Here is a 144179-nt window from a genome sequence, read left to right as displayed (position 1 = left end):
ATAAATGAAAGACAAGAGAAAACAGACTAGAAGTGACAATGAGAAGGATGAGGCACTTATAACTCATCTCACGCTCAAGAGCACAAAGAATGAGGATGAATAAACAGCTACCACTCAGAGAGTTCCAGAAAAGCAGTGTCCTCAGGAAGGGGTCACATTGTAGTCAGGACAAGAAAGTAAAGAGAGAATTTAGATAAAAGGCTTAGGAAAGAGAGTGTTTTGCGGCTAGTGGATCATGAGTTAGTAGACTGTGTTCATGAGTAGGGGGCAGGGTTGGAGATGGGGAAAGAGACGGTTAAAATGTGGACAGAGAAAAATGGCATTGCGCTTTTTGCAGTGACACACAAAAGCAGGAATCATGAGGTTAGCCTGGGTGGGCTCAAGGCAGACAAAGTTCACCTACTTGTTTGAGCATAAGAGGGAGTGGTGTTGGAGGCTCCCTTCCCAATCCTTGTAATGAAGGTGGAAGGTCTGACAAGGCATAACTTACACAGCCTTGTTTTCTTGACATAAAAACGACTAGACAATGATGTGAAGAGGCTCTGCTGAGAGAAGAGGTTTGGATGAGGCGGGATGGGTTCAGCGGCATAATGGAGTGGAGCATGGTTCACACTGAGGCAGGCAGGCTAGGTGAGCCATGGCAGTGAGGCAGGAGAGGCCTTGGGAAGAGTGGGGTTTCCTGGATGGGAGGAGGGGGAGTCCAAGAGAGGTGGAAGAGGCATGCAGATGTGGAGGTCAGTCATAGGTTGTCAGATATGGGAGAGACCTTTCAGGCCAGTCATGCTGAAACATTATTGCTTATATGCCACCTAAAAGATTTTTACCCATGTTTTTTCATTTTCTATGTGTGTCTTACATTTTCACAAATGTTAGCACTAAGATTTACTCACTTGAAAGAGGTGAAATTGTTACAGCAAGGTTGAATGTTCCATTTTTTTTTAAATTCTTCCTATAGGCTAAAAATCACTTGGTGATCTATTTTAAATTATTTTTTGTGATCGGTTTATTGACACATTTGCTGATAGTGTTTACTGACAGTTTGATTAGGTTCTTCATCACTTTTGCTCAAAGCAAAAACTGGAAACCACCTAGACTGAAAAGGATGTGTGTGTGTGTGTGTGTGTGTGTGTAAATTTTCATTAATTTACTTGTTTATTTTTTAATGATTAGGACCATTCACTTTCTCAATATCTGAGAATAACCACCCAAAGACTGCCAGATTTATTAAATGACTATTGATTATGCCCATTACTTTTCCCCCCACTTACAGACATGTTGTTTAGCGTGCTATACAGTTGGGAAAATTGAAAATATTGCTAATTTCACTACATCTTTGACAATACAAGATCTTTCCATAAACTGCTTTTATCTCATCACATCCGTTAAGTTTAGATTTAGCATACTCAGCATCTAGAAATACCAGTCATCACTGTCAAACCAGCAGCCTAATCAGACTCACTTTCTGTCATAAAATATCTGACTTCATTTTTCAATTCAAATGAGTAGATTAATACACATTTTAGAAATATTATTAAAAATCACTGAGTAATATATTACAGAATTTTTAAAACAGCTTACTAAAAACAGTCAAATCAAGATTAAACTGGCAGCAAGATAATATAGTCTATTCCTGTGATTTTTTTTTTTTTTGAGAGAGTGAGTGTGGGTGTGTATGTGTGCACGAGTGGGTGATGGGGGAGAGGTGGGGAGGGAGAGAGTGAGAGGAAGAAAGAGAATCTTAGGTAAGGTCCATGCCCAGCGAGGAGCCTGATGGGTGGGGACTCCATCTCATGACCCTGAGATCATGACCTGAGCTGAAATCCAGAGTCTACACTTAACTGACTGCGACACCCAGGCACCCCATTTCTATAATTTATAAGAACAATAATAAATCTATATACTGTTACTACTTAATTTGAAATGATGTAGTGTGATTTGTAGGGGGAAAAAAAAAAGAATGTGTTACTTATGAAGCGAGAAGTATAAAACTCCTGGTAGTCCTTTGGTAAATGTCTGTACATGTGTGAATCGAATTTGCCTTTCAGTTTTTGAAAATCATTAAATAAGAATTATGCATATAACTTCAAAAATAATGCCATTAATTTTGTGAGACATCAAGAACAAGATTTTTCCCATATATTTAATAAAAGAGAAAGGTATATACCTGTAACAACAAATTAGTGTTGCAGCTAGAATATCCTTTTATTTTTTTATTAATCAGAGTTAGAAAATATTAAGCATTTCATAAGAAAAAAATAAACTGAGCACTAAGTGGAATAAATATTTCATGATACAATTTGATAAAATAGGTCTTAACTAGCTTACTGAATAGCATACAATGAATTTAAAAGGAACCAGGTGAAGTCTTTTCCACAGGATTTATCATTTGGTAGCCCTTAAAAACATTCCCATTATATTTAATAGAATCTGTGTCACTAACCTTACTGTTTCAGCTGTTCCAAGGAGCTTTTCTTTGCAGATAATGACACTTCCCAAGTATGAGTATTGAGAATAGCTGAACATAATTGCTTGTGATTAAATTTGTGAAAAAGGAGACATTTTTAGTATTCAATATTTCTTACCAATTCTCTCATTGCTTCGCTCTCACCATTTTCTCCCACAACAGCAAAGCATTCTTTGACAAAAGTCAGGGCTTGGGAGAGGTGAGGCTATTAAACAGAACTGTCATCGTTCCCATTGTCTATGCCCTCCCCAAAGGGGCTAACACATCTATTTTGATCACTATGCTTCATCCCTAATAGGAAAATGTATAAAATCAGGAAGAAGAGGAAGCTGTCCCATGAGTCTCACTTATGAAAGGAGGTTTGTCTTCCTGGAAGCGTTCACCCCTTAGAATGGTGTCCCAGATCGAAGTTTGGGAAGGATGCATGCATTGGTTTTGTAAAGTAGGAAAGGTTTTTTATGTAGTGGGCAGTGAGGAAAGAGCAAAGAGGATCTAAGCTGGTACCTGGAGACTATGGAGGTCAAGGATGAGAAATTAATTCCCTTAAAACTGTCAGTACAGCCACCCCTGGAACTAAAAGCTTAGACTTCCTGATGCCACAACCTCATGCCCGCTCTTCAGAAAATGGGCTAAAAGCGGTTCATGCTGAAGACAGGGATCCATGCAAAGGGAGTCCATAATCCTTGGACTTCCAAGTCTTCAAGGTGTGGCTGAAAAGGTGGCACTGGCCATCCTACTGCTGTTTGGGATTCAGTAGAAGAGGAAGAAAGAGAATGGAAAACGAATGAGGGAGGAAGGAAGGGGCGCCTGGCTGGCACAGTCATTAAACGTCTGCTCTGGTCATGATTCCAGGGTCCTGGGATTGAACCCCACATTGGGCTCCCTGCCCTGTGGGAAGCCTGCTTATCCCTCTCCCACTCCCCCTGCTCATGTTCCTGCTCTCACTGTCTCTCTTCCTGTCAAATGAATAAATAAAATCTTCGAAAAAATAAATAAAAGTGAGAGGAAAAAATAAAGCAAAGAAAGTTTGTGGAGGAGAAAAGGATGGAATTAAAAGTTCAAAATTAGCATCCCAATCTCTTCTCCCTCCTGTTCAAACACTAAGTAGTATATATGCCAGAATCAATAACAAGTGCATAGGAAATGAAGGTAGAGTTCATTGTAATCAAGAACTCCACGGGGAAAGGGAACTGTTTCTAAGCTCCTTCATCTGGGACTCAGACCTCTTGCTGCTTAAGTGGAGATGCTATCTCTGAAGGCATGGGGTGCAGGTGCTACCTTTCTCCAGTGACTCAGAGAGCAAATATGCTGTTCTACTTTGCTTCACCCGGACCAAACAAACAAGCATTGGCTGGGCATTGTTTTAAAAAATGATCTTTAAAGATAATGATGATGTACACATTGTTGATAAGCCATAGTAAGTCAGTAAGCATTGCCTAGCTCTTGTTTTGACACTTCAAGCTTCCTTCCTGCTATGAAGGAGAAAAGGACCCTCTTCAGGGAGGCCTGTCTGAGATATCAGGTATGCCACAGAGAGCCCTGGGGATCTTTTGCTTTTGAAAAGAAATAAAATTTTCCACTTGACTGCGAGGTGGGGTTCTGGGAGTGGAGAGTCAAGGGATAAGTGAGGGGGCTCCATAAGCACATAATTTCGGCCAACAACAAGCTCCAAGACACTCCAAGCATTTATACCAAAGGTTTGGAGGGGAGACAATTTTCCCATGGTTGTCATAATCAAACCATGGCAGAAGTCAATAAGGTAAGCCATAGAGTCCGTCAGTCAGTGGGACCATATCGTGTACCTACTGTGTATCCAGCCCTTGGGTGCTCTGACGACCAGGAGACTTGGCCACTGCCCTCATGTTACCTAGATCCTCATCCTTAGCTCAATGTGATTTCCAATGATTCTCACGGCCATTATGCCATAAGCACATTTTCTATTGTATTCTGACTTGTGTGTGTAAGTCAATCTGGGCACATCTGTGTATAAGACTGGTACAAATGGCCATGTGTCAGCATGATTGCATGTAGGCACATGCATCTGTAGGTACAGTTGTATATGTGTGTGTTTGTATCTATGTATGTGTATCTTTATGTTTGTATGACTGAGTGTGACTGTGTTTTTTGTGCCAATGTGTGTAAGTGTGGTATATGTGTGTGTTTATATGTGTTTGTATGCATATGTATATACTTGCCTATGCATCCTGAAGTTCTTCAACCCACCAGATAAACAGACCTCGTACAGTATCTCCTTATCTAGACTGGTTTTTCAAGGTTGCTATTAGAGAGATAATTACATTGGTGCCTAAGAACAAAACAGCTTCAGTACCATCCCTTGGCAATCCTTCCCCTGCTGCCTGTACTTCACTGGTCTTTTTCTCTGTTGATCACAAAAAAAACAAACCCTTCTACCTCTCACCAGGCAATGACCAAGGGAAACTGGGGTTCTCTGGCTCTCAAACTCACTGTGCAGCATCTCCCCCCTGACAAGAATTTTTCCTCTCATACATCATTCAGTTAACTTCCTCAGAAGAGAAACCAAGGCTCCTCTCCCTCTTCTACTCTCCACTTTTCTCTCTGCTACACTCCTGTTCATCCTTGTTCTCTCCCATATAAGCTGCCACTAACAGATCAACCTATGTAGGCAGGCATGGGACTTGCACAGGCATGAATGCAATGCTGGGTTATTGAACTAATCATGTATCCCCACTAGTGAGAGAGACAACTGATTTTTAAAAAGAAGGAAGCATTTGATTTCATAATCTGAAGCTATTTGAGCAAGTGAAAATAAGTGTGCCCTGGACAGTACGGAAACTTAACTGCAAGTCTGCACTGAAGTCAATGTTGGGGCATCACCACCCTTTTGTTATTATCACTCTTTTGTATCATCTATGGCAGAAAATGTTTATGCCCCTGGACTTCTGGTTTTAGGTTAGCTTACAGAGATTTTTAATCAGAGATGAAGAAATGAACTAGTGTTTCTCAACACATATGGCTACATAAAAGGTTTGCTTTACCAAATACTTTTGATTTGGGGGGAAGTCCTTGTCTTGACAGTCCTTCCCCAGCTGTGACATAAAGTCAGGGCCACTGGTGAGAGGTCAGCTGGGCTGCCTCTGATGGAGGGGAGATGGAGAGCATGTGGCTTCCCCCACTACATTCCCCTTGACTTGCAGACTTGCAGTTCTGAGACAAGAATGTGCCTGGATATCACCTAGGCATCTTAGGGGCTTATTAAAATGTAAATCCCCAGAACCATCCCCTGAAATTGAGTCAGTAAGTCTGAGTAGGTGTCGGAAGTTACGCAGGGATTCCTATTCTTGTGGTGAACAGATCACACCTGGGGAAATGTTGCCTTCCATCAGATAGGAAGGGAGAACTCAGTAACAGTATCCTCAGTGAGGTGGTGGAGCTTTGTCTAGACCTTCAGTGGACAGCCAGCCTGCAGAGCAGGGGCCATGTGGAAGCAGGCTGAGGTTCTGTTCAGAATGGAGTCCTAAGGTGGGAGAAGCTATAGAGCTACCAGAGGTTCCTCAGTCTTCCAAAGAGGTGATTATCAGCCTTGATGACCAATGAGATTGGGTTAGTCGCTCACCTCCCTGAGTCTCAGTTTTATTCATCTATAAAATGAAATGGCAGTTCTGATATTTTGGGATTATATTGTCCTGAAATCATTCCTCCTTTTGAATTTTTTTTTCTTTCTTTTTTCTTTTTCTCAAATACCTCTTTGCTTCTTCCTCTGCCTGGGCTCCTGAAATTGGGAGAGGATTGTGAAACCAAACCTTACAACTCATTCCCTCTACTAAAACGTTTTTGTTCTTTTTCTCTCTCCAGTGTGTGAACTCAGGAAAAGCAGATATGAGCAGCTTTGTGGGTAGCCTTAAGCCCACAACCTGGGGACAGCTTTCAAGGGGTTAAAAGACTGATTCAGAAAGTGGAGGAAAAGAATAAGCCCAAACTTTAGTTCTGATTTCTTTTAGACTCTAAGCACCAGTACCTCCAGTTCTAGATGCAGAGAGTTGTGTTTTGTGGGAAACTGCTGAGATGCCAAGAGGCCCAATGGGACCACCATGTACCTGAACTTGCACTGTTCTAGATATTTTCCTTTTGATTTATATACAGCCTCATTTCCCTTATTTCAGAGCAAAATGACTAACCTAAGATGGGTAGGTCATCTTTAACCACTGGCACTTTCAAATGGATCATTTTACATTTCGTATTTAGTCATGTATAACCTCTTTACAGAAGCCTATACATGAGAGAAAAGTATGTGAAATGAAAATAATGTAGCAGAGTAAAAAGGACACAGGGGCACTTTGCTCAAAATGAAGACTGCAGTTGCTAGAGACAGTGTGCATTGGTTCTGAGCTTCTTTAAAGGAGAAGCGTAAATGGAAACAAGGTTATGTACAACATGAGTACTTTAAGATTAGTAGCCATATCCTCCAAGAACTTGAAGCAATTGTTCGTGGAGCACCAAACAAGCCAAGTGTACCTGCATGAGGGCCTGCAGGGGACCCATGCAGAGAAGGAGACTAGTCCCTGCTCTCAAGGTACTAATAGGCCTTGTGGTGAAAACACTTACACACAAGGATGAGTGAAAGCACATTACAAGATACATGTATAAGCATAGAGCACACACATAGCTGCATGCTAAAGTACAAATTGTTCTGGAAAGGGCAACAAGAGTGCCTGGGTAGTCAGAGGAGGTCCGTGAGGAAGGCTGGTCTTTATCTGGATCCTGTAAAGTCATGTTGCTGGTGACTAGGAGGTCTTTGAAGCTAGGAGAATTCAAAGGAGTTTACAGCGGTTCTGATGAGACTACCCAGGCTGGAGAGAAGAGCTTTTCAGTATCACCATCTCCTGATGGTAAGTTTTTATGTCTCACATAAACCAAATAACAGACAAACATTTTGTGTGCTGGCATCTTTTGCTACAATAGAGAAGTCCTGTGAACCAGGGGTATAAGAGAGTATAATTTACATATAATTTGTTTAGGCAATATTTATTAAGCACCTACAATGTGCTACATTGTGCTACAGAGTACATGATGATAAACAGAAGAGATGTTTACCCTGTCTTTCTGCTTTCTCACCTTTTGTGGAACAGACCTAGTCACCTTGAGGACAAGGGAATCAGGTCCTCCCTTTGGTAGGAACAAACTGTATGTCTGGGGAACCCAGTTAAATTCCTCATAGGCTGTCTTGAGAATCCACTGGGAAAATACTTTATTTTAAAAAATTTTTAAAAAGTGCACATACATACAGAGTGAAGCAAAGGACTTCTACAATTATAGGCTTTGTAAATTCCAAGAAAATTGAAATGGAAAAATAAGCTACTACACTTACCTACAAGCAGGAGCCAAATACATTGTTGCACTACTATTCAATTGTGTAGCTAACTGCACAGACCCCCTCTAAGTATTCCAGCAAACATTTATTTCTCCATTTCTTATTTAAATACTCTTGTGTTTTTTTTTTTTCATATATCTATCTTTCATTAAACTATAGCATCCTGAAGAGAAGCAAGAGTGTATTTTAGTTCTAATATCTCCCACTGTTGAAAATCTTAGGAGGTGAAGTGACTTAGAGAAAGAATCACTAGGTTCCAGTTCTGGGCCTTTCATCAACTAGCTACATGACATTGATAAGTTATTTCACTTCTCTGAGCTCCAGTATTTCTCATCTAAATAGGATTGTTGAATACATCAGCTCCAATAATAGTACTAGCTGCCATTACTTGAGTTTGTACCATGTGCCAACTGCTTTACATATGTTCTTCCTAATTATCATGGGACTCCAAGAAGAACTAATTCCATTTTGCAAATGAGAATCCTGAGTATCAGAAAACTAAGTAACTTGATCAAGGTCACACAAATATTAAGTGGCTAAGGGTGGACTGCAAGAACTCTGAAATCTTGGCTCTTTCTTCTGTAATGTAGAGCCCAAGGTTTTCCATCTTGCTTGACATATCCATGGTTACATACTGTCCAATGCCAGACTCCCTCAGAATTCTGTCCCCTACACTACAGGAAGCAAAGGGAACAAGTCAGAATAGGAAGTTCAGGTGTAAAGTGTCAGAACTAGACTTTCTAAGGCCAAAACCATCTCTCCGGACGCTCAGAGGGAGTCTGGCTTTTCCCAGATGAAAGCGAAAATATGCCCCTCTCTCTCCCTATCTCCTTTCCATATGCAGGCAGGGAATCCCACACGAATTTCTATCCTCTAGTCCATGTGCTCATCCTGGATCCTTCAGGTGATCTAAGAGCTGCCCAAACAATCTAACTCAATGTATGTGTGGATTTAAGGGAAGCTGGTGGAGGTTAAAGATTATTGCTCCCTATGGACTTAAATTTTAATCAACATCTGGAGATACAGTCATAGAACACACACACACACACACACACACACATACACACACAATCACTTGCAAGCATACACTAGGATGTATTCTTACAGAAGACTGTAATAAGAGATGCAGTCTTAAGGCATTTTTGACTTTTTTATTTATTTTTCCTATTATAGTGACCATCTTTCCTGAACCAAGAATCAAAATAAATAGTCCAGCGCATAAGAGCCATTCAGTTTCATGGCACATGAACAGAATTGTTTGCAATCAAGATGTCCCAGAAAACATGGATATGTGGTTATCCTAATAAATGAGTCATGTTTTGTTTGTTTGTTTTTCCGTGGTGGCCTTACTCTGCCCTGTTGCAAAGTTCAAAACCCAAGGGATGTCCCAAGGGCAGGGTTGTCTCTTATCTACACCATCTCTGGCCAAAGCTGTGAATATTCAGAAGATGTCAATTCTGGAAACTGTGATCTAGCCTGAAAAGTTGTTTATAACCCTTCCTTTTGACAAAGGAAAGGATGGGTTTCCTTTGGTTTTCCTTGCCATGGATTGTTTTTCTCCATTCTGGCCAAGAAGAAAGGTACTCTTAGGAAAGGAAAGGGTTCTCAGCAGGTTCCCTCAGCAGATACCTCTAGAGTAATGTGCCCCTGGCGTTGGGGCTGGGGTGACTCCAGGTACAAACAAGAAGAAAAAAGCAGCAGAAACACTGCTGTTGCTATGAGTCAGGCAGTAGGAGCCCAAAGTAAGAGACTGCAGCTGCTGGGACAGAGAGCTGTGGATGTAGACTGGAGAGTGAATGACTTTGGAAGCAGGCTTAGTGGCCCAGTGACAGACTGTAGCCCACTTCAAGCATTGTGTTTGGCAAGTTAAAAGTGTATTCAGCTGCCTGAGAAATCCAGCTTCCCATTTCAACAAGGACAAGGAAAGCTCTCAGGGCATTTAGAAATGGATTTTTAGTTGGCAATGGATCCATCCACAAGACATTGAGCATTTGGATGGGCGTAGCTGTGCTTGACATTGCAGAAGTGAAAAAGAAATATAAGTCCAGGGAGATCTGGTCCCTCTTTCAAAGAGCAACTGACGGGGGAGGAGTCAAGATGGCAGAGAAGTAGCAGGCTGAGACTACATCAGGTAGCAGGAGATCAGCTAGATAGCTTATCAATCCATTGCAAACACCTACAAATCCAACGGGAGATCGAAGAGAAGAAGAACAGCAATTCTAGAAACAGAAAATCAACCACTTTCTGAAAGGCAGGACCGGCGGAGAAGTGAATCCAAAGCGACGGGAAGATAGACTGCGGCGGGGAGGGGCCGGCTCCCGGCATGCGGCGGAGCAAAGGAGCACAAAATTGGGACTTTTTAAAAGTCTGCTCCATGGAGGGACATTGCTCCAGAGGCTAAACCAGGGTGAAGCCCACTTGGGGTCAGCGTGGCCCCAGGTCCTGCAGGGTCACAGAAGGATCGGGGGTGTCTGAGTGCCGCAGAACTCGCAGGTATTAGAGCGGGGAAGCCAGCTACAGAGACAGAGCCAAGGAGTGAGCTCTCAGCTTGGGGTTACCTTGAACCGGTACAGGCTGGGTGAGCTCGGAGCTTAGCCAGAGGCTGGGGAGATGAGAGTGATTGAGCGCTTTTCTCTGAGGGCGCACTGAGGAGTGGGGACCCGAGCTCTCGGCTCCAACCAGGCCGGTGATTAGGAGGCCGCCATTTTCATTCCCATCCTCCGGAACTCTATGGAAAGTGTTCAGGGAACAAAAGCTCCCGAAAGCAAACCCGAGTGGATTACTTAGCCCGGCCCCTGGTAAGGGCGGTGCAATTCCGCCTCGGGCAAAGAAACTTGAGAATCACTACAACAGGCCCTTCCCCAGAAGATCAACAAGAAATCCAGCCAAGACCAAGTTCAGGTACCAAGGAGAGCAGCAGAATTCCGGAGGAGGAGAAAGCAAAGCATGGAATTCATGGCTTTCTCCCAATGATTCTTTAGTCTTGCGGTTAATTTAATTTTTTTTAATTTAATTTTTTTTCTTCTTCTAATTTTTTTTTAACTTTTACCCTCTCCTCTTTTAACATTTTTTAACTAGTTTATCTTAACAATACCTTTCATTAAAAAATAATAATAATAATCTTTTTTGAACCTTCATTATTATAGTCATATTTAATCCTTCATTGTATCTAACCTTTTTTTTTTGTACACACATAGGCTTTTTTCTTCTAAAAAATTTGGGGTACAACTTCTAATAGATCAAAATATACCCTAAATCTAGCTCCAGGCTTGTTCTAGTCTCCATTCCAAGCAAAATCTCTCCACTTTCTTTTTCTTTATTCTCCCAACCAACTTACTTTATTAACTCCTTTTATAGAAATTAAAAAAATTTTTTTTTCATCTCTATAGGCATATTCTATCCCTTCATTGTGTTTACCCTTATATATGTTTTTCATTCTTTAAGATTTTGGGAGGTAGTTTCTTCTAAGAGACCAAAATACTCCCAAAATTAAGTGGGTGACCCTGTTCTAGTCACCAGTCTAATATATATATATTTTTTCTTTTTAATATTTTTTTAATTTGTTTTCTTTTTTTAATTTTTTTTTTCCCTGAACTTCTTTTTATCCTCTTTCTCCCCCCCATGATTTGGGGTCTCTTCTGATTTGGTTAAAGTGCATTTTCCTGGGGTCTTTGCCACCCTTTTAGTATTTTATTTGCTCCTTCATATATTCTTATCTGGACAAAATGACAAGGCGGAAAAACTCACCACAAAAAAAAAAAAAAAAAAAAGAACAAGAGGCAGTACCGAAGGCTAGGGACATAATCAATACGGACATTGGTAATATGTCAGATCTAGAGTTCAGAATGACAATTCTCAAGGTTCTAGCTGGGCTCGAAAAAGGCATGGAAGATATTAGAGAAACCCTCTCTGGAGAGATAAAAGCCCTTTCTGGAGAAATAAAAGAACTAAAATCTAACCAAGTTGAAATCAAAAAATCTATTAATGAGGTGCAATAAAAAATGGAGGCTCTTACTGCTAGGATAAATGAGGCAGAAGAAAGAATTAGTGATATAGAAGACCAAATGACAGAATAAAGAAGCTGAGCAAAAGAGAGACAAATACTGGACCACGAGGGCAGAATTCAAGAGATAAGTGACACCATAAGACAAAACATTAGAATAATTGGTATTCCAGAAGAAGAAGAAAGAGAGAGGGGAGCATAAGGTATATTGGAGAGAATTATTGTACAGAATTTCCCTAATAGGCAAAGGGGACAAGCATCAAAATCCAGGAGGTGCAGAGAACCCCCCTCAAAATCAACAAGAATAGGTCCACACCCCATCACCTAATAGTAAAATTTACAAGTCTTAGTGACAAAGAGAAAATCCTGAAAGCAGCCCAGGACAAGAAGTCTATAACATACAATGGTAAAAAATATTAGATTGGCAGCGGACTTATCCGCAGAGACCTGGCAGGCCAGAAAGAACTGGCATGATATATTCAGAGCACTAAACAAGAAAAACATGCAGCCAAGAATACTATATCCAGCTAGACTATCATTGAAAATAGAAGGAGAGATAAAAAGCTTCCAGGACAAACAAAAACTGAAAGAATTTGCAAACACCAAACCAGCTCTACAGGAAATATTGAAAGGGGTCCTCTAAGCAAAGAGAGACCCTAAAAGTAGTAGATCAGAAAGGAACAGACAATATACAGTAACAGTCACCTTACAGGCAATACAATGGCACTAAACTCATATCTCTCAATAGTTACCCTGAATGTTAATGGGCTAAATGCCCCAATCAAAAGACACAGGGTATCAGAATGGATAAAAAAGCAAAACCCATCAATATGCTGCCTACAAGAAACTCATTTTAGACCCGAAGACACCTCCAGATTTAAAGTGAGGGGGTGGAAAACAATGTACCATGCTAATGAACATCAGAAGAAGGCTGGGGTGGCAATCCTTATATCAGATCAATTAGATTTTAAGCCAAAGACTATAATAAGAGATGAGGAAGGACACTATATCATGCTCAAAGGGTCTGTTCAACAAGGAGATCTAACAATTTTAAGTATCTATGTCCCTAACATGGGAGCAGCCAACTATATAAATCAAAGAGCAACTGATAAAGTGAAAAGAATGTGGACTTTTAAGTAAGAAAAAATGGAATTAATTCAAATACCATACTGGTCATTTACTAATTTCATAAACTTGGCTATTTACTTGATTTCTATGAATTTTAATTTCCACATTTATTAAGTGGGGAAAACTCCCTTATAAAGTTTTTGTGAAGTCTAAATGAGCAACATATGAAAAGGGCCTATCTATTTTGGGGAATTTAGAAGGTGCTCAATAAATGTCAGTTGTAGATGTGGGCCTTTGAAGATCTCTCTACTAGAAACCAACTGTCCCCACAGCTACCATCATACTCAATGGGAAAGACCAAAAGTTTTCCTCTAAGAAATAAGGTGAGGATGCCCATGTACACTACTTGCATTCAACATAGTACTAGAAGTTCTAGCAAGATAAATTAGCAAGAAAATGAATTAAAATTGGAAAAGAAGAAGTAAAATCACCTCTGTTCGCAGATATGAGCTTAGATGTAGAAAATCCTAAATATTCCACACAAAAAATAGACAAAAAATAAAATAAAACGGCAACAAAAAAACTAGAATTGATCAATACATTCAGTAAATTTACAGTATAAAAAACTAACACAAAAAGTCAATTTTGCATTTCTTTACACTAACAATGAATAATCCTAAAAGGAAATTAAGAAAAACAATTTCATTTACTATAACATTAAAGAGAATAATACACTTAATATATGTTTTACAAAGGAGGCAAAAGATTTGCACACTGAAAACTACAAAGAATTGCTGAAAGAAATTAAGATACCAACAGGTGAAAAGATATTCCATGTTTATGGATAGAAATACTTAATATTGTTAAGATTTTAATACTACCCAAAGCAATCAAATTCAATGTAATTCCTGTCAAAATCCTAATGATGTTTTTAGCAGAAATAGAAAAAATTCATGTAAAAATTCATATAGAGTCTTAAGAGACCTCCAAACAGGCAAAATAATCTTGAAAAAGAACAAAGTTGAAGGCCTCTCAGTTCCTGATTTTAAAATGTACTATGAAGCTACAGTAATAAAAACAGTGTGGTACTGGCATAAAGACACATATCTAAACCCACAGAATAAAATAAAGAGCCCAGAATAAGCCCTCACATATATGGTCAAATGATACGCCAAAAGGCTCTCAAAACCATTCAATGGATAAAGGATGGTCTTCTCAATACATGAAGCAGGAAAAACTGGGTCTCTACCTGCAAAAGAATGAAATTAGACCCTTGCCTCATATCACATACAAAAATTAACTCAGAATGGACCAAAGAATAAGAGTTTTATAGTTTTAACTATAAAACTCTTAGAAAAATAACATAGGAGAAAAACTTCATGACATTAGCTCTGGCAAGAATTCTTGGCTATGTCACTGAAAGATAGGTGGCAAATAAAAAAAAATGGGTGATACCAAAATTAAAAGCTGTGCATTAAAGAATGCTATAAACATAGTAAAGGCAACCCACAGAATAGGAGAAAATATATATATATATATTCAAAAGAATTGAAAGCAGGGTCTTAAAAGAGATTTGCACATTTATGTTCATAACAGCACTATTCACAGTTGATAAAAGGTGGAAGCAACCCAAGTACACACTCAACAAAATGTGGTGTATACATCCAATGGAATATTGTTTGGTGTTAACAAGGAAGAAAGCCCTGTCATATGCTACATGCAACATGGTTGAAACTTGAGCACTTTACATTAAGTGAAATAAGCCAATCAAAAAAAAAAAGAAAGAAAGAAAGAAAGAAAAAGGAATATTGTATGATTCCACTTATATGAAGAAGGTAGTAGTCAAATTCAGTTACAGAAAACAAAATGATGGTTGTCATGGACTAGGAGCAAAGGGGAATGCGGAATTATTATTTAATAGGTACAGAGTCATAGTTTTGCAAGATGAAAAGGGTTCTGGAGAAGAGTCCTGATGATGGTTGCACAAAAATTTGGACACTTAATGTCACAATGACACTTGAAGTCATTAAGCATAGTTAATGTATGCTTCAAAGTGGCCAGAACACTAACTTTTATATTGTATGCATTTAATAAAAATAATAATTAATATTTTATATATTTATATAATATACATATATGATATATATGTATTTTATATATAATGTATAATAAATTATATATTAATATATAATAAATATTACATATTTATATAACATAACAAAAATTAAAATATCATAATAAAAATTAAAAAATAAATCCCTGTCAATCAGCAAAAGCAAAAGCAATGTAAACACCACACACACTATGGGAGTTTGGAGAGTTGAGAAATATTTGGGGGGTATGAAACAGTCAGAAAGGCCTTCATGAAGGATCTGTGATTTGGGAACAAGATAAGGAGGTTAGGGGATATTCCAGGAAGACAGAAGAGCATGAGCAAGAGGATATAAGAGAAGGAACAAGGCACAGAGGAGAAAAATAGAAGGGACCAGCCCAAATATATAAAACAGAGGTGTAAAGTTGGGAAATAATGAGAAAATAGACAGGATGGGAATGTAGAATCATAGTACAGGCAGTCTTAAGGTCACAGTTGTTCAACCAGGCTCCTTGGCTTGGCCCCACCCACTCTAAGTAATGAAGGCCTCAAGGACAGTTGAGAGCACATGTGTGCAAGGCCTATCATAATTCCTGGGAAAGAAGAAGGAGGGGATGGTTAAGGAGAGAGTGGCAAACATGATACACTTGCCACCTAAAGCAGATTGCTTTAACACCTTGTTCCTCTACATAAAAAAGCTATTTTCAGTAATTATAATGCAATGAAATAAATATATTTCATGTATGAATTAAGATTTGGACCCACCAAATAAAAATTATTGAATCTCTTCAGATCTCATTCTTTTTACTGTTTTAAGTTATAACCACAAAAATTCAAAGGGGTCATATGGAATGGTAGAATTAAAGTGGCTCAAGTTATGTTTCTTCGTCTTTGTAAGCACAATATTATTAATGTTTATTTCTTATCAACTGTTCAAAGACATAACTATGTACTACCACCGACTGTGTCCTGGGAATAAGTTTGAATGATTTGGAACTGTTATATATTCATTCTGGAAATAAACAGCTATACTCAGTCCACATGTGTCAGGGTCAACTGTACAACTGGGAGTTCTACAAATTAACTTCGATATAAGATGCAATGTTTGTTTGAATGAAAGTAATAAAAATGTGCTAATTTTAAGTTTATATATGTATTATTATAGTTCAATAGTAATTGCAATAATTATTTAAAATGTAGGCCAACAAAAGAATCATTGGAGAGAGGAGGATTTTATCACTGACATTGATTAGAATTGCCAGTACCTGGTGATAAGAAAATGTTGGCCAACTTTTTTCAATGTTATTATTTTTTAAATTCTCTACAAAACACACACACACACACACACACACACACACACACACTATTTCCTATATCCAAGACATACCACTGACACTGTCCACCAATCCCTTGGTATAAACTCAAAAGAAAATCAATTAGATGGTGCAGAGAGGAGTGAATTAGCACCAGCAGCCAGCTTTCACCATGCAAAACAGCTTAGTTACACCTCATACCCTTTCAATGACAGAGCGCTTCACTGGCCTTAGGAGTTTCTTCCACTCGAAGTTCTATCAATTCATTCATTATAGTGCATAATTTCCTGGCTAATTCCTGGGCTAATAGCCACAGCAGGAAAGCACACATAGAAAATTCATCTGTTTATGCTTTGATTTCCAAAGCTAATGGTTTATTTAACTAGCAAGTTACTTCTTGGTTACAAGCCCCTAATAGGCTGAAATTGTGTTTGGATTTCATAAATTGAATTTCACAAAGCTTGCATTTCAAAACAATATGTCAAGTTCAGCACATTCCAACACAAACATTTCTAATCAAGGCATAAGGAATAAGCTTTTATTTGTAAATAAAGCTGCAAACAATCAGCCTTTTGATGAGAAGAGTACTATACACATAGTTTTACAAATGTCTACCGAGGGCAGAAAATACAAACATGGCTACAATGGAGCCATAAAACAAGGGGATTTGACTTACTTTGGGGATCAGGGCCACCTATTTCTCAAAGGAAATGCCATCTAAAGCTGAGATGTGAATCTTGGGCAGGATATTAGGCAGGTGAAAGGCATAATAAGGGTGAAGGGAGTAACAAAAGTAGAGAACATGACATACTTGAAGGAGATACAGAATTCTACTATGAGTAGGGATGGATATCAAGATGAGAAGTTTTAGATGATGTTAAAGAGATGAGCTGAAGATCAAGGTAATGCTTGAATTAAGTCTTGAATGACAAATATTTTTTTTTTTTTTTTTTGGTATGGAAAAGGAGGAAAAATATTCCAGGGTGAAAGAGAGCTTCATGTACAAAGATGTGTGTCCATGATATGTTTTGGTAAGAACAGGTGGTTTGGCATCACTGGAATGTTTAGCGCAATGAATAAAGATGAAGATAGATAAATAGGCAAAGATCAGATCATAAAGCATCTTGATAGACATGTTCTGAAGTTTGACTTTGCAGTGCTGGGAAAGGGAGGTATTGAAAGTCTTAGGTCAGGGAAACTTTATAAATGAATCTTTGCTTCAAGAAACTGATACCGGTGGTAGTAGAAAGGGCAGTTTCAAACCAGTTGGAAGTCTGCTACAATATCCAGGAAAATGATGGTTTAAGGTTGAAGCTATAGTAGTATCAGTGCAGATGTAGGGGCAGGAAAAATGTGAGAAAACTTTAAGAGCTGGAATTGACACAACTTAATGACTCATTCTTTGGTTGGAAGGGATGAAGTGTGAAAACAAGGATGATGCTCAGAAGCTGGGCTTGAATGACTATGACCTTTCATCAGAAAAAGCATACACTGGAACAGAAGTAGTTCAGTATTGAACATTTTTTATGTTTTGGGCCAGACAACAGGCTATTGGGAGTACTCAAGAGAAAAATCCTTCAAAAGAAAGTTGTGATGAAAATCCTCAGGGAATATACAGATTAAGAAGCAAGGAAAACCAGAAAATGACTCAGAAAGAAGTCCTTTGCACACAGTGAGAAGAGGAGATACCCAAGCCAGCTGACAGGAAGAGGGAGGAGATGAATATGTAGATACAACACAAAAGCCAAAGGAGAAGATGGTTTCGTTATAGAAAGTGCCAGTTAGAGGTACAAATAAGAGATCAAATGGGATGAAGAAAGAGGAGGATTTGGAAATTAGGGAAGAGGTCAGAGATCTTTGATGGACTGGCTTCCAGTGTCTGAACCTTTAGAGAACCTTTAGAGAAAGTTAGGGGCTCACAGAACTGGGGTCCACATAATGAGACAAAACCAACCAAATTGAAACCTGGAATGAAGCAAAGGAAAGAAAGCTATGGGTGGAGAATGGGATATTTTCACATTGCAAAGGTAGAACTTATCAACATATGGTCATGGGAGGGCATTGTGACAGGGCAGTTGGGAGGTCAGTCACTGAATTGAGGCCAGGAAATTACCAACACAAGCACTGTCATCATTCAAAACTGAAAGCAAATAGTGTGGAGAGTACTAGTCTTGGCCAACTATTATCACCCTTGAATAATGTGAAGAATTAACCCTGAAGTTTGGTGGAGTGGTGAGAAGAAGTGGGGCCAATTGTGGCTGAAAACATGTGTCCCTGAAGAAGGGAAGCAGGTGTAAGGAGTAAACCTTTCCAGTGGTGGGGCTTTGGGACCAAGGTCTCAAAAGGGTGAACAGGTTCCACCTGAGAGCCTGCAAGCACAGTGGTATTATCAGGGACAATGTCTATTTTTATTTTAGGAGAGATTATAAATATTTTTAATATTTTAATTTTATTATGAAACAAAGTTCCACAAGCAACAGCAAGAAGAACTGATAGAGGTCAAAAGTTCAAGAAAAAGCAAGCCAAAGAGGAAGACAGCAAATGAGTGAACTAAGGAAATTTTATCTTGGTCAAAGCCAAACAAGGCCAGGATGAGGGGATAAATAGAAACAGCTTCAATTCACACCTTCAGATGAAAATCTGTCATAAATTGTTTCATTGCTGGAAGCTCATGAACTTTCCAGGTGTGGAATCTATGGCCCAATTTCTGAAATTTCTCTTTCTCAGCCTGCATTGAGTTGAGACACAGAGATAATTCACACATTTGCTAAGTGTTTATCCTTGCCATGAGAAGCAAGCTGCGTTCAATTACTGGCATGCCGTACTTTTATGACCATAGAACACATGTATCATGGACATAGCTCTGTATATACCAGGTTCATGCTCTACTCCATAAGCGTATTTCTACATCCAGTTGTAATTCATGTTAACATCTTACACAGATGTGAGTTTTCATAGTCAATTTGAACAGCAAAATTGCTGTAAAAATTATAGATAGGATGAACACAGCTTCAAGATTTTGGGCCAACAAATGCGACTGAAACCACATTATCCCTTCCCTTTGTTTAACCTAAATGAAAAGATATTTTGACATTTCAGTGAGCTGCTCTCATTTTATAAAAAAATTAATCTGGGTATTTTTTTCCCATTCTCTCAATATTGGGTGAGTTCCATTTCTCTTTCTGATTTCATTAGCTGCCAGAGCACAAAAAAAACCCTTTCATTTTCCTCTCAAACCACCCACTTGGTATCTTTTATGCTTCAGCAATCCACATACAGATCACTCCCTCAGCATGGCTGCCTCATTAAGAAACACAGAGAGAGGGACTTCGAGCTTCACCTCCCATAGGAAGAATCAGAATAGTCACACAGCCGGTCCCCTGGGTTTGCAAGGAAAATGGCTTTACCCCAGCCCTGCCTCCACAGAGCAGCCCTCTCATAGTGATTGAAGCATGTCCAACATGTCACAATCTACTTGGACTCACTGGCAAGGCCCTCAGAGAAACAGCAGGTGGGGAACAGGGGAGAGAAAGTCAGGGTAGATAACCGGAACCTCATTATTGTCATCATTTGCAAGCTTGGCCTGCTTCATCTTTCCTTAATGAAGTATGAAATGGGAGACACACCATCCCCTGTTAATCAGGATAGCCCTTGGTCTGCGTGGCGTCGTACCCAGTGCCGAGGGCCTGCATCTCAGGTCAGTGTGAACAGCAGAGATGGTCTGAATTGAAACTTGGGGAGATGATGGAGGTGAGGGAGCCCCTCCTTGGCACAGTACCTGTGTATAAGACTATCTTCAGGCTCTTCACAGTTATCTCGGGGAGTGGATGCCATCACATTCAGAAGGGCTTTTTTTTTGTTTTTTTTTTTTAAGATTTTATTTGTTTGTTTGTTTTTGACAGTGAGAGACACAGTGAGAGAGGGAACACAAGCAGGGGGAGTGGGAGAGGGAGAAGCAGGCTTCCAGGGGAGCAGGAACCCTGATGTGGGACTCGATCCCAGGACTCCTGGACCATGAACCAAGCTGAAGGCAGACACTTAATGACTGAGCCGCCCAGGTGCCCCAGAAGGACTTTCAACCTTATTGAGGCTGTCATGATGCCTGAAATTATAACAGGGTAAAGGCACGGGGTTCCCCAGCTTGAAAGCATGTATGTGAAACTCTAAACCTGACAAAGATGACATGAACATCAAATTGGATAGAATTTTACTATTAAGGTGGGAAAATTACAGTCAAGGAGCTGTGGCAGGACTTTGGAGATTGTTTTATGGTTGAAGACAGGGTTCCCAATGAAACTGCCTGGAGTTTGGAATGAGGCAGAAATGAGTCAAGTTCTGGTTCCCTGATTTCCTGACTATGAAAGCTTGGGCTAGTTATTTAACCTCTCTAGGCCTCTGTTTTCTTATTGGGGTAATAGAAATTATGATATATAACTCACAGAGAAGCTTTAAGGATCTTAGATTAAGGGAAGTAATATATTAAAAATATTAAAAATGTATTTTATGAGTGCTTCTTTTTTCTCCTTGGATTATCTCCTATTCCCTGGGAGGGTTCTGAAGGAATGAGGTTTAAAGTGTCTATTTGCTTAGAAGATAAAGGTAGTCTGACATCAGGATAGGGACCACTCTCTGTGAGAAGAATCTAAGAACACTTAGGATAGGTCCTGGCTGCTCTACAAAAGTGGTAGTAAATGGAAGGCAAGTAAAAAAGATTGCTGAGAACATGAGGGCTACAAAGAAGATCAGTTAAGCCACCTGGGTTTGAGTCCTGGCTTGGCAACTTTTCAGTTAGATGGCTTAGGGTAAGTTACTTAGCTTCTCTCTACCTCATTTCATTCATCTGTAAGAGGGAAATAGTAAGCGCACGGGCCTTCTAAGCAGGGTGATCAAACACTTTTAACCTTCAAACAAGGGCACTTGTTACAGTAAAAAGAAGCTCTGTTGGTAATTATGCTGAAACAACAGGAGGAAACCAGGACACTCTGCCCAAACCTAAATACTCTATTTTGGGAGTAAACTGTATTAAGTGACCTTGGACTTGCAATACGCTTTGAGCCATGCTTGCCACATTGCAGTTACTCAGCACACATTGCTGTTATTTTAACTAGTGACTTCTTGTCAAGTCACTGAACCGATCTAAGCCAGTTTCCTTGTTGCTGAAAGGGGATACTAGTAATACCTACTACACTGAATTATTGTTAAGGATTAAACAGTATAATGCTTACTGAGCACTTTCCACAGTGCTTGGCATATAGTCAATACTCAAAAAAGCATTAACTATTATAACTGGATTAAATGTTGGGGTTGAAATGAGAAGGCTAGAAGGAATCTAAAACCTCTGAAATTATTCTTTCTCCATCAGTGTGGAGTTAATAATTCACAAATTTGCTAAATATTTGTCTTTGCTAAATATTTGCTAAATTTGCTAATATTTGCTAAATATTTGCTAAATATTTGCTAAATTTGCTAAATATTTGTTAAATATTTGCTAAATTTGCTAAATATTTGTCTTTGCTAAATATTTGCTAAATTTGCTAATATTTGCTAAATATTTGCTAAATATTTGCTAAATTTGCTAAATATTTGTTAAATATTTGCTAAATTTGCTAAATATTTGTCTTTGTCTTTCCTTTGAAGTTCAAAGGAAAATTTAGATAGATAAAGTAAATTTTTACTTTAGTTAGTAGTATGACTATAATGTAATGAAAGGAGCATTGATTTTGAAGTAAAAATTATCTTTGTCTCCATTCTAGATTCATATTTACTAACTTTATGACTTTGGGCAGGTCACTGAGCCTTCATAAGCCCGTTTTCTTATGTGTACAATAAAGGCTGCAGTTTCCCAGGATTGCCATGTGGATCAGCTATATATAAACTGTAAAATATATAAGAATGGATGAGACTATACTTGATAATGGTGTCTTTTACCGTAGTCCTAACCTGGCTAAGGAAGCACTTCCCAGTCTTTTGTTGTTGTGTCTTCTGAAAAAATGAGGAATAAAGTAAGGCATTATCTTCATCATCCATAGTCCATAAAGGAGGCTTCCTACTTACAATTCTCTTCCATTTGATACTGCTGGGCAGTTAATGTATTCCTAACAGATCAAGGAACACTCTAGGCTACAGAAAATCATCCTAATGTCTGGTTTGATTACGCAAACTGCTTCGTTTACTTGATTCCTGTTTCATTCAATCAATGCTTCTAGACCACAATTGCCCCTGCCCCCAAATTTACCCTATTCACAGAAGACCAGTTAAATTCATTCCTTTCAGCATAAAAATTAGCATCAAAAATTCACACTTTAATTTTGATTTAGGTCTGGGTTAAGTATATCACAGATACTGAAAACATCATTTCCCAATTTATACCATTAACCGAGCTATTTCTTCACACTTCAAAATCTTGGGTATGCATACACACACACACACACACATACACACACTCCAAGGCTTCAGCCTGCAAAATGGCCAGATGGATGTTATGACGTTCACATAAGTAGCTCATTATTATTAGAGTTTTTGATTAAAGGAAGACTATAAACAAATTCTAACCTTTGTGCTGACCTCTATTCTTCCTCACTCTCTTCCACTATGTTACTTCCTCCTCCATAGGTCAGTGTCAGGCCAACAAAGAAAAGTCTTTTGATGAGATCTTGGACTCCCTTATGTGCAAAAGATTAGAACATTCCTGAAATTCTCTTTAGCTACAAGTCACAGATTGATCTTACTATGTAAATGGAGCTTGATCTTAGGGTTAGAATTCTTAGTAGTTCATCTGTTTGGGACTGAAGGTAAAGTTATGTGAACATATTGTGGAGCTATTTTCTTTTCTTTTTTTTTTTGAAAATAAGTCAGCTCTTATATTTTTTTTTCTTTTTTCTTTTCAGCATAACAGTATTCATTGTTTTTTCACCACACCCGGTGCTCCATGCAATCCGTGCCCTCCCTAATACCCACCACCTGGTTCCCCCAACCTCCCACCCCCCGCCCCTTCAAAACCCTCGGGTTGTTTTTCAGAGTCTTATATTGTTTTATTAGAACTCAAAAGCCTAGTTTTAGGGACTCTGGTACTAAGGTATCCCGGAACAGAAACAGAATTTAACAATGTTTCCAACAAGTCTGGATCTTAACTCTCTTATTTCAAATTAGGTCATCTATCTGCTGGTGAACAGGACAAGCAGTGAGTTTTCTATGTCACAGGTAGTAGTATAGAACCACAACTGTGCTGCTGGCAGGAGAAAAACCTGCCCCAGCAGGCCACCTTCCAAAGTGCACGTTGCTACAGAAAACCTCCAAAGAAGGAGAATCACCCGGTCAACCTTCAGCACCACGGACAGCTCATCCATTCGGAAGGTGTGGGGGTGGGCGGGGGACTGGAGCTTTAAACATGTTTGCATAGCAGCACCTATGCAATGAGGAACCTCTACAAAAATGATGAGAAGCGGCAGAAACCACGGCTCTTAGCATACATAGGAAGTGGCTCCACAGGAATTAAGGAATTTGCTTAGTCACGTATAAAATCATAGAGAATTTAGAACCAAGTGTCCCAACACACCACATTTTCCCCATTGAATAGGCTGCAAAAAAGCACTAACTGAGGAAAACAGGTGGAGAAATTCTAAAGGTTTGGTTTTATCCAACTGTAAAGACAAGTGCTCTTCCAGAAATTGGGAGGAAAATGAGGATTTTAGCACTAAACTTAGGCAGAACCTCAGTTAGATGCTAGTTTTCTGTTATAATATGGGGAGTATAAATATATGATTAAAAGCATTTAGTCGTGGGGAAAAAGCACTTGCAATGCTTTATAACAATTAATTGAGAAACATGCAGTTAGGGAATAAGCCCTGAATATTATGTTCATATCTCTCTTAGACACATGTGTGTATGTACATGCATGCACAAACATGCCTTCTCACTCTCCATGAAGTCACACTCTCATCTCAGGATCTTTTTACTAGTGTCTCTCAGGGGTCCTCCTTATCCTCCTTTTCCTTTTATCTTTTCCATCCTACGTTAGTCCCAGTTCAGGTTCCTAACTCAAAGGACTTCTCAAATGCACAGGAAAAATTATGAAATGAGCTGAAAACACATGGACTTAGATTACAGCTTCAAGACAACGTTACTGATATGGAATGACCAAGAAGTCATCTGTGGAGCTCAACATGGCAGACATCTATTGACTTAGACAGAAAGACTTGTTAAAACAACTGAATGCTGACTCTGTATCAACATGTGTCCTAGGCTCTGAGAATATATCTGTGACCAAGACAGAAGAATCCTGCCATCGTGGAACCTTCATTTTCATGGGAGAGGCAGATAATAAACAAACCAGCAGAAAATGCAATAGACTCTCAAAACTAATCACTTTCATTAAAAAATATTACCTGAAGTAATGAAATTAAGTTAGCGGGTTGGGGGTGTGTGTATAGAATATTTTCAGTAGAAAGGCCAAGGAACCCTAAGGAGGTGACGTTTGAGCTGAAACAGATAGCTTCATACCAATGACAACCCTTAAAAATTAAAAAGCGGACATATTTTATCCATATTCCTGAGAAACATTGTCATCTTGTCACCTTCTAGGCAAGGAAAAAGTTCTTTTATCATACAAATGAAAACAAATATTCCCTGTGCCTGATGAGGAAAATATGTTTATTAAGGTAATATCTGGCTTATGTATAGATAAATCCTAAGATTTCAGTGATTTGAGACAATAGACATTTATTTCTTGTGCACTGAAAATGCAATCCAAGGCTAGAGACAACTGGGGTCAGGGTAGTCTAAGGGTATTTGGGACATTCATGTGGCAGAAGGATAAGAGAAAGCATGGAGGATCACAAGGAAAATATTTTAAAGACCAAGCATATTTTTTCACATTCCATTAACTGGGATTCAGTAACATAACCATACTTGAAAACAAAGGAGAGATGGTTTAGCTGTGTGCCTAACGAACACTTATATGGACACCTGCCTAGTCTCTGCCCCACTAAGGCAGAAGGAAAAATTACTTTATACTTTGATAGAGAGAGACACAGCGAGAGAGAGAACATAAGCAGGGGGAGTGGGAGAAGGAAAAGCAGGTTTCCCTGCTGAGCAAGAAGCCCCATGTGGGGCTCGATCCCAGACCCTAGGATCATGATCTGAGCCAAAGGCAGATGCTTTAATGACTGAGCCATCCAGGAGCCCCTGCTTTATACTTTGAGAGAGCATCTAAATTGCTGAAGGGAGAAATGACTAGGCCAAAGTTGCAATGAATATGCAGTTTGTTTTATTCACTTTAAGGGATAAAGAGCAAATGGATTTTTCAAATAATATCAACAATAGCAAGAACAGCAGTAATAATAATATAGTGCTTTAACAAACCATTAACTCATGTGACCTTCATAAACTCATATGCTTATTACATAGGCAGCGCAAATGCATTATTTTATTTTAGAAAACAGTAAACTGAGAGCCAAATAGAACCGAAGAATCTAACTGAAAGATTAGAACTGAAAAAATCTAACATATTGTTTAACCTAAATCCATCATTTCATACTTAAGAAAATTACCTTTTTTTTTTTAAGATTTTTTTTTTTTTATTCATGAGAGACACAGAGAGAGGGAGAGGGAGAACCAGGCTCCCCGCAGAGCAGAGAGACCTGATTCAGGACTCAATCCCAGAACCCTAGGATCATGACTTGAGCTGAAGACAGACACTTAACCAACGGAGCCACACAGAAGCCCTGGGAAAATTATCATTTAAAGTGGTGATGAAGTTTACCCCAAAGGTATAGAATTAGCCACTGGCCATACTGGGGTTTCAGTGGGAGTTTTATCATGTATAAATCAATGATTTGTCTTTGTTTCTTTTCCCTTTAGGAGGCTGGGTTTTGATGTCTAAGATACATATTAGTCATGGGGGTGCTAATGGAAAGGAAAGACTTGTAAAAGATACAGATTCCTGGACCACACACCCAGAAACTCTGAGTCCATAGGTCTAGACTGAGCACCATTGCTATGCAGATAGCCTAATGGCTCGCTCTTAGAGAATACTGCTTTGGTCATTGTTATAGGCTTTCCTAGGAAACCCCTGACTCTGCTGTTGGAGATCGGATGTACACAACATAGACAAAAATGTAGTTCATACGAACAAAAAAAAAAAAAAAGAAATATAAAAACTTGAAGTTTAAATCATTAAAACTGAGAAAAATGGGGATACAATCTGATTTCTGAATATGAAAGAATTTTTTTATGGTTTAAGTTTTATTTTGGAGCATCAACCCTTGAGAAATATGTGTCTTAAGGATTTGATTTCCATGGTATTTTCCCCAAGGAAACAAACAAAAGCATGAGGCTGCTTGATTTTCAAATGTCACTTGTTTTCCCCAGAAACCGTCTACTTGATACAAGGGTGTCCTAGATATCCTAAATCTGAAGATCATAGTTTCCATTGCTGGTGGGTGACTCCAAAGATTCAAGATCAGGAACAGCAGTATTACCTGATTGCCTGAGCGTACACTGCTCATACTTTGGATGATATTTGGCCCCTTTCTGAATGGAGATGAGATAGGACACAGCCTTCTGTTCACAGGAATGAGCACTGTGCGGAGAGGATGAAAAGAGGATGAAAGGATGAAAGAACTTTCTCCATTAAAGATATGGAATATATCACCAAGCAAAACACAGTTGTGATTGCAAAAATAGTAAAAATTGTATAAATCAACAATAATATCAGTGAATTTTCCTAATGTTAAGTTCTTTTTTACTTTCTGACTTTATTACTGATTAGAATTATCACTGGTGCTTTGTTTAAAAAATAAGAACTATAGAAAAGCACAAAGAAGAATTAAAACCTCCTAAAATACGAATACTATGAAACAATATAAATCTTTTAACATATAGCTTTCTGGTCTTCTGCATGCATACACACACACATATATGTATATGTATATGTGTGTGTGTATGTATACATACATACATATTACAAAATTGGGTTTGTTACAATTATATTTATCAATCAAAGGTAAATTAACAGAATATATAAAATGCAAAAATATATATTTAACAGTAGTAAGAATAATATATAAAAGTACAATAAAAATGGGGAAATAGTATATAGAAAAAGGAAGTAAAATGTGCTAATTTCTAAAGCAGGAGTCAAAACACGTGTTACATTTTCTACACTGACAACTAGGGAGAAAACACCAATGCACTTAGAAGTTACCATTTCAAATGTTTTTAAAGCTGCAGTTCATAAACAATCAGTGGTTTAAAAAATCAATTTAGTAGATTAGACACCATTATTTTTCAGAATAAAATAGATTAGAATAGAATAGAATAGCCTGCAGTATGTATAAAATAAAATATTGTTCAGCCCTAAAAATTAAGGAAATCCTGTCACTTGGAACAATGTGGATGGACCTGGAACACATTATGCTAAGTGAAGTAAGTCAGTCACAGAAAGACAAATGCTGCACGATTCCACTTCTATGAGGTACCTAAAGTAGACTCATAGAAACAGAGAAAATAATCATGACTGCCAAGGGCTGGGTGGTGAAAGAAATGGGGAGCTGTTATTCAGTGGGTATAAAGTTTCCATTACACAGATGAGTAAGTTCTAGAGATTTGCTGTACAACATTGTGCCTATAGTAAACAATATGGTATGTGCAATTCCAAATTTGTTAAGAGGGCACATCTCACATTAAATGTTCTTAGCACAAAACAACAACAAAGTAAACAAAGGGTGTCGGACATGTCTATTACCTTGATTTGGGCAACGGTATCAGTGATGTTTGCATATGTCTAACCTCATTAAATTGTAAACAGTAAATATGGTCAGTTCTTGTATATCAATTATGCCTTATGAAGATGTTTTTAAAAGAAAGTATTAGAGGGAACCTGGGTGGCTCAGTGGGTTAAAGCCTCTGCTTTCGGCTCAGGTCATGATCCCAGGGTCCTGGGATCGAGTCCCGCATCGGGCTCTCTGCTCAGCAGGGAGCCTGCTTCCTCCTCTCTCTCTGCCTGCCTCTCTGCCTGCTTGTGATTTCTGTCAAATAAATAAATAAATAAAATATTTAAAAAAAAAGAAAGTATTAGAGCACATCTTGCTAATAGTGAGAGTAGATTTCATTTCATTGAATGTTTTCATTTTATGCCTAACACAAACATACGCACACACACACGTGTGTGCACACATGCATGTGCACACACACACATGCTGGATCACAAGTTTAAAACCGCTACACTAGGAGAATGACAACAGGATATATAAACATAGCTTGCCTGGAGGTAATAAAGAAAAAGAGCAAAGTTCCCTCACAGCCTTCCACTTCTCTGCTCCATGTGTAATGTTCACCTTCCTCAGTTTACCCTAGGCCTTCTTTTCTTCTTCATTCTACATTTTTCTCTAGGCAACCTCATAATTTCAATTGTCTTCTAGCCACCTTTGGTAAAGATGCCTGGAAAGGCTGTAGACCAACAGATATCCAATTGCTTCCTGCATATTTCACTTGCTCTCATGTAAACAAAACTCAATGTATCTCCTCTCACAAACTTACTTCTCTAATGTTCTTTCACTCACTGTATTTTCAGCCACCACCTACTTACCTCAAATGAAACCTAGGAAACATACTGACTTTCCACCTTCTCTTACCCTATCCTGTCTGAGGCTGCGTTCCCCAGAAGTGGAGCCTGAGATGTGTCCTCATCTGGAGACCAGCTTCCCTCTGTCACACAGGGAGCTCTGGAGCAGAGAGCACTGCAGTACTGACCCTGCCTTAAAGTCAAGAGGCCAGTCTTTTGTATCCTCACATCAGTCAGTCATTGCTACAAGCTGCCTTGATAAGACAGCTCCTGTTCAGAGAGAGACAATAATCAAGAGAAGGTGTCACTGTGAGGACTTAGAAGCCAACATTCATAGAACCTAGGGTATGGATTCACCTGCTGCAATATGGATGGGACGGTAAAGGGGATCTGGACAAGACATTAATAGCAAACACAATGCCTGCCATATCCAATTAGTCTTTAAAGACCATTGACTTTTCTCCCAAATGTGATTTTAATCTGTCTACTTCTTTCCATCTCCAATGTCATATGAAGTGCTTTTCCATCTCTGCTCTTTTGCTTGTTCTGTTTCCTCTGTTATGAATGCTTTTGTCTGCATGTGAATGCTTGGACATTTGAGTCAAAGTTGAAATGTCAGCTCATTTCTGTTTGTTTGTTTGTTTGTTTTTTTCTGGTTCATCTGTTCCTGTCCCTCAGAAATAGCCACTCATTTATGTTCCCATTGTACTTTATATATTTACCAGTTACAGGAATTAGATTCAACACAAATAACTACAGTACAATGAATGGTATTCCCTTTAGATGATGGTACAGCATCTCCTTATATCAGGGATTATGTCATAATCATTTCTGTATCTGTGGTGCAGAATACAGTCCCTGACACAGAACAGATACTCAATAGATGGCTGAATGTAACTTTACAGTGTATATGATAAGCAATGGGCATGGAAGCTGAATTGGAGATATTGAAACACCACTTTTTCCCACACTGTCCCCAAATACTATCCATTGTTAAATGCAAGACGAACTGGTCTATCCTCCAACTATTCCATCTCTCATTGACCCTTTTCTTTTCTGACCTCTTAGAAATTTCACAATGATAGCTCCTTATGTTACACAGGAAAATGTACTACAGTCTTACAGAAAGTTCTAATTATTTCATATGACACTCCTTGAAAGCTAGGGTCTTATCTTTTAATTCACAGGTATGTATTGTGTGCAGTGCTAAACACTAAAGGCTCAAGGGATTCTTCCTGAATTGATTATAGCAGGAAATACATGGATGTGAAGACTGTGGTGTTTGTCAAAGCAAGATAGTTTACATACAAGATGGCTCATCAGCATCAGTTACTATCTTCTGGCTGTGACATGCCTGCATTCAATACAGCTGACTGTGAACTCCCTAGGCCATCTGATCCAGGACAGGAGTCACACCTGATCTCCTTGTTGAATAACATAGCTGCTGACCACAGGAAGTGCTGCTTTGGCCCCACGGTCCTTGTCCAAACTTAGGACACAGGCAGTCCTTCCATAGTTTAAAAGAGGGAGGGAGAAAAAAATAAAAAAAAAGATAATCCAGTAAACTTGGAAACAGCTCTGCTCCCTGGGATCCAAATTGATTTTTTCTCTCTCTCATTTGAGTCTGCATGCTTCAGGGCCAGCATGCAGACTGGGATCAATAAGACATGAGTCCTCTATTAAAGACAACATAAAACATATATTTTTGTAGTGGGGTGGGAGAGTGAGAGTCTGGTGCTTGCAGGATTGAGAGACTGATGGAGTCTAGCATAATGACACTGAAAGCAGGTCCTTTTCTGGGATCTCGTCCCTACCCTCCCTCGAGGCCCTGGTTCACACGGCCCATTGCTTGGAGATATTCAACATTTACCCTGTGGTCTAATGACAAAATCCGAACTGGCCTGTTAGAGAAGGAGAAGATGTGCCAAGGTTGTTTTTTTTGTTTGTTTGTTTTTTGTTTTTCCTTTTTAGCTTTTTTTTTTTTTAATTTTTTATTTATTTTCAGCGTAACAGTATTCATTGTTTTTTCACCACACCCAGTGCTCCATGCAATCTGTGCCCTCCCTAATACCCACCACCTGGTTCCCCCACCCTCCCACCCCGCCCCTTCAAAACCCTCAGGTTGTTTTTCAGAGTCCATAGTCTCTCATGGTTCACCTCCCCTTCCAATTTCCCTCAACTCCCTTCTCCTCTCCATCTACCCTTGTCCTCTATATTATTTGTTATGCTCCACCAATAAGTGAAACCATATGATATTTGACTTTCTCTGTTTGACTTATTTCACTCAGCATAATCTCTTCCAGTCCTGTCCATGTTGCTACAAAAGTTGGGTATTCGTCCTTTCTGATGGAGGCATAATACTCCATAGTGTATATGGACCACATCTTCCTTATCCATTCATCCGTTGAAGGGCATCTTGGTTCTTTCCACGAGGTAGAAACCAGAGATACAGTAGAACGTATCAACGAAACTAGAAGCTGGTTTTTTGAAAGAATCAATAAGATCGATAAACCATTGGCCACACTAATCCAAAAGAAAAGAGAGAAAGCCCAAAATAATAAAATTAAGAATGAAAAGGGAGAGATCACAACTAACACCAAGGAAGTAGAAACAATCATCAGAAGCTATTATCAACAGTTATATGCCAATAAGCTAAGCAACCTAGATGAAATGGATGCATTCCTGGAAAACTATAAACTCCCAAAATTGAACCAGGAAGAAATTGACAACCTGAATAGACCGATATCTAGTAACGAGATTGAAGCAGTGATCAAAAACCTCCCAAAAAACAAGAGCCCAGGACCTGACGGATTCCCTGGGGAATTCTATCAAACTTTCAAAGAAGAAATAATACCTATTCTCCTGAAGCTGTTTCAAAAAATTGAAGCAGAAGGAAAACTTCCAGACTCTTTTTATGAAGCCAGCATTACCCTGATCCCCAAACCAGGCAAAGACCCTACCAAAAAGGAGAATTTCAGACCGATATCACTGATGAATATGGATGCTAAGATTCTCAACAAGATCCTAGCAAACAGGATCCAACAGCACATTAAAAAGATTATCCACCATGACCAGGTAGGATTCATCCCTGGGTTACAAGGATGGTTCAACATTCGCAAATCAATCAATGTGATAGAACAAATCAATAAGAGAAGAGAGAAGAACCACATGATCCTCTCCATTGATGCAGAAAAAGCTTTTGACAAAATCCAGCATCCGTTCCTGATTAAAACGCTTCAAAGTATAGGGATAGAGGGAACATTCCTGAACTTCATCAAATCTATCTATGAAAAACCCACAGCAAATATCATCCTCAATGGGAAAAGCTTGCAGCCTTCCCATTGAGATCAGGAACACGACAAGGATGCCCACTCTCACCACTCATGTTCAACATAGTATTAGAAGTCCTAGCAACAGCAATCAGACAACAAAGAGAAATAAAAGGTATCCAGATTGGCAAGGAAGAAGTCAAACTCTCTCTCTTCGCAGATGACATGATTCTTTATATGGAAAACCCGAAAGACTCCACCTCCAAACTACTAGAACTCATACAGCAATTCAGTAATGTAGCAGGATACAAAGTCAATGTCCAGAAATCAGTGGCTTTCTTATACACTAACAATGAAAATACAGAAAGGCAAATTAGAGAATCGATTCCATTTACTATAGCACCAAAAACCATAAGATACCTCGGAATAAACCTAACCAAAGAGGTTAAAGATCTGTACTCGAGGAACTACAGAACACTCCTAAAAGAAATTGAAGAAGACACAAAAAGATGGAAGACCATTCCATGCTCTTGGATGGGAAGAATAAACACCGTTAAAATGTCTATACTGCCCAGAGCAATCTATACTTTTAATGCCATTCCAATCAAAATTCCACCAGTATTTTTCAAAGAGCTGGAGCAAATAATACTAAAATTTGTATGGAATCAGAAGAGACCCCGATTTGCTAAGGAAATGTTGAAAAACAAAAATAAAACTGGTGGCATCACGTTACCTGATTTCAAGCTTTACTACAAAGCTGTGATCACCAAGACAGCATGGTACTGGCATAAAAACAGACACATGGACCAGTGGAACAGAGTAGAGAGCCCAGATATGGACCCTCAACTCTATGGTCAAATAATCTTTGACAAAACAGGAAAAAATATCCAGTGGAAAAAAGACAGTCTCTTCAATAAATGGTGCTGGGAAAACTGGACAGCTATATGTAGAAAAATGAAACTTGACCATTCTCTTACACCGTACACAAAGATAAACTCGAAATGGATAAAAGACCTCAACGTGAGACAAGGTTGTTTTTTGTTTTTGTTTTCTTTCCCTTTCTTTTTTTTTTCTAACATCCATATACTCCTGCCAAGTTTTGGCTTCCTTGTCTGTAAAATGAGGATAATAGTACCTAATTCTAGAAAACAAATACACAATAAGATTCACGAGAATAGTCAGTGTTTAATACATACTAATGTCCCTTTCCCTTTCTCCTGCACTCATTAGAATTTCAGCCCTTGGTTCCCATGTGTTCATATGGACTCTCTGCTTCTCTCATCCCAAGTTTAACCTTGTTTCAGCCTATTCTGACTTAGCCCAATTTGAAATCATTCAGAATTTGAAGTTATAAATAGCACTCAGCCTATGATATTGGATCCTTTCTTATTATACTCCTGTTACTTCACGCATATAGCTTTGATCTCCCCAAATAAAGTCCAGGAGCACCTTCAGTTGGCAGGGAACTAAGGGACATAAGCTCTATGAGTATGTGGACCAGGCTGGTACACCCAGCCCTAAGAGCTGTGCCCAAGAAATATTTGTTAAATGAATAAATTTCAAGGTTGATTGTGGAAAATATCATTTAAATAACAGAATTTGGGAATATTTAATAGCCTTTGCAGAACCAAAAATGTGAAACAAATATTGCTGTATTAAAAAAAAATTCATACCCAGGATAACTAGTTTTGTTCTGGGCACTTTGGAAACTTTAAAGCTCTATGCACATGTAAAGTAGCATGGTTATTTCTAATTGTTTATATTTTCAATAGTCATTAATTGAATTTAATCTGATTTTGTTGTCAACAACCATAACCACGGGAGAGAACACACTGGACTGAGAGACATGGGACCAAGGTTGGAGACCCGTCTTTGTTCCTCCCTATCCATGTGACTTTGCCTCTCTGGGTTTATTTCCTTATCTGTAAAATACTGGTATCTAATATGTGCTTGGTATCTAATATCCAGTTTGAGAGCTAAGTTCAACTTGTCGGCATGTCTCAGACTGAAATCTTTGCAGCTTTCTTTTCTTCCTCTTTGGATGTTACATACAAGAGCAATGTTCTAATTGCTATGAGAAATTTGTCACCAGATAACAATGTAAGATCAAGATGTAAAGCATGGCATTCTGTATTCTTCTTCTTCTTCTTCTTTTTTTTTTTTTTATTTAAGCATGGCATTCTTAACATCTAGTAGTACCCAAAGTACTGGATTTGCAAAAGATTCATCCAATTAAATTCTAATGTAGTTATGGTCTCAAACCTCTACATGTTTAGATTCCATATCACAAAAAGTTAGAGTGTTCCTGGTAACCATAGAAACTCCTAGAGAAACCCCTTCATCTTTTAGATAGAACATGGCAGACAAGAGGTGACAAATGACTTGTCCAATGTCACAGCATTGGTTATAGAGCCAGGATTTGAACCCATTTCCTTAGTTTGAAGCCAATGCCCTTTCCATCCTTCCACACCCTTTTCCTATATGAATGTATGGGTGACCAAAACTCTGTGCTTCCTAAGTGCCTATAGAAATTTATCACCATGTTACATGGATACTATGCATTTCTTTTGTTCGTCTATTTCCAATTGAAAGTAGCCATGTTCACTGAAAAACTTTGGGAAAAAAAAACATAAAAAATAGAATAAAAAGATGTAGAAACCATCCATTGTATGAGCATTCAAACCTCGTAACCATTAAACAAGTTGGAGGGTCCCTTCACATCTTTTTTTTTAATATGCATATTTGTACATAGTCATATGAATACTAGAAACGTATTGTACATCTTGTTGTTCTTATTTAAACTATGTCATCAGTTTTTCACATTTTACTTTTCTAACTCTTTATAAATACCATTTTAATTGCTACATAACATTCTGTTAAATGGATTTACCAGCATATAGAAACATTCTTTACTTGTTGAGCATATAGTTTGTCTACAGTTTTAAAATGCATGTAAGTAACGCTGTAGTGAACATCTTTGTATATGTGTATCTTCGATGTTTTAAAATATTTCTTTGGGGACACCTGGGTGGCTCAGTTGGTTAAGTGACAGCCTTTGGCTCAGGTCATGATCCCAGGGTCTTGAGATCGAGCCAGGCCCGCTGCTCAGCGGGGAGTCCGCTTCTTCTCTTCCCCTGCTCATGCTCTCTCTCTTACTCATTTTCAAATAAATAAATCTTAAAAAAATTTTCTTTGGCATAAATGATAAGAAGTGAAATTGTTATTATAAACAGTACCAATTAACATTTTAAGGCTCTGGATAACCTTCAGTTAAATTATTTTACAAGAGGGTTTGTGCCATTTCCACCACCACCTATAGTGTAATAGAGTGATGTTCTCTGTTTTCAAAAAAAAAAGCATATGCATTTTGTTCTAATATAGGACAATGGACTTTATGTATGTAATGAAAACATGCACAGAATTTTCTCTAATAGAGTAGAAAATACCCAACCTCAGGAAACAATTGCTGATGACATATTTCTGGGACCACAAAGTGGAACGTATAAGTAACAAAGCAGAAAATATTTTATAAGCACAATTTGAAAGGCTTTTCATATATTGCTTTTGCTATAGATAGAAATGTATGACGTTACTGAACTTTCCTAAAGACTTTTTTTCTTTTCAGTCAAAAACAAATGAATTGAAGAGACACTTAGATAAAACAGCAGTGGAGAAAGCAATAGTAATTTTTCAGACGGAATGCAATTTGAAGGGATGGGGAAACCACGTGTTTCCAATAATTTGTACTGACCAACAAGCAGCAACTTTTATGGCCCCTGCTCCTTTTCCCCTGGCCTACTTTGCATTAGGAAAGCTTGGCAGGAAATGAGTGGATACATCAGTAAGCCTGCCACAGGCTTCCTCTCTCCACCATCATCTGTGCTGCTCTTCCTTCCCCACAGCACTGCACCCTCCTTGACCTCCACAGCTCTCCTGACTGCTATTACTGACACAGACCGCCCCATGAGCCTATACTGGAGTCCATGCAAGAGGACAGGAAGGACATCACAGTGTCAGACTCTATACTAGGTCCTCCAGATGGGACTCGGCCCAACTGTATATACCTGCTGAGAGGGGAGAGGACAGAGGAGTGCTTCTACTTTTCACATGGATTGAAAATGAAGGAGAATAAATATTTATTCAAGTCATGCCATCAATACACACATATCTAACTTGGCCCCTGTCTCTATTGTATGTTTTGTGTAGGTATAATACCTTGATTCAGCTTATATGTGGCATGCAATTTTTTCCTTTATTATGTGAAATTTTCAGTTAAGAGTTGATAGAAGACGCAGGTGTTTTCAAAGGATATGAAATGTAGGAAGTGCAGAATAATTTATATTATTATTATTATTTGGAAAAATAATAATAAATTTTATCTATGGATGCATAAGTTAAAGAACTCTTATCTCAAGTCCAAGTTCAGGTTCAACACAGCAAAGTTGTGTCAGGTGCCAGAGACTAAAGGAAGCTCATGGAGATCCTAGCTCTTTAAAAAACATGAACTGAAAGGAGTCCAGAATCTAGACTTGATACTGAACCTTTGGTCTATAGAATCACATATGTCTCACATGTGGGAGGGAATAACATACAGCCTTTCAAGGAGCAGGAGGCCTTTCCTCCCAAGCTACTAGCTAATTAATATCTTTCTCACTCCAGGGTGCCAAGGCTGACATTTCACCCAGCCCAAAGGGCTCTGTAGGCTCTGATGAGAAGTCTTCTCTCTGCTGGCACTCAGGGAAGGTATGGGGATTTGTTAGTAAATGGTGTCCAAGGGCTGACACAAGGTCAGGGGAACCTGGGCATGGTTGTCTGGACGCATCAGATACTGATGAGTAGCTTCTGACTTCTCCCAAGAGACCACTCACCTCAGTTTATGTTTCCCAGAAATGTCCTGAGCAGCCCTCTCAGTAGTCCATGATCTCCAACATGTGGGAGATTCCCCAGGTCACCGTGTGGACTCTCGTCTTCCGGTCAGCCTGGGCTCTAATTGGTCCTGGCTTCTACTTGCTTCTGTGTTCTTTGCTAGCAGCTAAGTTGCATTCACAAGGGGAAGGAAATCTTCCTGATCTTTGAAAACATTAAAGGAAAGAAGAAATCAAAGGACTCACATCTGAGCTATTGCTCAGGGCCAACAACTCCACTGATCTGTCTAACTGAAACGGGACAGGTACACACCAGTGCTGAAGAGACCAAGCTCTGGGGAGAGGCTCCAGAGATCCCACAGCTGAAACAAGTGTTTTTTTTTTTTTTTAAGATTTTATTTATTTGAGACAGTGAAAGAGAATGAGCAGTGGGGAGAGGCAGAAGGAGAGGGAGAGAGAAGCAGACTCCCTGCTGAGCAGGAAGCCTGATGTAGGGCTCAATCCCAGGACCCAGAGATCATGATCTAGCCTTTGGCTAAATGCTTAAATGACTGAGCCACCCAGACGCCCCTGAAACAAGTACTTAAAAGGAGGAAGAGAGTTGTAGAGAAGTACTAAGGACAATAACTTTCATGTGGAGGAAATACTTATAGATCACAAACCATTTCTTTATACATCAGTTCATTCCATAATTACAACCAAGTAAGGTGTTTCACGTACTGTACCATGTGTCTAAAGCCTTCCCTTCTTGGCTACAGCTTGTGCTAAAAAAGAACCACAGACAGTGCTCCTTCCAGCCACAATTCTCTATTCTGATAACTGAAATAGCCTCCAAACTTTTCCACATTCTACTCCAGGAGAACCTCCCTGAGACTGCACTTTAGGCAAAGTCCTCTTTATGTCTAATCCAGCCATGATTTTGTCAAAGAGATTAAGCCTAGAAAATGCACCAGTTACCCCAGTCCCAGCATTTCTTTGTCCCACCTTCAGTACACGTTTTTTCAGTTTCTGCTTGTGAGATCTATAAAGGACTTAAGCTCTCCCAAGCCAAGGGTGCTATCCTGCTTTCCAAAGACCTTGCTTTCCCAAAGACCACACTGCTTTCCTTGGCACTTGGCACTATTTTGGTGGCCCTAGTCCTTGCCCTCAGGGCTCCCCAAGGCTAAATTTCCCGACTGGCCCAAAGCTGAGTTACCTTTTGCTTCTATGTATCACATGTCAGATCAAGCAGCCAAGCACCCATTTTTCTACTTTCCTGTAGGTCTGGACACATTGTCATAGGATATGAAAATATAAGAGTATCTCTAGTCGTGTTTCTAACTCAGGCTGAAGAGAAATGTAGGCAATTCTCCATTGCCATCATATCCCACTACCCTTTGGTCTTATAGACCGGAAGTGTAACCTTGGGCAGAACATGAATGGACTCATACACATGGCTCAACGAAGAGTTGGTGGTGGACTGTTGGTAGCCCAGAGCACTGAACTCATCTTGCATTTGAAATTAAATAAATGAGGGCCACCCAAGATCAGCACCATCTGGCATCCCACTGTCTTCTGGTTCTGTGAAAGAAGTACTACACCAGCTGGTAGGAGCAATGTACACAGTAGACTTTCCTCTTGAAACGGAGACCCAGTATATATATATATATATATATATATATATATATATATATAGTGTGTGTGTGTGTGTATATGTATATATACATATATATATATATATGCATGTATACACACACACACACACACACACACACACACATATATAGTAAGAGGGGCCTTATCAGGATGAATACCCAACTTTTGTATCAACATGAATGGGACTGGTGGAGATTATGCTGAGTGAAATAAGTCAAGCAGAGAGAGTCAATTATCAAAGGGTTTCACTTACCTGTGGAGCATAAGGAATAACACGGAGGATATTAGGAGAAGGAAAGGAAAAGTGAATTGGGGAAATCGGAGGAGAAGACAAATCATGAGAGACTGTGGACTCAGAAACAAACTGAGGGTTTTGGAGGGGAGGAGGTGGGGGTTATGTGAGTCTTGTCATGGGTATTAAGGAAGGCATGTACTGCATGGAGTGGAGTTTATGAACCATGGGTGTGGTGCATAAACAATGAGTCTTGGAACACTGAAAAAATAAAATAAAGTTTAAATTCAATAAAACAAAAAAGAGGGGCCTTATATATGTGTCTTTCTGTGCGTGTGTGTGTGCCCATGTGTGCTAATGTTGGGGGGAGGATGTGAAGGATTTGAGAGTGCTACAAAGCATAGAAACAGAAATTCAGAACCTTGTGAGACCCCTGTCTGGGCTCTGGATTCTCTGCTTCAACTGCACTAATGGACCCTGTTCATCCCAGGCATCAGAGAGGGGCTTAGACAATTCAAGGAATGCCTTCCAAAGTGTGAGGTCCCTGGGGTACAGGTCTCAGGCAATAGCCCTTCTTACCCAGGTCTGAGGGAAGTGCTATTTGAGTAGAAATTTCTGCATTTAACGTCTACCTCTCCAAGCCTTGTCTTCATGGTAACATATTAAGCCTGTTGCCAGCCCTAGAGTAGACACTGAACATATATATTTTTTTCAAGCTGGATAGAATCCTGATTCTTAGGAAATATTGTAAAAAGCAATAAAATCCAAATTGGGACCGCATAACCACAGCAGGCCCTGATTGAGATCTCATTAATACTCTTTGTACTAATCCTTAAGAATTAGCAAATACAACTCTATCCTGCTATGAAATACTCCCCACCTCTAGGGCTCAAGTAAAGGCTCAGAAAGAAGAGCCAAAGAAGCCTAGTTAAATGTATCTTTGAATCCAAGCATTGGGAAGCATCTCTAATAAGCCCTCTCAGGCTTAATGGAGCTTTCGGATAATTCCTTATTCCAAACTTCCCTATATGCCTTACCATTTACTTCTTATAATTCCCTGTAGTAGATAATCAGGGTATCACATTTGAAGTCACTTAAGTTTGAATAAGGTTTTCCAGTGCCCTTTGAGTGCTTAAATGTTTCATATCTGTTATGCCTGTGCCTTTCAGAGAGCTCACTGCCACAGCATTGGTTGGCAAAGACTCGAATGCAGAGAAGCTCATGTTCTTAGAATCTTCTAAAGAAAATTTAATGCAGGCTCCACCAGGAATTCGACTTCTGTCCTCCACCTGGTGACCAGACCTGGCCTCTCAGTGGCCATCTCTACCTCTGTAGCATCGTATACTTAGGAGTTCTGAGATTTTTGTTTGTTTGTTTGTTAAGGGGCGGGGGGGGGGGCAACTATTCCATAGTTTACATTACCTTAGGCAAATGGTAGATGCATATTCCCATGATTTTTCTTTGTGGCTGATGAAATGAAGCTCAACTAGTTGCTCTCTCAAATCTGTCCTCTAAAGAAATCTGAAACTGACCCCAGCCTAGGGAAAGTTCTAGGCCATTAGCTAGTTTATAGCCATGTTTCTCACCAACACACAAAATATCTGACGGTGGAAAGAGAGACTTTTTTTTAAAGAGGGAGAGAGGGACTTTGCAAAGAAGGAGGATAATGAACATCAGTGAAATCAATTGATTCTGAGAGCCCGATACCCTTAAGAGTGGCTGAAGCAAGCCACAGACAGGCAGGACCGTCCCAAGCAGCTGCTCCATTGCTGAAGAATGCTGTGGCAGCCAGTGCATCTACCCCACACTTGCCATGTGATTTCTTGCTGTGAGATCCCAGATAACCTCTGGGATCTCAGATGGTCTATTGGCCTTGAGCTCTTACGTGGGGTCCTGCACTCTCTCTGTGTCTCCTTGCTCGCCCAGAACGATCTTGGGGAAAGAAGGGCAGCCCTAGAAACTGATGTATTATTTGCATAACAGAGGGCTGCACACTGGGAGTTTTAAAAACAACAGACATTTATTCTGTCATAGTTCTGAAGGCTGGAAGTCCAAGATCACAACGTCAGCAGTGTTGGTTCTTCTCAGAAACTCCGGGAGAAACAGTCTCTTGCCTCTCTCTTGGCTTCTGCTGGTTGCAGGTAATCCTCAGCATTCCTTGGTTTCTAGCTGTTTCCTTCTCACCACTGCCTCCATCATCACATGGCCTTCTTCCTTGGGTCTCCCCTGTGTCTCTGTATCTGAGCCTCTCTCCTTTCTCTTACAGATACCAATCATCAAATTTAGAGCTCATTCTAATGGAACACTATCTCATTCTAACTAATTATGTCTGCAAAAAACCCTCTTTTCAGTTAACATCATATTCTATGGTTCCCAGTGGACATGAATTTTGGGGAGACACTATTCCACCCACCATACCTGGTCTTGGCCTAAACCACAATTAGACTCACTGTTTATGGCCAGTAAGGACTGTGCCAAGGGACGTTGCACCTGTAGCCAGGACACTGCCCATTTTCTTCTTGGGTGCATCAACGAGTGATAGTTAATGCACTGGCTCTAATTTGTTCTCTGCCCTTCTTAGAATTTTCTGAGCTTTCTCTGTGGTCCAGCAGGGATTATACCCTGCCTTGACCACCACAGCACATGCAAGTCTGCTATGCAGTTCATGGTGGACCTACAATAAATAAATGAACTAAATATATAAATAAGTGATAGCCTCTTCTGATCTTAGATAAATGAGGAAGTAGGTAAAATCTATTCTTGGAATTTCTGTATCTAGAGGCCCATGGCCCCACTCCACCGTGGTTTCCAGTCTTCAATCATGTTCAACCAATGTCCCATCCCTGAACCTCTTCTGACACCCTGGTCTCCTCTTTCCAAAATGTCCTTCAGGTTACAAAAAGGGGACTGAAAGGCCTTTGATACATTACTTCATATTAAACTATTTATAAATGTCAATGGAATTTCCATTTTAACAGAGATTTTTGATATCATAGCTGAAGCAGGGAAGTACTCTAGGTGTTTTTGCGAGGCTAGAGACTTACAGACAATGACCTGGGCCAGCAAAGGCCCCTTGCATCCTCCTCTGGCCAAACCACTATGCCTGCCCTACACATGGTTAGTTCTGGGCCCTCCCTCCAATGATGGGCAGGACTCTTGTCTTTCCGTACTTCCTCTGCCTACTTGCCTGCTTTTCCAAATGCTCTGGTCCTAGTTCTCTCTCCTTTAGGTTACCTTATACCAATTTTTCATCTTTCATCTTTTCTTCCGTTCTTTTATTCCCTCTCTAAGCCTTGAATAATATTCTTTGTGTCTTTATTTAAAAAAAAAATCTTATTCTTTTTTTTACCCCTTAAGACAATTTTTTTTTTTTTTTTTGGTCCCTTAGGGAAAAATTTTGTAATTCTAATCATCAGGGACAAAGTTAACATATTCAGAATATCTGACCTTTAAGATTACTTTTGAGGCAGGGTTGCTGTTTTATTTTCTCCCCAGGGACTTAATGATGTGTAGCTCCCAGTTTTTATTCATTGTCCTTTCAGGCAATTCAATTTCAAGGATTAACTTTTTAGTAGCCACTGGGGGAAAGGTCAGTAAACTGGACCAAGAATGCATTTTATGGCATTTAAGCCCACAGGGACCTTCCTGGTTCTGTTTTCTGGCCTTGCTGCCCAGGGCTTCATCCTACACAGATGGACAGGCCACAGTGTGAGCCCCCAAGTGGAAGAGGGAAGCCTGGGATTCTTGTGCTGGGATCCACAAAGAGCTGCCAAGCCAAAAAATCACGTGTGCCCTTGGCACTGGTTAAACAATGGGGTCATTTCTTCTGAGCCACACCTGGAGCCCAGGACAGTCCAGGCTCCATACAGTGGCACCACTGATCCTCCAGGCTTTGCATAGGTCTCCCACAGGCAGAGAGCTTAAAGGTCAGTGACTGCACAGATTCCACAACCGTGCCCATTAGTCAGCCTCTGCCGAGTGACTCAGGGAAGGCTCTTTCATTTATGAAATAGATGCCACTTGCTCTGGATGGTTTAGTGAAGTTGCCAGCCTGATCCAGGAGTTGATACTTTTGAGACCCTTTCAAGGAACAAGATGATTTTATTTTCTCTTAGAAATGCAATCTGATATAGTTTAAAAGCAGAGAAATAAGGATAGTGAGGAGAAGATATGACATGACTGGAGTGAAAGCTATAGATGTTACTAATCTAAGAATTTCCCTTTGTCATCTAGCACTCTGTTTTTCTCACACTTCCTTCACATTCCATTCATTTTGAAGATATTGCAGTTTACTTACAGAGTCATGCTCTTAAACAGAGGAACTCTCTACAGGGCATGTCTTCTCTTCCTTCCCTTTCCATCTTTGCCTAGAAAACTCTTCTTTATACTTCAAATCTAATTAAAGAATCACCTCTTCCAGGAAGCCCTCCATGAGATAGATAGATAGATAGATAGATGATAGATAGATAGCTATCTCCACTTGTTTGCATCCCAGATCCATTTCCTGACCTCTACCCTGCTCTGTGCCTGGTTAGCTGACCTCTGGAGAGCACATTACATAAGTTCCTTTGACAGTTGACTTTCACGGTTTCGTTGACTTTTGGGTTTTGCTGATGGGAGATACCAATAGGAGATTAGAAAGCAGAAGTAGTAGATCTGAGTATTTCTTCCCTGCTCTCCAACACCTGCTTTAGCATCTAATCCCTGATACCTACAGCTTTGGAGGGCTGCACTCCTAGCTGTATTTCCAGCAACATGGGCTCATGTGTACTTTCTTGATCTTTTTGGCTTAGAGTTTCAAGCAGTTCCCATGATTTGGTGGACTCTGGGTCCCTCAACATCTCAACATCAGGAAATACCCTGCCCACAATTCTAAAGGGACTAAACTCTAAAGGGACTAAAAAGTCCCTTCCAGAAAGTTCACTCAGTTGAACCATGTAAGGTGAAACTGATATGCTGCCAAGACCCTGACCTCATAGCCTTCCACTTGAGTATCTTTTATGTTCCCTTCCTTTTCCCTCCTTGCAGCACCCTCTTAAACTCAGTAATTATTACAGGGCATTTGAATGGCTACTTCACTTGTTCATCTCCCTTTTTTGGATTATTAGCTTTTAAAAGACATGTTTCTGATTATTATGCTTGGTACATAGTATTCAGTGAATATCTAGATCCACTCATTTCTGGCTTAAAATTTGAAATTCATGCTCTAATGTCTTTATCAAAAACACCTAAAGTGGGGGAGCTCTTAATATAAAAACTCAATAAATAATAATATGAACATAAAATTGTATAACTTTTATGTTTCAAAAAGTGTTTTATAGCCATTGACTTAATTGTCATAACAGCTTTATGAAAAAATACATTTTGCTAAATATAGAACCAGTTGCTGCAAAATCTGTAAGTTAACGGAACTTAATGATCAAGGATTGGGCCCAAGAACCATCAGCACAGATTAAAATACTACTTCTGATTCTCTCCAGTTCTATAACCTCAGACACTACCTAAACTCTCTGTGTCTTAGATCCCTAGATAGAGAATAACAGCTCCCAACTTAACTTGATAGGAGCAAAGCACTAGAATGGGTCAGATACATCATAAAAGTCCAATAAATATTACTTCCTTATTCTGGATAAAACATTATTCTCACGAAGGTGTTCAAGAAATACTTCTCCGCTTTGCAGTATGAACAGCTTCTTCTAAAATAAATGTCAGTCTTTACATTCCAGGAAGAAAAGTAGAGAAAATTCCCTGAGGGGGGCTTGAGTTAAAAGTTTTCTAAACTCGTAAAAGCACCCACCCCCAACTTTACACTTCATGTTTTCTTCATGGAGACCTCAATACTACCTGAGCATTCCCTTAACAGACATTTATTAAAGCACTTCTGGCTGGCTGGCCCATGAGATGTGTTATAGTCCCTTTCATCACCAGAGACAAGGAAGTGGACTTGTCTGAATTCTGGCTCTACCCCCTTGGTGAGTGTGGAAAAGCCAGATAAATCTTCTCGGGCACATTTTGTCACCTGACAAGCAATAAAATTAAGGTCTACTCATTGGGGAACTGGATGTGTTCCATTCAGAGCATTCTGATGGTGACTCTATGCAGTGTTTCAACTCCCTTATCACCACATCTGTGAAGAGAGGGAGAGCAGAAGTGCACGAGTTCACCTTTGTCCTCAGACCGCAGCTTCAGTTACTCTTGTGCATCTCAAACACTTGTCCTAAAGCAAGACCAAAGAAGGCGGGAAAGGCTCCCCAGTGTGAAATTTCTGAGCCTAAGCAAGATGGGGAGAATGGCCAAACATGGGATGACTCTGTGGAGATGTTAGATTCAAGCAGAGTGAGGTGGGGCTTTGTGTGGGGTGGCTGGGGTCAGGACTCAGCCTGTAGAGGTGAGGACGGTGTTCCAGCATGGGACAGCTCAGCGTATGGTCAGAGCCCAAGCAGAGTGAGGAAAAGTCCACATGAGGGGCAGCCGGTGTGGGATTTTGAACTCAGGTAGATTGAGGAGGGTGTCTATGTTGAGACAACCCAATTTGAACCCGAGTAGGCCGAAAGGGGCATGACCCAACACAAGATATTGGAGCCAACACTGGGTGAAATGGGCACTCATGGTGAGGAAGAAGATGGTAGCAATAATGAGAGACAAGTAGGCAATATATTATGGATATATTATGGATAATAGAATCCAGTTTCCTTGCTGGAGAAAGATGGGAGTTACAGTATGGAAAAAAACATTAGAATGAACCCCATGATGTTGGTTTGGAATATGAAATATCCATGTGAACATGCAGTTTTTAGATACTGACTCTGTGTATGTGTATTCCTAGCCCCGCCCACAAAGAAACCCTGGAAGCAATGACACCCCAAACCAGTGCGCACCTCTAATACCCATTTCTTGACTTCCAAATACCATTTTTCACTAAAAGGAACCAAAACTCTCCAGAAAAAAATGGCTGATTCCAGGATTAGAGTGAGAATATACAAGATGAGTTGGAATACTGAAAAATAAAGCAAGGAGATACTCAAAGGACAATGATGACATGTCACAAGCACACACAAACCAGCTTGAAGGATTCTCACCAGCCCAAACTGGGACAATCTGAGCATCAGGATGATTAATGAAAGCAGCGATTATAACCCACTGAATGAAATAGAAGATAGATAGATACATACCTACATACATACATACATACACATACGTAAATGGAATACATGAATGAAATGAATGTTTGATGAGAAATAGAACATTTGCTGATTTTTAAAGTAACTATTCATAATATATTTACTAACTTTAAAGAGAGAAAGTGTAACTTTACAGCGAAGGTGTCTGGCAGACACAGTCTGAATCAAGTGGTCAAACGAACTTTACCAAAAACGGGAGGAATTGAAATCACGTGCCACATGATAGGATCTGATAAGAAGATTGTAGCCTCATTTCCATGATACTCTTGAATCTAATCTTTTTTTTTTTTTAAAGATTGTATTTATTTATTTGACAGACAGAGATCACAAGTAGTCAGAGAGAGACGAGGAAGCAGGCTCCCCGCTGAGCAGAGAGCCCGACGCGGGGCTCGATCCCAGGACCCTGGGACCATGACCCGAGCCGAAGGCAGAGGCCCCAACCCACTGAGCCACCCAGGCGCCCCCTCTTGAATCTAATCTTGAGGAAACATAAGACAAACCCAAATCGAAGGACATTCTACAAGACAACTGGACTATAAACGTGGAAAGAGTATAGGGCATGCAAGTCAAGGAAAGATTAAGAATTGTTCTAGGTAAGAAGAGACTAAAGGGACATGTGCACGTGCAATACACATGATTCTAGACTGGATCCTCTTGCTGGGAAGGCTGTAACTGGGCCGTGTTAGAAACTTGATGGGGTCTGAGGATTAAATGGTAATCATGCTCCACTGACAAGAAGAATGAGTTCTGGGGGCCTGACTACAGTTAACAATGCTCTATTGTATGCTTGACACTTACTAAGAGAGTAGATCTTAAATGTTCTTACCACCACCAACAACAAATGATAATTGTGTGAGGTGATTGAGGTGTTAGCTGACATTGTGTTAATCATTTCACAATATATATGTGTATTAAAACATTACATTGTACACCTTAAAGTTACGCAGGTTTTTTTTTTAAATTTTGTTTATTTTTTTGACACAGAGAGAGAGACAGTGAGAGAGGAAACACAAGCAGGAGGAGTGGGAGAAGGAGAAGCAGGCTTCCTACAGAGTAGGGAGCCGATGTGGGGCTCGATCCCAGCACCCTGGGACCATGACCTGAGACAAAGGCAGATGCTTAATGACTGAGCCACCCAGGTGCCCCAAAAGTTACACAGTTTTATATGTTAATAATATGTCAATAAACCTAGGAGAAATGGTAACCATGTACCAATGTCAGTTTCCTGATTTTGATAATTATTTAGAATAATGTCTTTAATAAGGATTTTTAGGTAATGGGGTTCAAAGTCAGCAACTTACTCCCATATAGTTCATTCAAGTAATTTATTTTAAATATATTTGCAAACATTCTGTACATTGAGATTACTTTAGCATTTAACAAAAATTATATATTAAAAAAAAAATTTCTATAGCTAGAACTGTGAATTCTATCCATGGGAAAGAGTGGTGGGCTCTGCCTTTCACAATTATATCTTAAAAGGTTTGTTTTCCCCTTTTACTCTGTTGTGCTAGTATGAGCTGGTGATGTGTGTTTAATTTTACACCCTGTGCTGAGAATGTTTTAAATCAGATAAGAAGGCTAAGAAGGCAGAGTAGGAGTGAAATAATACACTCCAGTGATTTTTATAGATTCCCAGGGCCCTGAAAATGCAAACACTTATTAGGCTGACCTCCCCAACTTTGCCCGTAACTGAAGGTATCATGGCTACTTAAAAATCTGGTTCAGTAATTGCTACCATAAACTATGTGCTATAGCCCTTGCTAGACACACTTATCTCTGGCTACTGGCACAGCTCATATGCACCCTCCTCACAAGGGGCCGTCAGCAGGACAGCCTCCAGATGAAAGCCTCTTGGTAGGGCATTCTGAACTCTGAATCATACTTTTTATTTCATCTTGAAAGCAGTTGTCATGCTCTTGTCTCTGAACCCAAACCATTCATGAAAAGGAAGGTTTCCAGCAAATGTATGACACAAGCAAAGACTAGGTTTAGATTCAGGTGGAACTCCCAAACATCACAATTTTCCCCCAGATGTATTTCATGTATACATGATAGTTGTGTAGTTAAGCCTTTGGGGACTCAGAGGCTCTAAATTCCCTGTGGCAGAGACAGAGATCACAGAGAGGCTCTGAGTGCTGACCTCAACATACATGTAGCATACATCACTACTGTTCACATCCCATTGGCAAAAAACTCAATCTTGTGGACTGTTATGCCCCAATAATGGGTCCGTGATTAAAGGAGCGAGACTGATACAAAGCGAAGGTCAAGCAAAGCTTTATTTCGCACCAAGCATCAAGAATCAGACTGAACGTACGGGGACGCACCTCTTACAAGAGAGGGCGACCCTTCTCTGTTTCACAGTCTAGCTTTTAAGGGCAAAGGCCATGCGGTTGGGCCTGGCCATGCACAGGTGACCAATGAGATTGTAACACACACAGGAAACTCCACAGTGATGCTAGGTGACCAATTGAATTACAATTTACCCTAGTAGACATTTGAACCAGCCTATTACACCTTGATTAGGATTGGCACCAAAAAGGTTCCCAAAGGGCAGGGGTCCATACTCCTTGGTAGCTAGGGAGACAGTATGCAACCCCCCCACTGATCGATGTCTCCACCTGGCCTGACCCACCCTTGTATCTGGACTTTGTTACCTGGAGCTGGTTTCTGGGACTTGTTTTTAAGTGAATCCCCTGGGGGAAGGGGAGCAGGGACAGTTTAAGGGTTAAACAACAAGGTTTTTGATTAACCTCAATGAAAGCCTCTTGCTAAAATATAAAAATATAAAATAGGTCCTTACATGGACCTCCTCTAACCACATAGCACAGAGTCTCCCTGTATGCCAGGAAGATAAATGTATGTAAGCATGTAGTATTTCTTCCACAATAGGCAGTAAGCAAGGGTCTGTAAGCAAATAAGATCAATAAGTAAAGGTCAACTAACTTAAGGACCTTGAGCAGCATAGGAGACTTAGGCTTAAATAGAACCATGGAAAAGGCAGAATGTAATCAGCATCATAAAAATACAGACATACTGCTCTGCGGGCCTAGAAAAGGAGAAGTGTCTTCAGAGTGGGAGCAAAATAAATATTTTATCACAAAGAAAGCATCTAAGTTGGATTTTGAATGATATGCAGGACTGGACCCATTGTTGAGAACAAGGAGGTGCTCAAAAATGTATGATTTTCGGTGAACACTCCCGCAGCCAATCACACAATTCATGTTTTGAGCATGTTCCTAACTAGAAATCAGTTTTCTGGGAAACTCAGAAAATCCACACAATTTCACCGAATATTAGTAAGAGTTAAGGAGGCTAAAATGATGCTGGAGGACCTAACATATGGAGCTGAGCAGGATGTGAGCCTTCATAAGCTTAGCCTAGCTACTGTGTACATGTTGATGTGCATTCTTGAAGGGGCCCCAGAGAACATCAGGGAATTCTCTGGATGCTCCTCTTTTCTACTTCTGTGCAACAAACTACCCAAAACTTAGCAGTTCGGGAGCTCAAGTCTGGTTCATTTGGGTAATCCTTGTGTCCTGTCCAGAGATGAAGGCCACTTATTGGCATTCAGTTGGTGATGGGCTAATCTGCAAGGCTCAACAGGGCTTCTCTTACATGTCTTGGATCTTTGCAGGGTTGGCTGGGAGCTTGGCTCAGCTGGGACGACCCACCTAAGTGGAGTGCCCACCTTGGCCTCTCTGGCAGGATAGCCTTGAGGTAATCACTTTTTTCAGGGTGGCTCTGGGCTCCAAGAATAAGTTTCCTGGCAAACAAGGTGGAAGCTGCATGACCTTTGCAATATCTCAATCCAGCATGTTCTGTTGGTTACAGCAAACCACTAAGTCTAGTCCAGCTTCAAGGGGATGGGAATTAGATCCAATCTATTGATGGGGAGAAAAAAAAAATTAAAAAAAATGTAGCCACCTTTAATTGGCCACACTGAGGTTTAGAAGTTTTAAGATAAAAAGAACTATTTTAAAAGGTAAATTATCAAGTGTTTCTTGAGCCTATCCTGTTTTTAGGGCATGGTGCGAGGACATCTACATGCAACCTAATGGGAGGCATTGTGTAGCAGAAGTCCAACACGGGATCTTGTTACTGGTTCCAAATAGCAGGGTGAGCCCCACCAAGTTATTCCCCTTCTCCCTGTGTCAGTGTCCACGTCTGTTGTATGGGTACAGACACCCTTGCCCTGCATGGTTGAATTACTGGAAAGTGATTCAAATGGGTAGGAAAGAGACTTGAAAAATGCAAACAGCTCTCTAGTCAAGTGCTACGTTATCACCAGTCATGGGATCTACCCTCTGGGAACTAATTGTCTGATTGGCAGAGGGAGACCTTGCTGGCATGAGAAAAAAAAGTGAGGAAAACAAGAGAGCATGTGATCAAGTCCGGGCTTGAAGTTCCCACTATAAACACCGCAGGAAAGAGGAGAAGAGAGGGACTAGTAGGAGCCACTGGGGAAATCAGTCTTCTTCTTTGCCATTGAAGAGACAGGATGGATTTGCAGCTCCACAGGAACTCTGGGAATTAACATTCTTAACATGCTCACACACATTGCTGTTTGTTTCAGGATGACACTCTTTATTTGCAACCACCTTCGTTGGGTTAGGGGAGACCAGCCCTGCTGCCTTAACCCCACAAGTGCCACCTCGGTGTCACAGTACTCAGCAACCACACGTGAAGTGTGCTTTGGCCAATGCTCTTGACATCACAGCAGCTTTTGAAGACTTCAGACCTCCATATTGCCTGTCAGCCCTCAGCCTCACTGTCTTTGAAGCAAGTGGAATCTAACAGGCCCCCAGCCTCTCCTTGGGTCTTCTCTTTGATCTCTGGTGTCTGCTTCTGAGTGACAGCTTCCGGTGGCTGTATCACCTTTGTCCAGACCGGAGGAGCTCAGCTCTTGGGGGCCAGCTTTAGGGAGAGCTCTGTTGCTGCTGTCAGTTGGCCAAGCTCTCCAGAGAGGGATCTGGGGGAAGACTAGAGACCCTGTGGCTCTGGTCCGGGGAACAACAGGGAAACCAAAGGTTAGCCCAAAGGTCCCCTTCCCTAAAGGTTTCTTAGGTCCCACCAGACTCTGCATGTAGCCTGGAGAGGCTGAACACCTCCAGGAGTGCCCCTCCAGGTGTGAGTTCAGATCTTGAACCAACTTGGGGCCTGCCACCTTGAGGTTCTTCTCATAGAGGGGTATCCATGCCCCTACTTGGAGGTGCTCACAGCCGGTTTCCAAAAGGGCACAAATGTGAATGGACAAGGCAGACAGTCCACATATGCCATCCGAATGAGATAACTAAGGCTCTGACAGGTGATATGACTCTAAAGCCACAGAGCTGGTATGGGGAGGAAAACAGACTCCTAGACCCATGCAGCCTCTCTGTCCAGCATGCCTTCCTGTTGACACCTGATAGTTTTTGTTCTTTCTCTGTTTTGCCCTCTCCAAAGAGACTGAACTCGGTGTGAACAGGTTCACTTACTCCACTTTCCAATATTGAGTACCATGTCCCTTGTTAGTTAGTCCTACATTTCCAAAGGGCTATGGTGACTCAGTATTCCTTCTCTGTATTTTCCCTAGTCTTAAATACTTTAAATGTGCCTGTCCCACCCCTGCTTGTCAGTCCTCAGCCAGACTGTGCTGCAATTTCCCTCTTCTCTAGGACTCCATTTCTTCAATGCTGAAGTGTAGATACTAGCTTCTTGTGTGCATGCACATACATTAGAAAATTTATTCTCTCTTACTCAAAGTTCTCCTATTTTTATTACTTTTGTCCACATCCTTTTTTGTGGCTTCCTGGGTATTTTTGCACAGGTGACTGACTAGTGGGTCAGGCACTGTTATGCACCAGATAAATCCTGGAAAATTCCTTAATGTTCTCCCCCTCCTCTTTTATTACACTGCTTTTTCCTTTCTGTAGTCACTTTGGTGGGGGGCAAAACTGGCCAGCTGGGGGCCAACCTGAGTTGTCCTGGAGAACCATTTCTTTTCCAGTATAGAGGGTTCCCTGGGGAAGAGGGTATGCTTGGACCTCCTGAAGCTGCTGCACATGAGCTGGCCATTGTGGCTTCGGAGAGTCCCAGAGATACCCATACTTCAGGCACTTTTCGTAAGGTACCATATACTTTAAACTCTTCGAAGCCAAATCCTGTGCCAATCTGACCTTCACGCTGATGCTGGACGGTCGGCTTCTTACCACCAACCAGGTGAGTCCACAGGTAGGGTGTGGGCATTTCTGTGGAGTTTGGCTTCATGTCTGCAGATTTCCTATCTGGCTGGTTGAACTGCATGGTCACTGCTTCTAGGTCCTGTGGAAAGAGGACTTCAGATCCATTTCATTTCCACAGAGGCTACCCAGGCCTTCCCCCAAGGGACACCACTGAGCAGAAAGCTCCCTACAATTTCTCTGAAGTTAAGTGGAGAATCTCAATCCATGCCAGCTGTGGTCCATGTTACTATCACTATTATTGTGGTCAGGGTAGGGGGTCTTTTCTTAAACAAAGCAAGATGGTAGCCTCTGGATTTAGACCAAACTGAATGTGAATCCTGACTCAGACATTTACAATAGTATTTTGGGTGAGTCGTGTAGCCTCTCTGCATCCCAGTTTCCTCTTCTGTAAAGCGGGTACATCCTTGACAAACTCACATGGGTTTCTGAGAAGGAAGGGAAACGACAGATGTAAATTACCTAGTAGACATTCACCAGAGGTGAACTCCCCTCTGACCTGCTGTGGAGTGGAGCTTGCAGCTGCCTCAGCTTGATAGGCTAGTCAATATTTGTAGGTATAAGAACCCCCAGAAGAGAGCTTAAAACACATTACTCGGGCAACCTGGCCCATGTGGAAGCTGCCCACCTCTCCAAGGACCCACACTTTCTCCTCCAAAGCCCTGCAGAGACTTCTTTCGCAGCCCTCCTCCACTGAGATTTGGTGAGGAGGGTAGTGTCGTCCTTTATAGAGGCCAGATGGGTCAATGCCGGAAGGATGTGGGCACAGACCTGTGAGTCTTCTTGTTGGAGCCAGGAGACAGAATAAAACAGAAAACAGCCTCTGAAGTGATGAATAATCTGGCCAGAAGCTAGAGCCAATTCAGCTGTACCCTCTGACCAGAAAATTAACCGAGAGAGACTCCAGGGATCGCAAAAAGTGAGTTCCCTGAGTTGTTAGGCTCCTCTGAGCCTCAGGTGGATCTTCGGTTTTGTTGGTCTGCCCAACGAAGACTGAATTCCTCGAGGGCCAGAACTTTGTCTCTCTACCTCCCTGGAGCCTCCCACAGTGCCCAGCACAGCGGAGACACTCGATAAATATTTGCTGAAATGAACAGATAGACACCGGCGGTGCTGTCACTGCTGAGTCTCCGGGACCAAGGAGCAGGCTTTCAGTGTGAAGCATCCAGGCTGCCAGCTCTCTCTGCCTCCCCGGAAAAGGCTGGCAGTGGCTCCTCTCCATCTTCTGAGGTTCCCTTATGTGCAGGAAAAGTGAGAGCTTCCCTCCCGAAGCTTATTAACTTCAGTGCATCTAATTATCCTCTGTACAGTTGGGTAAGTTTGAATCGCCTGGCCTCCCTGCATCAGTTTCAGGGTTTTAAACGATTGACAGCTCCAATTAGCTGTAATTAGAAAGGATTAAAACCATCCATCAGGCGAGTTTTATAGATAGACCCAATGCTTATATCTTCATTTGAGATGAGGTTGTCTGGGGTGGGGGGGGCAACCTCATGGTAGTTTCTCCCTCTCAATCTCTCTTCCTCTCTCTTTAAACAGAGCCCAGGGACCCAGATGGTGTTAGTGGTAGAGGACACTTCTAGCTCCTGTGAGAACCAGCCCTGCCTTGGTTTGCATTGTGTTGGGTCTGGCAGCTGATAGTGGTAAGAAAGCTGAATTCTAACTAGAGGATGGGGTAGGGGAAAAGAAAGTCTTCAAAAAGGAAAAATCGCGGAGGCTGTAATCCCTATTGCAAAGGCTCACTGGGAGTGCAGGCATAAGGAATCCGGCTCCCTAGCACTTTATCCTGCTTTTGTTTACCTAACAGGTTGACAATGCATATTTATGCAAATCGGCAGTGGGGCTGTGTTGGCTGTTCATTAATTAACATCTGATGCCTCCTGTGTTAGCCAGGCTCCGAGAATTCCGTTAATTTGATAAACAGCTGACTTTCCCCTCAAAGGTCTTTAATGTGGCCCCTTGGTCTGGATTCAGTGTGAGTGGCAGGGCCTGGCCCTTGAGGCAGGAACCACACTGGCAGATGAGAGAAGGGGTCAAGCAAAGGACGCAAGAGCCTGAGGTCTGAGGCACCTTAGGATCCTGGAGCTGGAGGTGCCTTAGTAGAGGCGGTCAAGGCTGAGCTGGGATTAAGGTGCAGCAAACATTTGTTCAGATCCCATGTCGACTCACTTTGAGTATTCTAGAACGTTCCATATACAGTAGGCTTATTTAGTCCTCACAAAGGCCTAATAAGACACACCCATGGAGCATGATCTGATTTCATCCTCATAATAACTCTATTATTAGCATCATCCCATTTTACAGATGTGGAAGCCGTGGTTCAGGGAAGCCTGGCTTGAAATGGCTGAGCTGGATTCCAAGCCCAGGAGAGTCCTTGTTTCTCACACTTTCCCAGCTTTGCTGATAGAGAGACTGAGAGCATCAACATCAAAGCTGGGGGAAGCAAACTGGTTGGGGATGGAAATGCCTGAGGCAGGGTAGTACCCCTCGAGGGGCTGCTGTCATCCTCACCATCCAGCCTGGACAGGATGTTCATCGCCTCTGTCGTGGAGTAGCAGCAGGAAGAGACTGCAGGGTCTGGACAGGAGGGGAGGGAGGCCAGCACAGCGCAGCTGTCAGTATGGCATAGAGTGACCGGTCTGCTGGTTTTTTATTCTGTGATACTGGAGCACAGAAACTGCAGGTCTGTGAGTGCTACAGAGGTGTTTCCTGGATGGCTGGGTCACAACCCTGCTGTTCCCACCTGGAAACCCCCATTTGCTCCAGGCTCTGGGTAGACTGCAGCTCTCTGTTGGTGCTGCCATCTGACCCCCTACTTGCTTCACTGCCCCGCTCTTTTTGAAGTACTTTGCCCTTCCTGTGTCAAAACACACACACACACACACACACACGCACGCACGCACACACATGGGCAAGCATGCGCATGCACATACAGGGACAGGCACACATGCAGGCAACATCCTTGTGCCCCCCTTCCTCCCACTTTGCTCTTCTGAACACAGGAGCCTGGCTCAGCCCACAGCTGACCGCCCCCTCTGGCCCTGCTCCAACCCACACTTTATTAATACATCCATCCAGTGTGCATCTCCCTGAAGGAACCCTGGGATGTTGCTGTTTTTAGCCGAGTCCAGGATGGGAGCAAGGAAAGCACAGGAAACCTCTATCCCCGCAGAAACTGCAGGAGTCCTGTAGGGCAGCCTGGGGCTCCCAGGGACAGGAAAGCCCTCCTCCTCAATCCCCAGGCAGGGAGTTGCTCCTCTCCAGAGGCCTCTGTCCAGGCACGGGCATGCTTCTAGTCAGACCTCTAACTTTGGGGGTTGCAGACCCCGTTTTCAGAGGTAGACAGTCACAGAATATGAACTGATGGCTGGTGTTAAATGAAGTCCGTTGCTCCGTTCCAGGTACTGGAAAGCGCCACTGTGAGTCCGTTCAGGTGTTTCCTCTTTCCCTGATTCACATTATCATCATTTTGTTTACAGAAGAAGGCAGAGCAGGAGCAACTGCAGCCAGGTGCCACTGGAGGTTAAGTCCACTTACCTCCCCAAGCCAATCTGGTCAGCATCCCTAGCCAAGCATCCCCTGTGGCCTGGAGAGCCAGCCATTAGAACGGAGCTGCTCATTAACAAACCAGCAGTAGCTGCCTGCTTCCTTGCATTCCTTTTGTCCTCCCTCAGGACCCTAATAGAGCCTTTGTTTCAGATGGAAGAAAAGCAGGTAGCCTGTCTCACCAGGCTGTTAGGGATGAGGATCTCTAGCTATAAAACCAGGGACCAGGGTCTGGCTAGGAGGGATTCTTTAAATTCCAAAGTGGAAAAACTGCTATACAAACATACTAGCCCTTCTGAGCCCTAATGCTGACCAAAGCCACAAGGTTTCATCAGGTCCTGACTGCGTGTGGAGCAGCGAGGTCAGTGTGCTTTGGAAGATTCGAAATGAGAATTAAAACCACACACACACACACACACACACACACACACACACACACACAAAACAACCAAGCCTGTGATCACAGCCCTGCTGTGAAGAGATTCATGACCACATTAAGAAGATAAGCTTTAACTGAGTGGAGGAAAACCTGATCTGACATCCCCGTTCTGCCTCTAGCTGGGGAACCTGGGGCAAGAGATCAGCAAAGGCTCCTTGAGGCCCCGCCCTGCCAGCAGTCTAGGGTTCGGATCACTCCCCTTTCTTTTTTTTTTTTTTTTTTTTTTTTTTCCCATTTTTTATTTATTTTCAGCGTAACAGTATTCATAGTTTTTTCACCACACCCAGTGCTCCATGCAATCTGTGCCCTCCCTAATACCCACCACCTGGTTCCCCCACCCTGCCACCCCGCCCCTTCAAAACCCTCAGGTTGTTTTTCAGAGTCCATAGTCTCTCATGGTTCACCTCCCCTTCCAATTTCCCTCAACTCCCTTCTCCTCTCCATCTACCCTTGTCCTCTATATTATTTGTTATGCTCCACCAATAAGTGAAACCATATGATACTTGACTTTCTCTGTTTGACTTATTTCACTCAGCATAATCTCTTCCAGTCCTGTCCATGTTGCTACAAAAGTTGGGTATTCGTCCTTTCTGATGGAGGCATAATACTCCATAGTGTATATGGACCACATCTTCCTTATCCATTCATCCGTTGAAGGGCATCTTGGTTCTTTCCACAGTTTGGCGACCGTGGCCATTGCTGCTATAAACATTGGGGTACAGATGGCCCTTCTTTTCACTACATCTGTATCTTTGGGGTAAATACCCAGCAGTGCAATTGCAGGGTCATAGGGAAGATCTATTTTTAATTTCCTGAGGAATCTCCACACTGTTCTCCAAAGTGGCTGCACCAGTTTGCATTCCCACCAACAGTGTAAGAGGGTTCCCCTTTCTCCACATCCTCTCCAACACACGTTGTTTCCTGTCTTGCTAATTTTGGCCATTCTAACTGGTGTAAGGTGGTATCTCAATGTGGTTTTGATTTGAATCTCCCTGATGGCTAGTGATGATGAACATTTTTTCATGTGTCTGGTAGCCATTTGTATGTCTTCCTTGGAGAAGTGTCTGTTCATATCTTCTGCCCATTTTTTAATATGATTATCTGTTTTGTGTGTGTTGAGTTTGAGGAGTTCTTTATAGATCCTGGATATCAACCTTTTGTCTGTACTGTCATTTGCAAATATCTTCTCCCATTCCGTGGGTTGCCTCTTTGTTTTGATGACTGTTTCTTGAACAGTACTCCCCACCCATTCAGCCCTCTTAGCTCCATTTTAGCATTTCTGTCAAGCAGGGAAAGCAGGGATGGCAAGTCCCAGTGGGCAGATGAAAATTAGAGGATCAGAGAGGTTGCACGAGTCTTTGAAATGTGCCCAGCAGGAAGGCTGGTGCTGGACTCCAGCCTGCCTGTGCCAGCCACTCCGCTGCTAGGAAACCCCTCCAAGACCGAGGCACCTCGCAGCCACCCCAGTTCTTCACAGAGGGTCCCTTCAGTTGATCCTTGAGTGTAGCTTATATCCGATTTGGGTGACTTCAGTTCTGTCACCTGGACATTTTCCTCACCTCAACCTGTTCCTCTCAAAATGTGGCTTTTGGAGAGAGCTGGGCTGCGGCAGACCTTTCAGGCAGGAGGTGGCCTCCCTCTCTGTCCACAGGCCCTTCCCAGCTGTCACATGAAAGCCTCATGTTCTTTCCTGCGTTACTACCTGTGGCTTCTGAGGGCCTTAGGCTGTTGCCCCTGAGCGCTCTGTTGACTACACGCTCTGGCTCTTTGTTCTTCAGAAGCCCACAAAGAGTGAGGAAACCTCCAGAGCTTTGAAAGGCCCTCTGAGAAGACCCCCTCTTGCCTCCCTTCACCACCACCCCTTACCTGAAGAGATGAAATGTTGTACTTGAAAGGGGCTTCCGATGCCTGGCTATTGCTTTGCAGGAGCTAAAATATGGCCTCAAGCTATTTCTGAGGCTTTGTTACTCACATACAAGAGATGTTTGCTCAACTGAAATCCACCCCGAGCCTCATTTAGATGTAGCACCACAGCTGAGTAATGTTCTGTTCTCCTGGGTTACCTAGCTCAGCCTTTCACTGGGGCCTGATGGCCCCCGGGGTTCAGGGCTCACTGCCTCTTTTCAGATTTAACTCATTCATGCTTTGTTACTTGCTTTTTGTACATTTTGTACGTTTGCCTTTCTTTCTTTCTTTCTTCTTTCTTTTTTAATCCAGGCAGGGAAAAAAAAAAAAAAAAACATTTTCCAATTTCACATAATTTCTGTTCCCAACACAACCCTCCCCTCCCCACTCCACCCCACGTACTCACACAGCCCCTGCCAGGAACATCGTCTTCTGAAACGGGTCCTGAAATGAAAGATCAAGAGAGGCATCTGCTCCTCCCCTTGAGTAAAACCCCTGGATGTGTCTCAGGCAGGATGAAATAACTCTGGCTGCTGAGGTTTCTCTGAACCCGGCCAAAAAAAACCCCTCTCTGTTTCAAGAGGCTTTTATAGATCGATGGACTGTGCTTGTGGCTGTTTTAGTGTACCAAAGTGCTCTCGGATATGTGGTGTCCAAAAAAAAAAAAAAAAAAAGAGAGAGAGAGAGAGAGGGACGGAGGGAGAGAGATCAATAAGGTAAGGATACCAAGAGCACATTAATTATCATTGGAAAACGCTTTCCAAAGAGTGGCTGGGGCCACTACAGCCCCAGGAGCTAACTCTGGGAGAGAGAGAATGGCCTGCTTTCCTCACCCCCCCCCCAACCACATTAATCAGTTTGTGGCAAAATCAAATGTTCGCACTTTCACTCCTTTGTGGGTATGTCCAGTCTGTGTGCTTTGGTAGTCAGAGTTAGGGTGGGGGAACAGTAGGGCTGTAGCTGCCTATCTGCTCTGGCCAAGGGCTCAGCCGTTGGGGGTGAAGGGTAAAGAAGGTCCAGGCTCTTAGAATATCATCAGAGTGTGACTCCCTGAGACCCAATTAACCGGAGGGCTCAGGGAACAAAATGCTACCCTCTGACAATATCTCTAAAATGCTGAGTGACCTTATTACTTGCAACACAAACCAGGGTGCTTCCAGGAATGAAAGAGGGTGCTGTGAGTAGTTGCATTAAATCTGTCCCAGGCTAGCTAGCTAGCGTGTTGTTCTGCTGCCTCTACTCAGCCCCCACCCCCACCTCCTGCTGCCAGAGCAAAGCACTTCCTTCAGGAGAAGATTCAGTTCAAAGAAACACACACACACACACACACTTTGAATCAGAAATTCCAATTATATGTTCAAGATGATGAAGTTTGGCTTGGCGGGGGTGGGGAGATAAATTGAGCATAGTCAGGACACGGTGGTGAAATCCCACCTCTGTGACCAATACTGTATCGGGAAGCAGGACAGTGGAGGAACAGCCCCACTCCACACCGTGCCACCCTCCACCCTCTGTCCACCCCTCACCCGCACAGAGAATCTAGATTCCTACTTCACTGGACCACCCAAGACATCCAGTGGGACCCCCGCAATTTCCCACTCCCAAACTGACAGCCGTTTTGCGGTCCCTCGCTCCTAGGAGAGGCCCAGTGTTCAGGATCCTGGCCACCAGCTCCTTAAGCAGTGTCCACCACCAGCTCCTTAAGCAGTGTCCGAGTCGTCAGTTACCCTACCTCTCCCCAGGTCTTTAACCTCTCCACCCCCTCAGATCAATCCTATCGGCTTCCAACATGCTCTAATCTTTCCCGTTAATAGTAGTAATAACAATTTCTTTAAACTCTAGATCTTTTTTTTTTTTTTAAGATTTTATTTATTTATTTGACAGAGATCACAAGTAGACAGAGAGGCAGGCAGAGAGAGAGGAGGGGAAGCAGACTCCCCGCTGAGCAGAGAGCCCCATGTGGGACTCGATCCCAAGACCCTGAGATCATGACCTGAGCTGAAGGCAGAGGCTTTAACCCACTGAGCCACCCAGGCACCCCCCTAAACTCTAAATCTTATACCATCTTCTAGCTAGGTGTATAGTTCTATTTTTTTTCACAGCCAAATACCTCCAAAAATTTTGTTTATGTTTGTGCCTCCACTTCCTCACTTTCCAAAGGTGTTTCAGTCCACTCCAGTCTGGCTTCTGCCCCCAGCGCATCACCAAAAAGGCTCTCAGTAAAGTCACCGGCAACCTCCATACCACTAAACCCACTGGACATCTTTCAGTTTTCCTGTCATTTGTCCTCTTGGAGTCTTTCAACAGCCCTGTTGACCATTCCCTCCCTCCATCTTGAAACACTCTTAACTCCTGGCTTCTCTGGCATTACGGAAAGTATTCCTGATTTTCTTTCTCTTTCTTTCCTTCCTCTTAACCCCATTCCAGCCTCCTAATTCTGTAACCCAACCTTTACCTTTTGGCTTCTGTGGGCTCTCCATGTCCCATTTCCTCCTCTTTCTACACTATCTCCCTAGGCAAGTCCATACCCCCTGTGACCCATTGCCCCCTATAAACTAGCTTTGTATCTCCAAACTCCAGAGCCTGAGAACCATACATCCAAATCTAACTTGCAATGCTCTACCCAAACACTGCCTAACCCGAGCACCTCAAACTCCGGATCCTGCTCTGGTGGATCCCATCTCAATGAAGCTTCACTTTCCAATCCTTGCTTGGTCATGATGACATCATGGCATCCTTCAGATGGGACCCTCATGTTTCACATCTCGTCTATGACCAAATCCAGTTGATTCTTCTTTCTAAATTTCTTTTAAAAGTACTGATTTTCTCCATCTCTGCTGCCATAATTATACTCCATCTTTATTATAATTTTTCACCTGGACTTGTGGTGAAGTCCCCTTTCTTGTCTTCTTTATCTACCCACCCCCAAAATAATCATAATCTCTCACTCTCTCATAAGATAGGTAGACATAATATACATAATATGTGTGTGTATATATAATCATTGCTCTTTTTACTTAAAACCTTTCAAAAACAACATCCTTATTACAAGCTACAAACTCCTACATGATCTAGACCCCTTATCTGCAGCTCCAATCTCATCCCACAGCCCTCTCCCCAAGTCATTATTTTCTGGAAACACTGCTTTTTTCATTTCCTCAGACTTTCCAGCTTTTAACCTCAGAGAGTCTTCCTCTGGTTCCAATCATCTTCACTTCAGGTGATTCATTTTGACCTAATCTTCCAGTCTCAACTTAATGTCTGGCTTTTCTATCCTCAATTAAGTACCCTCGCAATTTGCTCTTATGGCATCCCATAATCCCACTTTGTTGCACATATAATAAACATGCTAAAGAATTATTTGCTTATAGGTACCACTCTTAAGAGACTATACACTCTATGACAGCAGGTGCTTGCTTCCCCTATATATCCACTGTCTATTATATAGTAGCTGCTCATTAAAAACTTGATGAATGAACACTACACTTCCAAAATAATGGAAATAAACTGGAGTCTGTTCAGAAGAGTGAGACTACAGGGCAAAGAGGTCTTAAACGATGCCATGGTCACAGAAGATATTTCCACAATACTTACTTTGGAGTGAGGTGCATACTAAGAACTTCATTTATATTGTCCTCATTAATCCTCCTAGAAAACTTTCAGGGGGACCTATCATTACAATTCCCATCTCTCATATGGGAAAGTTGAGGTGAAGTTCTTTTCTAAGTTCCCTCAAGGTCACACACATAGAATTAATGTAGGGGGCGGTTTGGGACTCTGGTCCCTGAGTCTGAGTTCTTACCAACTCGACTACATCATCTCTGTAGGACAGAGAAGGAAACTTTCTTCAAATATGTGAAGTGCTGACATGTGGAAATGAAAAGCAACTTGTTCTGTATTGACCTAAGGGATAGAATTAGAACCACTGATTGAGTGAATATAGGGAAACAAATTTTGACTAAATATAATGGGGGGAATCAGGATAACTAGATGTGTCCAGAAAGGGAACGGGCTGCCTTCGGTGGAGGAACTTAAGGGAAGGCTAGAAATCAAGTGGACATACAGAAGACAGACAAATGTCAAGTGGGCAGCTTGATTAGAACATTTGATGCTTGTCACAACCCTGACAGTCTGTACAATTTATCCCCCACACTTTATACATTTCCATCTATTGTACTGAGAGATGATAAATATTTTCAGCACCATGACCATGAATCTCAGTTATCAATAAAAAGATATCATTTATTTTCTATTTAACAAGGTGGCTTCTTCCAATTCTTTTTGAATGAGGCAGCGTCTGACATTTTTTGAGTAATTAACTGCTAAGAGAGGTGAGTGGGCTTGTTCTGGCACAATTTGAAACAGGAGAGGGGCTTCCTGACCTAGCCACATCCGATCAGAAATCCAATTAACCAAGACAAACACTCCCCAGCACTGTAGTTAATCCCGGTTTTCAGGTTTTCACGTAGAGCCTCTTTTCCCTCTCTAGTCCTTTAGCCATTTTGTCAGAGGGTGGTTAAATTCTGTATCAATTTACATGCTTGTTTATAAAATACATCATAGACTAGGAAAAAATCTAGCCAGTCTAGTCTGTTGTTCCTCTTCTTGTAGAGTAATTTTGTGGTGGGCAGGGGAGGGGAGGTGGTAGGACGGAAGAAATAAAAAAGAAAGTAAGAAAAAAAAATGAAGGGGCTGGTGGGAGAGGCCTAAACACTGCAATTTTCCAACCATTTTCATCCAAATTGTCTGCAATTTCCCGGTGGCCCAGGCTCCAAATTGCCAGTGAATAGTGCCGCAGTAATCCCGGCTGGAGCCCGAGCACTGTTGCTTATTAAGAGCCGAACCCACAACAGAACGTGCTGGCGCACACCCCGCCCAGGCAGAGTCCGCGTTTAAGGCAGGGACAGGTGAGGAAACGTGGCCCCAATCCCTCTTCTCACCCTCTTGCTTCTAGAAAGAGCCCTCAGCCAGGTTCACAGGAATCTGAGTCGGGCGAGGCTGTTTCAGACATTACAACTCCTTTTCTCCATTCCCTCTCTGCCCATCACTTTACAGATGGGAACACCGAGGCCCAGAGGAGTCAAGTGACTCCCCTCAGGTCTCCCACTGATTTACTGTAGCAGTGGGGCAGAGACTTGGGACTGTGGATACCACTTCTCTACCTCTTTCTCTCTGGTGGATGTAGACAAAGATCTTGAAGGAAGAACTCATCTCTTTACCAGTGGACCTTACCTGTCGATGTGAGAACAAAATAAGAAATAAAAATAGAATTTAGAAACTCTAGCATTCTTTATGTATGAAAGTCAACTCTAGGACTCTGGAGAATAAAATCCATCCATGAATGAGAAAGAAGACATACCTAGTGGGATATGAATATCTCGAACCATTGGAAGTTCATTAAAATTCATAATGAAACTGATAATTAAACACATAAATATATGGCATGACAGGTACATTATTGTACCTCTAGAAATCAATTTGTGCATGTGGTTGTTAATTTGTGGCTGTCATTAATTACCAGCGATAAGATCAATATGTAGCTACTTCCTGGCTTCTACCATACCCTGTCTGAGGAATGGGCCCGTACAAAAATTATGGTGATAGTAGGTTTTCTGGAGAAACCAGTTATGAGCTATACCAAGAATCTGGTCCAGGAGGAAGAGTTCTGAGATGGTTCTGAGATGGTTCAGGCGATCCAGCCACCACGAGGTGACTCTACCATTGAGGTGTCTGTCCCCTGGTGAACTTTGGGATTATCTGTTTACACATGTGACATCTGAGGACAATTTTAATGTCACCTACCCTGTTCCACCATGTCCAATGCTGTCACCTCCTGCCTGCGGGATACCTGGTCTAGGTTATTCAATACCTCTATTTCCTCATGTGAGACGAAGGCATCAAAAAACATAGCATCCAGAACAGGGGCAGGCACACAGCAACCATTATTATTATTATTATTTTAACCAAGTTTTATCAGCCTGTTTTTCTGTGAAGGTGAAGTTTCATCGTAATAATCATAAGAAATGATACATACAATAAACGGAAGCTATTATTATCCTGATTCTTCCAACCTCTCAAGGTTGCTGGGTGGGCAGGGGATCAACAATAAAATAACATGTAAGAAAGCCTTTTACTAATTGAAAATCACTTTAGCCACTGTAAATGAACTTTCCTTCCTGATCTGGGGGGGTGGGGCTTGCGTCACTTGAGAGCTTGGGCTCAGGGCAGCGTCTCCTTCTCTGTCATGTACTCAAGAGGGGAAAGAAAACCATCCCTGCATTCCATGCAATCCCTTCTGGGAGGGCAACTTTGAATCTGCAATATTTAAGCATCAGGACCAGTCCGATCCCTGGACGAGGCTATTGCCCGTGTAAGAATTTAGGTGATAGGAAAAGGGCACTTCCAACCTTAACAGTAATTTTGCCAAGTACTTTCTGATAGGGAACTTATTTCCGGGAGTAAGAGAAACACAGTCTTGGTACTAAAAGGCATTGACACTAACATGTAAGCGACTGTACCCACTGCCTCAGAAAATGAAGACGACAACACGAGAACATAGGACTTCCAAAGTGTGGCTGGAGGACTCAAAAGTTAATGTTGCCAGCACCCCAGTTTTGCCAGGGTGCCTCTGAACAGGTATCTTCCTGATCCATGCCCGGCTCTGCTACGTGTGTCGTTTGAATAGATCAAGAGCACATTCCTTCCACTTCTAACCCCTTCTCCCCATTTCGGTCCTGGCACACGGACCAGTCTCCCCAGCACGGAGTCTCTGCAATGCATGCATTGAAGCTAACAAGCAATAGTGCTCCCAGAGTGCTTGATAATGCACAATGATCAGATTGGCTTTCCTGGAGAACCCAGAGATTCACGACGCCACCCACCACCTCCCTATCCCCCCCTGCCTGAAAAAGGCTTGTTTGATTGTTCACTTCAAGGGAGGAAAATGAGAGAGATGTAACTTCACATGGAGCTGAAACACTTGTCTTAAATCATCTCCTCCAGACTCAGTTCGCTGGGGCTGCACACAGCTTCTCCATCCAAGAGCCCGAGAAGACTGGGCTCAAACACTTGGGCGTGCTTTGCTCACTGGCCCATTCCTGAGTCTCTGGCTCAAAGATTCTAGAGTGCAGCCTCTTTCACCAGGAGTAACATACTACCTTGCATGCTGGCCCTGTTTTCTTTTCTCCTCCAAAGGAGTGAGAGACAACCCTCACAAAGCTCTCTGCTCTGTTAGCAGTGCTCTAGATTTTTCTTTGTACCTGTTCACAGCTTGTTACAGTTTATGCATTGGAAAGTGTTTCTCTTTTAATTGATACCAAGGGGCTGCTTTCTCCTTTAAGATGATTCAGGAAAGGCACTGCTCATTAAAGGAGAGAATAGGAGGTGGGGCTGAGATGTAGCTAATTATGTCAGGCTTGAGAAAGAGGGCAGGGGAAGCCTTTTCATCTGAGACCTCTGTAGATTGCTAAATTAAAAGAATGTCTTACGCTGATAAACAGGTTGGAGCCAGGCAGTGGAGCACAGCTATTGGGAGGTCATGGCCAGGGCTGCTAGGTAGGGGAGGAGGCAGTGTTCACTGTTACTGTAGGCTCTAGGAGGTGAGGAGGTAGGGGCGTGGAGGAGAGGGGGCTTGTGAGGAGTAGATTGTTCTTCAACTTCCCTGCCCTCTTCCACATAGTTTTAAAATCATGGACAGGAAAAAAAAAAAAAAAAAAGAGCCAGCCAATTACAGCCCATAGACCAAAACCAGCCTAGAGCCTGTTTTTACATATTACAATAATTGGGAAGAGAAGGGCCATGGAATAAAAAGAAGAAATGATATTTCATGATGTGAAAGTTACACAAAATTTAAATTTCAGTGCCACAAACAAAGGTTTATTGGAGCCCATATTACTGAGACATTATTTACAGCTGCCTCTGTGCTATAGCAGCGGGGTGGGATAGTTGCAACAGAGACTGTATAGCCCAAGAAGCCTAAAACACAGTGGACCCTTGAACAACATGGGGTTAGAGCTACTCCCAGGGCAGTCAACAGTATGTGTATAACTTTTGGGGCATCTGGGTCAGTCAGTCAGTCAAGCATCTGACTCTTGACACTGGCTCAGATCATAATCAGGGTTTAAAATTGAGTCCTCCATTGAGCTCTACATGGAGCTTAAGATTCTCTCCTTCTCCTTCTGCCCCTGCCCACTTCTCTTTAAAAAAAAAAGTTGGGGCTCCTGGGTGGCTCAGTGATTAATTAAGCTCAGGTCTTGATCCCGGGGTCCTGGGATCGGGTCACGATCCCAGTGTCCTGGGATTGAGCCCTGCATCGGGCTCTCTGCTCAGCGGGAAGCCTGCTTCCTCCTCTCTCTCTCTCTCTGCCTACTTGTGATCTCTGTCTGTCAAATAAATAAATAAAATCTTAAAAAAAAAAGAAAATCATAAGGAAAATACATTTATAGTCCTATACTGTATTTGTAAAAAAAAAAATTTCAACATATAAGTGGACCCAGACATTTCAAACCTGTGTTGTTAAAGGGTCAATTGTATTTACTATCTGGCCCTTTATAGCAAACATGTGATTATACCTTCTTTAAGGTAAAGGGGGAACAACTAGGGTGAGTTGGGTGGTAGCTGTGAGGTATAGAAACTGCTTCAGACCTGGGGTTAGATCTGGATTTGAAGCCTATCTTCACTCTTGGAAAAAATCACATATGTCCCTGAGCACAGGTATTGCCAGCTGTAAAAAAGGAAATAAACAATGCATGTTCTGTGGATGTTAAATAAGATGAGATACATGAGCGGGGAAAAAAAAAAAAAAAACTGGCACGATCCTTGATATAGAATAGATTCTCAATAAATAATAACAGGCAGCATTATTCCCAGTAGTCAAAATATAGAAACAACCTAAGTGTCCATCAATGGAAAAGTGGAAAAAGATGTGTGTGTACACAATGGAATAGTATTTGGTCATGCAAAGGAACAAAACCATATGTAACACATGAGTGGTTCTTGAGGACATTATATTAGGTGGAATAAGTCAGACAGAGCAAGTCAAATACTGTGTGATATCACTTATACGTGTAATCTAACAAAGCCAAACTCATAGAAATAGAGTAGAACAGTACCAGGGGCTGGAGGAGAAATGGGGAGATGGTAGTCAAAGAGTACAAAATTCCAGTTAGAAGATGAGTACACTCTGGGGATCTAATGCACAGCACTGCGATTATAGATAACAATACTGTACTATATGCTCAAAAATTGCTAAAATAGTAGACCTTAAACGTTCTCACCACAAACAAAGAAATGGTTAATTATCATGTAGCAGTGCATGTGTATCAAATCAATGCTTTGGGTACCTTGAAGTTATACAACATTATATGTCAATTATATCTCAATAAAGCCGAAGAAAAGACAACAGAATGAATAAAGGAATAATTTTTTATATAACTTTTATCAGAAGCCTGCACATATTTAAAGAACCCATTTTGGCTCTATTTCTTCAGGAAAGTTCCATAACTTCCCAGCCAACCTTGCCTCAAATCATCTTCCCCACCTCTGAATGTCTACAGTGCTTACCAAACATCTCCTTTTAACCTCTATAGGACCTCTTGATGTTAGTTTTTATAAGCATCTAGCTCATTTTCTTCTTCAGATTGTCAGCTTAGTGGCATGCTCACTCACTCTCCGTTGTGTAGAACTAGTTTAGAAGATGTGCACATGAACCACTTCATGAGAGACACCAGTAACAGTGCTCAGGCAACATGAGGTAGCATTTCGTACAGGGCTGGGGTGGCCGGTGAAGGCTTCAGCGAGGAGGTGGATCTGGAGCTGACCATGAGCATTCATGATTTTGTTTGTGCAGAATTTGAGAGAAGCGCCACGGGACATTCTAAACTGTGACAATAATGTGTAAGCCAAGGTGTGGAGACTTGTTCTAGGAGTGGAACAATCAGATTGCTATGGAAGATGGGGACTGGTAGCAAACGAATTAGGAAGTTTGTGGCTTCAAGCGACAAAAAAAAAGCAAGCTCAAACTGGATTAAGCTAAAGAAAAATGTACCATCTCAGGTAACTGGAAGTCCAGAAGTAGGACTCTAGGCACAGTAGGACTCGGGTTCAGTTTCTGTCATTTCTCTTGGCTCTGCCCATCTCCGTGCAGACTTCGTTCTCAGGCTAGTCTCCCATGTGGTGTCAGGACGGCTGCCAGCAACATTTGAGCCAATATGCTACCTTGTTCACATCTAACAAAACATACAGATGAGGGAAAAAAAAAATCTCCCCTATCCCTGGAATGAAAGCCCTTTCCCTCACTCTCATTGGGCCACCTGGGGTTACATGATCATCGCTAGACAAATAACCTGGCCTCCTTTGCCAGTCTAGCAAGAGCAGGTAGTAGGATTACTATGAGTGGCTTGGATAAGCCCCAAAGCCCAGCATCCCCTAGTCACACAGGCTGCATGGAGAAAGGGTGGATACCTGAGTAAAACTGCAGTGTTGCCAAGAAAGGAGGCAGGAGGGCTAGATGCTGAGTAAGCAACTAACACTGCCCTCCTCAGGTCATAAATCACTAGGAGAGGCATACTGAAGCCCAGTTGCAGGTAACAGTGGCTATCAAGCTCAAAACTTCAGATGGTATCTTGAAAATAAAAATGGCTCCTTGTGATTGCTTTCTGCCATCACTGACTCATGCATGGGTTTGTCGTAGCCTGAACAAACCTGGGAGAGGCTGAGCCAAGATATGGACAGGAGGAGGCAGAAATAAGTTGTTATAAACCAGATTTCACTTTGATTTTCTGCGCAGCATAGACAAAAATCATGTCTAAAGGATTTGACTCAGCAGCCTTGTTATCGGCCCAAAAGGTAGCTCCAGTCTTTTCATTACTACTGCCCAGGAAAATACTGCTCTCTTTGGCATTCTCTCTACTGGGGCTTGCCGAGAATAGCACACTCTCTATATTTTTTAGAAATGACAGAAATATTCCTGGTGCTTGGGTTAAGTAATTAAGATTTGCTGTGGGAACACTGAGGAACCCCATAAAATGGCTGCGTGTCTTGGCAAATGAATTACTCAGTGTTTAATTACTAAAAATTACTATCAATTACAAAATGTTACTGCAAATTACTTGCAGAATAGACACATTTGTTTGTGGCTATTAATGATTTCAATTACTCCTCATAGGTAATTGGTTTCTGCACACAGAAGGGCACCAACTGTCGAATAGGAGCTCAGCAATAGAAAATGCTGCTCCTCCAGCGGCTTCTTTCAACTCTGAGCTGAAATCGTAAGATAAACATTGGAGCCATCTTTTCTCTAGGTTTGTCGGCGAGGTGCACTACTTCCCTCGGGACTCTGAGGGCTGGAGAGGACCTTGGAGACCTTCTCTTCTGACACAGAGAGGAGGAAGCAGGACACAAGAGGTCCCTGTGGTTTTCTTGTTTGTTTTGTTTTGTTTTGTTTTTTAAATCACATACTAATACCACAACATAGATGAACATCAAAAACATTCTGCTAAGTGAAAGATTTTAGTCGCAAAAGACCACGGATTGCATGATCCCATTTATATGAGATGTCCATAATAGGCAAATCTATAGAAATAGTGGATTAGTGGCTGCCTAAGGCTGGAAGAGAGGGGAAATGATAAGGAGTGACTGCTAAAGGGCACAAGGTTTATTCGGGGGCTGACAATGATATTCTGAAATTGGATTATGGTGATGGCTGTACAACTCTATAAATATATTTAAAAATACTGAATTATATACTTTAAATAGATGAACTTTATGGCAAATAAGTTATTTTTCAACAAGACTATTAAAACAAGTATGTTTAATCATGTAATTAGATGGTGGGAGGGCTAGATAAGGATCCAGCACCCCTGACCCTCACTTTATTGCTCTTTCCACTAGGCTATCCTGCTTCAATATATGCCCAACTTGCTAGAAGGCATAACTCACTGAAGAAGATAGCTAATGAGATTCATTGTTGAAATTGTGGTCTTATTTAAGAAGGACTCACTTCTAGCTATTTGTGTATTATTAAGAGGACATAAACCATGTTCATTAAAGCAGCACACAGTGCAACCAGAAAAGGAACTTAATAACATAAAATTAAATAAAATAATGTCTTAGCTTGGATTCTCCTTGAAAAACAGAGCTTGTGACAAAAGTTTGCCAGCAAGTAGTTTATTTTTAGAAGTGATCTTAGGGTATACGATGGAAGGAATGGGTAGATTAAAAAGGGAAAGGAGAAAAAAAGATCAATCCCATGATGCACTATTGAGCAGACTCAATAATTGTGCACAACTGGGACTCAAGGCACTGGGATCTCTAAAGACTCGTGCACACTGTGCTTCAGAATTGTATGCCCGAGAGATGGAGAGGGAAATATTCAAGCCCTGGCTCCTGACCCCATTGGTAAAGGATTGTCCCCGGGCTTGTGTAACTCCTTTGCTCTTCCAGATTACACATAAGTCAGCACAGTTGAACAGGATTCCATTGTATCCTCCCAGGTGTAGACAGAGAAGCCCAAGAACAGAAAGTAAGAGGTAAGCCCTGCAGCTCAGATGGGCTCTGGTCAGCCTACCTATCCACGCAGCCTGTTGACACAGCAATTGACAAAACCAAAAGATGAGCCAAAGGACTTCATTAAACCTAATAACTTCTGTGCTGTGAAAGGCAATGCCAATAAAATGAGAAGATAAGCCATACACTGGGAGAAAATATTTGCAAAACACAAATCTGAAGAAGGACAATTACTCAAAACACACAAAGAACTCTTAAAACGCAACAGTAAGGAAATGATAAACCCAATTTAAAAATGAGCAAAAGGTTGAACAGACATCTCACTAAAGAAGATATTCGGATGGCATGTAAACAGATGAAAAGGTGCTCAACATCATATGTCCTTAGGGAATTGCAAATTAAAACAACAATGAGAAACCATGACACACCCCTCAGAATGGCTAAAATCCAGAACACTGACACCAAATACTGGCAAGAATGTCGAGTAACAAGGATTCTCATTATTGCTGGTGCAGCTACTTTGGAAGCCGGTGTGGTGGTCTCTTACAAAACAAAACATGCTCTTACCATACAATCCAGCAATCATGCTCCTTAGTATTTACCCAAGTGAGTTGAAAACTAATGTTTACACAAAAACTTGCACACAAATGTTTGTAGCAGCCTTATTCATAATTGTCAAAACCTGGAAGCTATCAAGTTGTCCTTCAGGAGGTGAACACATAAATAAACTGTGGTACATCCAGACAATGGAGTATTATTCAGCAATAAGAAGAAATAAACTATCAAACCATAAAAAGGATTAGAGAAGAATAAAAAATGTATTATTAACTGAAACAAGTCAATCTGAAAAGGCTACACACTGTATAATTCCCATAATACAACATTCTGGAAAAGACCAAACTGTGGAGACAGTAAAAAGAGCTTGGGAGGGTGGGGAGGATCAGTGGGAGAGCACAGAGGACTTTTTGATCCGTGAAACTTTTAGATGTGCTACTGTCATGGGGGATATATGTTAGCGTGAATTTTTTCCAAGCCCATGGAATGTACAACACCAAAAGTGAACCCCAGTATAAAGTATGGACTTTGGGTGATAATGATGTGACAGTGTAGGTTCATGATTGTTATAAATGTAGCACTGTGGTGCAGAATGTCCATAGTGAGAGAGGTTGTGTGTGTGTGTCAGGGGAGAGGGGATATAGGGAAACTTCTCTATGCTTCATACTCAATTTTGCTGTGAACTTGAAACTTAATAAAGTGTATTAATTCAAAAAAACACAAAAAAAGATTAGTCAAGAGGGTGAGATGGCTCATCAAAGACATCCAATAACAACATAAAAGATATTATAATATTGGAATTATGTATTATAATGATAGAACCTTCACCAAGAACTCCAACAAGACCAAAATTTAAGAAAAAACTGAGTACTGGAGGACAAGAACTTTCAATCTAGAATAGAAGATCCAGAATTTTGGTTAAATCTCAGCCTTCTAGCACGTTGGGGAATTTACATTAACCGAAGGTCCTACGTACATTCTTCAAATAATCACACTCAAAAATGAGTGCTTACTGTACTCTCCCCACTCTCCATCATCCTCTTGTATTCGTAGCTGCTGTTTGCTCTTATTCTCTGAAAACCTTTCCTTAGATGGGTCAACCTCCTGCCACATCCATATCTTCTCTCTTCTCTGCAAACACCTTCCTCCCTCTTCTTGTGTTACTGCTTCTTCACAGAGTTCCCTCTTCTTCTTTCTCTTCTCTCTCACTGCACAGAACTAAATTTGGAAGGGATTCACATGTCTTGTTTTAGTTAATCCTCATCACAAGCCAGTTAGGGAAGTACTCTGATTAGTTTCATATTATAGGAAACCAAGGCACCAAGACGTTAAGCAACTTTTCCAAGATCCTACAGCTAGTTAAATATTAAATCAGAACATTGTTATGAAACAGAGATTCAACTAAGTAAAGTTCATGATCTAGTTGGCTTTGTTAAAGGATTCCTGAACTGAGGTGCATCCCATCTAGGAAGTAGAAGGGAGCTCCGGGAGTTGTAGGAAATTGAATGCTTTCATTAGAAGGAGGGCAGGGACGTTATTAGCAAAAGGAAAGAAGGAATTGTTCCAGGCAAGGTCACTTTCCTTTAGGGGGAACAGACAGGGGCTCTCATTAGGTGAATTACCTCATTTTCCTCAGGGGGATGGAGAGAGCCCATGTGATAGATTACTTTATTGGTGGGCTGACCAAAAAAATTCCTGACAGACCGGTTAAGACTACATTTCCGGGGGAGGTTAAAACTGCCATTAGTTTGGTATTAAATCCCAGTTTGGTGGTTTGGCCTGGCATAAGTGACCCCACCTTGGGCACGCCTTTTTTGTTTTGTTTTTGTCTTAACATTGTAAACCCATATAATCTGACAGCAGACCCTAGGGTCTCAACCACCTAGATGTCAGAGAGACCGCTGAATGCTTTAGGAAAGTTTAATACAGAGATTATTTGCAAATTCATGAGCAAAGTTAAGGAAATTCAGCAGAGGATAGTGAAATATCTGGGGTCAACAACAGCCATTCCTATCCCTCAGTCCTAGGTTATTGGAAACTGGAGAAACCTATAGGAGAGATGAGAAATCACTTTCCCAATCCGAAGGCCAGGAAGGAGAGAATCAAAGGAATAAATATCCCAACTTCTCTCTGGTCTCTTGCTGATATCTCCCACCGGCTGGAGCCAAGTGGAATCCAGAGCGCAAAAGAAGAGTTAGTGTTGTCCCTAGAGACCAGTGTCCCTGGACACATAGCAAGAAGAAGGGTGGAGGAGCCTGGAGGACAAATGGAGAAGATGTAGCATCAGGTCCCAGCTAAGATCCAAACACTGGTCTGATTTAGTGGTGCAGTGTTTTTTTCTAGAGGGGATCAGAGGCGACAGCTGCCCTAATCCTATATCCAACTAACCAAAGCCAAACCGAAAATAGGAGCAGGTGCAGTATCTGTCAAGGCCATCACTAACAGGCATCCTCAAATGTTCTCATCTCCAGCATGGTCAATCCAGCTTGGCTACAATGCTCTGGCTGCTTCTCCTAACACAGACAGGCCTTTGAAGATTTTGCTCCCTCTAATGATCACAAATGGCTCTGGTAAACAATCTCGAGAAAACAAGGCTGACCAAAATACCTGTATCACGCACAGATAGCAGTTCTCAACTTCCATTCTGAGGTGCGTAAGAGAAGACTTCTAAGCTTGACTATACAGAGCTAATTTACCTAGTTCCATGTCAAAAGGCTTGCAAGAAATTATTCTAAAATACATCTTATAATCATATACATGTTTCCTGTTCTAACTTCACTGAGTTGAATATGGAAGAAATAAACAAGCAGCCTCAACACCCTGGTTTTCTCTGAGCTCCAGAAGCATGAATAAGTCCGTGCAGGCAACGGCTGCTCACCTTTGTCAGGTTCTCACTGGGTACTAGGTACGGTGCTTCACTAGCATCGGCGGCCACAGCCCTCCCTGCAACCCTAAGAAGAAAGGACTTCTTTGAGTCCCACTATGTGAACAGGAAACTGAGGCTTATGGTGATTAAGTCAGAGATATTAACTATGTGCTGCTCACTCGGCTAAGATCAAGAGAAAATGCACAAATGAAAAATAAGAAGTCAGTGAACTTTAACTGGGGTGAGAAAACAGTCATTAAAAAACCCTGTCAAGGGGCTCCTGGCTGGTTCAGTCAGTAGACCCTGCAACTCTTGATCTCAGGGTCGTGGGTTCCAGCCCCATGTTGGGTGTAGAGATTACTTAAAAATAAAATCTTAAAAAAAAAAAAAAATCTGTGACAGTGAGTAGCAAAAAGGGATCTAATCAGAGTGGACTAGGTAGTCAGAGAAGCTTTGCCTGGAGTGGTGGAAATTGAGCTGGGGACCAGGGGAAAGGTAAGAATGGAGTGGGACTCTGGAGGTGTGGGGCATACCGGGCCTGACCAGCAAAGAGCTGGATGTCTGGAGGAGGCATCAGCGCAGGAAAGAAGATCAGAGAGGGGTTCTTGGCTGCATTCTGTCATCCTCCCCGAATTGCCCACTACCCTGTACCTCTACCTCTCAACCTCACCCAGCTCAGAGCCAGCCTTGTTGCTCCCTTTCCTACCTCTTAGAGCCCTGACCAGTCCCAGGCTGCACACTTCCCACTCCCTGAAGGCTCTGCTTGACGGGTTGTAAACAGCCTGTTTGAAAAGTAATTGCATGTTTGGGGCTGGTGCTTGCCATTTGTAATTGATCATTCTTCCTCCATCCAATTTCTCTCTTCCTATTCCCTAAGTTTGTTTCCCAGGAAGTGACTCCACAAGCTTTCTGGGCAAAGGACTGGAGAAGATAATGAGGCCCTCCGGGCCACACAATTCAACCAGACTGTGCCGACCAGGAAGCCACTCTGGACCTACTACTTGCCTCTAGCTATAGGACAGAAAAGACAGAATGGGCTCCTTTCCTTCTAAAAAAGGAAGATGCAACAAACTGGCCACAGAGATGCCTACCGTAATCTAGGACACGTGCACCCTCCTTTGCCCCAGCACTGGGACAGCAGAAGCCTGTTGTCCAGTGATGTCTGTCTTACTACACGCCTCCAGCCCCTGATCCCCTATGTCCTTCAGAAATCAAATAATCAGTACTCATTACTGAACACCTACTATGTGCAAGACCACCCCAGGTAGTCTATTTGACGTATTTGCCCTTCAAAGTAAGGCACAATGTTACTGGCTACAGGTTCTATACCCAGCATTCCCATCCCCACATCCCTTCACCTCTATAGTCCAGCCCTGCACAGACAGAGCTAACCAATGGTGGAGCAAATCTTACTGAGCCCCATCATTTCCATACATTTTGGGGGCAAATTCCAAACATTGGCACCTGAAACTCTATGACTGCTGTATCTCACGTACCTGGAAGTTTTAGGGAACTGAGGCCTATTGGGGCAACCCCGAACTAATGACTGACAGAAGTTGGTGGATACACATTTCTCCTCCCTCGCCTCTCAGGCAGGATAACTTTGAGATGTGTATTCCACACTGGCTTCTAGAATTGCCCAGCAAAATTGTGTCCCAGTCACGAACAGTGGAAACTTGCTTGAAAACACAATCTTTACCGGTGTTCTTCCTTTCACTGTATACTTCCCATTTACTTACCAGTGGTGCTGGCCTCTCCTTCAAAGAAAATACTTGCACTTGTGTCTTTGTCTTAGTGTTTTCTTCTTGAGAAATCCATATCACGTCAGTTGGTACCAGCAATAGTATTAGGAAGGGTGTGCTCAGAAAGAGATTCTGAAGTTAAATCCCTCGCTGGCCAGAGGACCAGGATTCTATTCCTGGTAATAAATGAGGTGAAATAAAACACATTATGGTTGTATAAAATTCAAAGCCCTGTGGTTTACCTTCCATAGATGGAAGGAAGACTGCTGAAAATCAGGCCCATAGTCTGATTTTCAAATATCTCGGAATTATAAATAGGGCTGAAATCACAAGGTTGGTGAGTTTACTATGTTCAAGTCAGAGAAGGAGCAGGGTTCTGAGACCTGGAATAGGGACATCTAGGTAGATGCACTTGAATATCTTCTTAGTCAGAACTAATGAGCAAGAAGTGGCAAGAACTCTGGATGCCCTGAAAAGATATGTGTGCACCAGTTATTGGGAGATAACCCTGCAAAGAGTAAGGGCCTACTACATCACTAAAGATTTTAGGGGTCAGAGAGAGGAGGAAGACGGAGGTGGAGTAGGAGGACCCTAGGTTGGTCTTGTCCCCACCACACAACTAGATAACTACCAAATCATCCTAAATACCCCAGAAATTGACCTGAAGACCGACAGAACGAATTCCACAACTGAAACAAGAGAAAAGGCTACATAGAGGGAGCAGGAGACATAACTGGCTTTTGTAACACACAGAAGAAGGCAGAGACTTGGACTAAATGTGAAGACGGAATTTATCCTAAATGAAAGAACAAGATAAGGCTATGGCCAAAGATCTAAATGAAATAGATAGAAGTAATATGCCTGATGGAGAATTTAAAGCAAAGTCACAAGGATACTCATTGGGCTTTAAAAAAAAGAATAGAAGACATCAGTGAGACCATAAAGATTTTAGGGAATAGTGGTCTGTAACATGTCAAACTATCCTCTCCAAAGTATTGTTACCATACCTTGCTTCTCTACCATGTAGAAAAAGACCCAGGACTCGGCAGTTTCCTTTGGATTTTTGATGACAGCATATACCACTCTTGCGAATGCTGGGACCCATTTATCCAGCGACTTAGAAAGTTGTCAGTTCTGAGTAGTGCCGAGAGCGAAAAAGGCTCTGCAACACTTGTGGTACGAGTGGCCCTAATGCTTGGCCCGTGTGATTCATCAGCTCCCATGTCTTTTTGAGATATCCATGATAGACAGGGATGCTTTATGGAACTCCTCAAAGCCCAAACTGCAGAGTGGGGGTGCAGATCCCTAGCGCTCTGGGGCAAGACGATGTTATCTACAGCAAATCGCGACACCATTTTAAAAGCAGTGCTTGGTATGTTGCTAAAGCCCCTTAACTATGGAATACCAATGGCTGTGTTACTGTAAGTGCCAAAGATGAGCTGGGTATTTTTAGACCCACTAAGTTGTAAGGTTGAATGGGCACAGCAGCAATCATTATACAATGGAGGCAGCAAACCTTTGTCTCAGCTCACACCTGCGGCCTCTCCAGCTGACTGAGAGAACAATATGCAGGCTAGGTTCATGGAAGGGTCAGCTCATTGGTTTGCTATCGGCAGAAAAGGGACTGTTACCATAAAACACCCCCTTCAGGAATAGTCCTGAAAGATAGGGTGAGTGGAAATCCCTCTAAGGGGCAAAACTTTGAACAGTAAATATTTGTATGGAGGGTGAAGCGGCTGAGTTAAGGACATACATATGCTTCTAGGCAGTGGTGAACAAATTAAATGTTTGCTTGGGGGTTTGGAAGGAGCCATTTTGAAAGGTCAGAGACAGAAGTCTAGGAAAGAAGCATGTGTGTGGACCCATAAGCAGGGGCTCAGAGTGTGTAGAGAAGAGAACACTCACCTTGGGAGAAGCACTCAACAAGCAGATGGACAGGAAAACTCATCCAGCAGTAGTCCATGAGCCCCAGCCACCCCATTTCTTGCACAATGGGCCCACCAATGGAGGACAAACAGAGCCCAATAGCATGGGTTCCTTCTCACCAAACCTGATAGCTACTGGGTTTGGGGATATCTGATCTGTTAGCAACAGAGCTTGATGCTAAGCCCCAGGTATGACGCTATCTCTCAAGGAGACCAAACGTCTGCTTGGTAATACGTTCACCACAGTGGATTCCTTTTGCTTGGAAGAGGCAGGGATTGCAGATAAACACACTTCATCATCCGTGTTTTGGGTGTTGCATTGCATTTCCACCCACAGTGCCTTTGCCAGCTCCAACATCTGAGACCTCAGGGAGTATCTGATGTTTCGTAAGAAGCCCTCTAACATTGCTGTAGGCCAGGAGACCCACTTTATGACGAAGGTGGTACAACAGTGTGCACAGGACTCCTGAGGAAATAGGCTCTAAGCCTACGCAGCCAGAAACGACATTCAGAATCTCTCCTCGGGATGGTCCGGTAAGGACTTGGCGGCCGTGATGGAACTGCAGGCGCCTCAGCTGGTGTCGGCCGCGCCACTGCTCTGTTGGCTGACAGTGGTTGCACTGTGACCACACTGCACCTGGAATCAGGGCATCCCCACAGCCTCTGCTGCCCCTGCTTCTTACCTCACTTCTCCTGATGCAAACCCGTGGCATGTGTGTTTGACCACATCTGATGAGGTTCAGAAAGAGGGCTCTGATTTCCACCAAGACTGAATAAGATGCGGAATTCCTCAAACACAGGAAGGGGTATTGGATGCTGAGCAGCCAAAATAAATGGCAAATCTCCAACACATGTGTTCCTTTAAACTCAAAACAACTCAGTGTGTGACAGATCCCTCAGAGCCTCACTTCCCTCCTCTGTGAAATGGGTATGACTGGCTGGCTGGAGCTTGCACAGAAGTGTAGTACAGGATTCAAACTCAGACTTCTGATTGCTAGTCCTGTGTTCGTCCCATGACACAGTGCTGCATTTTCCTTTGGGGTTTGCTCCCCTTTATCCCTCTTGTGAGCATCATGCCTGGCCCTGAGACATAGTCCCTATCTAGCCCCCTCCTTCCTTTCTCCAGAACGGGTGGCACAGAGAAACTGCTCAACTAAAAACCAATGACAGAGTACACCCAGCTCCCGGACAGTCAGAAAAGAGCTTCTCTGAATCTCTGAGGTACTCATCCAGTGACAGGGCTGTGGGCTTCTTTATGGGGTGCCCTACTCCCTTGCTGCTAGTGAAGGCTGTTTCCTTGCCACTCATTATGGTCTCTGCAGTATGTAAGTTCTGTGGCCAAGGTTCATATAACTGGGAGTGTATTTATGTGATCCATACTCTTTCTTAGGAAAATATTGATTTTCTAATAGCAGAATGACCGTAGAGCCATTAAATCAGACCAGACTATCATAAACTCCAGGATTAACCAAAGAATACTTTCACCTTTTCTTTTAGTTTGGTGAGCAATCAAGAGTAGATACATCTACTTAAGCAGGACAGGATCATAGCATTTATTACTTGATTTGAACAAACCACCACAATTCCCCACCTTTATTGCTGGATAAGTAATTAACCATCCTGGTCTTATTTTAAAGATTGTCTGACAGGAATGAGGGAGGCTGAGTTGTATTAAAAAAAAAAAAAAATCCAAAGGCTCCTAATGGGAGCTGCCTCCCATTACGCAGGATACGAGTAGAAGGGGAGTGGATTATGCTGGCAGTGGGGGATTGCTCTCCAGTCCCTGCCCTGACCAGAGGATGTGTGAGCTCATTATCCAACTGTTAAAGTCTTAGTTAGAAGAGCAGTCAGCGAGGGGAGGATTTTTTTTTTTTCCTTTTTGGGAAGATCTCTATCTTTCTTCTTTATTGATTGCTTGCTTTTCATTTTATATCCTTTCTCCCTTGCCTGAAATGAGAAAAATGAGCCCTTGCCACGGGCTTTAAACTTTACACCCAGACAATATCTCCCCCTTATCTAATGCCAGGCAAGAAGCTTCAGCCCAGAGGACCCTGGGTAATGTTACAACAGATTATGTCATAAAAGGGAGAGATAAGCAAAAGAACCAATCTAAAAGACGCAGCAAAATGTACCTTTCCACCACCTTCCGCTCCCCTTTTAGAGGAGGGCTTTAAATCAATCTGCCTTTGCCATAAATTCTCTTTCTAAAATTTGATAACAAGTGCAATATTTTCCTTGGAGATTGGGTTCTAATAAGATGGAGGTTGGGGGTGGGGAGCAAGCAGGGTTTAGCAAAGTAATAAAATGCCATGATTGATCCTGGTCAGTGGGGTTGTTTGGAATTACCGCTATTCTTGGCTGGCAAGCATAATCCAGCCAAGTCATAAATTTTGTTTCTTCCAGTAGACAGTTGAGTCTCCTTATTGATCCCGATTTGTTGTTCTGCTCTCATGTAATTGCTCCCCATGATTAAGACTCCAGGTTGGCAAGGAAGTCTGGCCAGACCAGGAGTGTAAAGGGGGTAAGCACAGAACTGGAGTTTACCCTGCCTCCCCACAGTGGATGTTGAGGCTGGGATGTGGAGTCTGAGCCACTCTGGAGACCCAGAGTGCCCAGGGCCAGGCTGTGGAGTCAAAACCCCCCTCCACCAGTCACCTTTTCTCCAAGTACTGTGTTAGCCAATGCCTTCACTGGTCCACGTGTTCTTCAGCCAAGTGTGATTCCTCAAACAAGCTTGGGATGTGGGCCTCCCAGATGTAGCAGCATCTGGTATATGAGACTTCACCTTACCACAGACAGGAAAACTGATGCTTGAGCTGGATAGGAGCTACTCCAAGATCACACACTATGCAGAGACATTCCCCACCCAAAGACTTCACTTAGAAACTAAGCCTTCTAGCCCACATTGGAACCTGGCCCAAGAGAACCGATGAGTAGAGGATTAGGTCCCCTAAGTCTCCAAGTCTGTAGCTCAGGTATCTTGGATTACCCAACCATGACGCAGAAAAGCTTATAGCCACATCATTTATCGATAGGCCAGACTGCAAGCATACTCATTTATCTCCACTCACTAGCTATGTGACTTTAAGCAAGTGGCCTAGCCTATCTGAGTGTCAGTACCTCATATGCTGGCTGGGAATAATCATAACACCTGCCCCACAAAGTTTTTGTGACGATTTCAATGAGATAACACGGAAAAGTACTTGGCAGGAAAAAAAAAATATTATTATTGTTGTTGTTGTTGTTGTTGTCGTCGTCGTCATTGTTGTTTTTACTTCCAGCTTTAGCTTCTGCAAAGAGCCTTGCTGTTCTTAATAGATAAAGAAGTCTGTGGTACAGACATATTTGGAAACTTTCTAGGCAAAGTAGGCTTTTACAGTAGAAGGAAAAGCATATTTTGATAACTCAGAGTATCTCAGTCAAACCCTGGGAAACTAATTTAAAATAAGGTTATGTGCCTTTAAATAGGAACTCAAATAGATTCCCTAGCACTGCACTGTCAAAAGTCAGTTCAAATTTATTTCATTCCAGTCATCTCAGAGATGGGAATGGGAATTCCTCACTCCATGAACTCGACAATATTGCAGCTAAATCATCTGTATGTGATCTGCCTGTCTGGTGGTGGGTCCGTTTGACTACATGCTTTAACAAAAATATTCCTCAAACCTAGAATGATTTTCTTCTTCCTCCTTCCCTTTCCCTAACTGAGAGATTGAACTAAGGTGATGGTGGAGACTGGAGCTACCAAATCAGTCATGGCTTGTCAGGACAAGCTCTTTCTCTCTTACTTGCTTCCACTCCCCAGACTGAGATAAGGGACATGAACTTGAGATGCTGGACCCATCCCAATCCATTAACAAGGGGGAGATCCTTTTCCTCTGAGTCCTAGCCTCCTCTCCTGACATCTGCCCCTCACCTACAGCCCCAAGATTCTCCCCATCCATCAAATCTTGCTTAGGAAAGTATATGCTTTTAGCTATAGGATAGAAAAGCAGGGAATAGACTCACACTCTTGGGCTCTCAAACCTGACTCTTAACATTTATAAACCAGGACACTTAGGGCAAATCTAACTTTTTTGTGCCTCAGTATCATCCTCTACCAAATACAGATAATTATACCACATTTCTTATTCCATAGGTTTGATGTGAGGACTAAACATGTACTTTAAATGCCTGGCACATGATAGGCCCCCCAAAATGCTAGCTTATCTGAGCTGTTTCTGGGCATTGGTGGGAGAAGACATTAGGCTCTAGCAGATGAAGGGGAAGATAGGTGGTTAGTAGAGGTGGTGTAGAGACAAAGCTCTTCCAAAAATGTAGCTGTGAAAGAATGAGAATGGTCATTGTTTGCCTCTCCTGGGGAATCCAAAGTGTTCATGCAATGCTTTTTCCAACTGGTCTTTTGTCAGGTGAATAATTTCTAAATATGTCTGAAATGGAAGAGATTGAGAAGAAATATTCCAGTTGTGTTTCACCTTCTCTCAAAAGAATTGCAAATCGTGTGGCATTTTTCTTACTACTCTGCCTCGACAAGGAGAGAATGGGAATGAGAGTGTGCAGGAAGCTTTAGAAGTCATGGAATGGAGATCCTGGGTATAAAAATAAAGGACCCTTTCTGCCTTTGTTTCTCCTTGTCCTCTATCCACTAGGGACAGCATTAAAAGTCGTCTAAGATAGCACTCTCAAGTCTGGCTGCTCATCAAAATTATTTGGGGAGTTAGTAAAATATAGATTCCTGTCTCCTTTCTGAAAATTCTCATTCAGAACATCTAGGGTGGAGACCAGAATCTGATATCTTTCAATGGCTATTATTGTCTTGGTGACCAGATGGGTTCCGGGACCATACTGAGGCAATCCCTCCTTTTAAACGTAATCTGTCAAGGCAGGACCTCTGTCTCTCACAGTGCATCCCTGGCTAAGCTACGGGGCATGTGCAGGGGCTGAGAAGTAGAGGGTTCACTCCTAAAATGGACTCTGTCTGGGTCAGAGAAGAGGGGCAGTGCCCCTTGTGCACAATCTCTCACAGACACCCTGTAAGACCATCAGGAAGCCCCCTCCCATGGCTTCATCTTTCCCATACCACAAACCCACCAAAACCAGTGATGATGAGCAGATTGATGCCAAGAATTGCACCAGGTGGAAGGATCCAAGGCTGGCCCCCTATTATTCCACTTCCTTGGCCCCCTCCCTCTTTTGCTGTTTCATCAGTCTCCTGGATTCCTGCTACATCCTCCAGTCCATGCCTCAGATCCCTCCATTACAGCTGGAGGAGAATGAGGAACATTTGCTTGCTCCATCCCTGACTCTAACAATTTTTTAGTGCCTTGGGCTAAGGAGACTCACTCTGCTCTCAAAGGAAGGACTTTTGTCTCAAGCATGAAGAAGGCATTGAGTGCCTCAGTTCTGCTCAGAACCCCCATCAGCAAGAGCTATGCCTAATTTTCTCACTAATTACCAAAGAAGTGATCACCTCATCAAAGCAAGTACTATTTTCTTATGGCAATAACATAGTCCAATTTCACATAAGGGATATGTGTTGTTCCAATTAATGGGGTTTTGACTTGCTCCTTGTGAAACCATAATTCCCGTATTATTGTGTCATGGAGGAATTCCCATTCTTCCCATTTTAAGGGTCACTACAACAGCTATGAATGTTCTATTGTAGCCATAGTGGTGATAGGCACTAAAAATCTCTGTTAGGATATCTCTGACATTTAAATCTCTACTCTAATGGAAGAGGGATGGGAATTTCTCAGTTTATTGCCTCACATACAAATGAGAAATTAGTGAACATTGAGGTCATGTGAGTTATCCAAGGTCACAAAACTCACGTTCAATTGGCCTGACTTCTGGTTCCCACAGCCTCCCTGAACCTTGCCAGATGGCAGATTTTCCCTGGTGTCACTACAAACAAGTCAAGAAGCAGAAGGAGTCCAGGAGGGCACCCTTAGTGAAAGCCCTGATTTTGTTTCCCTGAATAATCACTGTGCCTGCTTCCTTTCTGGACAGCCAAACCCAGTCAGCATTGGAGACTACAAGAAGAAGAAAAGAGAATCCTTCCTCTCCAATTTGAAAGGCCACAGCGCTGCCTCATGTGCTCGTTCACCATCCTCAGTGAGGGGCGGTGCCTCTACAGTAGGGATGCTAGAGATAGACATCAACCCAAACTAGGCATCCAGATCAAACTAGGCATCAAGAGAAAAGGAGTAAAACCACTAATACCCTGGACTCTGCCATAGGCATTTATCCCAGAGAAATAACAATTTTTGTTCACACAAAAACCTGTACATGAATGTTCACAGCAGCTTTACTTATAATAGTCAAAACTGGACACAACCCAAATGCCCTTTACTGTGTAAGTTGTTAAAGAAACTATGGTACATCCATACCAAGGAATATTGCTCAGTAATATGCAGGGGTAAAGTATCGATACAGGCAACAACTTTGCTGGATCTCAAGGGAGTTATGCTGAATGACTCAACAGCCAATTCCAAAATGTTAGACACTGTGTGATTCCATTTTGGGAACATTTTTGAGATGACAAATTTATAGAAATTGAGATAGATTAGTGATTGCCAAAGGCTAAGGGTGGGGAAGGAAGCTGCCGAGGCAGTAAGAAGGCAACATGAAGGATCCCTGACGTGAAAAAACTTTTGTCTCAACTGTGGGGCTGGTCACACAAATCTACATATGCAATGACATCATAAAACTCATCTAACTTACACACACACGGACACACAAATGAGTTTACGTAAAATGGGGACATCAGAGTGAGATGAGTGGATTGTGGCAATGACAATCTCCTAGTTACGAAGCTTTCCTGTTGGGATGCAAGATATATGAGCGGTACACAGAATCTCTCTGTATTATTTCTTAGAACTGCATGCATAGCCACAAGTATCTCAAAATAAAAAGTTAAAAAATCCTCTATCAGCCCTAGCTTAATTCCTTTCTTCTTTACTCTGGGTTGGCTTTAGTGGCTTTCTTCCAAAAAATAAAGTATGGAAAAGAAAAAAAAAAACAACAACAGTAACTTTACAGTGAAGACATTTGGCAGTCACCACCTTAAGCAGGTGATCAAGGTCCGCGTTACCAGTGAAAGTCATGTTGATCAGGTACCCCCTGTTGTGAGTGATGAGGAGCGTACTTCACCTCAATGGCATTCTTCTCTCAAATCCATAATCCCAGTTTAATCATGAGAAAACATCAGACGCTGTCAAATTTGAAGGTCATTCTACAAAATACCAACTCTTTCATGACCTTGACATTTCTGAAAACAAGGAAAGAATGAGAAACTGTCACAGATCAGGTGAGAAGAAGGAGGAGACATGAGGGCTAAATGCAATGTAGTATCCTGAATTGGATCCTGAAATAGAAAAAGAACATTAGTGGAGAAACTGCTGAAATCTGAATACAATGAATAGTTGAGTTAATTACATTGAACCAATATAATATAACAATATAATATAACTAACTGTGTTCAGACATACGTCGAGATCCTGGCAGAGATCAGCCAAGACCAGCAGAAGACTGTGCACCTGAGTCTGACCCGAATTACCAATCCGCAGAATTGTGAATTAATAGGTGGTTGTTTTAGATTATTAAAAAAAAAAATTAAGCCGCATAGTCAGCCCATGATTCCAGCTATATATCTAGATTTTTATCTATATCTACATATTAGATATAACATTTAATTTTACACCCATCCTATCTTTCACTTATTTCCCAGAATAACCCTCTGAGTTTTGAATTATTAGCTCTATAGTACAGAAATGTGAGGCTCAGAGAGGTTGAGTGATTTGCTTAAGAATGCACAGCTAGTAGCAGAGCTGAGAGTTCAATCCAGGTTTTCCGAAAACAGGTCCAGTGTTTGACTTATTTGTGTTTCAATCCCTTCTTATTTATTATCTTTATTTTAATTTTTTATTAGTATATCTTATTTTTCTAACTAAACAAGAAAACTTTTCAATTTAGCTTGTATCTTAATCTTTTTATCTTTCATAATACCTTACACACATAGACCTCAGCATACTCCAGTTATATCAAATTAAATTAACCTCTCAAGAGGTTGACTTTCTACTCTCTCTGCAGCCTATCACAGTGCCTTGGCTGTGGTCAGTTACTGTTTGCTGGAGATATTGATGATGTCTGTAATGTATTCTGACCTTTGAGCTAGTGGGTGCAGAGAGGCCACAGTGTAGCCATTATTCAAAAAGAAGAGGTTATTACTGGATCTCTCTTTCTGTTCATAAAACAGGAATGTGGCTAATTAGCCTGCATCTTTCTCTCATTGACCAGAGCTGTGTGGAATGGACAGTAGCCACCACAGTGGGAAGTGGGTGCAGGAAGCCAGAAGGCCACAATGTGGTCCCAGGAGCTGGGACAGTCAGCACCCTCCTCCGCAAGGAGGGGGTCTTAAACCAGCAATCGAGAAAAGCCTGGTTGACCAGCTCAGGTTTGAATGACAAACATCTTGGGTACAAGTCTGGCCCCTGCCATTTACTAGCCAGGAGACCTTATCCAGTCCCTTAAGCTCTCTGGGCCTCAAAACCCTCACCTGTAAAGAGGCTGTGAGAAGGTCGAGGTGCCCATATGGGCTTGGCACACACTCACTGCCCTAGAGTCACTACTCTCCTTCTCCCCTGCACTTCCACATATGTGTCATGTCTTCATTTTTCCATAGTAAACAACTGTTTCCCCATTTTGTCTTGTGGGTAAATTCTGATTTCGATGTGCAGTAGCCAGGCTTCTTGAAGTGAGTTTAGTAGTGTTCCCTTTCAGAGTGGATTTCCAAAATCAAGGTTTGGGATGTGTCCAGGATCACAGACCCCAAAGGCTATGAGCGCATTCCCGGAAAGCAAATGCTCATGGCTCCTGAGCCAGGCCCACTCCAGTGGTGTGGAAGGGGCAGCTGCGGGAAGTAAGAAGGTGCAGCTGGGGCTTGGGACACTAGCTGGTGTCCGTACATCCAGTAAATTTGTAAATTTGACGAGACAGGAAAGACTCTCTCACTTCCTGCCAAGTGCCTCTTGCTATCACTGACTGGAATTCTACCACCAGGGAAGCTGTTCCTTTGGGTCTCAGCACTATTTTGTCCTTGAGAGTCTGAGCCCTGGAAATGGTGTGGCTCCAGGACCTTGAGGCAACACCCTGGGCAGAGAGGGCTGGTGAACTGTGTTTGTTTGGAAGAGGAGGGTGATACTGCAGCAGGAAAGACAGAAAGGTCTTCTGAGAAGGAAGAGGCATGGGGCCACTTACCTATTTGATAGCTTCATCTAGAGGGAACTAGGCGGCTGGGCCCCGTGGGACCTTGAGCAAGTGAGAACAAGAGCGACTGTGTGCATTCCAAGTAAATTTGAGAACAGAACTGTTCAGACCAATGATCTCTGGATCTCTTTGTCGTGTTTGGGGTCCAGTCTAATCAGCCAGGTTTTTCTGGATAGCTTTGAATTCATAGGTTCTATTAGACCACATTGGCTTGTTGTCATTGTTGTTGGGAAAGTATGAAGAGAGGGAAAGCTGTACATTTTCTGCAGTTCACCTCTATGCTCCCAGACCTCACTCTGTGCCCAGTGGATGGCGGCACCCAGTCGGGTGTCTTTGAACTGTGCTGAGCTGTTGAACTGAACTTCGCTAGGAAAGAACAAGGTGGGTTTACCTACTAGAGACCTTTCCCTGGGAAGAAGTGTGCCTTCAGAGTGCTGTGCTCTGTTCTGAAGAGGTGAGTTGCATCCCCAGGAGGGCTGTGGGAAGGAAGGTCCTCAGATGAAGCCGGAGTTTCCCTTGATACTTGCTGCTCAGACCATCTCTGCCCCAGACCCACATCATGGGCTGCAGCTGTAGGGAGAGAAGCTGCCAGAACAGTGTTGGGACGGCTCGACAGCTGCCCAGGGCTGCCCTCTAAATCATCTCAGCCAATCAAGCACTTAATGTTCTCTGTTCCTCAAGAATGTTGCACCTCGGTGCTGCCCATGTATCTTTCAAGTTTTATCTTCAACATCTTATAAATCATCCATTAAATACCTCCCAACTAATGCACACGGCTGTTGTTCTCAGCTAGGGCTGAGAAGTGCACAAATCAGTTTTACTGCATATTAGTCCTGCCCAGTGGGCTCTAAGAAAAAATAAGAGAGAAGCCAGAGAAGGAAAAGGCAACTCTTGGCAGTCCCGGCACAGCTGCTGGTATGACCTGGAGGCCAGTAGTAGAGGGTGATAAAACACGGTGTCAGCCCCAACATCGTATCACAGGATTCCTTTTGCGTGCCAATGCCAGGGATGCTTGTCCTGCAGCGCAGCGGCCTCTGGAGCAGAATGCAGCTGTGCATTCACTGCTGGGCACTGTTTTGACCAAGCCAAGGAAGAAGCTCTTTGCTCCACTGGCCTCGGAGAGACTTGTGGGCACAAACTTTCACTGAACCTCTGACTTGTCATCCTGCCTCCCTATACTTTGATTTCCGCATCTCTAAAGTGGGAATAATCCATATCTCATAAGGAATGTATGATTTTTAATAAAATGACATGTATGAAAATACAGCATCTGTAATAAAGTAAGTGCTTGGTAAATGAAATGAAACACTAGTCTTGGTATAAGACACTACAAACAAGCTGGGCCCCCATTCCAACTGGATGGAAGTGCGAGATTTGGTCTTTAGCCACACCACACTCTATGATGAGTTCACTCTTCACCTCTAACGAGACCCTGTGACTTTACACAGGGCATAAGTATGTTAGCTGATCTGTGGGTTGATCGCAGTAAAACCTCTACTCATTCAGGGTCAGAACTGAATAATTCCTTCTAATGGGTATTTGATGTGTCCAGATCTTGGAGGTAAAGAGGATGAGTCTGAGGTTAAAGCAGTAAAGGTACTATAATTCAGCCCAAAGACCTGGGTTATAGCCTGGCTATATGATCCTGGGGAAGTCACTTCAGCTTTCTGAGACTGCATTTTAACAACTATAATATGAGAGCATTCAACCACATCATTGGCTTAAAGAGGATAGTTATTCCCAGAATTATTATCAAACAAAATATTGTGGAAGCCCAATAAACAAAGCAGTGGTACCGTAAATTTACTCTGGTTAATACCCTTTGGAGGGGCTGGAGGCCCCACATGCTGTTTCTTTCCCTGCCCTTTCCCTTGGAGACCTCCAAAACTCCTCTGATGAATCCCCTCCAAGCACAGTTCATAAACCACTGGTCTAGAAAGAATCCAAATTCCCATTACTGTGGGAATTGTTCAATGAGCCTCAGTGTATCTGCACAATGAGAGACTACTCAGCAGTTAATGAGACTAAGGCAAATGTGGCTACAGCACCACAGAAAGGCATGTCACTAGGTGAGAAAAACAAGGTGTGGAACAACACATGCAGCGGGGGGACTCCATTTGGGGTGCCTAGACACAAACATGCATATATACACACAGAAAAATCTCTGAAGTATTTACACTAACTTTCTAATCATAATTTCCTCTGGGAGGGGTGCAGGGAGTGCTAATGAAGTAAGGTTTTTATTTTGACACTAGGGTCTGAAGTTTTCTTTTCACCAAAAAAAAAAAAAAAAAAAGAAAAAAAAGGAAAAAAAAGAAAAAAGAGTTTATATGTTATATGATTTAAAAAATGTAGAGAACTAAAGGCCTTTCCAGTTCTATGACTCTTCTGGCTAAAGTGAATTCTCGAGCTCATTTTCCTTTTCAATATCATTTCTGAAATGAGATATTCTTGTGGAAAGTCAATACCACAGAGAAAGTACCGATTCTCACCCACTCACTGGAATTGTGGGGAGCCCTCATCCTGGGCTGAATGTACCACTCCCTGGGCTGTGTGATTTATAAGTGCTAAGTGGCCCATAGTTAGCAAACTGCTCTTCCACCAGCCTTCAGGTGTGTCCCAAATGCCCTCTATTCTATGAAACCACTATTCCCATCTGGGCTTCCTGAAAATGTGCCTGGCACCAGGAGGCTAAAATAAGACAGACTCCCATGAACCAGCATGCATCCCCATGTCATATTACTGGGAAAGGAGACAGCAGAGTTTGGGCAGCAAAGCTTTCTACAAAATCATATGTGAGTGACTGAAGGATCATCCACCTGGCTAAACACAGAGCAATCGAAATAATTTTCAAATTATTGTTATGTATGGTCCATGTTTGTACTGAGGAAATAGAGGAGCTGTGTTTTAGAAAAGAGCTATCCTAGGATGTTGAAGCTTCGCACAACCTATGTGCATGCATGTGTGTGTGCATGTGTGTGTGTGTGAAGTTGTATATTTAAAAGTTTACCCAGACATAAAACTATCGAGATGAAATTGTGAAGAAATGTGCAACTTTCTGAGAAGTCATTGATTCAAAAGAAAAGGGACAGTTACAATGGGAAGAGATGAGACATATCAGCACACATTCATGTGGGAAGAATTCTTCAAATACATCTCAAGTAACATTTATTCAGGAGCTATTATGCGACAAGCCCTGTGCTAATCACTGTCACATATGCTTTGTGCTTAAGTTTCTTCCTCTCTAAACTCAACAAAAAGACATTCAGAGCAGAAACACCTCAGATACTTCACAGGCTTTTTTGTACCCAGAAGAGGAAAAGAAGAGTTATGAACCAAGGAACCTGTCGAGACGAGGTTCAGAGATGTTCAATCTGGAATCAGAGGATGAATTTTGAGCCGCAGGGGGAAAAATCCCTTGTATCCTGCCATATAAGTTTAAGTTCAAAAGCAACAAGAGATCTGGAGAATGACTCTATAAACGGGACAGAAATTGATGTTTTTCTCCAGGAAAGGAACTGCTGAGGTAGGTAGTCTGGCCTCATATGGATACTCTGTGATCATCGGACTCAGGTTCTTCCAGCTGTTTGCTCACCATCCCTACCTGTGGCCTCACCTTAGTGGCTGGGGTGCTTTGGGAGGGCCATGTTACGAACAGCAGGATGGAGAGCAAGAAAGAACCATTTGAGAAGTTCCACACAACTTTTCAATTCCCATCTCTACGGCCAGAACTTAGTCACATAAACATGCCTAGCTGCCAGAAAGCTGAGAACTGCAGTCTTTGTGTTTTCTAGCTATTTCCTTCTGGAAACATGTCCAGCTAAAAACCAGAGTCCTGCTATTTGGGAATGAGGAGGAAATTGAATATTTGCTAAATAAATAGCAGACCCAGCCATACCCAGTTAACCAGGGGCTCAGAGATATAGCTCTTACCTGGTATGGAGGAGATGCTCAAAAACTGTGCATTGGTAGGAACCAAAATAAATAGTTAAGAGAAATTGAGGGCTAAGGAATGACCACCAAAAGTGTGACTTCTAGGTATGAAATCTAAGTCCAGTATTTTGGGGTATCAAGAGGTAAGCACTCAGATAAAAACCAATTGCAAACTTTTGATTTGAGGTATGCCTTGCCCTGTTTTCTGTTGTCACAGGTTTTTTCATGGAGATTCCAGGCTTCACAATTAGATATGGGTCTGATCTAATAACAAAGATGGTGTCTTTAACAATCTTGGCTGGGATTTCCATCTTTTTGGAAAATGAACATTACAAGATGCCACCCCCCTTTTTTCCTGAGTATGAATGAGGCCTCATTTTTCAATTCTTCAGGGCCCTGGAAACCTTCCCAGTCACCAGCAGCCCCTAGCTCCTATCTCTTCAGTCTCTGACTAGACTCTAAGTACTATGAATCAGGGACCTCATCTTGTTCTACTGTTTATTGTGTCCTCAGCATCTAGCATAGTGCCAGGCACCCAATAAATAACTTTGAATGAATAAACAAATCCACCCTTCTAGCTACCAGCAAATGGATCCTCCAAAATGCTGTGCTTGTCTTATTAGTCCACTCAGAAGTATCCAAGTGACTCCCTGTTTTGCAAATAAAGCTTATACCATTCATACCCATTGCCTGGGTGTCAACTGTGACAAACGTCTTTCTCCCCATCCAACTCGGACTGCTACCACCCCCAGCAGGCTGGTCTCCTCCTTGCCTCTCCTCTGACCACATTGAGAGCAGAACCTAGTCTTTATTATTTCTTACTCTTTATCTCCTCTCCCCACCAAGACCCTCCCTCTAAGTCCCAGCAGAAAATAGTTTTGCAAGCTTTTCCATCCCTAAGTTCAGCCAATAACAACTTGTCTTCACTTTAGATTAAAATCAGAATGTTTTTCATTTGCATTGCTCTTTACAGCTTACATAAAGCCTCCTCACATAGTAAATATTCCATTAGGTTGTTTCTAGATTCTAACTCCATTTTATGAAAGAGGCTAGGAGAAGTTGAATGTCTTGCTCTAGGTCACTCATCAAGAAGAGGCAGAGCTGAGAATCCAGCCTTGGCCAGGAGCCATATCTTTCTACCAGGGTCCCTCATGGCACTGGGCATCCTGGGCACACAGGTCCCTAGGACGGCCTTGGCCTGCAGCCCATGGCTGAAGAACCATTCTTTCCATGTTTCATATGCACACACATACATGGACACACACAGATTGCTTCCCCCCTCCTTGCTGGTGGCCCCTTCTTTCTGCTTTTCTGTCATTGCCCACTGTGAATAAAGCTGTCAAATCCATGGGACTTGCTGCACACTACTTGTCAAGTTATGAAATCACAGTGGAAGCAACGAAGGCAAGGGGCCATACTCTTGTTTACAAACACAGCAGGTCACTACAGGAAGCTGTCCTTAGTCAGTGTAGGAGAATTCAATAGTGGGTCTGGGAAACAGGACACCAAGATATCCACTCCCGGGCCTGCCACCAACCAGCTGGTTGACCTTAGAAAAGTTACCTTGGGGTCTCAGTTTCTTAATCTGCAAATAGGGTGGTTGAATTAAAGATCTCTCAGACACTCTTTTAACTAACTGAAAGACATCCTCTGTTACTGAGTTATGCTTGCCTTGGCTCAGTGCCCTCCCACCAGGGGACAGTACCAAATCGGACTCACTACTCTGTTCAACACCTCCTCCACACGGTCCCCGCATCTCCAAGAATCTGGATGTACGCTTATTTTTTGACTCTACCGACCTTCACAAAACAGTTCTCTGGCCAGCCTCTATGAGATGCCAGAAAACCCCTCCCTTGCACCACCCCCCAGCTCAGCTCACAAGCCAGCCAGTTCTCTGAGGCGCCCAAAGGCACACACAGGCTCTCAGGGTTGTACCGTTTGCAAGTGCTGCCACCTCCTGGATCTTCTGTCTCTGGGCACTCCAGCTGGAGAATACGCCCAGCTGCTAGCTCCTTGAGCTCCCTGGGACCAGTGATGCATCATGGCAAGTGCACTTGTTTGTTATTTACACTATCGTCCCCAGGACCCCATCTGTTACTCTGAACCCTCTTTCTGATGTAATTGAGATTTTTTAAAGTTAGATGCATGAGAGCCCCATGTCTAATCACTCACCCTGCATGCCCAGGCTCCTGGCCAACGTTCTGCAAAGAAAATAAATACCAGGCACTAAAACTAGCCCATCAGGCCCTGGGACAAGTGTTCTGGGAGTCAGGAGAGCCTACAGCTTGGACCTAGCAGGGTTCTCTCATGTCTCTTCCTGGAGCTGAGGCTGGAGCAGCTTCAGCTATTTAATCCTGCTGGTAACTCACTGGAAAGCCACAGAGAGGAAAGCAATAGGAGGTAGCTTCATCTCATCCACAGCTGCCTCCAGCTCTGCCCTGATTAAATCTGTAATCACCTTCTCACCTAGGGAAGCCCTGATCTAGATTCTTAAAAGATATGGGTAATGCAAGATGACAATTATAGAAATAATAAAATCTCAGAATGTTAGAGTTGGAAAGAATGGTAGAGATCATCTGGGTTCATAGAATACAGATGAAAAATCCCCAAAGAGGTGAGTAACTTTCCATGTTCAATCAGCCAGTTATTGGTTGAGCTGGAACAAGAGCTGGTGTTGCGTGATATACAGCCCCATGCTCTTGTCCGTTGCTCAATGATAACTTACTTACAGCAGAGGAAGTAGGAGCAGGTGTCACAGAAGATCATGACAACTCAAGTAAGAAAACCTGGAATGGAATCTTATTGAGTGATTTGGTGTTCACTGAGCTTAGTTTCCACATATGCAAAATGTATATGATACAATCTTGCACATAAGTTTGTTGCATATATTACATAAAGTAACAAATATTGAGCACTTAACACAATACTCTTTACATAGTAAATGTAGAATACACACACACACACACACACACACACATATATGCACATATAGAGAGAGCATATATATAGGATATAGAATATAGTACATTGTGTATGTGTATATATATGCTATATATATAAGCTTTTATTATTTATTTATAATACTAATAATTCTGTCCATCTATTTAGCCAAAATCAATAGGTCAATGCTTCAAGAAACATTCATTATCTAGAAAAAAGAAAGGACTCTCATTATTCTTTGAATAAACAGGGTTGAAGCTACAGGGACCCACGTGTAGCAGTTACCTAAAATGATCACAGCTCCTCCTAGGCAGCACAAAGCAGTAACCCAACCTCAGATGCCGGTTCTAGCTCAATGCCTGTGAACTCAAAAAAGAAGATGAAAGTCTGTATTCAATCATCATTAATTCTATGATTGGATTCTGGGAAACCAGGAAAAGACATCTATTTAACAAAGAATTACATAGCACTTACTACATGCCAGGCACTATTCTAAATGTTTTACAACAATTAACTCAATTAACCAACCTAACTTAATTCAGTGAGAAAATTAAAGCAGTAAGAAAAGAATTTCCATGAGTTCCTACCACACAACTATACATTCACCTGCATATACCCACTCTGCTTTCTTTGATGTCACTGCAGATGAGCCATCTGTGCTTCTAGCGGAGGCCATTCCTTCCCTGCATACTAAAGCCCAGCCCCTCTAAACTAAACACTGTGGCTCCAGAAGCTCTCCCCTCTCCCCTTTGTCATACTGGACGTTACTAGATCATTTGAAGTAGCACCTCGATGTGCCATTTTTCTCCCATTGAAAAACAAAACAAGCAAAAAGCACAAACACATTCTCTCTCTCTCTCTCTCTCTCTCTGTCTGTCTCTCTCTCAACTGCACTTACCTCCAACTTTCACTTCATTTCCTTCCTTTGAGCAGAATTCTGTGGAATTCTTTATGGGCATTGCCTCCAATTTCTCCTCTCAACACACTCTAATCAGTATCTTGCTCCCTACGCTCCACCAAAACTCCTTGTCAAGGTAACCAAGGACCTCTTACTACAAGGGTCAATCTTGGTCTTAATCCCACTTGATCTTTAAGCACTATTTGACACAGTAGACCACTCTAATTAGAACACTTTCTTCTCTTGGCTTCCATGGTACCACCCTCTCGGTTTTCCTCATACTTCTGTGACTGCTTCTGTTCAGATTGGTGTGCTGATTCTTCGTCAGCTCAAAATGTTGATAATCTGAATCAATTCCACAGTTTCACTATCACTGATTAGCTAGTAATTCCAAATGGATATGTTTCTCAGACCTCTCTCTCATCTGCAGATTTTTTTTTTATCTAACAGCCTTAAATATCTAGCTTTAACATGTTCAAAAATTAAAGTCCTAACATCTGCTTTCACATATGATTCATCAGCAGACTCTGCTGGCTCTAACTTCATCCAATTCAGAGTAAAAGTCATATACTATGACATATAAGACTCCGCAAAATACTACAACTTGAACTGAGAGATGAATTGAGCAAGGATGCCATATACAAGATCAGTGTTCAAAAATCAACCATTTTTCTGTATGTAAGCAATGAACAATTAAAGAAATAAAAATTTTAATAATAGCTTCAAGACTATGGCATACACAGGCATAAGTCTAACAAAATATATACACTGAGAACTAAAGACCATTGCTGAGAGAAATTAAAGATACTTAAGTATACTATGTTCATGATTTGGGAGACTCAGTATTGTGAAGATGTTATTTCTCCCTTAAACTAAGCCATATATCAATGCAACCTCAGTTAAAAGCTGAGAAGTCTTTTTGGTAGAAATTAACAAGTTCCAAAGAGCTTGGACCAGTAAAATAATTTGAAAAAGAGAATTACATTGGAAGGTTTAAACTTGTTTCAAGACTTACAATAAATGGTAGTAATCAAGACAATGTGGTATTGGTGAAAAATTGACTTCTAGGTGAATAGAATAGAACAGAGTCCAGAAATAGTTGCACATTTGTGGTAAACTGATTTTCAATAAAGGTGCCAATGTATTCAATGAGGAAAGGATAGTCTTTCACAAAGTATGCTGGAAAAACTCCATATGTGCCATGCAAAAAAATTAAATATTAACCCTCAAATCACACCATATGCCCAAATTAAAAGATTTCAGTATATATATTCAAATAGTCCCACCCAGAAATGAAGATATGTGTGTGTATACAGATATGTATAGATATGTATATATCTATAGATATCTGTATATCTATATATGTAATATCTATAGATATATATTCAAATAATCCCACTCCACAAATGAAGATATGTAATGGCCCCAGAGCACATAAAAAGATTCAATTTTATTAGCCATTAGATTAATGCGAACTAAAACTTCAGCAAGATACTGTTACACACACACCCTAGTATGGCTTGAGTAGAGCTCTCCCATCCTTGCTTTTGTTGTACAAAAGCACAAACACTATGGAAAACTGCCTGACAGTTTCTTTAAAGTTAAACATACACTTTCCATACACTATGGATCCAGCAATTCTACCTCTAGATATTTATGCAAGATAAAAGAAAATATATGCCCACGACAAAAGGAATTGCACCCACGTTTATAGCAGATTTGCTATCAATAGCCCCAACTTATCCAGTACTCAAATGTCTATGAAGAGATGGCAGAGTAAACAAATCGTGGTACATCCGCACAACGGAATCCTTACAATGAGGGTAAAAAAGAATAAACCACTGAAACTAGCAACAACAAGGATGAATAGCAAAAAAAAATTTTTTTTTGAAATTTTTTTACTAAGTAATATATTTTGAAATAATCTGAGATTTAACAGAAAACTTGTCAAAAAATAGCGTTCACACTCCCGTCACCAGATTCCCCAATCACCATATTGCCACACGGGCTCTCGCCCACCACCCCACATTGTACACACAGGCACTAACATGTAATCTTTTTTTTTAAATTATGAGCTTGTTACATCATGCTCACCAAAATTCATTAAAATGAATAGAACCCTTTTTCATTCAGTCTCCTCTGAGGCTCGTAACCTGTGAAGCAGTAGGAAGAACAGGGAAATGGGTCACCATCTTCCAGATGAGGAGAGTGGCTCAGGGAGGACCAGTGTCTTGATCAGGCTGCAGGGCTGGGGATGTAAGCCCCTCCTTCTCCTCAAGGCCTCTCTTTAGACCTCCTCCCAGAGTCCACACAGAGTATAGCTCTTCTGCCCTCTGCAGAGAACCCATGCCTGAATCAAATATACTGTTTGATTCGATTTATATGAAATAGTAGAAAGAGCGATCTAATCAGCGGCTGTGTGGGTCAGGGATGAAACAGGAATTGATTGTAAATAGGGATGAGGGAACTCTTGGTGGGGGGAGCATGTGGATGGAACTGCTCTGTATTTTTGTTGTACTAGTGGATACATGGGTGTATGCAAATATACATTTGTCAAAACACATCTAGTAGTACATTTAGAATGAGTGCATTTAAGTTATGTAAATTATACCTCAGTAAAGTTAATTACCAAAAAAAAAAAAAAACCAAAACAAAAAAACCCCAAGATCCTTACTATGGCCCAAATGGCCCAACACAACCTGGCCTGACGGTTACCTCTCTGATCTCCTCTTCTGCTATCCCCTCAGCCTCCGGCACCTGCCATTCCCTGCCTGGAATGCTCTTTATGCAGGTGTTCCCATAATCGGATCCCTTGTGTTCTCCAATTATTTGCTCAAAATGTCACCTGTTTAGAAAGGTATTCTAAGACCACACTAATTTCAAACCCCACCCCCGTGCTTCCTATTCCCCTTTCCTGCTTTAGTTTTTCTCCTTAACTCTTCATCACTGCTTTGTTTTGTTTATTGTTTTATCCCATGGAGAATTTGAGTGTTTCAAACTCAAGAACTTACACTCCATGAGGGCAGATACTGTTCTGTTCTGTTCACTGCTATATCCGTAGTACCTGAAACAGTACCCAGCTCTGGCTTAGATGCCCAGCTATCCCCTAAAGATTCCCATTAAATAAGTTTAACTCTGTAAGTGCTCAGAGAGAGACTGCATTTTCCAGTACGCTTCTTCTAGGTGGGATGTAGGACAATTCTTGACAAGGGGTGGTAATAGAGATGATACGTGTCACTTCTAGGTGGAATTGGTTAAGAAGTGGGTGGAGTATGCCTTTGTCTCCTCTTTTCCTTAATCACCAGCTAGAAATGAAGAAGTCTGAAAACCTAGTGGGTAGTGGAACGACAAGATGGAAAAAGCCTGGATTTCTGAATCACCACATGGAAGGCCACCTGCTGAACAACATTTCAGACTTTGGAGCAAAAAATTAACTTCAATTGTTTTAAGCTATAAAATTCATTTACTACAGTTACTATTGTAGTAACAGTAACTGTAGTTATTTTAATGTAGACAATTAGAAAAGAATAACTGTGGTTATTCTAACTAATCATAGGCACAAATTTGATGCTCCATAAGTACTTGTTTGATGAGCTAATAGATGTCATTAATGAACAATACATCAGTTTGTACTAAGCATGCAGTCTGGTATCACACCATATGAAAAACACCATAAAGCATGCTAATGATACAGTACCCACTGATGACTGTATCTGGAAGAACAATTAGCAATTTCATAAATTAAGCTGTGTTTGGTGAAAAATAATCACATGTTAGCTTAACTAAAACTTTGTGCCTTGGTTATAATTGTTAATACACTAACTTGCAGCCTGATACTGAGATACAGTAAAAGTAAAATATAATAATGATAACTGTTCTGCTTCCACTATTCATAGATCCCATTGCCATAAAGCAAAGAAGACACCCTATTTAAAGCCCCAAGATTCTATATGAGATGGAAATGTAACAGAATCCCCATATTCTAAATGTTTGTGGTGAGAGTGGGGAGTTATATGGATTCAATCACCTCTCATTTTAGGATATACCCTAAGATATACTAGGAGCTGCCAAATTTGAAAGGACCTCCTGCCTCCACCCCAGCACACTTTGGCATTGAAATTATTTTGTTCAGTGATGGCCATCAAGTCAAGTTTCAGGACTTTGGGATACAAAGATTAGTCAAGGTGATTTTACTGTTCCTTCATTCCCATTTGAAGAAAAAGATAACCAATACACAGATAATATTTACACTGCATCTAATCCTTGCTGAAATTGAGATTCTTTTAAGTCACATCAACTGAAGTTAATGTATTTCAAATAAATACGTTCACATTCCAAAACCAAGATTCCTGGAACTGATGTAACATCAACTGGTGTCAAAAGGGATAGACATCTGGAGCCCAATTCTTACCTTCCCTGCACAAAAGCTGCAGGCCTGAGGTAATGACCAACTACCAGCTCTTTTATCCTGCTTGAGGCACAGACTTTTCTCTATTCTTCAACAGAAACATTCAAAAGGAAGTGAGAATAATCTGGACAGAAGACTTCTGCCAGGAAATTTGCAAACCTAGCATGTTCTTTTTCCTTGTGTCTTTTTCACATATATTCAAATAGAGTTAAATGATGGAGACTTCGTGTCTGGGAAATTCCTGAGATTGTTGACAAAATAACAATACATAAAATTCTCTGATGTGTGAAATTCTTCTAAGTCTTTCCTCAATCAATAAAATTTACTGCCATTTGTGAGGTTTGCAGTTTTGTTTGTTTGTTTGTTTGTTTTTCTTAACTTTACTCTGCCCTTTTCAGGGACAGGTAAGGTTGATAATGCTTGGGGAGACTGTATCTGGCTGCATCATGATGCTGTTTGAGGGACTGCCCATCAGTGAACATATCTCATGGCCTTGGAGAAAGACTCTGAGCTCTTGGCTCAGATATATTCATCAAATACTCCTTTCAGAGCTGCTGTGGGTATAAGTGACAGGATGTGGCCAAAAATCCAAACTGTGCAGTTGTGCTCTGGCAAGCATGCAATGTGCCATAAAACTCAAAACAATTTAAATAAAATTTCTACATTAGTGCCAAAATATGTTTATATACACACATATATATGTGTATATATATGTATGTATATACATTTCATTAAGATCAATGGAGCCCTTTATATATATGTATGTATATGCATATATATACATATATATGTGTGTGTGTATATGTATGTATATATGTATGTATATACATATATATGTGTGTGTGTGTATATATGTGTATATATATAAAGGGCTCCATTGATCTTTGTGTGTGTGTGTGTTTCAGTAAAACTTTATTTTTTTAAATTTATTTATTTATTATTATTATTTTTAAATAAACATATAACGTATTTTTATCCCCAGGAGTACAGGTCTGTGAATCACCAGGTTTACACACTTCACAGCACTCACCATAGCACATACCCTCCCCAATGTCCATAACCCCGCCTCCCTCTCCTACCCCCCTCCCCCAAGCAACCCTCAGTTTGTTTTGTGAGATTAAGAGTCACTTATGGTTTGTCTCCCTCCTGATCCCATCTTGTTTCATTTATTCTTCTCCTACCCCTCTAACCCCCCATGTTGCATCTCCACTTCCTCCTATCAGGGAGATCATGTGATAGTTGTCTTTCTCCGATTGGCTCATTTCACTAACCATGATATGGGCTCCATTGATCTTAATGAAATCAACTTGAAAAAAGAAGAGAAAAGAGTCTGTAGATACCATATCATTCCCATGAGAAAAAAAATTATTAATTAATGGTAGCTGTCAGGGGGTTGATGCCTATAATTTTTTTTAAGGTTTTCCCTTAAAATGAAGTTGTATTAGAAAATTTTGAGGTCAGGGACAGTATTTCATAACGCTTATGCTTTTCTGTAGAGCCTAGATTAGTATTAGAAATAGCAGATGCTTGCTAAATATAACTGAGCGGATGCACTCACATTTATGACTATTCATGTTAAACAGTAACCGCCTAACGTCCACGGCTTGGGAGAATTCACCCATTCATTAGTGATGCTTTGGTGTACATTTTCTTCTAATTATATATTAATTAAGATCTTTGGCCCTGGTGAGAGGTGTCAGGGCATGAAAATATCTGTCAAGTCTGCTTCCTGGGGTGATGTATAAGGTGTGGATGCCTCCAGCCCTACATGGGACACAAGCAGCATTCGTTCACTTAATACCCATAACAAAGGTGTAAATCCTTCCTTAGTCAAAAGCCTTCAAAATGAAGCCACAACTTGTGAATTTCTAATAATTGTGTTTATGAAGGTGTCATTGGTGATATGTCACCAAGTTCTTACTAACTTGCAGATAGAAATAAAGTCACAAAAAACCCAATAACTTGGAGTTCCTACTCCCCCACTTCACCCCATCCCCAAGAATTTCTGGAGGACCCAAATGGAAATTCACCCTTGCTCAGAGACTTGTATGACGGGAAGAGTCCCCAAGAGTGTCCTCCTCTCTGAGAGAAGCCCTTCTCAGGGAAACCACTAAAGAGCTTCATCACTGCCACAGCTGAGAGCCTTTCCCTGACTCCACGCTCCACTTTGCCCTTCTTTTCCCTCTGAGACAGCTTCCAAATCTCTCCTGAAAATGTACTCCTTTGCTTCTTGCTCTAAGCCTTCCCTTCCCAGGGCAGGAAGTCGGTGTGATGTTTTCTCTCCTCTGCCATCTAGACAACTCCTCTCACCTCCTTCAAACAAAACAAAAGTTCTGTGGTTGATGCAGGCCAGGGAGGGATCGAGAGTCATTCCCAACCCAGGGGCATGTGATTACAGGTGCAAATGGAACGCATGTCTACAAGTGGCGACAGCCAGGCACCATCAGAAAAGTCCTAACCTCAGGATCCTAGACTCACCAATTGTCACTGCCCAGAGAAACCCAAGAGGCAGATTAATCACTTTGCACACGTGCCACCACGACATCCAATCTCCTGGTCATTGCTGAGAAGATAAAGGAAGCATCCTATCCTCTGGGACTGGCTGACTCCTTTTCTTCTTGTGACCACCTCAGCCACCTGTGACTCAGGAGAGAGGAGAAACCTCTTCCTTTAGTTCGATTCCTGAATCCTGCATGTCTATTCCTCAAGGATCTGTAACATTGTATTTGCATTCTGCTGTGGTCCTGTGTCCTCTCAGCCCCATCTCCCAACACCTTCCTCTGGCCCACAACCCTCCCCTCCTTCCCTGGGTCTATTTCCCATAGAGAAAATATGGAAGAGGCTCTGGAAGAGGCTCCCTTCTAGGTCTTTCTACCTGCTGTCATCTCCATGGCTCTTTTCTACTAACTCCAGCCAGAAAGGCTCCATTTCTCTCTGTCTCACTAGTTTCACAAGTACAGTTAGTCCTCTTCTTCTTATTTACTAGAAACACTCAATAAATCCTCAATGCTTCAAATAAATACCAGGTGCTAAACACCCTTTACAACCAGCATCCTTTTATAAGGCCAAACCTCTAGGTAGAATAAAGTGTTTGTTGCTCCCCATTACTCTCACTTCTGCCACCTTTCTGTCTTATCACTATGGTTCTATTAGATTTTGGCAGCTTAAGGGTCCCTCTGCTGCTTCTTTTGCAGATTAAGAGGATGACTTTGAAGCAGGACATTTGACCAGAATTCTCACATTCTGCTTGTGTAATTAAACACTGCTTTAAGGAGGAGGACGAGTTCCTATGCATGTGCACACGCGCACGCACGCGCACACACACACACACACACACACACACACCTGCCTCACAAAGCCAAGTGTCAGCAGCAGCTAATGCTTCCCTGAGCTGGGCTGACCTCCCAAGTGGGAGGCAACCATCTCTCATCCCCAACACTTCCAGTTCATTAATATCTGCTCATGCCAAGTGACAGGAAGGAGAGACTAGAAAGAAGCACTTCCCTCAGAGTTTTGATGTGGGAATATTTTCCTGTCCTGATGCTCATGTCCCTAACCTGCATAAGGAAGAAAACAGGTAACATTAGGTTCTTTTAAGCAATATCTGGGATATTTTTCACTTGATACTTTTGATACACATTTGATACACATTCTAACCTTGAACTTTTTTTTTTTTCCAAAAAACTAAACTCTAGCTAGCAACATTTTCAGAGACACACTAATACATGACAGTTACAAAGGAGGGACTCAGAACCTAGCACCAAGGTGCCCATAATCTCTGTCCAGAACTCTTTCCAAGATAGCACACAACTAGGACAGGCAACCCTCAGGCTAGTGACTAACTTGCCACCTCTCTGTCTTAGTTGTTTAGAAACTGGGGGAAACTGGCCACTGACATGTACAATAGAGGCTCTATTCAAGCAACTCTGATTGATGAAAAACCACATGGAAAAAGAAAATGGTGACTAGGGAGGAGTTATCTGTCTTACACAAGGATGATCTGTAAAATGATTCACCATAGAATGACGTTAAGCAATAAACATTTCCATTACATTAAAATATGATCCTCTTTACCCAAATTCAAACATTATACAAATTTTTAAGAACATGTTATTACATGCGTAAATACAGAGCTACCTAAATAATGCCCAAAGAGCATCCTGGGAGTAAGTTCAGTTTTATAACCAAAAGTGAATTTTCATCTGTAAAAGGTGCCCCCAAACATTCAAAGGGTCTTAACCCAACTTAAATTGATAGTTCCTTATAAAAAATAGAACTTTCACTTATAAATAACTCAGATGAACTCCAGTGTCATTCTCCCCCTTTGGAGTCAGAAGACACTCCAAAAACAGGTTCAAGATCAACCTGAACTCCATGAATGGAGTCGGGAGCAGGCCCCAGCACCCAAAGGGAAGTGTTCATTCCAGACTGAATTTTGACCCCATCCCCCTCAACCTCCCTTGTGGGACACCATTTGTCAAAACAAGATGGTGCCAGAGGTCCATAGCCGGCAGGAGGGCCATGCCTCTCTGGGAAAAGTCAAGATGGGCAGTGTCAAAATCTCCAGTGCAATGTTTCCTGCCCTGAGCTGAGTGAGGGCAGAAGACTGAGGGGCCAGCAGAGAGCACCCCCTACATGCTGAGAATCCACACACACTCCCTTCTCTGAGTCCCTAAAGCCATGGAAAAATCCTGGGCCTGACACAGGAGTGTACAGAGCAATTTCTCATTCTATTGCCACCTCTTGGGGGCAATGTCACTCCCTTTTCTCCCTGCCATCGCTGAAGTCCTGACACCCACAGAACAAGACTGGCCTGGGAGTCTGTGTGTCTCCCTGGGCCACCTAAGGAATCCCTGGGTTCTTGGTTTGGGGGTGATGGTCCTCCCATAGCCAGGCCTTCGCCTGCTCCTGTGCTGCCTCCACCAGCCTTGAGGGGGCATTGGATTTAATTGTCTATTTCTCCCAGCTTTCTCCCGCTGCAGCAGCAGCTTCTTAGCAGTCTCAGTCCAGAAGAAGTCTTTTCATTACGGCTCACAGCTGAGATCCTCGGGTTAAAAGAAATTACTCATGAAAGGGCAGCCTGGGGTAGAAAGCAACAGATCAGAAGAAAGCCAGGTTTCCAAGGGAGAGGGACTTCAAGGGTTTATTGACATGGGGGAGATCACAGCTCTGGCTTCAGGCCCGGCTGCTGACATTTGTGATAGATTTAGGCACTGCAGTTTGGCTTGGAATTATTTTTTAACTCAAGCTAAGAGGTCGGAGTGAGGTGCTCTGATCTGCTTGTGATGGTCTTGCTGATGCCCGGGAAGAATTAAGAGAGAAGAATGAGAACTGTTTCCTCTCCCCTCTTCCCTCATACCTTCTTGGCCCTTCTCCCTCCCTCTCTCCTCCTCCATTCTTATCCCTTCTTGTAACTTGGGTTCTTGTCCCTCTTCTGATCCTTCGGTTCTTCCCTCCTCTTGCCCCTCACAAGTTTTCTGGAGTGACCCCAAGAAAGCAGCAGAGCAGAGCCACTCAGAGGTGGAAGACCAAGGTGGCCAGGGTCTGGGATGAGCCCTCAGACCTGGCTTGCCTGTTAGCCCCTGGTGCCCTGCCCAGCACCCAGCCTCAGGCACAGAGAGCTCCACACAAGAGACAGATGGACCCTTATTGCCTCATTTATACGATGCTTCTTACTTTTTTTTAGTCTTCCCTAAAGTTTCTGTATCTTTAGAACTTCATAGACAACCACCTACCCCAAGTAAATCACTAAAGATGTCAATGATTCCATTTAACAGAGGAACCTACAGACCTTAGGAAATATTCACAGAGCCAGACTTTCAAGAAGGAGAGCCAGTCACGGTGTTGGATCTGGTCTGTCTGATGTTGCAAGTCTGAAGTCAGAGGCTAGAGTGGAGGAGACTACCACTGCCCCTCACTTTCCAGGGGAGGGTGCTGGGGCTCAGAAAGGGGCAGTGACTTCCCCAAGGTCCCATAATGATTCTAAGACAGATTCTAAGAAAGGAACACACATGATTTTTCTATTTCTTACTACTCTTTAAGCAATGGAGGGACTTCACTATTGGCCAAAATATTAAAAAAAAAAAGCTTGTACTAATTGAGCAACTGCTAATGGCGGGCATTGGGGTATGTGTATGTAGGGACATCAAATGTTCCATCCTATCTCCTACTCGCTGTGCTGTGAGTTATATTTTACTATCATTTTTTAATATCTGAAGCTCAAGGCTATTAAGTAACTTGTCTAAGATCTCAAAGCTAATGGGCAGAGAGCTGGGACTCAACCCCAGTTCTGTCTGTCTCTACTACAATTTTCTCCAAGCTCATAGGACTGGGGACAGCGCTGACTGCTGTCCATACAAGGGATGTTTCAAAAGAACGTTTGTCTCTCAGATCAAACCGTTCACCCTTGACAAAAGCCAGGCATATTTGTATTTAGAACCCAAAACACTTGCTGACTAGAGAATGTCAGCTAACTCCAAGCAAGTTCAAACTCCCAAATCTTGCTCCCTGTCCCAAGAAGGAGGCATCAAATGGGCCAGGTTGAATGTTTTCTAGCCAAGCTGCTAGTGAAAGTATCTTTTCAGTCTGTGTTTTGACACTTCTCAGTGGAATGATTTATGGGATGATAGAAAAAGATTTTTTTTTCCTCTAGTGGATCCTGAGAATTTGGTAAGGCCTGCTGGAGATGTTATTCCAACAGATTTTTCACACACTGCACTGGCATTCCGTGCTACGTGCCCTACTATGAATTGCCCAAGTGTATTGCTCTTCCTCCTCTGTCAGGGAAAGGGACCTGGGACAGGACCACAAGCTATATCCAAGGAGGGTTTCCCTCTGCCCTGGGCCCCTGTCTGAAAGTCAGCCTCCTCTCAACAAGTTCAGCTACTGAATAACTATTTAATAAGCCATAGAGAAAGTTGCTGGAGGGGACAGAGATGGGGGTGGGGTAACTGGGTGATGGGCATTAAGGAGGGCACTTGATGTAATGAGCACTGGGTGTTCTATACAATTGATGAATCACTAAATTCTACCCCTGAAACTAATAACACAGTATATGTTAACTAAACTGAAAATAAATAAAAAATTAAAAAAAAAAAAAGAGAGAAAGTGGTGACCATGCAGGAAAGAAAAAAAAAGTTTTTGTTTTTGTTTGTTTTGTTTGTGGGGGTTTTTTGCATCTTCTCCTTCCTTCTCATTTCCCAAATTTTATATATAAATTTTCCCCCAAATTTTATATGCATCAGAATCTCCTGGAAAATTCGTTTTCTGGATCCTTCCCCCCCCAATTATTTAATTTGGTAGGTCTGAAGTGAGACCAGAAACCAGCACTTTCATAAATGTTCCATTTAATTCTGATCATGTGTCTGAGGAGCCAGTTTAAAGACCTACCCCCTTGCACTTGGCATAGGAGGCCTGGGTTCTGCTGTGTGCAGAAGTAGCAGTGGAGAGTGCACTGGCCTTCTGTTAGGCGTCCTGAGTCTCCACTCCAGGAAGGAGAGAAACTCAGAGAAAAGAAAGACGGGCCTCTTTTGATGAGTTGTTTGTTTTTCCTCTCAGGGTCTTAGTGTCCTCATCTGTGCAATTCATGATGAACTGAGTATCTCTCAGTCCCTTCTAGCTCCATCAGACCAGAGCCTGGGCACCCGCATTCCACTCTAGAGAGCCACGGTAGTCATCTGGAGCTAGAGGCATTATGGATAAGCCAGGTTAGGTTAGAGAATGATTTTATGTGACAAGTGCTTTACATTCATGACCTCATCCAATCTCACAACCCTACACAGCAGTGCTGTGGGTGGAATGTTTGTGTCTCCCTAAAATCCATATATTTAAGCCCTGACCCCACTGTGATGGTATTTAGAGGTGAAAAATTTGGGAGGTAATTAGGTCATGAGATGGACCCCTGATGGGACTGGTGCTTAGTAAGAAGAGACATCAGAAAGGTGATCTTTCTTTCTCCACTTTGTGAGGACACAGCAATAAGGTAGCTGTTTGCAAACTGAAAAGTGTGCTCTCACCAGACATTGGTCTTGCTATTATGTCAGTATTGGACTTCCTAGCCCTCAGACTCTGCTAAATAAGTTTCTGTTGTTTAAGTCACCCAGCCTGTGGTATTGTGAGAAAATAAAAAAATATATATATAAATATACACATATCTGACCCCAGTTCCTGGCACAGAGCTCACAAAACCCTTGTAATGTTCTAAATGATGAGAGCATTAGGGGCATATTCTATTCTAACATGTGCTTTTCGACTCTGGTTCCTGACACAGAGTTTCTGGATCCCTTGGATTTCCTGGTAGTGTCTTTTGTTCTGGGTGGGCTACTGGATGGGGCTGCTCACCAGAAAGAAGTGTTTTACATATGAGAAAACTAAAACTCAAGGAACTTGCCCAAAGTCATACAGCTAGTAAGTGACAAAGCTAGAAATGAAAAATGGGTTTGATTTTTCAGGGCAAACATTCCTTTGTACAGCTATTCTTTCATTTATACCTTCAAAAATATTTACTGCACATCTACTATGGGCCAGATGCCATTTTAGGCTTTGAAATGAGTAGTATTGAATATGATAAATTCCTTGCTCCAATAGAACTTAACTCCTTGTGCGGGAAGATGATCATAAAGAAGTAACATAATTAGACAATGGCAGATAGTAACAAAGACTATGACGAAAATAAAATGCTTTCAATGTGGGTGACATTTACTCTGAAATCTAAATGGCAATGAGGGAAGAATACACCATGGAGAGAGAACAGACAGTACGAGAACCCTAAATCAGGATCCTATGTGTTCACAGGGGCAAAACAGACCACTGCTGTTGGAGCAAAGCAAGCGAGGGAAAGACAGCAAAGAAACGAGGTGGGAGCTGTGGGAAAGGACCAGTGTGCACACAGGCTCATAAGCTGGGGTCTTAGTCTGTGTGTGATGGGGAGCCAGCAAGCAGTTGGGGAACAGGGAATGATAACATTGAACTTATCTCTAAAAATCTCAGTCTGGCTTCCGTTTGGAAGACGCTTACCGAGGAACAAAACAGAATTCAGGAAACAGGCTAGGAGGCCAGAGAAGTAGTGCAGGCAAAAGAAGCACATGTGATCTGAGAAGTGATAACTTTCTGCTGTGTGGACCATCTACACCCAAAATTGCTCAGCCCATCTCCTTTGCACAGGTATACGCTAGGTCGGCCATTTTCAGAGTGTAGCCCAAGAACCCCTGAACATCACCTAGACTCTTTTGGGGTCCCCGTAAGGTCATTCTTTTTCCAAATACATATCTGTGTGAGGCTGGGTTTTCTCCATATACTTCAACCAAAACATCATATCGCGACAGATTGCCTGTGGAAGCAGACATGAGAATCTAGCTGTCTTCCGTGCAGCCAGACATTACAGAGATTTGCAGAAATGTAAAACAAAACCACTCTTCTTGCTGTATTTATTGTTTGTTTTGGAAAATAATTTTTCATCAAAAGTGCGCTATTTATGTTAACATGCAAGCAATTTACTGTTGCTATTCTTAAATGAATTAATAAATTGATTCCATTTCCTCCACTTAAATTTCTAATATAATAAATACAGAGATAACCAGCATAAATAAAAGTCTTTTAGGTCTCTAAGAACTTCTAAGATTGTAAAGAGGTCTTGAGACTTTAGAAACACTCTCTCAATTACTTAAATGATCCTGGACCAGGAAGAGGGGTGGCCTGGGCATCAACAGTCAGCTCCTTTGAGAGAGTCCTCTGGGCACTCCTGGAGCTCTTCCCTGATTGGTCATCAATCACATCAAGAAGTCTCCTCTTCAGCCAGGTTGGGGCTGCTCAACCTCCAGCTGCATGGGTGGAATGTCTGTAGTGCTGCTGAAGTGTGTGGAGGGGAACAGAGCAGCTAGCTTGGCTGAGGGAGATGATCTGTGCCCACCCCTCTCACTGCAAGACTGGCATACATTCAGCCACATGGCTCAGCAAGCGAGGAAAAGGATCACTGCCTTCTTCTATAAGGTGCCCCCATGCCCTGCACAAGGGCCGTCTGCACTGCCAGATGATAATGAACCCTCTGGGCATTTGTTACCACTTAAACATTTCCGAGGTACATGCTGCGCATGTAATTGCTGTGCTGGGGGAGGCAAGGGGCCGAATGCTAAGTGCAGCTGGATGCAGCAGGGAGTAGCCAGGCTCCAGAGATCACTCCATTGCTATCCTTATCTGGGAGATTTACAAGAGGTAGGGCTTCTGAGGATGCTATGTGCTCTCTGCATATGGCTTCTGATTTGGCCAGAGTTGGGGGCAGAAGCTGGGGAGTCAGAAGGTAAAAAGAAGTCCACATTGCCAAGTCATCCTTCAGAAGCTCAGTCCAGATTTCTGAACTAAGAAACAAAATCCTGAAATGATAGAGCCAGATGACCCTGGGAAGCATCCTATCCAGCCTTTGCCAAAATGTTTTCCTCATATCATCAATCCGCCCAGATGCTCCATGAAAAGAAAAACAAAATTCTGTGTTCACAGAAGTTTATAAAAGGAAAGTATATCCATTCTCCAGTTGGAGGCTCTCCGTGAACATTAACAGAGTACTATCACTAAGAAATGCTGCAGTGAGGAAACTGGCTTAGCTTTATTCTGATACAAACACTCCCAGTAAGAAAATACTTGATTAGGTCACATAACAAAATTCACAATTAAAACCCAGGCCCCTTTCTGAAGAAGACATACAGATGGGCAACAGACACATGAAAAGATGCACAACATCACTGATCATCAGGCAAATGCAAATCAAAACCACAGTGAGATATCACCTTACACCTGTCAGATTGGTTACAGTCAAAAAGACAAGAAATAACAAGTGTTGGCAAGGATGTGAAGAAAAAGGAACCCTGGTGTGCTTTTGGTGGGAATGTAAATTGGTGTAGCCACTGTGGAAAACAGTACACAAGCTTCTCAAAAAATTAAAAATAGAAATACCGTAAGATTCAGTAATTCCACTACTATTTACCCTCCCCCCGAAAAAGAGAAAAACCCAAAGTACTAATTTGAAAATATCTATGTACCTCTATGTTTATGGCAGCATTATTTACAATAGCCAAGATATGGAGGGAACCAAAGTGTCCATCAACAGCTAAATGGGTAAAGATATAATATACACACACACACATACACACACACACACCCCACTGGACTATTTTCAGCCATAAAAAAGAAGGAGATCTTGCTGTTTGCAACAACATGGATGGACCTGAAGGGTATTATGCTAAGTGAAATAAGTCAGATAGAGAAAAACAAATACTGTATGATTTTACTTATATGTGAAATCTAAAAAACAAACAAACAAACAAACAAACAAACAAAGGCAGAAACAGACCCGTAAGTACAGAGAACAAACTATTGGTTGTCAGAGGGGAAGGGGTTGGAGACATGGCCAAAATGGATGAAGGGAGGTGGGAAATACAGGCTTCTAGTCATGGAACGAGTAAGTCACAGAGATAAAAGGTGCAACATAGGCAATATAGTCAATGGTATTACCATAGTTCTGTATGGTGACAGACGGAGATCGTAACGTAACATTTAGACTTGTCGAATCACAATATTATACAGCTGAAACTAATGTAACACTGTGTGTCAACCATACTTCAATTAAAAAAATAAACATTAAAGAAGAAAACATGTCTGTTGACTCCCAGCTAAGCACCATGATAAGCAGATTTTTCAAGGCCTTCTACCACTGAGTTAAAGACAGAAGTCAACGTTAAACTACCAGCTTAGATCATGACAATATTCCAGTACCTGTGGTACACGAGGGAGAGAGGAGTGAGTGGAAGGAACTGGGAAGGGTGTGAGTGGAGAAAAGTTCTACCTGCACCACAGTCCTCTAGCCTAAGTTTGTAATTGCATATAGATATAAGCAAAGTTCATTTCTAAGGACATCATTTGAGAGTCTTTCACCAACACTTAGTCATCAAAAACAGGCTGGAAGAGAAGATTTGATTATGTTGTGAATTAGAGTTTTACAAATATGCATTTAATTTAGAATTAATGGGATGCATTTTTTGCGAGTTAATTGAAAAAAATGATTATTAAACACAAATTCACTGATGTTTGACAAGTTGGTAGTAAATACCCATTTTGCACATGGCAGTTAATTCCCAATAAATATGTTTCTTTCAATAACCAGCTGGTTTTCATTTAACAAATAGATTGCTGTCTGGTGAAATGAGAATGGAGAATCGGTAAACCTTCATGGATAGCAGGGCTCAGCACCCCTCACCATCTGCCCTGTAGACTGAATGGATGAGAGAGGTCCCAGGACAGCCTGTGGGTGTCTGCCTTCCATGCCTTCCCCAGCACAATTCCAAGCAACCAAACGGCAGGCTGGCAAAACCAGTAAGTTGTGTGTGTGGTGCCCTTTCCACCAGAAATCCCCTTCCCTCACTGTCATCCGGGCAAACCTCTCGAACATCAAGCCTCACCTTAAAGACTTCTGAGTAGCCATCTCAGATGCCTTCAGACGGAGGAGTTAATATCTCCCTCCTGAGTACTCTCACAACACACTGTGCATCTTTCAAACATTCATAGCACTGCATTAAATCCTGCAAATTCCTAAGGGACAGGCTCCTCATAGCTAGCAATAGCAACTATAAAAACAATAATGACAGTCTGGCCCAGGCTGCTCCTTGCCTTCCCCCTATCTTTTTTATGTTTGTGGAAGAGCCTGGATTTTACTGAGGATGGGTACAAGACCCTTTTCCAGCTTCCCTTACAGCCAGGTGTGACCATGTGATTAAGTTCTGGCCAATGACATGCACACTCAGTGTTGACTTGAGAGATGGCTCCTTAGTGAGCTGATTTAGCCGAGAAGTGGTCTTTGTCTTCTTCCTGCTCTGCTCCTCTCCCCACACATGCCTTGTGCTGTTCACAACTATGTGCATGTGACAAGTAGAGCTCCAGCTGTCATATTGGAGGATGATACGACTCTGAGGGTAGAAACCACATACTGAAGATATCAGGGCAGAAACAGAGGTGGAGCCTGGGTCCCTGGTGACTTTTTGACACCACCGTATCATTCTTGGACTGCCTGTCTCCCTACTCTTTTTACAGGAGAAAATGAACCTGAGAGCTTTAAGCCACTATTACTTAGTTACATACAGCTGAACTTACTTCTAACAAATACAAACAATAGCCAGAAACATTCATGAGTAGTTCCAAGTTTATGGTTAAGTATTCATATTTATTCTAATCTCACTCATACTGACAACCCAATGAGGTCATTCTCTCTCTTATATAGGTGAAAAAAAATGGGGCCCACAGACATTAAGTAGTAAGTCCTAGGTCACACAACTAGTAATTGATCAAGTTTGAAATTGCATTCATGTCTGATTTCAGAGTTGGGAATCTTAACAAGCACAACCTCTCAAGTGACCAACCCAGTAACTGTTAAGGGAAGCCATCACTCTGAGAATGGTTCTGGGACCAGCTCAACCTTACTGTCCTTAAACAAATCAGGTCACCTCTCTGTGATGCAGTTTTCTCACCAGTAAAATGACAATGTTGACTACTCTTTATTGATCACCCTCTGTTTGTCAGGAATTCTTCTGAGCACTTCTTAGGTATTAATTCAGTCAATATTCCCAGCCATTGTACCAGAGGAATGCTATTACTATCCTCATTTTATCAGTGAGGAAATTGAAGCCAGCCCGAGGAGTTAAATAACTTGCTTAAAGCAACAACTTTAGCAGGTGGTATATAAAAGGATAGATGAGAGGACCCAGATCCACCTGCGTGTCCAACTCTATGATTTACTACCCTGGGATCTCCTCCCAGATTTCTCACAATGTCTAAGTATTCCTCTTGTACACACAAGAAGGTGGAAGGTTCAACTACTCAGTGATGGAGCAAGACTTCTAAGCTAAGCCTATTTAACACCAAAGTCAAATATTTTCCCAAACCCTATGAGTGAAGGAAAACGCTGGACAGGTCAGTGTTTGAACATGGAGACTGCACTACATCCAAAGGCTCCAAGCCCAAGTCTGGATGTGCAGGGGACATGCCATCAGCAGTGGCACTGAAGGACAGGAAAGTGAAGCGCAAGACTGTGAAATCCTCCCCACCCACAGCTGACCCTTCTGGACCCATCCAACCAGACCCTGACAAGCTCACTGTTCACAGTGGCCGCAGGGCCCTCAACCACTGCTATATCTGGGAGACAGCCTAGCACTTAATGAGTACTTAGGGATTGTATTAGTTTCCTATGGTCGCTGTAACAAATCACCACAAACCTGGTGTCTTAACAACAGAAATTTATTTTCTCTCAGTTGTGGAGGCTAGAAGCTTGAAATTAAGGTGTTGGGAGGGCCAGGCTCCTTCTGAAGGCTGGGGGAAGGATCCTTCCCTGCCTCTTCCTAGCCCCCAACAATCCCTGGTGTCCCTTGGCTTATAGATATATCACTCTGATCTGTGCCTCCCTGTTCACATACTATTCTTCTTATATGCATCTCTTTGTATCCTCACTTGTTCTCATAAGGACAGCAGTCATTAGGTTAGGTTACGGTGTAACCTAATCTTGCATGACCTCATCTTAACTTAATTATATCCCAGAGACCCTGTTTCCTAATAAGAAGACATTCACAGATGCCCCAGTTAGCACTTCAACTTAGCTTTCTGGAAGACATAATTTAGCCAACTATAGGGACTATTTGCGGAATTTAATTGTATATGTTGACTCTCAGCAAGGAATTTATTTCCCTGCAAGAAATCACAAGTGGAGCTAGTCTTCTTAGTGCTGCTATGTGAAAGTCTCCCACAAAAAACATGCAGGTGTGTGTCTATGTATCTGTCTGTGTCTGTGTATTTGTGCATGTCTGTGTGTGTCTGTGTGTGTGTGCTCCTTGCAATGTGCCATTATGTGGGATTCCATCCTTAGAGATTAATTTCTTGGGTAGTCCTCTAAAAGGCTAGCCATTAAGTTAACTATCACTCACACGCAACTTGAATACAACAGGGTGCATTTGCAGAGTGAAGGACACTGAGAAAATGGCAAATGTGATAAGGGAAATCAAAAGAAGACTGCTGGCCCTGGTAATACAAGTCTGAATAGGTCTGTACTAGGTATTTAGGAGATAGTACCAGGAAGGAAGAGTGAGGTCTAATAAGGAAAGGAGAGACCAATTTCCTTGGGTAAGTGGTTAGGCTTAGTGAGGAACTCTCATCCTTGATCTTCCCATGGTGCTGGGAATGAGTTGTGTGCCTAGTCAATGTGGTTAGAGGTGGGGGAGGAAGGTGAGGTGTGTGCAGGAAGGAGAGGTGAGAAGGAGTGAAGTGAGGGGTCCAGTCCCAGCCCCTCCTTTTGGCAGCAGAGAGACCTTACAGAAGTCACTGTCTCCCTGGGCCCACCTGCTATCAGCGAAATGAGAGCCTTGGGCATGGCCAGCCAGGTCTGTCTCAGGTCTGGGCAGATTTCCAGACTGTATCTCACACTGATCAACCTGGGCAGGTGTAGGTCCTATAGCTACAGTGTATTTATTCCCCATTACCCACTTAGGGAAGCAGTGCTGAAGTAGCAGCTCCTCTAAGAGGGAGATGAAGGGAGAAGAAAAAACAAAACAAAACAAGAGAAAATGATCACAGAAGTGAAGCGTCAGAAATTTGCTTTCAGTTGTGGAGATAGCGGAGCAGTAAAGGGGCCTCCATCAGGAGAATGGCTCTCGGCAGACAGAGAGGAAGCGGTCCAAATTAACCCTGATAGCAAACTTAGCTCTCCACACTGCAGAGTACACATCCGGAGTGAAAGCCATTTGAAGATTGTCTGCCACCAAATCAAACTGTTCACTTCCCATTAACAGCCCATCACATGCAGTAGGTATTCTTGGCCTGTGCTATTATGCCTCTGGGTTATTGTTTTAAATTTGAGTCATTACAACAAATTACTGTACTTAGCCCTTCTCAAGAAGCTCAGAGGACTTATTGTCACTCAGACGTCCTCCTCTCCTGCCTCTCCTGAAGCTTTGCTGCCAAAAGCAGAGGACAGCCATTCCTATCCAGATGCTCCAGGGCGCTCCAGGCCTTGGGGTGGGGCTCTGGGGTTTGCCCCTGGGCACACTCATTACACTTCTTGGTTCGCAGAGTGTTTAAGCCAGACAGTCTTTGCTCTGCCCTTTGGGAGACAAGGCACCAGGAGCCAAAATAATAAAAAAAAATCTGCTTCATACAGAGTCCAAGCTAAGACCTGCAAGAATTAATACTCTGGCTCTGTCTTTGAGCTTGCAAATCTGTGAGCTCCCAAGTAAGGGCTGGGGGCAGGGGTCGGAGGAGTAGGGAAGGTGGGGAGAAACAGAGGGTGTTGTAGTCTGAAAGCAGACTCTCAGTAACAGGCTAAGGCTCCACCTTGAGGCCATGCACAGGTGTGCAGTAAGAGCCCTCTCTGGGACCAGGCAAACGCTGGGACCAGGACTTTTAAGTCCTGAGACAACTGACAGTGCAAAGCGCAGGCAGGCAGGTGATGTTCTGTGGTAGGTGCTGGTGCTGAGATCCACAAACCTCTCCCTTTTCCCCAAGGACTGGAAAATGAGGCAGTGTTCTTGGTCTTGAGATATTATGAAGGCATCTTCCAATCTTCAGGTTAAACCATCTAATTTAATTATTTTCTTTGTTGGAATACACACACACACACACACACACACACACAATATATATATATGTGTATATATAAAACCAACTCCAAAAGTATTTACCTTCAAATGGATTAAACAATAAATACATTGTCTCAGCAAATGCTATTTACAAATACATAGTAACTGACATGCAGGAATTTACCTTCTAATAGGAGCTTTTCCACTTTCCCCCAAGCATTTACTTAGCTCTTACTGTCAAGCACCTTCTACACAGTATAAAAATATGTCATCTTAAAACTCCTAGAAGTCAGTACTGTGATTCTCCTCATCACACATACAAGGAAACTGAGCGGTTAAACAATCTGCCCAAGGTCAACAGCTATTGGGTGGTAGAACTGGGATTGGAACCCATGCAGTTTGCTTTCAGTCTGTGTGTTTACTGTTCTATGTATACTGCATGTATCCATTTTCATAAACTGATGAAACCCAAATGATCATTCCTTCCCTTCCACACTTTGCGTAGTGAGCTTTATCACGAGTTTTTCTCCCACCTCACAGTATGTTAGAGCCTCACTGAGCTGCCCAGAGTATATCACACAGGTCTTTCTAAACTGTAAAGTGCAAAAAAAAAAAAAAAAAAAAAAAAAAAGGCATTCATCACCACTTGTCAGCTTGCACATTTCAGCATTGTTCTGAAGCAGAAAGGCTTTATCACAAAAAAAAGGGGGGGGGGATTCCTTATTCCCCTCTCCTGCCAGTTTATAATCTAAAATCCTGTATGTCTTTTCTTTATAACTGGAGTATGTCCACTTTTTCTTTTTCCTAATCGCTGACAAATGGCTCCAAAAGTGATTCTCTAGGGAGTGTTTAGAGCTCTCCAAAGGTGCTATATCCCCTTCTCTCCATCTCTCCATGCCCTTTTCCTGGGCAGACACAGTTTCTTGTGCTCTGATACTTTTTATATCTCTCGCCAGAAGCTTGTTAAATGTGCTTTGTGTGCATCTCTACCTTGCCATGCCCCTGCCACCCCCAGAAATCCAGTCTAAGAATCAGTATCCAAAAATTATTTTGTCTATTCTGCATCTCTCCATCTGCATTTTTAAAACTCACTCTCCCTTTCCCCATCCCACATTTCTGGACTAGAGCAGCTTGGCGTCTTGCAGCACCACATGCAAGGGGTGGGAGACAGGGGATTTGGTCATCACCTTTCCCCTACTGCTTCCTTGAGGGCCTTGAGCAAAGCTTCTTCCCCTTACCAGGCTGGGACAATTGGACTGACTGGGGTCTTTCCTAAGCCTAATGTTCTATTCCTTTGGGCTCTATGATCTCACAGACCAGAAGTACTTGCTTTTCTTCTCCTTTAAAGTGCCATGAACCTAGTTTCCAGGATCCTTTCCAGAGGATTCATCAGTCCTTTATCAGTGCTTCACAACTGATGTCCTATGGAGTTGCCTTCTACAGCATGCTACAATGTGTGCAGAGAGAAATAACTTTAGGAAATGCTGATGAAGGAAAGGCAGTACTGGGGCCCCTGGTTGGTGCAGTCAGTTGAGTGTCTGAGTCTTGGTTTCAGCTCAGGTCCTGATCTCAGAGTCATGGGATGGAGCCCAGTGCTGGGCTTGGCACTCAGTGTGGAGTCTGTTTGAGATTCTCTCTCCCCATCCTTCTGTCCCTCCCACTCGTGCTCTCTCTCCTCTTTCTCTAAAATAAATAAATAGATCTTTTAAAAAATGGTAGTACTTCTAATTGTACAACCTAAAAGTGCTTCATCTATAAACAGATATCCCAGGGCACTTGGGTGGCTCTGTTGGTTAAGCATCTAACTTCAGCTCAGGTCATTGTCCCAGGGTCTTGGAATCGAGCCCTGCATCAGGCTCCCTGCTCAGTGGGAGTCTGCTTCTCCCTCCCCATTTGCCCACCCCCCACCACCACTTGTGCTCTTTCTCTCTCACTTTCTCTCTCTCTCAAATAAAATCCTAAAAAAAAAAAACCCAAAAACAGATACCCCAACACCCCAAAAGGAGCTGGAGGAGGGGTATGATCCCAAATTTTGTGACCATAACTTTGGAGAAATCCCTATTAACATCTCCATTAACAAGGAGAGTCTCTTAGACACAACAGTCTGAAAAATTGTTAGGATCACACTACCACATCAGTGGTTATCTCTCTTCCCTCCCCCCTCCCCAGAAAACACTCCGGTTCCCCAACTGCACACTGCCCCATTAGCCCTTAGGTCAAAGTCATATGACCATTTTAAGGAGTTAAGACCAGATACTTCCCCTGGATCAGGCAAACCCTACAATTTACCACTAAAGGAGGCAGATAATTCCAACAGAATAGGCACATGGATTGTTAACCACTGCACATTATCTCAAAAATATTTCCATAGATGTTACAGTTACTTTTTCTTCAAGGACTGTTGGAGAGAGGAGGTCAACATGAAGCTGTGGACAAACTTTTCTGACCGTACAACATGCGTGCGTGCACGCATGCACGCACACACACACGCGCACACACATGCACGCACACACACACACACACAGGGCTTTCAGAGTGCGGTTAGCGCCTTGAGAAAGGCAAAGAAAGGTCAAACGAGGCAGGTGACCACTCAGAGCTTCCTGAAAACTAGAGGCCAGTTTCAAGTCTAGAAGAAAAAAAAATGGCTTTGTGTTACGGAAATATGCAGGTGGGTATTGAGACATTTACTTAAAAACACCTGCTTTAAAAACATCTCTTGGGAAGAACCTCCATCTATATTAGAATTCATAAAACAAGCACTTTTGAATGTGTTATTAAAATGTTAACATCAGAATCTGTATGAGAGAAACCAGAGAGACTCTGGTTACCCAAAGAGGTTTCAAAGGAGGGAAATCCCTGAGCAATTACAAACCTCGATAAGCTTTTATTTTTATATATAAAAATACAGCAGTGGTTGGAAGATCATAGATACCCAGTTTTAGATTGTTGAGAAGAATTATGGGCACAAGCAGCAGTAGGAGAAAGACAGGGAACAGCAGAAAGAAAATGAACACGAGCTGAGAAGTCCTGTACGATGTGCCAGGAAACCTCAAGTGGTGGTGTTATGCCACCCCAGGCATAAGCCTGCATGGTAGGCAGGCCAGACCCCGTTACTGGATGAAGAAACCCAGACTCTGAGAGGCTGAGTTGCCTATTTCCATGATGAGTGTCTGGCTCCAGAGGAAGCATGCTGTCTGCCTCTCCTACACCGGCCAGCAGGAAGCGACTGTTTGAAGCCAAGTGGAACATGTTCTGCTCCAGCCTGGCATCCTGAGTGGCATACTCGTAGCAATGAAGTCTTGGGATCAAGGCCACCTTCTTGAACAAGGGCCTACATGTGGGAACTACACAGTGAGTCTCAGGTTTCTTTAATCTGTGTTCGTGTTGACTCTGGATAAGTCAAAATCAAGGGGGAAGACAATTGTTCCAGACCCTCATCTCTGAAACATTTTAGCATAGAAAAGAGAATATGGGCTCTGAAGCTGGATAAACTTGGGTATGAATCCCAGTTCTGCCACTAACTGGCTAGGTGAATCCAACCTCTCTGGGACTCAGTTTCCATATTTGTGAAGGATATATGTGGTTGAGAATGAATATTAGTAATAATAGTCACCTTCTGTTTAACACTCATTATGTGTCAATTTATTTTCTATATCTTTTGCATGTATAAATATATTTAACTTCTAACAATAACTTCATAATAACAGTGTTCTTATATTCATTTTATAGATAAAAAGACTGGGTTGCAGAGTTGTTAGATGACTTCCCCAATGCCATATGGATAATTAATATTGAAGCTAGAGTTTGAAGCCAGTCAGTTGGAACCCAGAGCCTGTGCACCTATGTCCTATGTGCCTCCAGATGAGATAATATTGGGGCACTACCGATCACAGGGCCAGGCCCTTGGTGTTGGATATATCAGCAGCCCTTCACACTTTCCCTTAATTGTCCCTTTTCAGATTTGCCTGCCTTTACCTTGAGGAGCTAGGGCAGGAGTTAATTTCAATCTTTGAAAACCTGAATCAAATTCTTGCAAGAAGAAATCTAGCCCAAGAATCTTTATTGCAATTCTATTAGAATCTGGCCACAGATGTATACATCTGTCTAAGAAGCAAGACAGCTCATTATGGGAAGAAAACTTGGAGATTATCTAGTCCATTCTGACAGTCATCAGTTAGGGAAACAAAGGCCCAGAGAGAAAAAGTAACCCACCTCGCTCCTCACAGCTTGTCTAGCATTGAAGCAAATCATAACAGGACAGAGTGCTAGAGGGTTCATAAGAGGGACCCTACAAAGGAAGGGACTTACCTGGGATTTTAGTAGCTAAACACATGGACATGTGGCCAAACTACTGCAAGTGCTTTGGAATGATCTCCATGAGAGACAGAATGAGCCTATAATTCTCCGCCCAGCCTTCAGTTGTAAAGGACAGCTTCCTCTAGCAGGTTAACAAGGATAGCAGGTGTTTGGGTTCCAGACCCCCTGCTGACCATCCTTTTTTTTTTTTTTTTTCCTATTCCACATCATAGCTCCAAATTAGAGCCACATCTGTGATCTACTGTCCATGGTCTCAGAGTGATTTAAGGTAAACACGCCAGGCTCTAAAAAAGTTCTCACATAGCACCAGCACGTTCCAATACATCTATAGTATATAAGTGAAGTTAAAACTATAAATGTCTGTGGAGGCCCTAAGACTCATAAAATACGTAATACACATATATACTTTCTATTTGAAATGAATTTAAAAGATGAGAAGATACAACTGCATCTAGAAATGCCTATAGGGCCAAGTGGACAAACAAAGGTCAGTGATAAAAACAAACAAACAAACAAAACACTATAATTAATACCCCAGCCAAGGGCTTCAGAACATAAGATTTTTTTATATAAGCTTAGTAAAAACATGATCATTTAGAGATAAAAACATATCTCATTTGGGGCGCCTGGGTGGCTCAGTGGTTTAAAGCCTCTGCCTTCGGCTCAGGTCATGATCTCAGGGTCCTGGGATCGAGCCCCGCATTGGGCTCTCTGCTTGGCGGGGAGCCTGCTTCCTCTCTCTCCCTCTCTGTTGCCTCTCTGCCTACTTGTGATCTCTGTCTGTCAAATAAATAAATAAAATCTTTTTAAAAAATATCTCATTTAATGAGACAGTAATATCCATATAAATTGAAAAACAGGAGACCAACCGAAGTAACTAAATCCACTAAGTATTTAGTATTTCCTGGCTTTGTCTTCATCAGTCTTATCTTTCTCTAATGAATCTGTGATTTTTTTTCTCTTATGGCTCCACGTTTTCCTTATTAGACCTGTCCTTTCTACGTTGTACAAGTAGAATAACAACTAATAGTGTTGGAGCCAAGCATGTTAAGAATAATATATAAACTACCTTCTCTATATTATCCCTATATTTCCCTATATATATCCCTACAATAAGAATTCAAGAGATAAATGACTCATTCAAGATCACACAGCTGATGGCAGATCTAAACTGGAGCTCATAATGAGGGTCTTTCTCCCCACTCTCCGCCCAACATATTTACCCAAGTTATTGTTCTACTTTCCTGAATGTATGTACTCACTGCTCCCTCTCTCTCTTTCTCTCTGACAGTCAGATGGATATAATGACACTGGACAGGTTCCCAATTGACAGCTTGAGCTGGTCAGCCCCAGTAATTCATGTATCTACAACACTGCAAATGCACAAACCAGATACGTGGTGAAGGGCCCCAGATTTTAATTATATCTTATTTCACAGCTGTAGTCAATTCCTGCTACAGCTTAATAACCAGGTTGCATAAGCCGTGAACACTTTTTGTTGTTAATTTTGCTCAGGAAAATTGAGTTTTTACTATCATTTTGGCAGAAATGCTTATCATAACAATTATGATAAAGTGATGAGGATTGGAAACATCTGCAGGAATGAACTTGGAGACAGAAGGATGTCAGTTAGTCTGGATGTGCAGGAAAATGTGCTGTAGAAAATCTGGGTTATGGCTCTGTCACCTGCTGGCTAAGACCAACAGGATAGATAAGGAGCTCGGGCCTCTCCCTACCTCACTGCTAGGAAGCCAAGGAATGCCCTAAGGCTTTGGTGGCATGGACTGACTCCCTTGTAGTACCCATATTCTGCTACAGCTTTGGGGGAGATTTGAAATGAGCAGGTGAAAGATCAGCCTGGGCTTAGATGTACAGATGTACAGATGAGAAAACCAAAACCACAGGAGTAGTGACCTTCCCAAGGTCATACCACTAATGAATGATATCCCAGCCTTCTGGCTCCTGTGTCACAGCTCCTTCTCTTATGCCTAAGATATACCCAACCAAGGCTTAAGTAAGGGAATGAATGGGATGCCTTAGGATCCCAACTATCAGATTGTCTGACAGGTTAGAGACAGGATAAATGTCCAAATCAAAGAAATGTGTCACCATCTGTGGCATTGTTTGGGAATCAAGGCATAGTCTGTACCGGGGATGCAGGTTATTGGTGTCAAAGAGGAGTCTTGGGCATCACCAACCTGGAACAATAAAGGAGGAAAACAAATGCAAGTTCGCCAGATCCCATGGTTGCCTATGGTGGCTTCCTCCTGAACAAACCCTGGGCACCCATGCATTTCACTATTGATGCTGTCGAAACGTTTATGAGAAGGGAATCTACTTTTCTCCTCCTAGAAGGCATCTGAGGGCTCTCACTAGAAGTTAGTGCTACACAGTCAATTTTAAGACTGAACTATCAGGCTTCCTCAATTCTTAGACAGTATCAATTGATAAGGTACATCATCAATTTAATAAGAGCTTTTGGGGAAGAAAATGAACACTGCAATAAACATACACATCCATCATGGGACATAACCCTATTTCAGAAATGTGAGCATAAGAAAAAGTACTCCCTGTACTGTAGAATCAAGGATATACAATGCATAGTAGTCACATGTGTCAATCTGGAATAGATTATCAGGAGATGAGGTAGAGAGAAAAAGAAAGACTGGCTCCAAGAAGACCATGGAAAAGTCTAGATAAAAGAAGACACTTGGAATTTATTTGGTGGCCCTGGAAATGAATAAAGAAGGAATAAATGAGTGTGTTACTTTTCTACCATTGAACAACAGATGACCACAAAATTAGCAGCTTAATACAATACCTATTTATTGTCATATATTTCTATAAGTCAGAAGTCTGGACAGGACTTAGCTGGGGTCTCTGGTCAGGCTACAACAAGACCGAGATCAAGGTGTCAGCTCGGGCTGGGGTCTTATCTGAGGCTCAAGGTCCTCTTCCAGGCTCACTTGGTTGTTGGCAAAATTCATTTCCTTGCAGCTGTGAAACTCATGAAGATTGCATCTTTGAGACCAGCAGGAAACTTTCCATCCAGGTTTGTTAAGATGGAGTGTTACATAAGCTAACATAATCACAGTAATAACTCTCTGATCATAATGATAGTTCCTAAACATACTCAAGGGGAGAGGACCACTTAGGGCTGATGTACCAAGGGTAGGAATCTTGGGGGCCATCTCATAACTCTGATGAATGCAGTGGGGGAGTTATAAGGAGCAAATAATTCACAGGACTTTGCTGATAAATGAAGGGAGGGCAACACTAGTCTCTATAATTAAAATATCTTATGGACATATAGGGACACTAATATTTTGAAGCAATTTCATGCATGCGAGTTCTTCTGATGCTTGAGATAATTCTATGGAAGGAGTAAATCAGATATTATTATTTCTGTTTCACAGATGGGAAAATAGAGGTCCAGACAAGTTAATTCATTAGCCAAGGATCAACACGGTGCATTACTGGCCTAGCCAAAGCCAGGATTGTAAAGTTAATTTCCTGCCTATGAGTTCAAAACCACTTCTTCTATACCATTCTGAAACACAGCCGCTGATTTTACTGAGAAATGTTTCTATCCATGAAGCCTTTCTTTTCCTTTGAGCGACTCTAGTCCAGGCATGGCTAGACCACAGAGACCATTATCCACCCCCCCCCCCACCCACCCAGGAAATCATGAGGAATCTGGGCTCTACCAAAGTGGCTTGGCTCTACATTTCCCTATTACTCTCATGCTGGTCATGCTGGAAAGCACAATTCCCTTTCTGTATTGGGAGTCCCTGGCTTGATGACACATAGCAAAAGCTTATCTCCAAATACCAGCTTTAGACAGGAAGTGCAAAGAGCATGACTTGACTCAAAAGATGTTATGACAGCAATGATGAGGCTGCAACCCTAGTATACTTTTGATAGAGTTACTGTACCTCATTTGGGAATTTAGTGCATGATGTATGGACCACTAACTTCCCCAAGCTTCCTAGGATGTGCAGAGTGCTCTAGATGGCAGAAATCAATGGACAGACCAAAAAAAATTAAAAATCACTTACGTTTGGTCTCTCACATTCATAGAAACATACACACATACAGACACACAGGCACACACATAAATGGGTCCCAGTCAAGCTCTCTGCATATTGACTTGTGAATAGTGAATTATTGGAGTGGTTACCCTCCATACCTTGTACAACCATCCAGGCTCCAAATTGCAACAATTTTATCAACTCATTAAATGTACATCACTTAAAGAAATCTGTCATAAGGAAATTCAAACTATGTTAACAGCAAAATCTCTGAGGTGATCAAAACATATCATTAAAAACTTGAAGGACAGAGGAAGAAGACGAAAGGATTGCCTTCTCCCTCTGGCTTCCTGCTGCTCTGGACTGAGAAATGAGAGAAAGACACTTTATTTTCCTGGGTTTAAGTTAGCTCACCTTTAAAATAAGAGTGTCTAATGTGGGAAGACAAAGATGGAATAGTGAAACGGGTTTTGGAATGAGACTAATTTATTCTACTGTGCATTAATAATGATACTTAAAAAATTACTTAATTTGTCAGAACCTCAATTTCCTCAACCACAATAAATAAAAAGTGCTTAATTCATAAGACTGTGATAATTATTTATGTTAGTGTACATGTAAAAAAACAGCACAGAGCATGGCATATGGCAGCCATTCACTAGATGTTAGTTTCTCCTTTCTACCCTCAGAGTCCATTCCTACCTCTTACTTTTTTTCTTAATATTCTATAACCATCAATTTTTCTTTCAACACTTAAGTCATTCAAAGTATAAAATTCCACGAAAAACTTCACTTTAGTTTTTCTGACTGTCTGTATGTGATACCCTGACATTCTCCCACTCCCTATCCCCTCTCTTGGAATTATCTAAGAAAAAAATACAAATGTGTCTGTACTTATTTGTCAGCATCACGATCAGATGCTCCTTCTGGGAAGTTCTTTTCACTTTCTGGTGAAGACCATAGACATCCCTTCCCACTGGTGTCATTCACCAAGCAAGAGTAAACAGCATACTGTCATGCAAGGTTGAGGCAATGGCTTCTACCAGGGTGAGCATTTAACAACTTAAATATACATAACTGTCTTGACTCTTGAGGATGATCTTGAAATGCTCTGAGTTTATGAAGGCAGAGTTAAACTACTTCTCAGCCTGTGGGACAGGAATAGAGAAGAGAAAGTATATATGTGGTCAAGGGTCCTGAAAAGGGATTCCATGAAATAAAACACGGAATTAGCATGCTTTAGGAGCTATTTACTGCTGGCCTTTGAGAAGAATTGATAGCAGAAGCTGTAGGGATACCATAAGGATATCAGAGACATCTTTATAGGGGTCTGACAGTCCTGAGTTCTGGCATGTTTTCTACATTCCCAAATTCTTTATGATGCTAAAATCACAAAGGGACATTGTTACAGTGGGACTTCTTTCATTTTCTCTTCATTTTAAAGATCCTTGTTTAGTTCATCTATCTATAACAACCACTACAAGTAAGAATGATGCTTATTGGGGCCAGATATCCCGGGAACCTGGGAAACAAATTCTTCAGGCTCAAAATTAATCCATTGTCAATTTCCTTATGATTTAAAACCTTTCTATAAGAGATTTATTCTTCAGACTTAAAGATTAACATATATAAATTAGTAAGAGTCATTACCATCTTAGCATGATTTGTTTATCAGATCACTTCCCAGAGTCAAGTAGCCAAAAACAGGACCTGTGTGTTCAGTATGAGGCAAAGCATGTTTTATAGAAAATAATTAGCCCTGGAAATTGATCTGGAGCAAAAGGACAAAGGAAAAAGTCTGCAAGGAACAAGTTGGGATCCACAATTATGGAGGAGAAGGGGTGCTGAGAACACAGCCCTCAGTTCTACAGATGAAAAATGGCACTATACTCCAGGCTGAAGGGGAAGGACCCTGTCCCGGAGCTCATCTTTTATTCATGATTTGTCCTAGGGCTGCCTACCCTGGTGCTATCCAAGATTCTGAAGCTTTTTTGTTTGTTTTTATCCCAAATGTTTATCCCCCTCCTCTTCTTTTTCTCCCTTTATTCTACCACTTGTACAGTAACTATTAACATTTAATGACCACTCACAAAGTGAATGATATATACTGCATTATTAACTCACTGACCAATGCATACATACACTGAATCCAAAAACGTCTAGTCTGTGCCTTGTGGACTCACATATCATCATCACGTCCTGAACAGTAACTCAGCATTTCCTTTACTCTTTTATCCACTCTTCGATTCACCCATTTAATATTTATTAAACTCCCAGTATTAACCAAAATGCATGGAAAGGAGTAAGTGGCCCTTACCGCTGGCTCTATAACAGAGTCAGAAAACAGCAGAAAAGTCATTTGGGGACTTTGTCCATATAGAGTTGGGAGAGATGTGGAAGAGAACTAAGGGCCCAAATCTTACTGGAATAAAAATTCTAAATCAATTTAAGGATTTTTTAAGCATTTAAAGTATTTAAAACTTAATTATGTAAAAAACAAAAAAGATCTGCCTGAGAAAGAAACACAATATACAAAGTTAAAAGACAACTGACAAACTTGGAAACATAATTGAAGCACATTTAAAAGATTTGAAAAGATTTAAAAGAAAAACAATACAATAAAAAAGAGAATAAAGTTCATAAAAAAACATTTTCCAAAGAAGATATTATAATAACTCTTAAGCATGGAAATGAATGTTCAACCTCCCTCCTAATATAAGAGATGTGTGTTTAAATTACACTAAAATACCATTTTCTTCTGTCAGATTGGTAAAAATCTGGGAGTTTTTAAAAGCATTAGGATGGAAAAGCTGTAGTGAGACAAGTGCTTTCATAAGATATTTGGGGCAAGAGTAAATCACAATTTTTACAAAGGGTAATTTGGCAATATCTATCAACTTTAGAAATGCGCAAAACATTTGACCCAGTAACCCAGTTTTAGAAATTTATCTTATAGATACTTCCACATACATGTGCAATGATATATGCATATGATTATTCACTACAGCATTTTTGCCGCTGGGAAAAAAGGTTAGAAATGAAATAAGTATCCTCTATTCAATAGAGATTTAGTAAATTATAACGCATGCATACAATAGAATATTAGACTAGTATAAAAATAAAAAAGAAGGGGCTATATATACTGATATGTAATAATCCCTAAAATATATTTCAAGGGAAATAGCAATATAAATAACTGTCCAGAAAGAATGCAGAAATGATAAGAAAGTTTATTTATGTATATTTGCTCATAAACACACAATGTACTTCTGGAAGGATAAGAAGCTGATAATACTGGTGGCCTCTGGGGAACTAAAAGTTAGGGGTGTGGGGGAAACAACCCCTTGTGAACTTTTAAGCTTTTTGGTATTTGAGCAATGTGGATATATTGCTTACTAAAATAAAATAAATAAAAATAAAAATAAAGATAAATGTTATCTTACAAAGTGATTGCCATTCCTTATGACTTCAGTATTGATCTTTCCCTCATCCAACTGTTCTTTCTTTTAGTGTTTGCGCTACCTATGTATTGCTGTAATGATAAGCTTCTCTGCTACGTGCTATACTATGCTATCTAAATATATATTATATCAATAAATTATGTTACGAAACTGAGTGATTTTATGCTTCCATTTTTTACATGAGTTTATCGTGTCTTTTCTTTTGAGATTTTTCCCTGAGTAGCATATGAAAATAAATAAATAACAGTCATTGAGTACCTTCCCTGTACCCTAGTCTGTTATGATGTCTAATTTAATCTCATAATAATCCTAGTCCTGAACAGTATCCCTCTTCTTATTATACAAATGATAAATTTGTATAATTTATCAGATAGGATAAATTGTACAAATTTATCCTCAGAGCACAGAGAGGATAAATGGATTTCCAATGGTGACTCAGCTAACAAGTGGCAGCTGAGCTAAGACGGGAGTGCATTTTTCTTGGTTTGCTCAATACTGCCTCCTTGTGCAAAATGAAAGCAATGGTCTTTGTAGTTTCAGTCTGGACTATACATTTCAGCCTGGAGGGATTGAGATTTGATGTAAATGCACGTAGCACATAACACAGCACCTGGGTGGTAATAGTTGTTTCATAAATGTTGGTTTCCCTTACTTTTATATTCCTGTTCCTAGAAGGTTACTATACATTTAGTTTTGCTCAAAAGTACAAGATAACTCTTATTTTTTTCCTGAATCAAAGAAATTGGAATAATAGTTCTATGGTAATAGAATTATCCCAGAGGAGGCATGCCAAAAGTAATCTCAAAATGTGTTACATCAAAGTCTCCTGGGATAGAAAGGGCAAGTTTGTTATGCTCTGAGATGTCCTCTTCCCCTCCTGGTTTATGAGCTGAAAGGATCCCTTAAAGGGATCTGTCAAGACCGACTTTATAGTTTCATCCACGTTGGACATGAGCCACTTTATTAAGCCAAAGCAGAAGCTTATTGTGCCAGCTAAAACTGTACTGCTTCCATCCAGAAACAGGCAGGTCAAGTAATGTTTGAAATATAAATTCATTCCAGCCCACTGCTTCAGCAAAGAAGGTAAACGGTGACAGAGGGCACCTACAGAGCACCTGTAATTTCACATAATTGGCCAAAGGACTTCATTGTTCCATCATGCAAATGAAAGATCATTAATGGGCAGTAAAAAGGGGTGGAGGGTAAGAGAATGCGTAACAGAAGATAGTTAATGTTTTCAGGGGAGACTGGCACATCAGAGCTCTGCTGGAGTATGCAGTTGGCTAATTTCACTGAGGTATTGAACAAATGATAGATGGGGATAGTTAACAGGCACCATGACAGCAATAATGAAGATACTCCCTGCCAGCGGAAGACCTCTGCTCCTGCTTCCCATTTAAATGACTTCTCATACCACTGAATACCCACTTGTCAGGAGTACTGGTTACCTATTCCCTCATGGTTCAGGATGAGATGCTCTTGCTCCGAAGGACTGTCTGGCTCTCTACCACCAACCTCCCCATTGCCCCCCTTCTCCTCTATTAGTGTGATTTACCTAGGAAAGTGCAAAGCTAGGAAATTGAGCTACAAGGAAAATTGAACTTAAGAGCAGCACTGCAATTTCTACCCAGTTTGATGCTTTTCATTGCTTCTAAGTGGCTAGCGGTCTTCACTGTTTTCAGGGCACCACAATGTCAGGACAGACAGCCTTTATATTTAATTGACTGCCATTATGGTGCCGTGTTTATGCATCAGGAAGGTCAGATGAGATGTAGAAGGCCTGTGTAAGGTTTTCTAGAGACAAAGACCAAGGGAAACAGAACAGGCAATGGCATAGTATTGGGATAGAGGGGATTTGTGCTCGGATTTCTAGCCTTCAGAGACTGATTAGTAGGAAGGTGAATGACTTCCCTAATGACAGGGAAGCAAGCCAAGACTACTTCATGAAATTTACACATACTATGAGTTTAGAATTATTTTAACCATCATTCCATTTGAGACCAGACCTAATAGGTGGAGTGTGTTTGTTAACCTTACAACCATTTTTATTTTCCCATTTCTCTCAAATAGGCAAGAATTCCATGATTTTACCTAGATAGTAACTATGCAATATATATCTATAAATATATATGTTTGCATATTGCCATAGCACAAAATTATATTGCATAAAAATCCTTATATTATAAAAAGAAACCTGGAAATAGCAGTTTGATGTATGACAAGGAGAGTAAAGGTATATTTAGACCTTTTCAAGCATAAGTAACTAAAAAAGACTCAAAAATGAAAGGAAATAAATGACCAAATGTATTATTAATGATATTAGCTTTCCATTTGAGAAACACAAAGTTCAGTGTTGATTTAAATCTGAATGAAATAGGGTTGGGAGGTCAACATTCAGATTTCAGGGGACTTACTTAATAATAGGGAGAGGAATACTAAAAATCATAAAGAGAAATCCTGTGTTTTTTGGTCTCTGCTATCCCACCTGGTAAAGGAAAAGCATATCTATAAAACCTTTACTATTTATGGAGTGTCTGTGATGAGCCAGGAGTTTGAGTCATTATTTGGAAACTCCAAAAGAACTTTGGGAGGCAAGTATTAGGATTCCTGCTTGGCCTTTGAGAATCCTAGAGTTTTGAGATGCAAGTTGACTTACCAAAGGTCATTCAATGAATGGATGGATGTCTAAGCTTGGATTTGAGTCCAGTTCTATCTCCAAAATTTCTCCATTCACAGTGCTATACACACAGCAGTGTCAACATGACTCAGAAGGTCCGGATGTCTTTGATAATTTTGGTGGCCTAACCTTCAAGGACTCTTAACAGAATAGCTTGTATTCCCAGCAGAGTATTCACAGCAAGGTTTCCCTTTCGCTCTCACTGATGCCACTCATGTGATCTGGGGTTTCTCTTCCAAGACCACCTCCTCTCTAGCCCATCTCTCTGTCCTCTCCACTGTGCCCCGTCCATCTCAAAACAGTTAGTAAAACTTCATAAACATGTGCTCACAGTGTGAAAACCAGGCATAGATTAGGTTTGCAGAGGTCAGTAACTCCCACTGTTAGGATAGGACCTGGATGGGGTGGTTTTCATACTCCCACCTTCATTAGCAGTATCAGCGGGCCACATAACCACACAGTCCATCATTTGTTTGTGGACCTCCTCACTTTAGTGTTCATGCAGAGTCCCACAGGCAGACTGCTGGTGACGCAAGGGCCAAGTATAATCCTGTGAAGTGAGAGCTCTTCTTGGAAGGAGTTTACTATCAGGAATCACATCTTTATTCTCTCGGGTCCTAGGTCCTTCTTTCAGGCCCTTGTTAAAATCAGGCCTTTGTTAACTTCTTTTCAGTGTTGTTCCAGAATTTCACCTCTCCTGTTTATCTTTGCGGTTCTGCTTCCAGCTTAGGGCAAATGGGAGGTGTAACAGAGCAGAGGTGAAGAGTGCTTATTTTGCATATGTATTGGCCAAGCTACTTGGGACAAGTTATTTAAAACCTTCTGAAGCTAGGTTTTCCCTCTTTTTTTTTTTTTTTTTGAGAGAGGGGGAGACTGAGAGTGAGCGGGGGGGAGGGGGAGAGGGATAGAGAGAATCTTAAGCAGGCTCCATGCCCAGAGCAGAAATCAGGAGTCAGAAGTTTAACCAACTGAGCTACCCAGCTGCCCCCTCCATTGTTTTTAATAAGAAAAATAAAATAGTGCCCACCTCATGAGTTTGTTATGAGGATAAAATGACATAAATTTAAGGCTTGACACATAGAAAAGAAAGCACTTAATAAGGGAGAGCTGACACTATTCATTTTACTATTATCATTATTCAAAGAGGTTTTTCTGCTTCTGCCTCCCCTTTGCTTTCTCTCTCTTGCTTCTCTAAAACCTCCCAGTTCTTTACAACTTCCTGTCCCTCATCCCTACCTCCACCCACCCCAGCAGCTCCCCCAAGACTCCCAATCTCTTCTGCCAGGACTGCAAATTCTCCTGCCCCACCTCTCCTAGCTACTTATCTCTGGGACTATTGTCTCCTCTCAATAACCACATTAGCATAAATGTTATTATCTCTAAAATCCAATTAATTTCAATTACTGAGGCCACAGACAGATTGCCAGTGCTCTCAATTCAGGGACGATTCTAAGAAAGTAAGTGTTGCCTCTCACTTCAATTTTACATGGCTATAAGGACCAGGAAAACAGATGTATAACCAGATACAGACCACCTCAAATCCCATTTACCCAATCACCCCAACTGTCTCAAGATGGAGGTTTTTCTAGATTGAAGACTTTTACAACATTGTCTGGCTTTAACTGGTGTTTGCTTGACATGGTCATACATCGCAAACAAATAAAATGGGCAAAAATGGTCAGCAAGAGGGACGGTTGGTGATGATCTAGCATGTACAACTAAAGAAGGGCTAACCAAGGACTGACTATATGTGCACCTGTCTTGAAGATCCTAAAATTGCAATTCTACTCAACATATTCAATAACAATTGAATCTTGATTAGTCCTATTTGATCTATTTTATGAATTCCTTCAACATCTACAGGGTGAATGTCCACTGTGCACCTACCACGGACAGGCATTCTGTTCTGGGCTAAGCAGGGAAGAGGACAGACAAGGTCTCTCTCAAGCTTTTATTTGGTGGAGAAGATAGACAGTCACAAGATATTTTGGCTATTATTTTAAATTACTAATACTTCTGTTAGGTCTCATCAACATCACACATGAGAGGGTACGGTAGAAAAAGAATCTTTTGGTCTCATTGATAATTTCGTATGTCAAGGCTATGTAGCCTCTGGGGCTGAGGAGGGCTTAGACTTTCTGTTGGTAGTTCTAACCCACAAGTTTAGGTTATATTAAAAATAAGACAATAGGCCCCAAAGGGAGTCACTTATGCTAAGCTCTACATCACCAAACCAAGACTCAATTATAGTTTCAGCTTTTCCCAAAAATGGAATCTTAGGTGAGTCAATTAGGAATTACTGTTGGCACTAGTGAGACAGTCTGCGTGATAGAGCCCTGCCATCCCTTAAAGGAAAGAGACCTTGCCACAACCAGCCCATTCTTTGGCAGTCTAACTTCCTTGTCCCTTTCCCTTCTGACTATAAAAGCCGTTCATTTTTTACATCTCCTCAGAGTTGTTTTCTTTTTTAAAGAACTTTTTATTTTCCATCAACCTTATTTCTATTTTGTTACCTTTATGGAAGCCCACTCAGTGGTTGTTCCTACCCATTCAGCGGCCTAAGCCATGGGAGCTGCAGACTAGTCTTCAGTGGCTGGCTGAGTACCCTAGTCTTCATTAGGGACCTACTGAAGACACAGAGGGCACCTGTACACCTTCAGACTGAGCCGCGGTCAGCTCAGGAGCTGAAGCAGTCCATTCACCGTGAATTTCCTCCTTGGTCACAGCAGCAGCGTGCTCTCCCTTTTCACTCTCTTCAGAATCTCTGTAGAAGAGATCAGGCATGACTTCCTATGGGTATTTATGGGAAATGCACTCTCAGAATTTCCTAGGTCAGCATCCACCACATCAGACCTATTGACTGAGCTCTCTTGTTACTGCAAAGGATGGGGATGTCCACATAGTGCAGGGGTGTCTATGTTACACAGAACTGTGATAGGCAGGGTAATGTAAGAGGCCTCTGTGAGAGGCTAGTGGTCAGCCCTAGGATCAGTAACCACCAGAGGTCTTGGCTTCCAGAAGGCTGCCTGGATCTGGTTAGAAGTTTCCAGGAGGGAAGTGACCAGTGATAAGAGAAGCTCCAATAGCAGCAGCACATTTCAGCATAGCTCAGTGGCCACAATTTCTAGATAATATGACACTGACATCAGCCAGGTTTTCTTTTCTTTTCTTTTTATTTATTTATTTGACAGAGAGAGAGAGTGCACAGGCAGGGGGAGTGGCAAGCAAAGGGAGAAGCAAGGACTCCACTGAGCAGGGAGTCAGATGCAGGGCTGGCTCCCAGGACCCTGGGATCATGACCTGAGCTGAAGGCAGACAGTTAATCCACTGAACCACCCGGGCACCCCATCAGCCAGGTTTTCAACAGAAGCAATGGCATGAGCTGCCAGCAGAAGCTTCTCCCAGGTTCTCCTCAGATATATGATGTAGATGCCGTCACTTTTCCTTTTGTAGATATACTGTTCAGTTTGGAGGTCTAGCCCCCTACGTGGGTTCCTGCTGCAAGGAATTTGAGGACATCCTCCTTCTTCATTTGCAGGACATCAAGGGCTCTGGACATTGTGAAAATTTCCCTTTAAGTTATAACAGGAACAAGGAACAATGCCATGGGGACCCCTCCCTGGGTAGCGTGGAAATGCTTGGAGCTACCCAATTCATGAATCATTGAATAAATCCTATAAATGTTTAAAATTTACTCAGTTGACTTTGTTTTTTTAACATTTAAGGTTGGCCCTTTATTGTATGTAATGAGCCTTGTAACTCTATCAGTGGCCGTCTCTGCCCAGATAACATTGTTCTGCCCAGGACAGTGGCATATCCTCGTGCCCCCAAGCAATCATCTTCAACTGACAGAGTTAGAACTTGGATCATAGTTCCTGGTTCCTTTGTGTTCCCAATTTTCTTTTAAGAGACATTTTTTCTTACAGTTTTTCAGGAAGTATTTTAGTAACACTTCCATTGAGTACATAAAATGACAGGTCTCATGCTAGAAACATCGGATACATTTAAGCTTCAAACTGGACATTGTTATCCTCACTTTACAGAATAGGAAAGGGAGGACTAGAGGGATTGTGACATTTCCCTTGGTCGTTCAGTTTGTAGATGATGGGGCTTGGACCACAGCCTTCACTTGGTACATGGAGTCAGAAAAGCACACAGGCTGGGAGGAGGCCCTAGGTCAGTGTCCTGGCCACAAGCTGCCACTAGCCACCTGGACCTAGTTACTGTCTTTGAGTGTGAGTTTTTGAGTATAAAATCAGTGTTTTGGCCTCTGCTGTACACATAATATACATTTCTTAGGCAGCTAAAGCCTTCTGAAAGAGCCAAAGGGGTTAAAACCTATGAAGTGTGATGCTATAAGTCTTAACTCCTAAAACAAGTGAGGAGGAGATGGGGTCTCCATTTGTACCAACTGGGCATGCTGCCCCCACAGATGGTGACTCAGGATACAGGTTTCACATCTGGAACTCTGCTGAACTAAGTCACAGTGGCTTGGGAAAACCGTGATCTCCAGGAGACCAGCAGCCCCAGGATAGTGTCCAATGTGAGGACATAACAGGGGGTACAAGCTCCACTAAAGCCCAAACACACTCATGTCCCCTTCTCTCTATACAAGTGTTTACCTGCTAGAAAAACTCCTGGCTACAGAGAGGCGGGACAGACAGGAAAACACTTCCTCTCTTGCCCCTCCTCCTTTGCAGATTTTCAGTTAGTTTCTCTTATTTATTTTTGTTTATTCCCTGTTGACCACACCCTTCCCCATTTCCTTTAGGGCTTCATTAAAGGCCAACCATCTGCCCCCAGTTAAATTGTTCTCTCTGAAAATTCAATCCCTGAAACAACAGCATCAGGTTCAATTCACAAAGGCTCAACTGTTGCATGGATAATTGGGATTGGAGTCCTCAGTGGCCCTCCAAGATATATGTGGCTGAGATCTGCCATGGGGAAGTACCGTTCCATGGGACCTCCAATAATAATGGGGGTAAGTTGCTAGGGCCAGCAAATCCTACACTTTGTGGGGAGTCCTGGAGTGACCTGGAGCTGCTCTTCCCCTGATGGGCCCAAGGGGTTTTCCAGACTTCAGGGGATAGTAGTAAACTTTCCTGCCCTTGGCCTGAAGCATCTCAAAGGACTTCCAGAATTAGAGATGCAGACAAGGACCCCCTTCCTGATTTTGGTGTATTCTGTTAAAAAGAGAACAATTTCCTCCTTCCCACTTCTAGGCTTGCCTTAGCTCTCTCCCCCAGAAGCCAGCTCATCAGCATATAAAGTAATTGTGATAGAACCCCTGTAATGCTTTCTCTCTCAAGGATTTTAATACCCTTTTGAGTGACATTTAATATGATAACAGTCTGTAATTTTGACATGAAGCTGTTTTCCAAGAGTTAAAGTCCTAACAGTCCCACTGATCAGACTGACAATGGCTTTCCTGATCATTATTAAATTCCCCCTGATTAGAAAATGGGCTGGTCCTATTGATTTAAGCTCTTAGAGTTAAGCTAAGCTTTAGAGGACTTTCATGAGGCACAAAAAGGCATTTGGTATTGTATTTTACTTTCCCAATTAAAGCACTTTTCAAAGTACAAATAGCAGACAGCCAGGCATTAGGTCCTGGCTCCAGGAAGAAGGGTGGGAAACATTTGTGCAGAACAGAGCACCAGAATTCAAGCCTCACCACTGCAGACTCTGGAAGGTAAGATACAAGAGCATGAGGTCAGACATTCCCACAGGCAGGATGCTTCCGACTCCTAAAGGTGCCTGGGCCAAAGACATTTTGAATGTAATTTCAAACCTCCTGTAGAGAAGTGGTTAGCTGTCTTAGAACTCCCAGTGTAATTTCAATTTCATGGATGTTGTCCTGTGGTTCCCTCATAATTGTCAAGCTTTGTGTACAAATTTTGCATCAAGAAATTATCACTAAATCTCCAAAGGTTAATGATTCCAATCTCTCTTTTCAAAATTACTAAGTGGGGAGAAATGTAGACAATAGTGTTTCTATTACAATCTAAAGCTCTAGAGAAAACAGGGATCCCAAGAGGAAGCTCTTTAGCAATTTCAGGGTATTAAGTACTTTCTGTCTTTCTGAGGGAAAGGCACTTGAGGTTTGCAGGTGTGCCTGCAGTGTTGCCCAGACAATAAGCAGTTTGAGTGATTGTGTTTGGGCCCTGAGCGCTCCATCCCTTGACTGCATATCTTCTCTAATCCCTGCAAACCCCAGGAGAGCCCTTCTGAACCCAGCTGTAGCCTCTCTTGCTCAGTGGCCCTGGTGCCCAGGGTCTTCTTTAGTTCTGTCCATGAGGAACTGAGCATCCTTGCTAGGAATCTCATGGTGTGCATTCTGGTAGGGGTTTTGTTTGTTTGTTTGATTGTTTTTATTTTTGTTTTTACTTTATTTATTTATTTTATTATTATTATTATTTTTTTTACCATGGTCCGCAGTAAGAAATACATTTTTACCCCACAACCCAAGCTAGTCCATGACATATTCAGAACTGAAATGAAAGTTTCACCCAACACTACTATAGCATGCTTGGTGCATTTTTGGTCACAAATTGATGCCATGAGTAGCAGGTTTCTACCTACAAAGTGGAAACTCCTCTGTTATGATTCTTATCAAGAGTTATAAGAACTATAAATACTCATACATTAATTTATCTAACAAACATCTTGAGAGCACGGGCATGAGCTCATTTATGGTACTGTGTTAGGTACTTCGTGTGGAGAAAAGGAATTTTCTCCCTGAAGCAGTTCATAGTCTATTTCAAGAGCCATAACTGACATGTGAGAAAATGTGAAGAAGAGTTCCGAAGATGCTGGGTGCTCGGATGCTGAATGGGTCTGTGCTGCGGGTGTTTCAAGGAGGGAGGGGTGGAGAGGGGAGATGTGCACAAGTAAAGTTGGGGAAAGCTGGGAAACTCCTCTAATCCTTGAGGGAGGGACTGTAGCTCTTGCATCACCCTGTCTCCATCACATACTTGAACATCGTGGCCTTTGAATAATTGTGCTTTGAATGACTCTGTGCTTAGATAGTAATAGACTTACTACTAGATCCAATAGTTACCATTTACTTTTATTAAATAGTAATTTAGTAATTAGTAATAGTAACAATAGTTACTATTTATTGAGCAACTGAAGTGTACCTGGCACTGTGCTGGGAATTTAACCTAACTCTCACCTTTATTCCTCATAATGAGCTAGTGGAACAGTGCCACTATCCCCAATTTATAGCTGAGGAAATCAACCCTCAGATATGATCAATGGCTTACCGAAGGTCACGTAACTTAAGTAAGTAGAGGATCTGAGAATTCTTGAATCAAAGCAGATGCTCCTTCCACTCCTTCAAAGGATAAGATGGACGTAGGTAGCTTTATAGGAGGCCAGCGAAGGCAGAGAGTCTAGGAAGGGCAGCAGTATAAGCACAGAGCATGGCACCTTTCAGGAACAAGAACAAAAGAAATCAGCAAGTTAGAAGTGGAAGTTTCATTTAGGAGAGAAACAGTGAAGGACCAGGTTAGAGGGTGATGGAAAGGGAAATACAGCTTAAAAATAAGTTTAGATTGCTGAAAAATAACAATAAGGACAATACTAGTAACAACAGTAACAATATTTTTGAGTATGCTAGGCACCATTTCAAGGTCTTTAGGCATTAGTAATCTCATTCTATAGTCAAAGAAACTTGGGCACAAAGAAAGCTGAATAACTTGCCCAAAAACTCAAGCATAATTATGTCTCATAATCCTAGGTAGGTATGAAATTGATATTGCCACTACCGTTATGCTATCTTTGCTCCTCCATTTTTCTTAAATCCAGTTGCTTTCCCCCCGCCCTTGGTTGCTCAGTGGGAAGCATAAGCTTCCCACTGAGGGTACCTGCAGTGGATACCTGCCGTGGGTACTCGCAGTGGGTACCTGCAGTGGACAGGTGTTCTTAGATCCCTTCATCAGGACTGATTATCTAGTCCCCAGCTACTTAGAACACTGACTGCTGACAATTCATAGCTGAATCCTTCCTTCCCTGGGAATCGCCCTCAGTGGTAAGGAATTGCCTTCTCAAGGTTGTACTCCCCCTAAGAGACAAGCTGTGGCCAACGATGTGCTGATATGAGACTCCAAAGCCTCAGCACCTTTGCTTTAACTGGGGAAATACTGAAAGGCCAGCCTACTCAAAGTTCCCCATGGAACTGACTGAATTCTCAGTAGAAACTCTATTTGAGGTCAGTTGCTCCTCCTCCTCCTTCTTCCTCCTCTTTACTATTCTTGCCTTCATTGTTTTGTTTTGTTTTGTTTGGACAGGTGTGTCTCCCAAGAGCACTTCTCAATAAACTGTGGATTAAATTTTCCATCTCATAATCTGTTTCCAGAGAACCCAATCTAAGTCAGTGAGTACCAGAAGTGATCTTAAAAAGAGGACTATAAAAGGGGAGTTTGGAGGTGAATACTCCCCTGACAGCTGGAGATGTGGACCCCATCACTGGTGGTTGGTGTAGTATGGATAGACTCTGATGTGCTGTCACAGTCACAACTGCAAAATGTCTACCAAAGCTAACGTGTTAGGACACCAGTGGAAGGTGATGCACTGGCTGGGATAATATCTCTGGAATAGAGAGGCATTCAGGAAAATAGTAATAGAACAACCATGGAATATGTGGTTGTTGATGAGTGTCACTGATTCACTCACTGAAGACAGAAAAATCTGACTCATAGTAATTTGCTGACAATTCAAGACAAAATAGGAAGGCAGGATTTCCTTGGCAATATTAAAGAACATTTTGAACTCTGAAGCACAAGGCCATCATCACGAGGGACTAAGTTCAAGGCTTAACCATGGAAGAACAGCAGAGCTTCAGAGGAGGTTCAGTTCTTCCCTTGCAGGTTTCTTACACTAAGGTCAAGGTCATAACAGAAAAGATGTGGGGCTTTGAGACATAGGATGCAGTTATCTGAGTTAATGTAGTTGAGAATTTTGAACGCTTCACTTTTCCCAAACCTGCAAACCTGCAAAAGGAGCCTATTCCCTGTGATGGAAGATGGTGGGTACCTCCCTTCATGAGTATCAGTCAGAGGTCTCAAATGAGACAGGTGCCTTACAAGACTTTACTGGCTGCCTTCAGGATCCCTGTTCCAATCCTTCTGTTAATCAGACCAACAGAAATCATGTTCAAAATCATGATCAAATCCAGACACAGGCAACAAGTTCAGCTAAGGGAAGAGAGGAGCTAATAAATTCAGGAGGAGTTGGGAGTGGATTGTACTAGATCCTCAGGGTGATGGATCAAGGGAAGGAACAAAGTTGGATAAAAGAGAGTGTTTCACCTTGCAAATGTATTAAAATTGCCTCATAATACAGAATTTAGCACTCCGGCAGGAATCCTGGGAGAAGGTATTGATAAACTACCGGGCTGAATCTGGAAATCTTGGAAAAAGCAGTGGTCCACACTTAATATATATACCAGAACTTCCCTAGCAGAAGATGGAAGATGGGTTCAAAGGCACAGGAAAGTGGGGATGATAGGGTGGACATAGGCAGAAAATGCACCAGCTAACTATGTTCCATGGAAGGTTAGGACAGTCCATTTTTCAAAGTGATAAGGAATATGCTGGAAAAGTGACACCAACATCATTAAGATGCTCACTTGTGTCTGTCCTCTTTCTTTGTTTTTTTCTTTCTTTTTTGTTTTTTCTTTCTCTCTTTTTTTCTTTTTTCTTTCTTTTTTTTTTTTTAAGATTTTGTTTACTTATTTGAGAGAGAGAGAGAGAATGTGAGAGAGACCATGAGAGGGTAGAAGGTCAGAAGGGACAAGCAGATTTCCCATGGAGCTGGGAGCCCGATGCAGGACTCGATCCTGGGACTCCAGGATCATGACCTGAGCCGAAGGCAGTCACTTAACCAACTGAGCTACCCAGGTGCCCATGTCTGTCCTCTTTCAGTGGGACCTCACTGTTGGAGATGCTATTACAGAACTGGATTCCCTAATAGCAATAAGAATGCCAGGATCTCAAAAAACAGATAGATCATGGTGGATGCCAATAACCAGAAAGTAGCCTCAATTGTAGCTATTGTGCCAGATGTGGTACCTCTGTTAGAGCAGAATAACACAGACATGCTATGCAGACATTACTCTGGTAAAAGCATTCTTTCCCCTCCCTTTCTCAAGGAGGATCAAAAGCAGTTGCACTTACAAACCACAGTATACAATTAGGGTCTTGCCCTAGGACTTTGTTAACTCACCTTCCTTCAAAAAGAGAACTGAAACATCTGTATATTACAGAGCTATAAATTAGCCTACTATCTGGGTGACATCATGTTAAATTGACCAGATAAGTAAGAAGGGACAGATATGTTGGAGGCCTTGGTAAAGCACATGTACTCCAGGGGGTATAGATGAGCTCTACAAAGTTTCAGGGTCTTGCCACAGCAGTGAAGTTTTTAATGTCCAATGGTGTAGGGCATAGAAGGACCTTTCCCCAAATAAATGACTTCTTTCATTTCACAACTCCCACCACTAATAAAGGAGCACAATGCAACTACTAGTTGGATTCTGGAGGGAGCATATTCTACACTTGGAAACTGCTCTGATCCACTTACCAGATGACATGAAAGGTTTCCAGCTTTAAATGAGGCCTAGAAAGGGCTCTGCAGCAGGTCCGGGCAGTGACACAAGTAGTCCTGTCATCTGGCCGTACAACCTGGCAGACCTTGTGGTATTAGAAGTTTCTGTGTTTAGAAGAGAAACATCAAGTAAAGCTGATGGCGACCCCCAACAGGAATGACAATGCAACACTTAGGGTTTTGGAGCAAGACCATACCACCTGTGACAGACATTCCACTTAGAAGACAGGACCTAGCTTGCCAGGAGGCCCTAGTAAAGATGGACTATGTGACAATGGGCATCATGGTCCATTAGCAACCAGGCTCTGTCATATCTACCAAGTTACAAAGTCAGGCCAAAAAGCACCAATTCTTTGTAAGCTGGAAGTGGTATATCTGGGGTTGGGTATGGGCATAATCTGCTAGTGAGCTCTATAAGAAGATAATCTCAATGCCCATGTCACCTACCATTATTGCACTGATGCCTTCCTCCCACAACTTCTATTGCTGGGGCCAGGACGTCTAGGGGTGGAGGTTTGGGCTCCCTATACCCAGCTAATGAAGGAGGAAAAGGTCTGAGCTTAATTTATAGAGAGGTCATCTTGGTATGTCAGTGTGGACTGAAAGTGGACAGCTATTACACTACATCCTCATCAGGAGTGTCCTTAAAAGAGAGAAAAGAAGAGAAATTTTCCCAATTATAAGGGCTTTGGGCAGTGCATCTGGACTTCCATTTTTTGGAGAGACAAATGTCTAAAAGTAAAAATATTCAGGGGCGCCTGGGTGGCTCAGTGGGGGCGCCTGGGTGGCTCAGTGGGTTAAAGCCTCTGCCTTCGGCTCAGGTCATGATCCCAGGGTTCTGGGATCGAGTCCCGCATCAGGCTCTCTGCTCAGCAGGGAGCCTGCTTCCTCCTCTCTCTCTCTGCCTGCCTCTCTGCCTACTTGTAATCTCTGTCAAATAAATAAATAAATAAATCTTTAAAAAAAATATTCATAGACTTAGGGCATCTCTTATTGGACTGGCCAGTTGAACCAAATTCCTGAAAGGAGAAAGACTGAAAGAATTGGAACAAGTTCTCGGGAGGCTCATCTAGATGAGGAAATATTAATGAATACAAAGTGTGAATGATTTAGTATGGAATACTAAGAACCACCAAAGAGGGGCTCCTGGATGGTTCAGTGGGTTAAAGCCTCTGCCTTTGGCTCAGGTCATGATCTCAGGGTCCTGAGATCAAGCCCCACATCAGGCTCTCTGCTCAGCGGGGAGCCTGCTTCCTGCCCCCCCCCACCTGCCTCTCTGCCTACTTGTGATCTCTGTCAAATAAATAAATAAAATCTTAAAAAAAAAAAAGAACCACCAGAGAGCACCCACAATGGAAGAGACACTAAACAGTCAAATGGACAGAATGACCCAGTTATTTAACATCCACCAGTATTTTTTATGGGCTACCCTACCCCTGATATCATGGGCATATGAGTGGAGTAATCATGGTGGAAGGGAGCTATGCATGGGTCCTTTAGGATGTGCTCCCACTCACCAAAGTGATCCAGCTACTGCTGCCGCTGAATTTCTGCTCACCAGTGACAGAAATTAAGGCTAAGCCCCATATTTGGCACCATTTCTTAAGAAGATGAATTAGGCACTTGATAGCAAGTTGACTACTCTGGATGCCTTTCACCCTAAAAGGAGCAATAATTCTATTTGATTAATATCAACACATAATCCAGTATGGGCTTGCCTTTTCTATGCATAGGGCTTGCCATTACAACTATCTAAGGACTTAAAGGGGATTTCATGAGCTGATTTAAAATCCTAACTAATATTGCCTTAGGACAAGGGGCCCACTTATGGAGGAAAAATGTGCTGTACTGGCAGTGGATATTTGACCATGGGATCCACTGGTCCTGCCACCTCCTGCACCCTCAAGAGTCACAAGCTCCAGAGAGTGCTAGAATGGCCTCTTGAAGAAGCCACAGAGCTGTCGACTTGAAAATGATGCCATCACCTGGACACAGTACAGATACAAAGTTAATAACCATTGTATTGTACTATGTCTCATATAGGGAGAATACATGAGTCAGAAAACTAAAGGGTGGAAGTAGGCATGGGCCCACTTAACCATCAACCTATATCCCACCTGGGGAATCTGTTCTCTCAATCCTACAACCTTAGGCTCTGTGGGTCTAGACATCTTAGTTCTCAGAGGAGGATACTTTGACATGGGTTCATTAAATTTTAAGCTACCACTGCTAGCAGTCACTTTGGACTCCTCATACCAAAAGACCAACAGGCATGGAAAGGAACCATACAACAGAAGAAGAGGCTGCTGCTAGACAATGGGGGCGGAAAAGAATACCTCTGACACTAAGTTTTGATCCCCTGAGACATCTCTCAGTGTTCACATGCCCTGCTTTAGTTGTAAGTTGACAGATACCGTAGTCATGTCCTAAGAAGGACGTAGTAACCGGGGGCTCAGACCTTTCAGGGATGAGGCTCTGGTTCACTCCACCAGGCTTAGAATAGTAAAAGTGTCAGCCAAAGTGTATTTAGAATGGTGACAGAGTAGGGAGATGGTATCAGTGATGGCTTCAAGATCAACTATAACAGTAGGAAGTATGGTTTGTCTTCCTAATCCTTTGCCTGTAAATTGCTAGAAAATGGGACCAACCAGAATCCTGAAGGACCTCTTTCTGTTTGAGATGTAATATGTTAGTAGACCTGAGGGACGCAAAACCTGTACTGTAGTGGATCCTGATGCTCTCTTCCCATGTTCCCTTTTCTCCTAATATCCATCCTCCTGCTGGAGGGATATTGCCGCATCCCTCCCTGGGTGTCAACAGGGAACTGATTGATCCAAGGTTACTCTCCCTCCCAGGAGGCAGCCCCTAGCCAAGGACTGGCTGGTGCAAGGACAAAATTCCTATACCCCTGACCTATTTTGGAACAACTCTGAAGGTCTGGCTCAGCTCCAGAGCTCTCTGTGGGATCAACTGAAACCTCAATTATATAGCATTGCTGATCAGTTTTTCCCACTGCCTAATCCAGTCCTCCTGACTTTCTTACCATGTATCTCCTAGGAGCAATCTACAGGACGCCCTCTAGATGCCATTCTTTGTCTCAAGGTCTGTTTCCAGTTAACTCAACCTAAGTCAGCACATATCATTTCCCTGTGTTGTGTCAAATACACTTCCTTATAAAGGTGTGAGAATGTCCTCACCTACTCTATACTTCTCCTCCAGACTGAGTGAGAGTAGACACAGATTTCTGGATGGATCCCATGCAGATTTCCAGGGGCTTTTAGGAAAGCTGCCTGGATTTAAT

General features: G+C 41.9%; 1 pseudogene across 1 annotated transcript; it reads right to left on the bottom strand.

Moving 5' to 3' along the window:
* Positions 1 to 51902: 51902 nt before the first annotated feature.
* Positions 51903 to 133829, bottom strand: LOC308338245 (small ribosomal subunit protein uS2-like; annotated as a pseudogene). The gene is made up of 3 exons: positions 133607 to 133829; positions 132784 to 133409; positions 51903 to 52340 (listed from the first exon to the last, which is right to left on the bottom strand). The product of its transcript is annotated as a small ribosomal subunit protein uS2-like (transcript).
* Between the last annotated feature and the right edge of the window lie 10350 nt (positions 133830 to 144179).

The sequence above is a fragment of the Martes martes genome (genome assembly GCF_963455335.1).
Source record: "Martes martes genome assembly, chromosome: 2".
NCBI classification, from domain to species: Eukaryota; Metazoa; Chordata; class Mammalia; order Carnivora; family Mustelidae; genus Martes; species Martes martes.
The sequence above is the reverse complement of the archived record's forward strand: the minus strand, read 5'-3'. Positions and strand labels throughout refer to the sequence as shown.